The sequence below is a fragment of the Centruroides sculpturatus genome, unplaced genomic scaffold, assembly GCF_000671375.1.
Source record: "Centruroides sculpturatus isolate CEXI.00-Female unplaced genomic scaffold, Cexi_2.0 scaffold876, whole genome shotgun sequence".
NCBI classification, from domain to species: domain Eukaryota; kingdom Metazoa; phylum Arthropoda; class Arachnida; order Scorpiones; family Buthidae; genus Centruroides; species Centruroides sculpturatus.
The window spans coordinates 174,897-308,851 of record NW_019385118.1 but is presented as its reverse complement, the minus strand read 5'-3'; the positions used below and the strand labels follow the sequence as shown (position 1 = coordinate 308,851).

General features: G+C 29.4%; 2 protein-coding genes and 1 long non-coding RNA gene across 6 annotated transcripts in view; 2 read left to right on the top strand and 1 right to left on the bottom strand.

Moving 5' to 3' along the window:
- Positions 1 to 23,492: 23,492 nt before the first annotated feature.
- LOC111635027 (carboxy-terminal domain RNA polymerase II polypeptide A small phosphatase 1-like) lies at positions 23,493 to 110,705 on the bottom strand. Its single transcript, XM_023379874.1, has 8 exons — positions 110,637 to 110,705; positions 101,412 to 101,565; positions 56,337 to 56,464; positions 46,566 to 46,667; positions 40,590 to 40,646; positions 31,707 to 31,799; positions 31,455 to 31,553; positions 23,493 to 24,166 (listed from the first exon to the last, which is right to left on the bottom strand). The coding sequence occupies exons 2-8, from the start codon at positions 101,482 to 101,484 to the stop codon at positions 23,945 to 23,947; spliced, it is 774 nt and encodes a 257-aa protein (XP_023235642.1). The 5' UTR covers positions 101,485 to 101,565; positions 110,637 to 110,705; the 3' UTR covers positions 23,493 to 23,944.
- Positions 110,706 to 119,230: 8,525 nt separating this feature from the next.
- On the top strand, positions 119,231 to 122,762 carry LOC111635017. Its single transcript, XR_002758326.1, has 3 exons — positions 119,231 to 119,491; positions 121,606 to 121,885; positions 122,125 to 122,762. It is a non-coding gene; the product is annotated as an uncharacterized LOC111635017 (long non-coding RNA).
- A 4,149-nt stretch (positions 122,763 to 126,911) lies between these two features.
- LOC111635016 (mitogen-activated protein kinase kinase kinase 13-A-like) overlaps positions 126,912 to 133,955 on the top strand; it is an 81,686-nt gene continuing 74,642 nt past the window's right edge. For 2 of the 4 annotated variants that reach the window (XM_023379861.1, XM_023379857.1), the window contains exon 1: positions 127,675 to 127,921. The gene's annotated coding sequence lies outside the window, so the exon portion shown is untranslated. Of the gene's footprint in view, positions 126,999 to 127,674; positions 127,922 to 128,884; positions 130,066 to 133,955 lie in introns of those variants that run through there. The other 2 variants (XM_023379859.1, XM_023379858.1) reach the window with 2 other exon arrangements.

The following is a 133,955-nucleotide window of genomic DNA, read 5'->3' as shown; positions in this document are numbered from 1 at the left end:
CAGTGGCGTGCCGTCATTAGAAGCGTTGGAAGCGCCGCTTCCCTCGTATTCTCTAAAAAATAAATAAATATTAATTTTAATTATATGAAAATAATTGCACAATATGTTATTATAACTGCATTATATATCTTATTACAAATTTCTATACTACACGTGGAAAAAAAATTGCTATTGTATATTAGAATATTAGTGGCGGAGTGGAATCTCCTGTATTTTCAGATTACGAAAAGCCAGATTTGCGCATGCGCTTTACAGAGCATCAACCTCACCTGGTTTAGCCGGTGGAAGCCTACGACCTTGGGTGAAACTGCACACATGTAAAGATTCCAATTCTATCAAGGACCGGTTCTGGGCTGTAAGCCGCCTGCCCACTTGATATTTCGATTACGTGAATAACGAGTAGATTTATAACTTAACCCAACCGATAAGAATTTACTATGCTTTTACGATAGTTCTGTATAGTTGACAGGAGTTTTGGCAAAAATGAAGAAGCGGAATGGATAATTGACCATATTTTCCAGAAGTTAAATAGTAAATTTACAAAAAAGTTTAAAACTCTGAACAAATTTCCCATTATGGGCAAAATGAGTATTGTTAACCGTAAACAGAGAGACGAAGCGGCTAGAACTATTCAAAGGAAATTCAGAGAATATCTAGAGAAAAATAAGTACAGAGGAATGAAATCATTTCGAAAAAGAGAAGCGGACATTTTTCTCAAATACCTGTTTGGTTCAAATTCAGATTTTACCATTTAGTAATACGAAATTTAGTTAATTGTTGATTAAAGGATTTCAAAACGAAATAACGTAAATTTTAATTCGAAAATCATTGTCTCGTTGATTGTTTAGGAACACAAACCGACATCATTTTATACGAATTATAGAAATATATCACGTATAAAAATAGTTATAGGATTATTGTTTTTTGCATTATTTATCTATAAGCAGTTAATTATTGTACTACCTATAATAATAATTTCAAATGTTTCCGAGATTAAAAAACAAAAGATTTCATTTTAAATCGCAGTACAGTTGTGCTTCGTTTGTTTGTTTTAGTTATGGCAATGCAACACTTGGGCGATCTGCCTAGGGGGATGCCTTCCGGAAGGTCTTTTTAAGGAAAAGTGATCCCTATTCAGGCGTTAGACGTGAAGAAAACCCGGAAACCCGAAAGCTCCACGTGGCCAGCCCGTCCTAGCGAGGCGCGAACCCACTCCCGGTGTTCAAGGTACTAAGACCGCTCGGCCACAATTTACTGAAATAGGTAAAGTTCGAAGTCCGAACTTAATTTATTCCTAAACTTATATTAAGTTTATTTGCTGTTTTAAGGTAAAAACAACACAATACAATTTCGCAATAATTAGTTAAAACATTAAAATAATAAATAAATACGCAATAAAACGAACGGTATGCGAAAATAAATGCAATTTTGACTTCGGCATCTTAACATAGGTGATCAGGAGTGACTGCCGTGACTCCCGATCACCTATCTAGATTGTTAAATATCTTAAAATTAAATCCTTAGATAAATATAATTTATATGAAAATGCATAGTTAAAACGTTTGCCAATAGATGGCGCTACGTGTAAATCGGCAAATTTAATGTTGATAAAAATTAATTGATTTATGTAAATGTAATAATGTCGTACATCCCACCCTCAATTACGGGTTATATAAATGTCACTGCAGAGTTTCGTAACAATTGGTGGAACAGTCTTGTCAATCGGATCATACTTTTTCGAAAACGGATAATCCTTTTTTAATTCATCAGTAAACAGTTTCTGCCATCTTAGAGATTAATTTAAAGTACAAAATAATCGAACTCGACTAAGGTTGGTCACGTCATTGTTACGCATGTACGNAATACGCAATAAAACGAACGGTATGCGACAACAAATGCAATTTTGATTTCGGCATGTTAACATAAGTGATCAGGAGTGACTCCCGATCACCTATCTAGATTGTAAAATATTTTAAAATTAAATCCTTAGATAAATATAATTTATATGAAAATGCATATTTATTATTGTTGAACATTTTGACAATAGATGGCGCTACGTGTAAATCGGCAAATTTAATGTTGGTAAAAATTAGTTGATTTACGTAAATGTAATAATGTCGTACATACATCCCACCCTCAATTAGCGGTTGTATAAATGTCACTGCAGAGTTTCGTAACAACTGGACGAACGCCTTGTCAATAGGATCATACTTTTTTAATTCATCAGTAAACAGTTTCTTTCTGCCATCTTGGAGATTAATTTAAAGTACAAAATAATTGAACTCGACGTCATTGTTACGCACGTCCGATATTGCCAACTCTAATTGAAATAAATATGTAAATAAATCTGGATCCCATAGGCTACCCGCTATTATAAATTCTGTGAATAAAATAAAACATCTAAATTCATTAGGCCACGTGCTATAAATTTTAGAGGAAAACATCTAGACAACATTAAACGTAATTGCCAATCTAAACATTTCGTAAGTGTAAAAGGGGATATTTTAGTTGCCAAATCGCCATTTTACGAGGTTGTACTATTTTTACTTCTTGTATATTCGGCACTTTACAATTTTACCAAATAACCGGGACGTGTGGACCTGTGTATATACCTGAATTGGGAGACAAAGATCGGAAAATCCGAAATGCCTTTCTCAATAGAAAAATTGCCAGTGCATTTTTAAGTTCTAACAAAAACAAAAAAAAAAAAAAAGTTCGTTCCTATTTTTAACCTGGATTAATTGATTAACTATAGTTCTTGTCAATATATCGATATAAACAATTACAATGCTTAATGCATTGTAAAATGAATAACAAGGTTATGTTCAAAATTAAGTGTTCCCCACGTGATAGGTAACGTTCACTGTAGTGTCTGGTAGTCAGGCAGGAGTCCTACTATAGTGCTTCGTACCGTTCTCTCTTGCCTCCGACACCGGAATAACTAAGTTCTCTATCTCAGTATCATGATTTTCCTCCGTAACCATGACTTTAATCTAGTTATTAATAAAAGACAGGCTTGTAATCCGATAACACACTGTCTTTCTGCCAATAAGTAACATTTCTGAGGACAAGAACAATAGCTAAACACACTTCTTTAAAGAAGTGTGTTTAGCTACGCCAGCACACTTCAATTTTCGACTAAACGACCTTCCTTTAATTGTTAGAATATTTCTCCATCCTCTGAAGCGTATAAAAAACCTTTCGTTGAAATCGAGATTCTCAAGTACGGCAGGGTTCGTTAATATTTACTGGAAGTTTTCAAAAGCTGCTCTTGCGCTCCATACAACTTTGATTCCAAAATCCTTTGCTATTTTATCAAAATGCGAACTCGCCCTTGTTCAGCGTTTTATCAATTTTTATTCAAATAACCAAGTAATTCACATCCGATTTTTTGACGCTTAATTGATTTTCCTTTTCGCGAATTACTCTGAAATTCGTACACGTGCTTAAATCGCAAATTAACGTGGATATTTATAGTTTTTCAGTCGCAATTTACATTTCTACTTAAAAAACGGTTAGCACCGCAATACCGATTATCGTGAAGATCGTCCGATAATAGGAATTAACTGCACAAATATTCTTGTAAATGTACATTTGTATTTTTTTTTATGAATTTAAAAAAATTTCGGAGTTACACTGTGAAATTTCACTTCGTAAACTGATATTCCATAATTAAAAACACAAATCTCATCCGTTGTTTCCAGAATAACACTGGTAAAAGAAAATTACATTAAGCTTTAAAAAATTTCTTTTGGACATGGTATATTTATGGAAGTATATATATATTTTTTCTTAAAAAAAAAGCAAAATTCGAACGACAACATAGCATTTTTAAATGTACAAAAGCTTTTTAGCAAATTAAAATAATTTACAACACATTTCAAATAAATGAATCCCAAAATCTTTAATTTTAAGTGATAATACAGACTGTACTATTTTATTGTACATGACCCCCCCGTGAGGGAACTCGATAATACAAAATGTATCGTCTTTGTATGAAGTTAGCTCCCCACACACCAACAAAAGGCACATGGGTTGGTAATGTTACAATGCCACAACCCCTTTGCTATCTTCGATTTGATACTTGAAGAGATGTCACGATTTTAGATAGAGAAGAGGATAAAGAAAGGGAAAAACAATAGTAGTTTTAACATTCCCTAGGAAAAAAGTGAAAGAGAAACTCGATAAAATGTGACATCCGATTATATATATTTTATTCATTTGTTTTTTTTGGGGAGGTAAAAAATCCTATTGGGAGCGTAAGGCCACTGTACATGGACACCGATATGAAATAACTCTTCGTAAAATAAGATCGGCGGACGATAGTGGGAGATAAAAGCCGAGGTCCGAGCGTTTGCTAACTTTCTGCAAAAAAAAAAAAAAAAATATCAACAAAAACAAAAGAAACCCTATTCCCACAGCAATTGCTATTAAACCTGCTATATACAAAATTTGATCATATTTATAATATTGTAAACCTGACATGCACTGTACAGAATGGCCACTGCGAAAGGCCACGTCGGTCGAAATTTTTTACAGTGGCACCACTATGTTATTAAGCTTATAACTAAAAATATTTTTTACAGTTAAATATATTGCTGGCGGCAGAAAAATAAAAAAAAAAACTATAAAATAATAATTTATTATTGTTATTCGATTTTATGGATATGATTGGTTGTTTTTTTGGCACCCAGTAAGAAGTGCAATCGTATTTTGTCCTGTACCGAACGAATGGACATCTCTGGTGAGGGGAAACATGATTTTTATTATGAATAATTCTCCACGGGATACCGATCTTCTGGTAAACCTTCTCGCTTTCATGAATAGGGTGGATTAATAACCGAGATGTGCGTAAGGAAGTTGCCGGATGCGACGAGAGTCGAACCTGATATAACGTATTCATTTCCGAAGACTTTAAAAGATAGTTCGGCATACTGAGGCTTTGATATATTAAAGACTGATTTTAAGTAATGCTTTGTGTCGAACTGAACAGACGCGACAACTCTTGCTTTTTTTTGTCCTTCATACATCATTCCAAATTTATATATATATAATTTTCTTTTGAGCTCTTTTCACAGAGTTAGTTTCGTAGCAAAAATAGTCTTCTAAACTGTCTGGAGGTGGGACAAAAAGATCTGCTGTAAATTTCACAATTTTACGATTTATAACAACTCGATGCCACATTTTTCTGGCTAACTTGGGTATACATAAAAATCTACATTAAACAAATACTAACTTCCTTTTTTGTACATATGAAATGGCTAGACACCACCATGGCAACACCCCAAATATATAAACAGGTACCTTAGCGATAAAGCAAAATAACAAATTATAATCAATATATTTTGCATACAAATTACGAAATGAAACTTGGCTGCTTAAACGGTCCAGTCTTTTCTTCCGGCTCCGTGACCCGATCCGGTCGTACGNTGGAGCCAAAAAATGTTCTTTAAATATTTTTTGCTACTTGTACAAAACAGTGCCAAGTTTTGTACACTTTGATTATAATCTATAATTATAAAATACTGGTTTCCTAAATATATTACTTATTTCTCTTGAAAATTATTTCTGATCAATGTACAATACCTAAAACTTAAAAAAGTTATAAATCAAATAAGAACGAAGTCTTCATTTTTAGTCTAACAAAAAACATACTATGAAAAATTATTTTATCAAATACAGTGGATTCCGCTTAATTGGGACACCGGTTAATCTAGGCAGCCGCTTTATTGGGCCAAATCTCAAAGAATGGAAATCAAACTAATAAATTAATACATAATTTAATTGCTTAATTGGGACAGTAGCAGAAAAGGAATTTAGCAATTTTTGATATATTTTAGTAATCTTCTGAAAATACATAGGCACTACGTACACTAATGTCATGTAGGCGTAACGATTGGCAGAGACAAAACAATTTTGTCTTGCTTGGACAGTTTGGTTTTAACGTTTAGAAGTATTTAGGTTCTTATAAATTATAAAAAAAATATTTGATAGATTCCAAAACTGCACATGTAGTGTGAAGCAGGGTCCTAAAGCTGCCCTAAAAAGTCTTAAAGGCTGCTAATTACGAACCTCAGACAGGAAATATTCTGCTTAACATTCGTTTAATAGGAAATATTCTGCTTATTTGAGGATAATTTTTCTGTCTGAGGTTCGTAATAGGACTACTAAAACAATCATTCTTGTCAGAGAAACTGTTGCCCAGGGTAAATAATGTTTAAATACTTTAGTGATTTGCAAAATTTTCTGTTGATTTTTCGTGCATAATTATACTGCACATAACTGCCATTCCTCAAATCTGATGATTTTGAAAAATCCCACGATGTGTCTTCTCTGCCTACAGCACACAGTTTTGTTTAGTATCGCAGACACCACAAAATTTAAAATCAGCCTTTGATGGGCTGCATTTAAGAGCACTCCAAACACTGCAGATGTACAAAGCAATGCTAAAAAATGAATGCATTAATTATAAAGACTGATTCCCTTTCCGGTGCCTACAGGTCTTTCAATAACCCGCTAGACACAAGGGGGTAGCTTTATACAGAGAGAAATGCAAATTATTAGGGCCTGATGTGTGTTTAATTATATTCAATAATAATTTTGCAATATTTAAGTTACACTTTGCATTTTAAAATATACTTATTTTTAAGGACTGAATATTTTAAATTTAAACGGTAACATCGTAAAATGCATTTTTCAAACGCTAATGCTAACTAAACCTTAAAGCAGGCTTATGAATAAACCAAAAATGTTTATCTTAAAAATCACAAGCTGGAAAAATATGAAAGGTATGGTTTTGATGTTAGTTGTGTCAGCATTAGTACTTTGAACAGTTATATAGGCATTTACTGATTGAGTGAAAGTATATATCTTGTAAAGTAACAAGATATAAGAATATTTCTATAATCGCTTCCTTTCTGGCATAGAAAGCCAATGCAAAGATCAGTTGGTTTTCATTGTTAGCAGCAAGTAACTGCTGAGTGTGGCTGATCTTTTATGATTAACAATGCAACAACCATTTTATCTATGCATTCTGTAGTGTGTCATAGGATACACCTAACTGCTGTGAAATTGCTTATACACTACTGAAGTTTGTAACATTATTCATTGACTGTTTAACAACTGTTTTAACATCTTCAATGATTTGTGAAACGTACTTTGTTTTTCCAGTGCTCATATGTTTATTTAGAATTTGTACATTGAATACCTACAAAATTAGAACAACTGTAAAGGAGAACATGAACGTTATTAACAAAACATAGAGTCAGTCTTTCTTTAAGATTGTCTGTTTTCTTGTAAAGGAGGAGAACAAGTCCTCAAAGATAATCTTCACACAAAACAAATACAGATGTGAGAGTATTTCTCCAAAAAGTGAGTAACAACTCACAACACAAAGCTCTAACTTTTGCAGACAAAATCAACACACTTTTACTTATCTATATAAAACAGATTTGGATAAAACAACATATAAAAGACACAGACACCAGTCTTGGAACCAAAAGGAGCTCTACAGCAGGCATGCTTCTTTGGAAAGAAAGTTTCATGAGTGTATTTATGAACTGGTCTTGTATGGCAAAACCTTATAGAACATATAAAATGCACAACACTTACATAACATTTGTAGAAAGTGCTACAGCATGCAATAAATTAGGTTTTAAGCTGTTATTCTAAGTAGCCCATTTGGACTACTTAAACTGACAAAACAAAGGAACACACACACAAACTATTACATATGCAGAAACTATACTACAAATACATACAGCACATAGTCATAGAAAACAACACATACAAAATACACTATTGCCAAGCAATATCAGAGACAAAACAAACTCATATACATCATTAAAAAAACACCCAAACATAAAAAATATATACACTAAAAAATTAGTGACTATTCAGAACTTCCCTATGAAATAAAATGAACATGGAAAATAGTTAAAGTACTTTATGCACCTAGTCTCTAGTACACGAGCATCACAACACACAGACTATAAAGTCTTGAAGCATTATGCTTTAACACACAAAGTAGTCATACTGAGTCCATCTCACAGTCAGAAAGTTCTTAAATACAGATACATAAAGCAACAGCAAATAAATAAATAATCAGTAGCTATACCTTAACCTTGGTCTAGCATAATACTAAGCACTTATTTCAATAAAGTAGGACAGAATCAACAACAAAAAACCTGTATGTTCTTTGGAATTAAGTACAAAATTGTTATGGAGAACATATCAAACAAGAACACCTTTTTTGATGGAAAAAGATTTTCTTTCATTAAAAAAAATAGAAAATAAAATGAATTTCTAGCCAATGCCCGAAATTCATTTCCTTTCCTAATAGCATTAGAAATACCAACCAGTTTATTGAAAACCTCCAAAAACTTACTTTAAGTAAAGATAATAGAATGTTGAGCTTGGATATAAAAAATATGTATTGTTCTATACATAAAAAGTTCATAATAGATACATTACATAGTTTAGGATGTGACGACTGGATAACTCAACTTATAAAAATAATTAACTAAAACAAATTTGATTTCTAATGGGAATTTTTTTAGACAATTAGAAGATATCTTTATGGGCTCTTGCACTGATCCAAACTTTGCTGAACTCTGCATGATAAAAATTGACAACATTATTAAAAGCCTTTGCTATGTAATTTTTTACAATCATTACATTGACAACTGCTTTGTTATTTACAACATGAAATTAATCGATCTTCAAATGATACTTCACTATACCAATAATATCCAAGATACTACATGCTTTGAAATAGAAAATAAAAATAATGGTGTGTTAAACTTTTTAGATATCACAGTTCAAAGATTTGATAATGTACTTTTTGAAAGTGATAATTTTAAGCCCTGTGATGTTGGAAATGTCATCAATTACTATTCCAGTATGCCTATGTATATAAAAAAGAATTTTTTTAGTATGTACATAAACAAAATTATATACAAAAGTGATATAACAGACCAAAACTTAGAAATTGAACATATAATACTGCACATTTCAGTTAAACAACTATCCCAACAGAATTATTAACATATGGCTTCACAATCACACTATAAAACAAACAATGCCTAAAACAAATAATTTATAAAAAATAGATTGCATCTCAGTAATTTTTTAAAACATACAAAATATTAACACCATCAATATAGGGGCTAGAATAATAATGTAACAACAAAATCAAAAAATCAATTAATAGAAAATTAGATGTAATGTTAAATAATAATTTGGCTTATATTTTCACTTGTACAGTACTTGTCAACCAGATTATTACATAGGTGAGACTGGAAGAATGCTTAAAACGAGAATAAGATCATATACAAGCTGTGAAGATTAATTACATTAACTCAGCAGTTGCCACACACTGCAATCATGCTGGTTGCAAGATATCTCAACAGCATCAAAAATTTTAAAAAGAAAACTTTTTGAACATCTAGAAATTATTAAAATAAACAAAAGTAACAGAATGAATTTAAACACTAGTGTTGTCATCAGTGAGATCTGGCAACCATTACTACAAAAATAAGAGGAGTCCATTTAAGATGTTCTTCCTTCCCCTTCCTTTTTAATTCACTATATCATATAACACTCAGACTTCCTGAGAACCATAGTGGAGCACTTTATACCTTGTTTTTAACTACTTTTTATTAGTTTTAAGGTTTTTACTTCTTTTAATTGTCAAATTTTTTTCTATGTTTTAGCAAGTTTTATTTTTTCATTTTACAGGTATAACCTTTTATTATCATCAGTATTTAGTCATTTATTTATTATTATTTTTTAATTTATTTTGGTTTTACCGGTTTTACACTTAGTTACTCCAGTAGTCACCATTAATTGTATTTTTTATGAGTTGTATGCATATGTAAAATAGAAATAACTATTAAATGTATTCTGTAATTTCTTATATACTTTTACTTTTACAATAAGGACTGAATGGTATTGGCCTGAAATGCATTTCCTTTCATAAAAAATAGAAAATAAAATCAACCTTTTCCATCAAAAAAATTTTTCCTGTATGATAAGTTCTCCATAGCAATTTTATGCTTAATTCCAAAGAACATACAACCAAAAGAGAGAACAACAAGCAATCAAGTAAAAACAAAAATCCTCTCTCTCAATCCTCAAATTTCAATCAATCTCTCAATTTTTTTTATTAATGAAAAAAAATCCAAATTGTAATCATCAGTATTAAGTTGTTGATATCACTAATAATTAGTTATTAAATTAATTATTTTTTAAAGTAACTAATTATTGTTGTACTATTGTAATAAGTATAATACTAAAACTATACCGAGATACCACTGTATACAATAAACTCTAATTTAATTGGGTCTCAAACAGCCTTCTTGAATGGACACTGAATGAATTTTTCCCGGAATGATGTAAATTACACAAATCCAAATGATTGACCTAATTAAGTGCTATTATTAATGATTAACTATTAAGCAATTTCATACTAGAGGTAAGCATTAGGTGCCATCTCTTATTAAATTTAATATTTAGAATATTCTGATTACATGAATCTATTCCAGAGCCTCAAAAATACACTTATAAATGTCTTGTTAAATTTGTGTTAAATTCTGGTCACTTTTATAAGCCTATCATACATGCATCATAAAAAAAATGCAGTAAACTTTCTCATTTCTTTGCAAAGTTTAACAGAATTCTACACTGAGCAATAACTTTGGGAAGAGCAACATATTTCCTTTGTTTCAGTTGGGAATACCTGTACAAAATACAGAGGGCAAAATAAGCCTATTAATTTTATTAAATTAAGCTTTTGCATATTTAACAACTGTCATTACTTTTAATTAAATCATAAATTTCACAGCTATTAAAACACAAATGTAACATGTTATTGCTACTACAAGGTTGTATTATTTGCTTAGAAGCTTACTTTGAACATTTTACTATGCACTTTGAGTAAAATCAACTTGAAATATCTGCAGATAAAATGCATATCCAACATATTCTTTTTGAGTTTCACTGTATGAACAGTAAAAAAGATTTGTGATATGTATGGGGAAGATGCATGTAAACTTTGAGCATGTCAAATGTGGTTTTAAAGCTTCATTCTGAAAATTTTGAACTAAATGATACATAACATATAGAGCACTCAAAAGCCACCCACAAAAAAAATTTCAAGATGAAATTGTTAAAATTGGCAAATAACTCCTCAATGTGTTACTGACATGCATTGTTGAAATGCTTCATTGACTTTGATGAAAATAGGTAATTCTAGGGTTTCATTTTATTTTTGACAAGGCTATGTCTTGTTTATAATATAAATTGCAGTGCCATAATGGCCGGACATGGAGGTGTGAAGGAAAAATTTTGACATTGGATAGGTTAATTTCACCGAAAATGCCTCATGGACAACCTCGTGGTCATGGTCATGGCCGGTGACATTTGAACAATCACACTCAAAACTAGTGATACCAAAGAAGATTGGAGAATGAGAAAAAAGACCCACCATGAGTGTCAAAGTGATCTCACTTAGTAGTGAGTCTCTGAGACACAGTCTTGTTCCAAAAATGGCCTTGCTGTTTTACTTGTTACTCATTTTTATCATAGAAAAATTGTATGGATGACAAAACTGAAGTTAAAATAAAATTATTTGTTATCAAATCGAAAGTTTGTTCAAGTAGATTGTGTTTGTTTGGCTAAGTGCCAAACGAACAGCCAAAACCTGCATTTGAATACAAAATTGTTCACATTAAGAACAATACGAGTACTGATGTACTATACCAGTGTATTATAATTATTTAATTTAGTTAAATTCAATGTTCCTGAAATACTACTAAAAAGAAAACAGATATTTTGATGATAATTTATAGTAATAAACAAAAACCTTACAAATAAAGAAATAAAACTTACAGCATTATCTGGGTGGAAGATATAGGATGCAGGAGAATTATCCATTATCACAACCCTTTGTAAATCTCTCCCTAGTCTTCCTAAATCCTTAAAAAATAATATTGTAAAATTTATTATTAAAACAGTGCTGAAAAAATAATGTAAAAAAATATTTAGAAAAAGAAAGAAATCCAATTTCTATAATTGAAGCATGCAAGGCCTTAATGCTATAAATGCCATTTTCCTCTAAATACATTTTATTAAAGAACTGAATTCTAAACACAACATTTTCTGGTGAAAAAAGTAAAATATCGTGGCGATAGTGGTGTCGTAAGTGTCCATATTTTGAAGTTGAATTTATGTGAAGCCATAACATTTAAAGTACCAGCGTGCAACTCGTGACTTTTGGTGCTTAAAACATTACAGACTATATTTATATCATTTTGATATTCCAGAGAATTTGTAACTTAGTGAACTTTTACCATTTTATTGTAAAATTGAAATAAATTCATTTGCTAGAAAAAGTTTTTTTTACCTTTTCTGTAAAGTTTCCTTTTTAGTATTTACGATATTATGGCATTGCATGCTTCAATTCTAAAAAAATAGCAAACTGGATTAATTTTAACTGTTTGATAATTACCTTTTATTTTAGATATAATATTTTTAAAATATCCGTATTAAAATAATCACACTGTTTTGTATGAATACCAAAAAATATTTATTTAAAGAATATTTTCATCTCCATTTCAACCATCTTCAGTTTACAAATTGAACATCAATTTTAATCGTTGTTCAATGGAATATAACGTTCAAATGCAGGAGTTTAAAATTATTTTTAATTTGTAAATTTAAGATAGCTCAAATGGAGCCAAAAAATGTTCTTTAAATATTTTTTGCTACTTGTACAAAACAGTGCCAAGTTTTGTACACTTTGATTATAATCTATAATTATAAAATACTGGTTTCCTAAATATATTACTTATTTCTCTTGAAAATTATTTCTGATCAATGTACAATACCTAAAACTTAAAAAAGTTATAAATCAAATAAGAACGAAGTCTTCATTTTTAGTCTAACAAAAAACATACTATGAAAAATTATTTTATCAAATACAGTGGATTCCGCTTAATTGGGACACCGGTTAATCTAGGCAGCCGCTTTATTGGGCCAAATCTCAAAGAATGGAAATCAAACTAATAAATTAATACATAATTTAATTGCTTAATTGGGACAGTAGCAGAAAAGGAATTTAGCAATTTTTGATATATTTTAGTAATCTTCTGAAAATACATAGGCACTACGTACACTAATGTCATGTAGGCGTAACGATTGGCAGAGACAAAACAATTTTGTCTTGCTTGGACAGTTTGGTTTTTCTGGAGGGGGTTAGCATAGTAGGATGTATCACACGAGGATTTCGTCTGAGGCAGACCTGAATGTGAATTACTGACCCTGCTCTGGATTGGACCAGACAATCCTCTTAAAAGCGAAGGGGCAAAGGTTGCTGGACAATTTTTTGAGGTCTCTGGACTGAGTTGGAAGACAGCTAGAATTCCCTTGGAAGGTATTGCGTACATAATTACATCTAGATTCAGACAGCAGCCATCCAATTGTTGAAACCAGCATCAAGCTGGAAGATTCTACGGACACTCCTACCAAACTGGCCCATCTCCAAGTAAAGTAAACTGTGCTCAAAGGAAGACCATAAAATGACTTTAGAGCAAACACTTTCCAACATTCTTTTCCAGGAAAAGGTTCAGAAAATGGAGCAAGTTGCCATTGCTGTGATTGACAGAGCAAACACTTTCTAACATTCTTCAGCGAGTGTTCAAGCGGTGTCATGTGATTCGTCTCTTCCTTGGGTCTATGGTTCGAAAAATTATGCGATCCATTTTACAGTGGTATTTGTACAAGATCCACATGTTGCAAAAGCTGCACCCTCAAGATCCAGAACAATGAACAGAGTTTGCTTACCGGTTTCAGGCCAGAATAGCCATTGACAATGCATGGCCATGGAACATTTTGCAGTCAGATGGGGCTCATTTCACCCTAGACAGAGCAGTGAATACTCAGAGCTGTCTCATATTGGGTACTGTAAGACCTGATGTTGTGCATGAACAGCCTCTGCACTCTGCTTACATGACCGTTTGGTGTGGTTTCACTTTTGACTTCATTCTTGGCCCCTTTTTCTTTGAGGAGATCACACCGCAATGCCCTAAAAGGTGTTCTGTGACAGGTGATAGTTACTGCAAACTTCTGCTGCATCATGTCATTCCTGCTTTACAAGAATAAGGATGTTTAGAGACTACTGTCTTAATGCAAGATGGGGCAACCTTAATGCAAGAAGCTGCACCCTCAAGATCCAGAACATACTACCTGACAAGTGAATGGACTGTTGCATAAAATATTTGGAGACAATCCGGTAATTTTTGAGTTTTCCAAATGCCTGGCCTCCTCATTCTCCAGACTTGAATCCCTGTGACTTTTGGTTGTTGGGATATCTGAAAGATTGTGTCTATAGAGGAAGCATACAGACTGCCTAAATTGAAAACAAGCATAACATGACCTGTTGCTGCAATTTCTCAAGAAACCTATCGGGCTACTGTTGAACACACTGTAAGGCATTTTGAACACATGATTGAAGCAAATGGATTGCACATTGAACAAATGTCATGAATAAAAACTTTTTGCATGTTTCCATTTTGTATTTCTTGTTCTTCATGCGCCATTTTCTCAGCTAGTGGTAAAAATTTAAACTAATCATTTTTTTGTATTTTCCTCCCCCCATGATCCATATAATGTATATGCNAAAAAAAAAAAAAAAAAAAAAAAAAAAAAAAAAAAAAAAAAAAAAAAAAAAAAAAAAAAAAAAAAAAAAAAAAAAAAAAAAAAAAAAAAAAAAAAAAAAAAAAAAAAAAAAAAAAAAAAAAAAAAAAAAAAAAAAAAAAAAAAAAAAAAAAAAAAAAAAAAAAAAAAAAAAAAAAAAAAAAAAAAAAAAAAAAAAAAAAAAAAAAAAAAAAAAAAAAAAAAAAAAAAAAAAAAAAAAAAAAAAAAAAAAAAAAAAAAAAAAAAAAAAAAAAAAAAAAAAAAAAAAAAAAAAAAAAAAAAAAAAAAAAAAAAAAAAAAAAAAAAAAAAAAAAAAAAAAAAAAAAAAAAAAAAAAAAAAAAAAAAAAAAAAAAAAAAAAAAAAAAAAAAAAAAAAAAAAAAAAAAAAAAAAAAAAAAAAAAAAAAAAAAAAAAAAAAAAAAAAAAAAAAAAAAAAAAAAAAAAAAAAAAAAAAAAAAAAAAAAAAAAAAAAAAAAAAAAAAAAAAAAAAAAAAAAAAAAAAAAAAAAAAAAAAAAAAAAAAAAAAAAAAAAAAAAAAAAAAAAAAAAAAAAAAAAAAAAAAAAAAAAAAAAAAAAAAAAAAAAAAAAAAAAAAAAAAAAAAAAAAAAAAAAAAAAAAAAAAAAAAAAAAAAAAAAAAAAAAAAAAAAAAAAAAAAAAAAAAAAAAAAAAAAAAAAAAAAAAAAAAAAAAAAAAAAAAAAAAAAAAAAAAAAAAAAAAAAAAAAAAAAAAAAAAAAAAAAAAAAAAAAAAAAAAAAAAAAAAAAAAAAAAAAAAAAAAAAAAAAAAAAAAAAAAAAAAAAAAAAAAAAAAAAAAAAAAAAAAAAAAAAAAAAAAAAAAAAAAAAAAAAAAAAAAAAAAAAAAAAAAAAAAAAAAAAAAAAAAAAAAAAAAAAAAAAAAAAAAAAAAAAAAAAAAAAAAAAAAAAAAAAAAAAAAAAAAAAAAAAAAAAAAAAAAAAAAAAAAAAAAAAAAAAAAAAAAAAAAAAAAAAAAAAAAAAAAAAAAAAAAAAAAAAAAAAAAAAAAAAAAAAAAAAAAAAAAAAAAAAAAAAAAAAAAAAAAAAAAAAAAAAAAAAAAAAAAAAAAAAAAAAAAAAAAAAAAAAAAAAAAAAAAAAAAAAAAAAAAAAAAAAAAAAAAAAAAAAAAAAAAAAAAAAAAAAAAAAAAAAAAAAAAAAAAAAAAAAAAAAAAAAAAAAAAAAAAAAAAAAAAAAAAAAAAAAAAAAAAAAAAAAAAAAAAAAAAAAAAAAAAAAAAAAAAAAAAAAAAAAAAAAAAAAAAAAAAAAAAAAAAAAAAAAAAAAAAAAAAAAAAAAAAAAAAAAAAAAAAAAAAAAAAAAAAAAAAAAAAAAAAAAAAAAAAAAAAAAAAAAAAAAAAAAAAAAAAAAAAAAAAAAAAAAAAAAAAAAAAAAAAAAAAAAAAAAAAAAAAAAAAAAAAAAAAAAAAAAAAAAAAAAAAAAAAAAAAAAAAAAAAAAAAAAAAAAAAAAAAAAAAAAAAAAAAAAAAAAAAAAAAAAAAAAAAAAAAAAAAAAAAAAAAAAAAAAAAAAAAAAAAAAAAAAAAAAAAAAAAAAAAAAAAAAAAAAAAAAAAAAAAAAAAAAAAAAAAAAAAAAAAAAAAAAAAAAAAAAAAAAAAAAAAAAAAAAAAAAAAAAAAAAAAAAAAAAAAAAAAAAAAAAAAAAAAAAAAAAAAAAAAAAAAAAAAAAAAAAAAAAAAAAAAAAAAAAAAAAAAAAAAAAAAAAAAAAAAAAAAAAAAAAAAAAAAAAAAAAAAAAAAAAAAAAAAAAAAAAAAAAAAAAAAAAAAAAAAAAAAAAAAAAAAAAAAAAAAAAAAAAAAAAAAAAAAAAAAAAAAAAAAAAAAAAAAAAAAAAAAAAAAAAAAAAAAAAAAAAAAAAAAAAAAAAAAAAAAAAAAAAAAAAAAAAAAAAAAAAAAAAAAAAAAAAAAAAAAAAAAAAAAAAAAAAAAAAAAAAAAAAAAAAAAAAAAAAAAAAAAAAAAAAAAAAAAAAAAAAAAAAAAAAAAAAAAAAAAAAAAAAAAAAAAAAAAAAAAAAAAAAAAAAAAAAAAAAAAAAAAAAAAAAAAAAAAAAAAAAAAAAAAAAAAAAAAAAAAAAAAAAAAAAAAAAAAAAAAAAAAAAAAAAAAAAAAAAAAAAAAAAAAAAAAAAAAAAAAAAAAAAAAAAAAAAAAAAAAAAAAAAAAAAAAAAAAAAAAAAAAAAAAAAAAAAAAAAAAAAAAAAAAAAAAAAAAAAAAAAAAAAAAAAAAAAAAAAAAAAAAAAAAAAAAAAAAAAAAAAAAAAAAAAAAAAAAAAAAAAAAAAAAAAAAAAAAAAAAAAAAAAAAAAAAAAAAAAAAAAAAAAAAAAAAAAAAAAAAAAAAAAAAAAAAAAAAAAAAAAAAAAAAAAAAAAAAAAAAAAAAAAAAAAAAAAAAAAAAAAAAAAAAAAAAAAAAAAAAAAAAAAAAAAAAAAAAAAAAAAAAAAAAAAAAAAAAAAAAAAAAAAAAAAAAAAAAAAAAAAAAAAAAAAAAAAAAAAAAAAAAAAAAAAAAAAAAAAAAAAAAAAAAAAAAAAAAAAAAAAAAAAAAAAAAAAAAAAAAAAAAAAAAAAAAAAAAAAAAAAAAAAAAAAAAAAAAAAAAAAAAAAAAAAAAAAAAAAAAAAAAAAAAAAAAAAAAAAAAAAAAAAAAAAAAAAAAAAAAAAAAAAAAAAAAAAAAAAAAAAAAAAAAAAAAAAAAAAAAAAAAAAAAAAAAAAAAAAAAAAAAAAAAAAAAAAAAAAAAAAAAAAAAAAAAAAAAAAAAAAAAAAAAAAAAAAAAAAAAAAAAAAAAAAAAAAAAAAAAAAAAAAAAAAAAAAAAAAAAAAAAAAAAAAAAAAAAAAAAAAAAAAAAAAAAAAAAAAAAAAAAAAAAAAAAAAAAAAAAAAAAAAAAAAAAAAAAAAAAAAAAAAAAAAAAAAAAAAAAAAAAAAAAAAAAAAAAAAAAAAAAAAAAAAAAAAAAAAAAAAAAAAAAAAAAAAAAAAAAAAAAAAAAAAAAAAAAAAAAAAAAAAAAAAAAAAAAAAAAAAAAAAAAAAAAAAAAAAAAAAAAAAAAAAAAAAAAAAAAAAAAAAAAAAAAAAAAAAAAAAAAAAAAAAAAAAAAAAAAAAAAAAAAAAAAAAAAAAAAAAAAAAAAAAAAAAAAAAAAAAAAAAAAAAAAAAAAAAAAAAAAAAAAAAAAAAAAAAAAAAAAAAAAAAAAAAAAAAAAAAAAAAAAAAAAAAAAAAAAAAAAAAAAAAAAAAAAAAAAAAAAAAAAAAAAAAAAAAAAAAAAAAAAAAAAAAAAAAAAAAAAAAAAAAAAAAAAAAAAAAAAAAAAAAAAAAAAAAAAAAAAAAAAAAAAAAAAAAAAAAAAAAAAAAAAAAAAAAAAAAAAAAAAAAAAAAAAAAAAAAAAAAAAAAAAAAAAAAAAAAAAAAAAAAAAAAAAAAAAAAAAAAAAAAAAAAAAAAAAAAAAAAAAAAAAAAAAAAAAAAAAAAAAAAAAAAAAAAAAAAAAAAAAAAAAAAAAAAAAAAAAAAAAAAAAAAAAAAAAAAAAAAAAAAAAAAAAAATGGTTCAGCCCTGACAAACAAGCAACTCCATGAGAAAAACAATTTCAAAAATCATCATCCTCAAAACACATGCAGTGTCTATAATGGATTGGAAAGGCATGATTCATCACAAATTGCTTGAGCACAACCAAACACTCAATGAAGAGTTCTACATTCAACAACTACACCAACTCAATGAAGCAATTCAGCAAAATATTGTATACAATGGTACCTCAGGATATGGATGCCCCAGCATATGAAATTTTCAGGACACGACATGAAATTCGAACATATTTTTGCTCCACAATACAAATAAAAACTCACCATATGACATTACATTAGTTCGCAGTGCTATTTTTTATTCACTTCTGTTCATTGGTCTCAGTCTGCGTGTTTGCTTCGTTGTGGAAGGATCTCGCTCGATAAAGGAAATCTTGAGGTATTATCAGAAAGTGACTGATTTTATTGAAAAGAAACATCCCAAAAAGGTTCACACTGGTCGCATTGCTGCTTGGAGTAATGACATTTGCCTAAGTCATTTTAGAAACATTTTAAAAAGTAGGCAAAGCCAACTTTTTAAAACGTTTCTCTTTGGATAGACATTTTATCAAGCGACCTCTATCCAGTGAAAGTGCTGGTGGAAGTGAAGGAAAGAAAGCAAAAAGCAGCGAATAAAAATATAAAAAAACGCTAATTTTTTAAAATCTTTTCTAAGTTATTTTTAAGTTATTGTTACATTATCTTATGTAAGTTAAGTTTTAGTATCATTTCCCTTCTCCCTCTCTTCCGCCACCTGTTTACCTTTGAGGATAGACAACAGTGGAGGTGTAAAGTGCAAATAAAACTACATTTTTTTAAATCAATTATTATTCTATTATGGTTATTTATACATTTACAACTACAAAACGCATTTTTCAGTGTTTTCCTTACTATAGTTTTTTTTAATGTACTACTTAGCTTTAATTTGAGTGTGTTTTTCGTGGTGGAATGAATTATTTGGTTTTACATGTAATTGTATGGGGAAAAATTATTCACCTTACAACATTTTCATGATATGATCTCAGTTTCAGAACGAATTAATTTTGTATCCTGAGGTACCACTGTATTTTCCTTTATCTTTAGGAATGAAAACAAGTTTTTATACTTTTATAAATTTGATTTTTATAATAAATTAAAAATATATTAAATATTTAAAATGAAATAAATAAAAGTTTACCTTTACATAATTACCCCTGTAGAAGACACATGATTCTCTAAAAAGCCGAGCACGAAATACTCCCCATTTATCCAGCAAATCAGCAACTGGATCTGCATACTATAATATCGAGAAAATCAATTTTAACCATCAGATATGTTGAGTAAAGAAAATGCTGTTTATAAAATTACAAAAAATAAAATTAAAACAGAAGATCATCATGTAAAATTTATTATGTAATAATAATTATACAAATACAATTTCTTAACTTACTTTTGCAAGGCTAGCAGTAAAAAGTACACACTCGTATAATTCACCCATCCTTTGTAAAAATTCATCTACAAAAGGCCTCTTAAGAACATAAACCTATTTTATAAAAAATTATTATGCAAAAAATTAAAACCTGACATATTTAAAGTTTTTCAAATTATAATACATCATCAAAAATTTTATATATTATTTCTTATAACAATTGCCACATTTTGTTTCTTAATCTTTACATCCTGAGATATTAAATGAAACAGATGCCAACACACACACACAATACATATTTATAGAATATTTTTCCTGATTTTTGACTTGTTTAAGATATCTCAAAACAGAGATGTGAAAAAAAACTCTGAGGGTCAAATTTGATACAATTCAATACTTTCTCTTGTTATGTATACATAACAGAAGGTAAAAAGTAAAAACCAAGTTATAAACAAAAATCTCCTTAAAGAATTTTTTCTGCATTTTTCAAAAAGTTTTAAAATTCATACACACGCACACACAGAGGTAATATCAGAAAGTTCCCAAATTACAGTAGGCCTATAAGAAGTTACAGTTCATCTTATTCAAATCTGAATGCCATCTCCTTCAAAGTATACAGCAATCCCAGCATGTCTTCCATGACTCAAAGATACTGCAGAAGTCATGAAGGTCAATAGTCTCTCTTTTACCTCAACTTGATTTTGGGGAACAAGACAAAGTCAGGTAAGTATGGACGGTACGAGACAACCACCATCTTACCAGCTAGAAACTGTCATTTTCAGCAAGATGCGAGTGGCTGTGTTGTCGTGATGCAATATCTGATTGCAATAGCACCACAGTTTCAGTCTTTTTCGGCACACACAGTCTCTCAAGTGCCTCAAATCATCACATTAAAAATCAGAATTGACTGCCACACCAGGAGGAACAAATTCTCCATAAATGTTGCCCTTAATGTTGAAAAGGAAACAATGAGCATAGTCTTTGCTGCACTCCTGACCTGACACACCTCCTTTGGTTGTGGTGACTGCAGGCTCCTCCATTAGAACTTCTCATTTGTCTCAGGATCATAGCAGTAAACCCACATTTCATCAGCTGTGATGATCCCTGATAGGAAAGTTGGGTTTTCATTATCTATGTCATTAAGTTCCTTACACACAAGCAAAAACAGCAGTGTCTTGACAACTGCCAGGATCCAAGGTACAAACTTCACAGTAATGCAATGCATGTTCAAACTGTGAATGAGAATCTCCTGGAACACCTCATAACTCATTCCAACAATTTCACAGAGCTGAATTTTCACAAATTGCTCAATGATAGTCTACATAGACGAGTTGGTAAATTTTTTAACATTTTTTTCTATTTTGCTGGTGGTTGGCCACTTGGAACAATCATCATTTTGAACAGACACCCAACCAACCTTAAAATGCACATGCCATTTAAAAACCTTTATAATTACATTAAAGCAAACACTCCTGGAAGGGTTGTCTTATAGTTTTATGGCATGTTAAATAATAAAAGCTTTAAATTAAATATAACTTTTATGATTTTAGACAAATGATGAATTCTCTCTGACTCAGAATGAAAACAGTATCACCATCAATTTACTGCTTTCTAAAATGTTGCACAAAATTCCCAATCAGGTTATATCTATTATGAAATATATATAGCTCTTTGGACTCACCAAGAAAAACAGAGATAGTACACTAAATTTATGTAAAAAAATTTTCTGTTATGCTTATTACACATTAACAAACTGAATTTGTACATTGAAGTTCTACTTGCATGTATCAGTGATATCTGTAACCTGTCAGTATATTCAAGATGTTGAAGTTCAAAGACACAGAATTAGCAAAGATTGTCAAGCAAAATTGTCTGGTGACAAAAAAACTCTCTCTAGAAATTACTAAAAGTTACTTGGTAGTTTAAAAAAGTTAAAATATAAAATAATAATATATAAGAAATTCATTACAAACATTTTTATATTAATATTTATTTTTTAATGAACATGTAATATTTTCTATATTTTATGTAAGTATGTATACAAATAGGCAACTTCATTCATTCAAACAACAATATCATTGTTGACAATATTTTAAAATCACAATATAGATACTGAAAGGCTACAATAACACTGTGCAGGACATGCACAAATACTTCAATCAAATACAAAACAATGATATTTTTATCACTGAAAGTAAATGACATTTCACAGAACTGAGCAGATATATCACTGACATGTGACTAGAATCTTATTTATTTATTTTTATANCATCAGTATTTAGTCATTTATTTATTATTATTTTTTAATTTATTTTGGTTTTACCGGTTTTACACTTAGTTACTCCAGTAGTCACCATTAATTGTATTTTTTATGAGTTGTATGCATATGTAAAATAGAAATAACTATTAAATGTATTCTGTAATTTCTTATATACTTTTACTTTTACAATAAGGACTGAATGGTATTGGCCTGAAATGCATTTCCTTTCATAAAAAATAGAAAATAAAATCAACCTTTTCCATCAAAAAAATTTTTCCTGTATGATAAGTTCTCCATAGCAATTTTATGCTTAATTCCAAAGAACATACAACCAAAAGAGAGAACAACAAGCAATCAAGTAAAAACAAAAATCCTCTCTCTCAATCCTCAAATTTCAATCAATCTCTCAATTTTTTTTATTAATGAAAAAAAATCCAAATTGTAATCATCAGTATTAAGTTGTTGATATCACTAATAATTAGTTATTAAATTAATTATTTTTTAAAGTAACTAATTATTGTTGTACTATTGTAATAAGTATAATACTAAAACTATACCGAGATACCACTGTATACAATAAACTCTAATTTAATTGGGTCTCAAACAGCCTTCTTGAATGGACACTGAATGAATTTTTCCCGGAATGATGTAAATTACACAAATCCAAATGATTGACCTAATTAAGTGCTATTATTAATGATTAACTATTAAGCAATTTCATACTAGAGGTAAGCATTAGGTGCCATCTCTTATTAAATTTAATATTTAGAATATTCTGATTACATGAATCTATTCCAGAGCCTCAAAAATACACTTATAAATGTCTTGTTAAATTTGTGTTAAATTCTGGTCACTTTTATAAGCCTATCATACATGCATCATAAAAAAAATGCAGTAAACTTTCTCATTTCTTTGCAAAGTTTAACAGAATTCTACACTGAGCAATAACTTTGGGAAGAGCAACATATTTCCTTTGTTTCAGTTGGGAATACCTGTACAAAATACAGAGGGCAAAATAAGCCTATTAATTTTATTAAATTAAGCTTTTGCATATTTAACAACTGTCATTACTTTTAATTAAATCATAAATTTCACAGCTATTAAAACACAAATGTAACATGTTATTGCTACTACAAGGTTGTATTATTTGCTTAGAAGCTTACTTTGAACATTTTACTATGCACTTTGAGTAAAATCAACTTGAAATATCTGCAGATAAAATGCATATCCAACATATTCTTTTTGAGTTTCACTGTATGAACAGTAAAAAAGATTTGTGATATGTATGGGGAAGATGCATGTAAACTTTGAGCATGTCAAATGTGGTTTTAAAGCTTCATTCTGAAAATTTTGAACTAAATGATACATAACATATAGAGCACTCAAAAGCCACCCACAAAAAAAATTTCAAGATGAAATTGTTAAAATTGGCAAATAACTCCTCAATGTGTTACTGACATGCATTGTTGAAATGCTTCATTGACTTTGATGAAAATAGGTAATTCTAGGGTTTCATTTTATTTTTGACAAGGCTATGTCTTGTTTATGATATAAATTGCAGTGCCATAATGGCCGGACATGGAGGTGTGAAGGAAAAATTTTGACATTGGATAGGTTAATTTCACCGAAAATGCCTCATGGACAACCTCGTGGTCATGGTCATGGCCGGTGACATTTGAACAATCACACTCAAAACTAGTGATACCAAAGAAGATTGGAGAATGAGAAAAAAGACCCACCATGAGTGTCAAAGTGATCTCACTTAGTAGTGAGTCTCTGAGACACAGTCTCGTTCCAAAAATGGCCTTGCTGTTTTACTTGTTACTCATTTTTATCATAGAAAAATTGTATGGATGACAAAACTGAAGTTAAAATAAAATTATTTGTTATCAAATCGAAAGTTTGTTCAAGTAGATTGTGTTTGTTTGGCTAAGTGCCAAACGAACAGCCAAAACCTGCATTTGAATACAAAATTGTTCACATTAAGAACAATACGAGTACTGATGTACTATACCAGTGTATTATAATTATTTAATTTAGTTAAATTCAATGTTCCTGAAATACTACTAAAAAGAAAACAGATATTTTGATGATAATTTATAGTAATAAACAAAAACCTTACAAATAAAGAAATAAAACTTACAGCATTATCTGGGTGGAAGATATAGGATGCAGGAGAATTATCCATTATCACAACCCTTTGTAAATCTCTCCCTAGTCTTCCTAAATCCTTAAAAAATAATATTGTAAAATTTATTATTAAAACAGTGCTGAAAAAATAATGTAAAAAAATATTTAGAAAAAGAAAGAAATCCAATTTCTATAATTGAAGCATGCAAGGCCTTAATGCTATAAATGCCATTTTCCTCTAAATACATTTTATTAAAGAACTGAATTCTAAACACAACATTTTCTGGTGAAAAAAATAAAATATCGTGGCGATAGTGGTGTCGTAAGTGTCCATATTTTGAAGTTGAATTTATGTGAAGCCATAACATTTAAAGTACCAGCGTGCAACTCGTGACTTTTGGTGCTTAAAACATTACAGACTATATTTATATCATTTTGATATTCCAGAGAATTTGTAACTTAGTGAACTTTTACCATTTTATTGTAAAATTGAAATAAATTCATTTGCTAGAAAAAGTTTTTTTTACCTTTTCTGTAAAGTTTCCTTTTTAGTATTTACGATATTATGGCATTGCATGCTTCAATTCTAAAAAAATAGCAAACTGGATTAATTTTAACTGTTTGATAATTACCTTTTATTTTAGATATAATATTTTTAAAATATCCGTATTAAAATAATCACACTGTTTTGTATGAATACCAAAAAATATTTATTTAAAGAATATTTTCATCTCCATTTCAACCATCTTCAGTTTACAAATTGAACATCAATTTTAATCGTTGTTCAATGGAATATAACGTTCAAATGCAGGAGTTTAAAATTATTTTTAATTTGTAAATTTAAGATAGCTCAAATGGAGCCAAAAAATGTTCTTTAAATATTTTTTGCTACTTGTACAAAACAGTGCCAAGTTTTGTACACTTTGATTATAATCTATAATTATAAAATACTGGTTTCCTAAATATATTACTTATTTCTCTTGAAAATTATTTCTGATCAATGTACAATACCTAAAACTTAAAAAAGTTATAAATCAAATAAGAACGAAGTCTTCATTTTTAGTCTAACAAAAAACATACTATGAAAAATTATTTTATCAAATACAGTGGATTCCGCTTAATTGGGACACCGGTTAATCTAGGCAGCCGCTTTATTGGGCCAAATCTCAAAGAATGGAAATCAAACTAATAAATTAATACATAATTTAATTGCTTAATTGGGACAGTAGCAGAAAAGGAATTTAGCAATTTTTGATATATTTTAGTAATCTTCTGAAAATACATAGGCACTACGTACACTAATGTCATGTAGGCGTAACGATTGGCAGAGACAAAACAATTTTGTCTTGCTTGGACAGTTTGGTTTTTCTGGAGGGGGTTAGCATAGTAGGATGTATCACACGAGGATTTCGTCTGAGGCAGACCTGAATGTGAATTACTGACCCTGCTCTGGATTGGACCAGACAATCCTCTTAAAAGCGAAGGGGCAAAGGTTGCTGGACAATTTTTTGAGGTCTCTGGACTGAGTTGGAAGACAGCTAGAATTCCCTTGGAAGGTATTGCGTACATAATTACATCTAGATTCAGACAGCAGCCATCCAATTGTTGAAACCAGCATCAAGCTGGAAGATTCTACGGACACTCCTACCAAACTGGCCCATCTCCAAGTAAAGTAAACTGTGCTCAAAGGAAGACCATAAAATGACTTTAGAGCAAACACTTTCCAACATTCTTTTCCAGGAAAAGGTTCAGAAAATGGAGCAAGTTGCCATTGCTGTGATTGACAGAGCAAACACTTTCTAACATTCTTCAGCGAGTGTTCAAGCGGTGTCATGTGATTCGTCTCTTCCTTGGGTCTATGGTTCGAAAAATTATGCGATCCATTTTACAGTGGTATTTGTACAAGATCCACATGTTGCAAAAGCTGCACCCTCAAGATCCAGAACAATGAACAGAGTTTGCTTACCGGTTTCAGGCCAGAATAGCCATTGACAATGCATGGCCATGGAACATTTTGCAGTCAGATGGGGCTCATTTCACCCTAGACAGAGCAGTGAATACTCAGAGCTGTCTCATATTGGGTACTGTAAGACCTGATGTTGTGCATGAACAGCCTCTGCACTCTGCTTACATGACCGTTTGGTGTGGTTTCACTTTTGACTTCATTCTTGGCCCCTTTTTCTTTGAGGAGATCACACCGCAATGCCCTAAAAGGTGTTCTGTGACAGGTGATAGTTACTGCAAACTTCTGCTGCATCATGTCATTCCTGCTTTACAAGAATAAGGATGTTTAGAGACTACTGTCTTAATGCAAGATGGGGCAACCTTAATGCAAGAAGCTGCACCCTCAAGATCCAGAACATACTACCTGACAAGTGAATGGACTGTTGCATAAAATATTTGGAGACAATCCGGTAATTTTTGAGTTTTCCAAATGCCTGGCCTCCTCATTCTCCAGACTTGAATCCCTGTGACTTTTGGTTGTTGGGATATCTGAAAGATTGTGTCTATAGAGGAAGCATACAGACTGCCTAAATTGAAAACAAGCATAACATGACCTGTTGCTGCAATTTCTCAAGAAACCTATCGGGCTACTGTTGAACACACTGTAAGGCATTTTGAACACATGATTGAAGCAAATGGATTGCACATTGAACAAATGTCATGAATAAAAACTTTTTGCATGTTTCCATTTTGTATTTCTTGTTCTTCATGCGCCATTTTCTCAGCTAGTGGTAAAAATTTAAACTAATCATTTTTTTGTATTTTCCTCCCCCCATGATCCATATAATGTATATGCCAAGTTTCATCAAAATATGTCGAACGGGCTCTATACGTGTCTAAGTAGGTCAACTTTAATTATAACCACCCTGTATGAATGGAATTTCTTGATATTATTCAAATAAAATCATTTAATAAAATTTGTAATTTACTAAAAAATTAGTATTACAAAAAATTTGAAAAATTTATGGGTTTTCATAACACTAAATGATAAATCATAAAACTGAATAATGCAATAAATAGCAATATCAATAGCAGCATCAAATTCATAACTAATATTTTACACAAAATAGTTTTAAAAAATATTTAGCCTATGCATATTTTTAATATATAACATTTTGGAATTTTCATATGTTTTTAATTGACATTATGTATAAAATATATTGTATAGTGTAGTTACATAAAATTATATAATATGCACTATATAAACTATTATTTTTGATTTCATTCTAATTATGATGATGATAAAAAAATACTGTGCACTATTGTTCTGGAAAACCTCTAAATATTTACTTTGGAAGGAGTTGTTATAAATTTTTTAATCACTGTAGCTTCAGATACAAATAAAAAGATTGTTTTAATACAGTAGCCTTAAACAAATAAAGCAAGTTTTGCCACTGCCCTGGCAAAATGCCATTACCACAATGTTAAATTTTATGTGATAAAGCAAACAAAAATTTTGCCAGAATTTGTTAAACGCAATTGTAAATTACCTTCACAACCCACAAAAATAAGCCTATTTCTGATAATGGTCGCTTTTTTCACTTTTTGAAATAAATGAATAATAAAAAGTAGTACTGTAAGAAATGTTCCATTTTAAGTAGAATAGATATTCTAGAGTTTGATCCAGATTGTATAGAGCAATTCAAACATCTGGTTTTAGCAGACCATTCTACTGTCTACTCAGAAAATAGGGCTTAAAATTTAAGCACACACACACACATCTTTAAATGAATATGGTCCCATGCAAACAAATGTTAGTTTGCATATCAGAAAGTTAATACAATATTGCCAGATTTGGTTACTTCTCATTTTATTTCACTTGAAAATCACTTTATTACAAAAACAATTTAAATGTTCTAAATTTAATTTTATTTAAGTTAATTTAAAATATTATAATTTAGTGGTTTTGATCACCTATTGAAGGCCTTAATTCCTGTAATTATACAACCCTGACCTGTTAGTATGCTTTATCAAAAATCTGTATTAACAGCCATTCCCCTAGCAATCCTTATTAGTGCAAGTTGACTATATAAGCAATAGAGTCTATGCCTATGTTACTGCTATAAGATTATTCTTTTTACTGGTTTTGGATATATTTGTATGTATAAAAATATTTACTGATAAATCATCAAGTATATCATCATGAATACTGAACATAACAATAATAAGCAATAGAATACATTATAACATATCTGATGATGTTTGTTAGAAACAGATAAAAACATTTACTGATTTAAATGTTTTCATTTCTTTTACTGGTTTTGGGTATATTTACGCACATTTTCTTTCCATACCACCAGTTTTTTGAAAAAGTGAATGCTAAAAGACTACTTTAAAATACAGTAAAACTTCACTTTGCAGCCACCTTGCTTATGTTCCAATCCTGAAAAAGTTTTAATACAAATCAAACTCCATATTGGTGGTGGCCACCTCACTTAATTGGAAAAGCTAGGAATGTCCTGAAATGACGTTTATCCCTGTTTAAATGACCAACAGAACAAAAAACCTACTAATCCTACTCTTAACATATTGTTTAAAGCACTTTAAAGGGCTTTGTTGCTATAGTTTTGGAACAGTTTGCTAAGCTCCCTCTAACAGATGATGTTCAAATTAAATAAATCTTCACTTACATTAGACAAATTAAATTTCTCTAGAATTTAGTAAGAAGAAAAACAATTCTATATTTTTTCCATATTTTTATACAAAATATAACTATGTAAAACAGTAAATGATCAGTCTACTTTATTGATACATCATTTGCAACACCGAACAAGGAAAAATATTGATCATCCCGATGTAAAAGCTGGTTTAATTATTAACATTAATTGTTAAAAATTTTTCTGACATTTGGAGGATATTTCTGCATATCTAGTAACTTCTGTTTAATAATTTTTCTGAATTTTCCTGTTAAAATACAGTATTTAAATAAAATCTTTACTATCATTTCTTAAATATATTGATTCTGTCTGTGGATACTAAACAATTCTGTTTAATAGACTGCTTTACTGTACAGTACTTGAACAAATCCTATTTCAACTTGCTTGCATTCACTGTAAATGTACTTTGTATTTCAATATTCTATTATTCAAAGTTAATACATTAACCTGTATGAAATTTTGAATTTCTGTACATTGCAAATTATGTGCAGTATTATGTGAATTTATTTATTTATTATTTTGCTTACTTTTATAACCTGTATTAAACCTTTAGCAGAATTCAGTACAGTACTCAAACTATAGTTCTATATATATATATATTAATCCCATTTAGATGACCACCTCATTTATGTACCATAAATTGTATACCCCTAAAATAGTATATTTTTATTGCTAGATAGTTAAAGGTTTATTTTATTTATAAAATAGTATATATAGTAAAAAATCACTAATGTGTCCAACTCTTTAAAGAAAACCATGATGTTGAATAATGATACCACATTTATTTTTTATAAAATTAATGAATGGATGGATATGAAATATATTGGGTTGAGGAATTCATGAGCATTTTTTTCAAATTTAAAAATGCACACAGAAATAAAACATTTTGCAAATGCATTTTATATTATGTTATTTGAAAGAGAATTTCTTGCTCTACAAGACAGTATGTTTTGATTTTTTAATTTTATTGATTTTTGTGTATTTTCAGTTCATTAAAATGGAATGTCAATTGGACAAAACCGAGCATTTTTGACACCTTTGCTTTTTGCATTTAATCAAGATGTTATGGCTACTGAAGCTACTCATGAGATTTATGCTGTGTATGGAGGAGCAATGCCTCAAAGTAACACCCGCCATTGATTTTCATGTTTCAAAAATGGAAATGTTGACCTTGGACGATCACACATAGGTCAACCAATTGTGCTGGATGAAGAGCAATTAAATCAACTTCTCCATGAAAATCCATATCAAATGATCAGAGAATTGGCAAGACAGATGGATTGTGATCAAAAACCTGTGGTGAACCACTTTCACTAATGGGTAAGGTTCAGAAACTTGGGGCTTGAGTGCCACATTCCGAGTGAAAACAACAAAAATCAATACTCAACAATTGCCGCCAGTTCGCTCGCTTGACATCGTTCAATACATGATCACAGTGTTTTCTTTACCGCATTGTCACCGGCAATGAAAAATGGTGTGTTTATGTCAATATGAAGCAGTAAAAAAAAAAAAAAAAAAAAAAAAAAAAAAAATGGTTCAGCCCTGACAAACAAGCAACTCCATGAGAAAAACAATTTCAAAAATCATCATCCTCAAAACACATGCAGTGTCTATAATGGATTGGAAAGGCATGATTCATCACAAATTGCTTGAGCACAACCAAACACTCAATGAAGAGTTCTACATTCAACAACTACACCAACTCAATGAAGCAATTCAGCAAAATATTGTATACAATGGTACCTCAGGATATGGATGCCCCAGCATATGAAATTTTCAGGACACGACATGAAATTCGAACATATTTTTGCTCCACAATACAAATAAAAACTCACCATATGACATTACATTAGTTCGCAGTGCTATTTTTTATTCACTTCTGTTCATTGGTCTCAGTCTGCGTGTTTGCTTCGTTGTGGAAGGATCTCGCTCGATAAAGGAAATCTTGAGGTATTATCAGAAAGTGACTGATTTTATTGAAAAGAAACATCCCAAAAAGGTTCACACTGGTCGCATTGCTGCTTGGAGTAATGACATTTGCCTAAGTCATTTTAGAAACATTTTAAAAAGTAGGCAAAGCCAACTTTTTAAAACGTTTCTCTTTGGATAGACATTTTATCAAGCGACCTCTATCCAGTGAAAGTGCTGGTGGAAGTGAAGGAAAGAAAGCAAAAAGCAGCGAATAAAAATATAAAAAAACGCTAATTTTTTAAAATCTTTTCTAAGTTATTTTTAAGTTATTGTTACATTATCTTATGTAAGTTAAGTTTTAGTATCATTTCCCTTCTCCCTCTCTTCCGCCACCTGTTTACCTTTGAGGATAGACAACAGTGGAGGTGTAAAGTGCAAATAAAACTACATTTTTTTAAATCAATTATTATTCTATTATGGTTATTTATACATTTACAACTACAAAACGCATTTTTCAGTGTTTTCCTTACTATAGTTTTTTTTAATGTACTACTTAGCTTTAATTTGAGTGTGTTTTTCGTGGTGGAATGAATTATTTGGTTTTACATGTAATTGTATGGGGAAAAATTATTCACCTTACAACATTTTCATGATATGATCTCAGTTTCAGAACGAATTAATTTCGTATCCTGAGGTACCACTGTATTTTCCTTTATCTTTAGGAATGAAAACAAGTTTTTATACTTTTATAAATTTGATTTTTATTATAAATTAAAAATATATTAAATATTTAAAATGAAATAAATAAAAGTTTACCTTTACATAATTACCCCTGTAGAAGACACATGATTCTCTAAAAAGCCGAGCACGAAATACTCCCCATTTATCCAGCAAATCAGCAACTGGATCTGCATACTATAATATCGAGAAAATCAATTTTAACCATCAGATATGTTGAGTAAAGAAAATGCTGTTTATAAAATTACAAAAAATAAAATTAAAACAGAAGATCATCATGTAAAATTTATTATGTAATAATAATTATACAAATACAATTTCTTAACTTACTTTTGCAAGGCTAGCAGTAAAAAGTACACACTCGTATAATTCACCCATCCTTTGTAAAAATTCATCTACAAAAGGCCTCTTAAGAACATAAACCTATTTTATAAAAAATTATTATGCAAAAAATTAAAACCTGACATATTTAAAGTTTTTCAAATTATAATACATCATCAAAAATTTTATATATTATTTCTTATAACAATTGCCACATTTTGTTTCTTAATCTTTACATCCTGAGATATTAAATGAAACAGATGCCAACACACACACACAATACATATTTATAGAATATTTTTCCTGATTTTTGACTTGTTTAAGATATCTCAAAACAGAGATGTGAAAAAAAACTCTGAGGGTCAAATTTGATACAATTCAATACTTTCTCTTGTTATGTATACATAACAGAAGGTAAAAAGTAAAAACCAAGTTATAAACAAAAATGTTCTTAAAGAATTTTTTCTGCATTTTTCAAAAAGTTTTAAAATTCATACACACGCACACACAGAGGTAATATCAGAAAGTTCCCAAATTACAGTAGGCCTATAAGAAGTTACAGTTCATCTTATTCAAATCTGAATGCCATCTCCTTCAAAGTATACAGCAATCCCAGCATGTCTTCCATGACTCAAAGATACTGCAGAAGTCATGAAGGTCAATAGTCTCTCTTTTACCTCAACTTGATTTTGGGGAACAAGACAAAGTCAGGTAAGTATGGACGGTACGAGACAACCACCATCTTACCAGCTAGAAACTGTCATTTTCAGCAAGATGCGAGTGGCTGTGTTGTCGTGATGCAATATCTGATTGCAATAGCACCACAGTTTCAGTCTTTTTCGGCACACACAGTCTCTCAAGTGCCTCAAATCATCACATTAAAAATCAGAATTGACTGCCACACCAGGAGGAACAAATTCTCCATAAATGTTGCCCTTAATGTTGAAAAGGAAACAATGAGCATAGTCTTTGCTGCACTCCTGACCTGACACACCTCCTTTGGTTGTGGTGACTGCAGGCTCCTCCATTAGAACTTCTCATTTGTCTCAGGATCATAGCAGTAAACCCACATTTCATCAGCTGTGATGATCCCTGATAGGAAAGTTGGGTTTTCATTATCTATGTCATTAAGTTCCTTACACACAAGCAAAAACAGCAGTGTCTTGACAACTGCCAGGATCCAAGGTACAAACTTCACAGTAATGCAATGCATGTTCAAACTGTGAATGAGAATCTCCTGGAACACCTCATAACTCATTCCAACAATTTCACAGAGCTGAATTTTCACAAATTGCTCAATGATAGTCTACATAGACGAGTTGGTAAATTTTTTAACATTTTTTTCTATTTTGCTGGTGGTTGGCCACTTGGAACAATCATCATTTTGAACAGACACCCAACCAACCTTAAAATGCACATGCCATTTAAAAACCTTTATAATTACATTAAAGCAAACACTCCTGGAAGGGTTGTCTTATAGTTTTATGGCATGTTAAATAATAAAAGCTTTAAATTAAATATAACTTTTATGATTTTAGACAAATGATGAATTCTCTCTGACTCAGAATGAAAACAGTATCACCATCAATTTACTGCTTTCTAAAATGTTGCACAAAATTCCCAATCAGGTTATATCTATTATGAAATATATATAGCTCTTTGGACTCACCAAGAAAAACAGAGATAGTACACTAAATTTATGTAAAAAAATTTTCTGTTATGCTTATTACACATTAACAAACTGAATTTGTACATTGAAGTTCTACTTGCATGTATCAGTGATATCTGTAACCTGTCAGTATATTCAAGATGTTGAAGTTCAAAGACACAGAATTAGCAAAGATTGTCAAGCAAAATTGTCTGGTGACAAAAAAACTCTCTCTAGAAATTACGAAAAGTTACTTGGTAGTTTAAAAAAGTTAAAATATAAAATAATAATATATAAGAAATTCATTACAAACATTTTTATATTAATATTTATTTTTTAATGAACATGTAATATTTTCTATATTTTATGTAAGTATGTATACAAATAGGCAACTTCATTCATTCAAACAACAATATCATTGTTGACAATATTTTAAAATCACAATATAGATACTGAAAGGCTACAATAACACTGTGCAGGACATGCACAAATACTTCAATCAAATACAAAACAATGATATTTTTATCACTGAAAGTAAATGACATTTCACAGAACTGAGCAGATATATCACTGACATGTGACTAGAATCTTATTTATTTATTTTTATAATGATGCTATATATATATAACATATTTAAATTTTTATTCTGTATATACAGTAGAGCATCGATTATCTGACTCGACTGGGGTTGGTCAGATAACTGAAAAAACGGATAACTGAAAAATATGAAAAAATACATTATTAGTATAGTATATTAGTATATTATTATATCTCATGTAATTAGTATATTAGTATATCGCTATTAACCTACTTCGCGTTGAATTTTCATTGATGTTTTTAATGTCAAAAACTTTTTAAAATAATAATCGTCGCTATTGTGTCGTTAAAAATTATTTTATCGCTTACAAAACAAACAACCACTCATAATTAGAAAATTAAGCCTCATTTAAATACTAGCATCCCTTTCATGGTTGAGCCAGTGTTGCCAGCTAAAACATCAAAAATTTAACGAAAATAATATTAAAGGAGCCAAGACACAGCCAAATATTATAGCACCGCATCACCAGCAGACATTTGAATTTGCCGACTAGAACACAGTCAATTAACTGATATGATGGTTGATCGAGGGTCGGATAATCGATGCTCTACTGTACTGTATTTTTGTGTAATTTAATTTTGTAATCTCAATCCTTTTGGAACAAGGTTGGCAACATTAGAAAATAAAAGAGGGAATGCAGACCTCAAGGCATACAGAAGTGTTGTGGTCTTTTTCTCCATCTTTGTTTTGCAGACACCATGCTCAACCTCATGACTATGACTGCAAAACAATATGACAAGTAAGAGTCAACAGGACGACTCTCTACAATGATGAACACGTCAAGAGACAAATTGACTCCAGAAACAGGTAGTTCTACCTCTCCTGCTAAACTAAATCTTGTACTGTTCAAACCCATGTAGGAAGCTAAGCCTAACTTTGTGGATGAGATTGTTCAAAACGCAAGTGGCGAGACAAAGGTTTGACGAGCAAGAGTTCCACTTTCATATACCAGAATATTTACAGCACAAAGCTTTTGATTATTATTGTGAGAATTTAGTAGAGAAAAAAAATTGGGACAAAATGAAACAAAAATTGCTTGAGTACTTTCCACCAGAGGAAGAAGCTTACTTCATCAAGTTTGTAAACTGAAGACACTAGTGGAATAAAGATGTTTTGACTTGCTATAAAAACAAACCTCCTTGGCAGAAAAGGCTAAGTTAAACCTATATCAAACCATTATGGGCCTCAGAGCTGGTATGAATGCAGAAATCAGAAAATATATGGTAGCCACACCACCAGTCACCACTGTTGAATGGCTTCAGAAGGCTACTAAATTAATAAAAATTCAAAGGAAAGCAGATCATTGTTCAAGGACCCAAAAAGAAAATCATCTGACAGCTAAACCAAATTGAGAAAGTTACACAAATTCCCAGTACTTCACCAAGAACCAGGTACTGTCATGGCTGCACACAAAGGGAACAATGCCATCTTGGATTCTACCTCATGGTCAACCAAAGTACAGAGTTGGTGCATCACATGAGGACTGCCATCGCCCTGCTGTTTTTTCCTTCAACAAGGATTACCTGCCCAGTGTTGGAGAAAAGAATGTCCCCAGCTTCCACTCAGAGATGTCCACATAGAATCTGAAACAAACAAGTCAGGGCCAACTTTACCATCCTGACTACTATTAACTGTTTCAATAGAGTACAAAACAATGCCTACACTCATCAATACAGGAAGCTCTATCAGCCTCATTTCTCAGCAACTAGTGGATACTCTATCAAAATACTGTCAATACCAATAGAACACGAAGATCATCACTACAGCTGCAGGATCTACCAATAGCATGGCTAATGTATTAATTCCCCTTAAAATCTGAAGCCTGATAAAAAATGTGATGTTACATGTAGTACCCAGGTATTTCCCTTATTTAATTTTATCTTAACCAGACATTAGAATCTATGCCAAGCTCGAATTTCCTAGAATTAATCAGATCTTCCAAAGTCAAACAAAGTCAAATGTAATATTTTCAAAGGTAATAACCTTTGAAATATTACATTTAAATCAGTCCAATTCCTCAAAGAGCCACTATAGCAGGGATATTAGTCATTCTTGTAATACTCAATAGCTTATATAAGAGATCAGAGGGAGACTTCCTCATGTTCCTAACCTTGTCTTCCCACCTCCTTTGGCTCAAAATGCAATAAAGCTTGTAGGGGTAGGGATAGCTCTACTTCCTTAAAGATATCAAGCAGAGATTCCTTTAACATTAGGAATGTTAACCATAATCTGAACAATGAACAGAAGCTAAAAGCCATAATTTTGGGATTTCAGGGATTTTTTTTCTCCTGAGAAATTGTCACTGCCAGCCCTCAAAATAAATCTTCCTAGAATATTTCTCAAAGACAAAAGGCCAATCACCCTCAAACCTTACAAAACATCTTACTGGGATAGAGAAGAGATTGACAGACAGAACTATTGCTAAAATTGGGATTTGTCATATGCTGCCTCAGTCACATCAGCGAAAAAAAAGGAAAAGGAGGAAAAAACAAGCTTATGTATAATTATAGAAAGTTGAATGAGATGATTAAAATTAACAATAAACCTATTCCCAGAATAGTTGAGCTTTTGGATAGACTTACAAGTGCTAAGATATTTATACTGGTGACATTCTATCAGCACTACTGGAAGGTTCCTCTTCATTCTGAAGACAAAGAATTAACTGCCTTTGAAACAAATTCTGGTCATTTCCAGTAGAATTGTTTACCATTTGGCCTAAAAATATCACCATTATACTGGTGACGTTTTTAGGACATTGACACTGTTCATTCCCTCTTATATGGCCTGAGACCCAACAAAATTTTACAGAGAAATTACTCACAAACAGATGGCAAATCAGTTTATGGATTTTAATCACTATGGAGTGAGAAATAGATTCAGACAAGATCAAAGCCTGACGTGCACTGACTGAGTCAATGTAAATCATGCAGCAACGATGACCTTTCTACTTATATACTTTAAGACTAAATAACCTGCTGCTCTGCAGTAAAGATGGAAGAATTTGGTAGTATTTGTTCAGCCACCATTTCGTCCTGGCAGATGAAAACTAAGCCCACATAGTTATCCAATTTGAATTCATCAGTGTAAATAGGAATTAAATTCCTGTGACTATGTTGGATTTCTGCAAAGTTCTGTCTATACACACAGTCTGGAGTGGATTTCTTAGGAAAATGCTTCAAGCTAAGGTCTAGTTTTATCACAGGAGTTGACCAAGGTGATATACTGTCAACCTCGAGCTGTGAAATGTTGCTTGAGTCCAGTTCAATCGTGCTGCTTACATTCTCCATTCTTATGTCGAATGTAGGGACACTACTCATCTGAGCTGCAAATAATCTTTTCAGCTGAGTATCTGAACAATCAGCTGAAAGTTTATTCTGAGATTTCTGTTTAATGTAATAAAAAAGAGACAACTGTTCTCTCCTAAGAAAAAGTGGAGGCTCATAAACATCCACGCACAGGCTTTGGACAGAAATCCAAAAAGCACCAATGTGTAAATGCAATGCTTGATGGTGAATTGGATCCAGATTCTGAAGAGCAGATTCTCGCACAAAAACATACACAATGAATCCATAATCCAGCTTAGAGTGGACAAGGGTCCTATAAATCCTGAGTATAGAACATTTGTCTGCTCCCCAGGATGACCAGCATAGTATTTTTAAAAGGTTTAAAGACTTTGGACATCTACTGTTCAAATTGTTCAATTTTTTGTCAAACAGAACACCCAGAAAACTTAGTTTCATTGACCATTGGGATTTTAACCCCATTTAGGTGATTTTCAGGATCAGGGTGCAAACCACACCTTCAACCCAGAACTGTATTCTCCATGTTAAAAATAAAACCATTGGTCTTGGATCAATCGTATATGTGATTTAAGGAAGTTTGCAGTTGTATCTCAATAAAACTCATGTTACTAGACTGACAGGAGATCTGAGTCATCCACATACAGTGTGTTTGTCACACTGGGCAGGAGACAGTTAGCTACGCTGTTAATTTTAATTAGGAGCAGGGTCACACTCAAAATAGAACCTTGAAGAACACATTCTTTTGTGTGAAAGACCTAGATAAAGTAGTGTCCATCCTAACTTGGAATCTTTGATTCTGTAGGAAGTTTTTTATAAAAATTGGCAAATTACCCTGTAATCCAAACTGATGCAGATCACTGTACCGCCAGCAATGATCATAGGCCTCTATATTGAAGAATGCAGAGACTAAGCGCTGTCATCAAACACACTGCATATAATGTTTCAAGATTTACTAAATTGTCTAAGGTACTTCTGTTCCTATGAAATTCACTCTGATGTGGTGAAAAATAATTGTTTTTCTCTAAGAGAAACATCAGAAGTCTGTTGATCACTCTCTCAAAAAGTTTACAGAGGAAACTAATCAGAAAGTTTGGTCTGTAATTAGCAGGATTCTTACAGTCTTTGCCAGGCTTGGGAATGGAAATAATAATCAATAGCCGCCAACAGTCAGGAAAAGCATACTCTGCCCATATTCTGTTAAACAGACTCAAAAGATTAAAAATCTGTCAAATATTTCCTTCAGTAATCATGCTGTAGTGGATTTTATCCAAGCCTACAGCAGTATTCCCCAAGTGACAGAGCTGTATCTAGTTCTATCATGGTGAATGGCAAATTGTATTCTTCACTAGACGAGGAATGGAAATTTAAACATTGTTTTCCATTTGGGCTTTATAAGCTTGAAAATTTCTTGAATACATTATATTGCTGGATGTTGCAGAGAAGGTTTTACCTAACAAATCAGCAATACCTTGTTTGTCACTAATTATTGTGTCATTATCTTTCAGCATGGACAAAGTACTAGAGGCATATTTTCCATCAATTTTATGGATTTTATCCCAGACTGCTTTTAATCTAATGGAAGATGTTATACTAGATACATACATCCTCCAAGAATCATTTAGGCTTTGCCTTCTTGTTCTTCTGCCTTTGCTTTTTGAAAAGCAATTAAATTGCTAGTAGTGGGGTATTTTACAAAAATCTCTCATGCTTTCTTTTCTTTTTGTGTGCTGCTTGCAATCCTGGTTACACCATGGCTTTGAATATTTTGGATATCTGGTTGATGTTTTTTCCATTGTTTTTTCAGCTATCTGGATAATACTGGAAGTGACTGCATCACTGATATCAGTAATATTGACCATTCCCTCAGGGATGTTGGCCATATAGAAAAATGCAGGCCAGTCAGCAATATCCAGTTTCCAGCATGGTGGATGAGCTGTTTCACACTGTAACTTAGATTAAATGCAAGTGATCTTTCATATCAAGTATGAAAGTTATACTGAACTGGAATATCAGAATGCAATAAAATAAACCATTCCATGCAAAGTACAGTAGAGCATCAATTGTCTGAATCAATTGGGGACTGGGGTTGTTTGAAAAATCGACTTTTCAGATAACCGATTATGTACGAAAAAATACATTATTAATANTACAGTAGAGCATCAATTGTCTGAATCAATTGGGGACTGGGGTTGTTTGAAAAATCGACTTTTCAGATAACCGATTATGTACGAAAAAATACATTATTAATATAGTATATTAGTATATCCCAATAATAGTATATTAACATATCCCATGTTTAAATTTTTCTCCACTTCGCATTGAATTTTTGATGTTAAACCTAATGAAAATTTTTATAATAATAATCATGGCTATTGTATTGTTAAAAATTATTTCTTTATTTTGTACAAGCAAAGTAAATATATTGAAAAATATAAAAACAAAATAAATTATACTTTAGAAGTTAATCTAGTATAAAAAATGTTTGATTCAGTACGACACAGTCCGACTGGAACACTTTTGCGTAACCGACGCTTCGGTTGATCGGCATTCGGATAATTGACACTCTACTCTACTTTCTCTTGAGGATTCGTCATGGTAACTAACAGTAAACTAGAAAATCTGTCAGATGGCAGCACACAACAGCACACATGCCATTTACCACAAGTATCAAATAAAACTGAATTCCTTGTTTAAGAGATTTTCAGTAAAATACCACCACTTACAAAATACTTTTTATGTTCAATGAAAGTTATAAAGATAATTTGTAGATTGCCTGTAAATATATATTCTTAAAGTTTAAAATTACTTAATTTAAATTTTTCTAATAAATATTTTAATATGAATACTATCAGTACAATAAATTAACTGCAATAAAGGCATTAAAGAATTGTTTTGAGTAAAATGTATAAACATGTACTCAAACATATATAAAATTTTTTAAAGTTTATATAATGAGCAAATACTCAGGTGTCATTTTATTTAAGGGAATAACATTCATGTCTATTGAATAAATCTAATATTTATGTTACAAGTTTATTTTAAAATAAATTTATAGCAGAAACATGATGCTATAAATATGAGCAAATCTTTATAATGATGTTCACGAACTTATTATATATATGCATGTGCATGCACACACTATTATGATATAACAATGTATTTAAAATTTTAAAGTTATTGTGTATATGTTGTGTTTAAGATGAGAGTTTTAACATATATTAAAACTTTTTATTGAAATCACTAATTTTAAGTTTGAAATATTTTTATAACTCTTCACAAAAGTAAAAGTAGCATTTAAGAGCTAATTCAATATGAAAATATGTTAATTTTAATAAATTATTTACCTGGTGTACAGTTCCATCTATTTCAACAGGAATCACAAAATCTGCATTGCTAATGGGCTAGAAAAAAAAAAAAACAAGTTTAACATTATATTATATTTTAATTTTAGCATTAAGTATTTTTGTACAATAAATTAAATTATATAAAAACTTTTAAAGCATTTTAACTAAATGTTTGTTTTATTTTAGATTTATTCAGATATTTCATAAATATTTTAAATAAAATTTAATATTTTGTTCATAAAAATATCAATATCATGATTATGTTGTTTTTCAACTCCTATCTATCATTACATAAAATAAGAGAACTCCTCCTTCTAGAAGTTAAACACTTTATCAATTAATTAACAATTTGTTTTGATTATTATTTGAAAATAAAATATGATTAAATGTTATTGAGAAATGAGTTTTAGAAAGCTACTTTCAGAACATTTAATTCATAGAACAAATAAAAATTCTCATGATTAACAAGATATAAAAAGTAATAATTATTATATAAACAATTAACTTTGTTTATATAATAATTCCCATATAAAGTATTTTTCTTACATGTTAATTATGAGCTCTTATCTTAATTTTTATAGTCTTCATATTATTTATTCACTTGTTTAGAAAATTCTGGTGACAAAGACGTGGTATCCTCAAAAATTGATAAGCAATGTTAGAAGAAGGTTACCTCTTATTTAATATCAGTATCATATTCAATAATAAGGTTTAGTATTTTTTGAGATTAAAAAATAAACATAAGTATTATGCATTACTATGTACAGTACATAGTAATACATAGTACTTACATACATAGTAATAGTCAAACAACAACAACAAAAAAAGCATTACATAAAATATAAATGCTCACAATATACAGAAAATTTCCTAATTCTGAATTCTTCCTACAACAAACTTCTCCATATATCAAACAACTAACAATCTCTAGTGAATGCAACATACAAATAAGATTTTTCAGCCACAATGAACAAATTTCAGAATCTTCCGGTAAAATTTCCTTTAGTCCAAACTCTGGCTATTCACATTGCAGTAGACTATATTGAAAATATTCATTTGATGAGAGACTTTATATAAGAAACTTCTTGAAGCCCGATATATTGATACTCAACCAAATAACTGATGTAATTAATTTTCGAAGAACAGTATTTGATGAAATAAATGTGGATTTCTTTGTATTCGTCCATATGCCTACTTCATGCCACACTGGTTGCATGAACATCAGCATCCTTGGTCAGTTAACATTTGGTATGGAATAATAGGCAACAAATTGACTGGTACCTATTTTATTGAAGGTACTTTAGAGGCAAAAATATAAAAATTTTTTGGAAGAAAAACTACTAATACTGCTTGACAACCTAAGCCTTGAACAGCAACAGAACTTGTGGTTTCAGTACAATGATTGTCCGGCACATTACATAATAATAGCATGGGAGGTATTAAATTGCAATTACAATGGTCACTGGATCAGAAGAGATGGTCTGGTACATTGGCCTGCCAGATCACCAGACTTTACATCACCAGATTTCAGTGTGGGGTTTTCTGAAAAACAAAGTTTATTGAGAAGTGCCAACAACCTGCAAAAACGTGACTGAATGAATCAATAAATGCATTGAAGTTTGAGATCATAATTTTGAGCATTCAATTAAATAACTGATTTATTTAAAAGTACCACTCCAAAGGTGGGAGGCAAGTAGACTCTTTCTTTGAACGTAGAATCATTATGCTGTGATACATAGGGTTCCCTTTGAAAAAAATTAAGCTCACATAACTTTTGATGATTGCAGCACCCATATATAATGATTAAAAAACCATGTTTAACCATCAAAGTTACTTTTTCCAGTCTAGAATCATTATGCAATAAAATGTGGGGTTTCCCTTAAAAAAAACAGACTTAACTAATTTTCACCAATTACAGCACCAACCACCACAATTTTAAATAAAATGTCTCCGATAAATCTTACAAAATTTTTGATGTAGAATCCGAATCTGCTATGAAAAATGGGAATTTCCATTTGAATTTCAAAGTTGCACAAAAGTATCACTTTCTTGTTCTAACTTGATTTTCAAACCATATTCAGAATTCCTTGATTTCAGCCCCGGTGATTTCTTCCTTAACCTTCTCTTCCTCTGATGAATGCTCTTCTTGTAAGACTTTCACCTGTTCTTCCTGCNTCATAAATATTTTAAATAAAATTTAATATTTTGTTCATAAAAATATCAATATCATGATTATGTTGTTTTTCAACTCCTATCTATCATTACATAAAATAAGAGAACTCCTCCTTCTAGAAGTTAAACACTTTATCAATTAATTAACAATTTGTTTTGATTATTATTTGAAAATAAAATATGATTAAATGTTATTGAGAAATGAGTTTTAGAAAGCTACTTTCAGAACATTTAATTCATAGAACAAATAAAAATTCTCATGATTAACAAGATATAAAAAGTAATAATTATTATATAAACAATTAACTTTGTTTATATAATAATTCCCATATAAAGTATTTTTCTTACATGTTAATTATGAGCTCTTATCTTAATTTTTATAGTCTTCATATTATTTATTCACTTGTTTAGAAAATTCTGGTGACAAAGACGTGGTATCCTCAAAAATTGATAAGCAATGTTAGAAGAAGGTTACCTCTTATTTAATATCAGTATCATATTCAATAATAAGGTTTAGTATTTTTTGAGATTAAAAAATAAACATAAGTATTATGCATTACTATGTACAGTACATAGTAATACATAGTACTTACATACATAGTAATAGTCAAACAACAACAACAAAAAAAGCATTACATAAAATATAAATGCTCACAATATACAGAAAATTTCCTAATTCTGAATTCTTCCTACAACAAACTTCTCCATATATCAAACAACTAACAATCTCTAGTGAATGCAACATACAAATAAGATTTTTCAGCCACAATGAACAAATTTCAGAATCTTCCGGTAAAATTTCCTTTAGTCCAAACTCTGGCTATTCACATTGCAGTAGACTATATTGAAAATATTCATTTGATGAGAGACTTTATATAAGAAACTTCTTGAAGCCCGATATATTGATACTCAACCAAATAACTGATGTAATTAATTTTCGAAGAACAGTATTTGATGAAATAAATGTGGATTTCTTTGTATTCGTCCATATGCCTACTTCATGCCACACTGGTTGCATGAACATCAGCATCCTTGGTCAGTTAACATTTGGTATGGAATAATAGGCAACAAATTGACTGGTACCTATTTTATTGAAGGTACTTTAGAGGCAAAAATATAAAAATTTTTTGGAAGAAAAACTACTAATACTGCTTGACAACCTAAGCCTTGAACAGCAACAGAACTTGTGGTTTCAGTACAATGATTGTCCGGCACATTACATAATAATAGCATGGGAGGTATTAAATTGCAATTACAATGGTCACTGGATCAGAAGAGATGGTCTGGTACATTGGCCTGCCAGATCACCAGACTTTACATCACCAGATTTCAGTGTGGGGTTTTCTGAAAAACAAAGTTTATTGAGAAGTGCCAACAACCTGCAAAAACGTGACTGAATGAATCAATAAATGCATTGAAGTTTGAGATCATAATTTTGAGCATTCAATTAAATAACTGATTTATTTAAAAGTACCACTCCAAAGGTGGGAGGCAAGTAGACTCTTTCTTTGAACGTAGAATCATTATGCTGTGATACATAGGGTTCCCTTTGAAAAAAATTAAGCTCACATAACTTTTGATGATTGCAGCACCCATATATAATGATTAAAAAACCATGTTTAACCATCAAAGTTACTTTTTCCAGTCTAGAATCATTATGCAATAAAATGTGGGGTTTCCCTTAAAAAAAACAGACTTAACTAATTTTCACCAATTACAGCACCAACCACCACAATTTTAAATAAAATGTCTCCGATAAATCTTACAAAATTTTTGATGTAGAATCCGAATCTGCTATGAAAAATGGGAATTCCCATTTGAATTTCAAAGTTGCACAAAAGTATCACTTTCTTGTTCTAACTTGATTTTCAAACCATATTCAGAATTCCTTGATTTCAGCCCCGGTGATTTCTTCCTTAACCTTCTCTTCCTCTGATGAATGCTCTTCTTGTAAGACTTTCACCTGTTCTTCCTGCAAGCCAACCAGCTTTTTCTGTGATTAGTTCATTCTGATGGTCCTTTATCAACTCATCCATGTCTGCATCATCTATCTCTAATCCCAAACTCTTGCCAATGGACGCGATTTCATGCACTACATCAGGAGAGCGCTTTGCTTCAAATTCCTCAAAGTTTCACTCTGGGACACAAGTTGGCCAAAGTTTCCTCCAGGCCGATTGCAAAATGCAGTGAGAGACCTCACTCTGGTTTTGTCAATAAGATAAGGTTCATACAATGCAGGATGTTAAAATGCACCACCCAAAAAGCTCTAAGGGTTAAATTAGTATCATTGGTAACCTGAAAACACCTGGTAAACAGTGCCTTGGTATACAGCTTTTTAAAACTGGAAATTACTTGCTGATCCATTTGGGTGCAGTAATGGAGTAGTGTTGGATAGAAGGAATTTGACCTTGATGAAGTCATGTTCACTATTCAGATCTTCCTCCAAACTTGGTGGATGTGCTGGGGCATTATTCATTGAGAGAAGACATCTAAGAGGAAGATCCATTTACTGAAGATAATTTTTGACAGCTGAAGCAAATACTTCTGTGAGCAAATCCATAAATAAAATTCAAGTTACCCATGCCTTGCTATTTGCCTTCCATTGGACAGGCAGTTTGGACTTCATAACATTATTGCTCTTAAAGGCGTAGGGATTTCGGCAAGACTAAAAGTGACTTGATTTTGAGGTCACCACTTGCATTAGTGCAAAATAAAAAGGTGAGCCTGTCCTTCGTGGGCTTGTCCTGGTAGTGCTTTCTCTTCTTGTGTTATGTATGTTCATCTAGGCTTTTTTTTTTTTTTTTGAAAAATGACCAGTTTTGTCGCAAAACACTTGATTTGAGACGTATCCTTCAGTTTTTACAAACTCTACAAATTCGTCCACAAATGCTTTTGCTGCTTTTCCATCTGAACTTGAGGCCAGTTCATCGACGAAACCTATCAAACCACCCTCTGTTCACTTTAAGTCTTGCCCATCTGCACTTGTACTGGGTGTTTGGGTCAACAAGTCACTGTGTAAATTTTTAGCCTTTTCACAAATTATAGCTTCACTAACAGTCTCTAGCATGTTGCTTTTCATTGATCCATATCAGCAACAGTTTTCAACTTTATCTAAAACTTTAGATCTTTGTTTTGATATCACATTCACTCCTTTAGCCACTTCAGCAGCCTTAAATGCTTCTTTGTTTTTAATAATTGTAGAGATAGTCGATTTTGCCACATTATATTCTTTACCGATGTCAGAAACTCGAATGCCATTCTTGTGTTTCGCAATAATTTCTTTCTTTAATGCTACACTAAAACATTTTCTATTGCCACTATCACTTTTCTTTCTTGGGTGACATATTGATTAAATATATAAATCACAAAACTGAAAAAAGAAGTTTAGCACAAACACTAGGAAAAGCAATGCTTACCTTGCACATGCCTAGCAGCAACTAAAATTTGATACAAAAAAACCGTTACGTTCATTATCCGAGACGAAACTTTTGCAAAATAAAAGTTTGTTAACCGATTTGGTCATTAGAGAGGTTGAGGCGCACGTTTTAAACGTGTACGTGTGACGTTCGGCGCTGCTTTCCCGTAAGCCTAAAAGTTTGACGATGATGTTTGGAATGTCGAGCGTGATTCCACCGACTATCCAAACACCATTGTCAAACTTTTAGGCTTACGGGAAAGCGGCGCCGAACGTCACACGTACACGTTTACACGTTTAAAACGTGCGCCTCAACCTCTCTATTAACTAGGGTGTTCATTAACTTCCACTGTACATAAACAACTTTATAAAATAACTTATAATATTACCTTAAATGAACTATGAACAAGTGTTTCATCCAGATCAATGACAAGACACATCTTATGTATATCTTGATGTCGTACTTGAGGCAGTAAATATTTTCCTTGACCCTAAAATACACAAAAATTGTTATAAATGGCATAAACTTAAATATAACAATAAAACAGAATAAAAACTGAAAATAACTAATATTTTGTAAGCTACATAATCTTAGTATGGATGTTCATCTCATTAAAATATCAAAATTTCTGATAGTTAATAATAAGAAAATTGAACATAAACATACATGATTAGTTTCTACTAAAAAAAATTCAAACTAACGAGACAGAAAATATAAAAATTTATTTAAACAACATTATTTCTAGTTAAAGCTAATTCAATTTAAGACAATAAGTTCACATCTAAACAAAACGTTAAAGGATTAAATCCCGCAGGTAATATATATTTATAAATGATGATGTTTTTATCTTAATCTTCTTGAAAATATGATAAGATGTAATCACTTGACAATTTTCACTTGGGGTAAGTCAAATATTAATTTGACTTTATCCAATAATAATAAAATTAATATTGTGGAGATACCAATTTCTAATGTTTACATATTCAGAAATCTTTAGTTGAAAAACAATAAATAAAACAAGTTTATAAAATTAACATAATGTCAGATGTCATATAGGAGAGGCTATCAACAACAATATATTAGGGCAACTATTAATATATGTCCATTAAAACAGCATTTACAGGAGCACATCACTTCAATTAATTAACAATGTCATTCGCTATCTATGCCTTGGATGAAGATGTGTAAGACAAAACAGAACTCATTCATAATAGGCATGATCCATCCCAACTCAAAACACCTTAAAATTTTAGAAATTTATAAAGCAAACAGGAATAGCACAGTTGTCAATTACAAAGATAACACCTTGTCAACATCATGGAGGACATTATTTGAAATATATTATTTTGTATTTTACTGATATTGCATAATTGCCAATTCCCAATCAGATATTGTTCTTTAATATTTTAAATTTAACATTCCATTTTTTTTTTGTTCTGTTTCTTAATGCTTTTTTAACCTGAAGATGGTTGCTCAAAACAATTGGAAATGCTTGTTTACTATTAAATTCTGCTTTCTTACTGGATTTTTCATTCTGTTAATGTTTTTTTATTCACAAAAAACAGCATTTCTGATCATTTTGAAGTTACCTAAAAAATCCTTTGAAATGTAAATGGTCAGAGTGACATTCACTGCCTCAACCAAAAAATACATATTCCATCTGTTCTAAAAAAACTTTTGTTCTAATTTGTGTTTTTTCATAGATTGTATTATAGGATGTAGTAATCATGAACTAGTGGATAGGTGTTCAACATGCATTTGCCATTAAGGCATATTATAAAAATAATGATTGTGTCAAGGCCACTCAACAGTTCTTTTGCTGCCAGTTCAATGTCCAACAAATAATCCAGTGCTGTCCAGACATGCCATTATAATATGGATTAAGAACTTTGAGGAAATTAGTTCTGCACTAAAAAAGCCTACAGGTACAGCAAGAACTGTACACCCCAGATAATATAATGAATGTAAGGACCACCATCAAACATAGTCCACAACTCTCTGCATAACACCTTGCAATTTTGTTAAACATTTCAAACAAGAGTGTACAATGCATAAACTTACATTTTCACCCATTCAAAATACAGATAGTGCTTGTATTGAATGATAGTGATCATGTTAGCCAAACAAATTTTTGTGGTCAATTCCTGAATCTTTGTGAATAAGATCTTCATTCTCCTCCAAATCTCTTTGTAAGTGATGAAACACATTACAATTTGTTGGGTTTTGTAAATAAGCCAAATTTTGCAGTACTGTTTGCCAGAAAATCCACATGAACTGCATCAGACGCTTTTCTACAGTGCCAAGATTACAGTATGGTGCATGATATCATCTGTTGGGATTTCTGGGCCTTACTTTTTTGAAGATGGCAACAAAAATGCAACAACTGTTACATCATGTTTTTGACATAAGACTTAACCAGATTTCATCTTGTTAATAATCAGACATGGTTCCAACAAGATGGGGTAACTGCTCACACAGCCAGAATATCCATGACTGTTGTAAGACAATTGTTCCTTGGTCATGCCATCTCCAAGAATGATGATATTTCTTGGCCTGCAAGGTCACCTGATTTGTCACTGATTTTTTTTTGTTATGGTGGACTATTCAAAAAGCAAGGTGTATATTAACTGCCCACACAATATTGCTGAGTTTAAACTCAAAATTAATGAAGAAATAGCCAGAATCCCTTTCTAAACATTGCAGTGAGTAATGGCTGAAATATGCTCAAAATAGAGTAATTCTGTTCAGACAGAGGTCGCCTCAATGATGACAATTTCAAAAAATAAAATGCTTTTTATTACCTTTAAGCTAATACATTTGAAATTTCTTAAATAAATAATTTTACTGAGTTATTGAGCTTTTATAATTTCCCATTTCTCTGTCCCACCCTATAAACCAAATAAATTAGTAATTAGTCAAATGTAATCTAAATATAATAACTGTCTGTAGTGTTGCCACCAGGCCAGTTTTAAATTCATGGTCAAGATTAAGTATTAATTTGTCTGGTTTTCATAGAAAAATTGTTAAATTATGACAAAAAATAAATTTATAAAAACATTTGAGAGTATTTTACAAATATTAGGTTTGTTCCAACACAAGTCCCTTACTGGTTTAAAACTGGCATATGCATTGTTCAGTTCTTGGCTGTAAAATGACATTGCGCATGCCTTATATGGTTTTAAATTCAAACCAGTCAGGGATTTGTGTTTGAACACATCTATTGTAAAACAAATGTGAGTTTCAGTTTACAAGTTTATAATTTCNTGCCCACTTTTTACATTATATATTATATTAAAATACTTAATTATATTCACTCTTATAGTGGTGACAATAACAGATTTCTTAACGTCATTATAAATATCCCACAATAAAAAAAAGTACTTCAAAAGATTTTACTATCGTTATTTAAATGAAATGTAAAATAAATTAACAATACTGTATTGACATTCATAATATTTTAAAATCTTTTGATTGCTGTGTTAAGCATTTTGAAAAGACGAAAAAATTATTACACGATGTAGAAAATATCAAAATATCGTATATATAACGTTCTGGATATTATTTATTTTATTGCGGAAATATCTACTGTACAGTACATTTCGGAAATATGACTTATCAAGAACCTTGTCTGATGGAAATTTGTGTCCGTAATATCGTTGATTAAAACAGTAGCACAATACTAATAACAACAACAATAAAAGCATAAGAGGATTTTCTGTTTGATATTATCTATTAAAAGTTAATATATAAACGTATCTGTGTGAACAGAATCGCGCGCCCGCGATCTTTCGCCATTATGTTATCGAATTACACAAAATGTGATTCGGCAGCCTGATTTGATCCGTTTCGATTTAATCATTTGCAAACATTTCAGAAATGATTATTTTATTTATTTTTCATTCGATTTTATGAATGCTGCATAGATATTTTAAAGAAAAAAAATCCGTTAATATTCCTTGTATAAATCACAGAACAAAAAAGTAAGTAGAAATTTTACCATCAGCAATATAAAGTTTTATTTAGAATTTTAATAAAAATCATTATAAATAATTGTATGTAGCGGGGGAAAACTGTTTACAATTTTTAAAAAGTCGAATTTATACAAAAACGCAATGAAACGAACTATTTTCGTTATGGTGAGAATATAAAATTTGCAATAAAACAATCAAACAATTTAGTTTTATTATACTGACGATTTTTCGTAAACATCTGACGTACTTTGAGTATTATACAGAACTAAATATTTGTACACAAACAAAAACGACTTCATGTGTAACTAAATGGAAACCAGCTTCTTCAAGGCATAATTCTTAGATCATAATCAGCAGGGAAAAACAACTCTTACAGTATAAGGCTTAGGTACTTTACACAGCCCACAGCGATAATAATAATAATAAAAAAACTTAACACTGCTCAAGGAGGTCAAAGAACCTGTAGGTATCGATTGCAAGTCGAGGAAAATCAATTTTCACACTTCTGGCCGGACTAGTCAACAGACAGTTTCATTAAATTCTATAAATTATAATTATTAAATTTTAAATATTTTAATAAGAGTCTTCATAAGTTTAAAATATAGTTGATGTAAACGCTGACGTCATGATTAACGCGGGAAACACGTACACGTGTACGTAACCTAAATTCCAGTCAGCGGCTAGTTCGTGTGGAGTGGATTATCTGATACCAAATATTAAATATCAAATAATTTAACAATAATCGAAAGAACTACTAAATATACGCGTTCTTGTGATCTTTATTATTATTATTATTATTTTACTAGATGATCTATACATACATATATATATAGCAACAAACGAATAAACTTAGTTGATGGCATACGCCCAACTTCAAAACAACCGATGCAACGATATTATAATTTCAATATATAAAAGTAAAAAAAAAATGGTGGGATATCACCTAAATCCTTACTATCTAAACTTTAACACAAAGTTTTACAAATGTATTTTGAAACGATAATCGTCATAAAGGTTAAAGAATTTTTAAAACAGGAGGAGGACATAAGTTATGATATATGAAATTTTAACCAATCCGTGTGACGTAAATTCTAAAATCGAGGACGTTGTAAAGCAGCTAAAACCGGATTTCTTTTAACATCGCTAAAGAAAAACAAATTCAGATTCGGTATGACTCTCTTAATATAGACGAAGTATAAGCGCAACATGACCACCAATGTCTTACTCTCCGTGACGTCACAGAGTTATGTAAGAGGTCCGACCTTGGCCCGTCGTTTACACTAGTCTCCTGCCCGGAAAGCAACGTTTACATACAAGTGAACTAAACATTTCGAGCTAAACTGCCACTACATATCAAAAAATAACTTTCAAGTCGTTCAAAAATAATAAACAGTTTTCCGATATTATCAAAAATTAATTACACTTCGGATTATTTTATTTCCCTGTATTGACATTGAGATAATGGGAGCGAAGATAACGGGGTCAGAAGATTCAGAATCGTGTTTGTCTCACTCAAAGGATGAAAACAGAACAACTGGTGGCATGCGACCTGTTTAAATTATGAGGTTTCATTCTATGTTATTTTTCTCGCTTTAAAGTAAATGAAATACACCCAAGTTATATTTATTTACCTTAGATTCTGAAATTCTAATATTTGTATATTAAAAGTAAAAGTTATANACTCAAATTATATATATATATATAATAGATATAGATAATACTATATTGCATTTTTATGCATGAAATACAGCTAAAAAAGGTAAAACAAGGCTTTTTTGGGTCGGGAACAGATTAATCCATTTTACATTGATATTGTTTCTTATGGAAAATTTTGTTTTGGTTTGAGAACAAATTGGTTTTTGAACAACTTTTAGGAACAAATTACGTTTGAAAACTGTGGTTTGACTGTACTTTGTTTTTGAACAATATGACAAGTTTTACAGAATATCAAGTTATGAAGGGTCAAGTTTCTGGGACTCTACTGTAATTGTTTTCATGGTAATGTCTTTTGGCATGTCCTAAATGTTTACAATATTAGATTTGGTTGCATGGGACTGCTAAATCTCTCTAGACAGCATTTAATAGGGATAACTTTAATTATCATTGTAAGGTACAAATATACTCAGGCAATCTTCTTGCATTTCAGGAATGATGCACAACCATCAATTAATCATATAACAAATATTGTAAATAACTTAACTTCTTCCTATAATTTCCTCCAATTCTATTTAATTTATCTATCTATTCTTTTAAACTTCTTTAATCAATTTATAATTATGGTAAACTAAACATAATGAATCACTTGAATTTGACAATGATTTCCTATGAACATCAAAAATTCACAACATTGTGAAACCTAACTTACAGGAAATGTAGATGTGTAATTAAAGTTGTCAAAAATGAAGGAATGAGAGAAATTTACAAAATTTTTAACAAATTTGTATTTGGTTAATTAATTTACTAGTAAAATTTTGCCTGTTTAACTTGATCATGGATGTTTGCTAACTAAAATACGAGAGTTTATTTAATATCTACTTCTAATCAGTTAAGCCTTAAAATTTTCTTTTAAGATTCACTAACATTATTCAAGGTTGTTTATTAGAAACTTTAGTAGTAAAAGCATAATTATTTTTACAATGAAAACTTAACACTATTTTTGTATTATAAAGCCAAATCAACTGCTCTATAATATCATTTATACAGCAGTTAGTGTGGCTTTACAGTAATAAATTGGGTTTTGGATGATGTTTATATTTATTTTTGTATTACATGAATGTTTCTTAGAAACATCAAAATGATTTTGAAACATAAAAAAATGTAATGACATTACTACTAAAACAGATTCAGTGTCAAAACTGGAAAGTCAAACTGAATGAATTTTTTATAAGTAACAAATACTAACAAGAATTTCAAAATGATTAATTTTTAATAAANTTAGTCTATACCAAACTAACTTTAGATTATTGACTTTGATGCAAAATGTGAGATTATCAAGTTTGATGTTCTATGTTCAATATTTATTTTTTAAATTTTCAATTACTGTATTTATAATTTTTGTTGAAAAATATACATTACACAAATTTTTAATAAGCGACTTATTATGAAATATAGTACTATATAATAAAAATCGCAACTGATATTTTGTTTTTATATCAAAAGTATTTTTCTTTAAATGTCATTGTTAAAGAAACAATAATGCTAAATGGGCATTCATGGTATCAATGTTTACATAAACGTCAATTAATACGACATAACCACAAATAAAATTCAGTATTGAAAAACTAAGCTTATTTTATATCAATATCAGAAACACTTGCCAATGAAAGAATAGAGGATCGAGATTCCACAGATTGTATAATCTGTTTAGTGAAAGTCCAGAATTTTTAATACTCGGTTACATCGCGTTTTTCTTTGTCTCCTGATAAGCGCTATATAACGAGGGATATTGTATTAATTTCTGCAACACTTCACTAATATTGTATTGAGTAATTAGTTATGCATTTGTTACTGCCTGGCTACCTCATTCTCCAGATCTAACCATTTGTGATTCTTGGTTGTGGAAGTACAAGAAAAGTGTGGTTTATCAAGGACAAGTTGTAAATTTGGCAGTCTTAAAAGACAGTATTACATAGAGGACCACTTATAGTTGGTCACTGAACATACTGTTCATCATCAATGTGGTCCCCATTCTGAAAGTGTGAAATTTTCAGAATGGAGGACTACATTAAGCAAACTTAGAAAGTTTAATTGATATAACAAAGGCAATCCCCGTTGGCACCATTTTTGACTACTGGCATATGGCCTACCTACTGTAGTAACTTGTTTATATTTACAGTTGGCAGATGGCACATGTTTCAATTGTACGGTAATTTCCACATGTGAGTAAATGTGATGCAGAAAGAAGACAAAAAAGCTGGCCACAGATTTAGAGAGACAAATGGTCAACTCTATATACTTCCTGTGTTAAAGAAAGTTGATGGCCTGACCAATCAACAATGGAATTTCCGATTCAGAAGTTAGTGGTGCCAAGCTTACCTGGCATCATTAGACATCATGACACAAACCATCGATGACGTTGTTATTCAAATTAGATTTCAACAATTGCTAGGTGTGTGGTGCAAGAGACTCCCATTGCACAGCAGCTCAACTTTCAGCTATTTTTCCTAGTTAAGAAAGAAAGAATTTATCACAATAAAGTTACAAAAATAACAAAGTAGAGCTAAATCCTTAATAGTTTCATTACTCAACACCTCCAGCAGTCTCCATTTGTTGTTACTGGGCTTGATTCTTTAATTATAAAATTACAAATTTTCATTTGTCATCACAAGTGTACTTTGTGATGTGTGATCATCAATCAAAAACAGTGTTTCCATCCATCCATGAGATGGGAATACTGTTTTTGCAAATTACGTAATTTTTTTCTTTCCAACATTGAACAGTCACACAAATACCATTCTTCTATTTTGGAACTGGCACATGTCATTTGTCACTCATTATTTTTCTGTTTTTAAGGTGTCACTTACCTACAATCAAAGGGCATACCTACGGGTAGTCCCATTTCTGGTACACTTTGTGAACCAGTTCTTTGATGTTTTGAGCAGTAAGTATTTCTAGCCTTTCAAGATCACATTCTTCTTTACTCCAGATACATTGATGACATTCTCATTGTCTGTCAGGTGTTTCACCTATTCAAACCTTCCTTGATACCATCAATCATAATGCCCATGGATTAACATTAAACTTGGAACAACAAACTAATAGACAAGTAGATTTCCTGGATCTTTAATGAAGGTACTATTACAGTGACAAAGGTCTTTTGATGTATGTCACGTACATCAAAAGACCTTTGTCCTCTTTTTATTCCACCTGCTTATAAGTCCACTATCTTTAGGGTCCTAATTGGAAGAGCATTGTTAAATCTCTCTCAGATGGAAGGAATTTGTCACATTTACCATTTGGCTATATCTTTATGTTAGTAATCCAGCTTTGTTTGCTACTTAATACAATTATATTGTTTAAACTTGAATTCAAAGTCCAAGAGGACTAAGCTCTTCAAAATAATCAACTGTAACAAACTGTTTAATGGCATTTATATGGATATAACACAACAGTCTAAAATTCATATTGCATATAAAAGAAGCCCTACTGTCTACTCCTTATTTAAGAATGACACGAATCCACCTGATAAAAGCATCCCTTCCAGGAGTTTATTCAATACCTCTACAAGATAACAGAATAGGCCATTCCTATGAGTATATGTAGAGAATCACACCTAAATGCAAAATTTCCAGCAAAGAAACACCCAAATTCAATATTCGAATGTTTTCAGCCATTACTTTATCAGCCCTCTTCAGAAAATGTAAAACAAAAACACCATTCTATTTATAGAATGTAGCCACGTTCTAATTTTAAAAGTTTCAAAAAAGTTCAAATAAAGGCTGTGATGTATTGTATGTGATGTATATTTTAAGAGCCTAAATAGTACTTCCATGCACTTAGTACATGAATGGCATCCATCTTGATGCAGGCTCCACTTCTGTCTGCCCTGTAGATCTCAAGTGACATCAATGTGAATATATTGATATCACTTGTAGAGTTTTACAGATTAAAATCAAGGAACATCAAGACTCAATTTGAAAGCATTTAACTTAAACTACTCTGACTGAACTGCTGTTGCCAGTAATTAATGTTGCCTAGTTAGTGGATTCCCACTATATTTGGGGAAAAACTGTAGCACGTGTGGAAAAATTTGGAGGAATGCTTTTTGTATTTATACAGTATTAAGTTATAAAATAGTGTACCTTTTTTGTGTAGCCAATAATGATGAACCTGACAATATTTAATGTTGCACCCTAGCTCAGGCTTGATATCATGTCACATTTAGTGGAAAAATGTTCAAATTTAGTGGAAACTGGAGTTTGTACTAGTCAGAAGCTTGTTTACAATTTGGCAATATCGTCAGTAATATCCAACAATCGACTAATGTCAGATTACTAGATGTGTCTAAGTAGTGAATGGCAAGATTACCAAGACTGTATTATACAAAAGTCAGCAAACACATGTCAAAGAGTGAAATTATAATATAAAAAAATACAAAGTAATAATAACTGAATATGTCTTAAGATTAATGTAGAAGAAATTATGCACTTTATTTTTAAAGTTATTTTTTAATTTTATTAGTTTCAAACCTTTGGTAAATATCTTCCATTTTCTTCTGGATGAACTGGTGGACTTTGCTGGCTGACAGAAGTTCCAAAACAACATAGAAGTGTCCCTAAAAATCCTTTGTGTCGAGGTTTCTTTGTGGTAGTAAAACCTAAAATAAAATAATCTCATATTAAAAAATAAGTCCAAACATTTTAATACTTTAAAACAATAAATATTAATTTTAAACAACTTACAGTTGTTCGACTGTAAGTTGTTTAAAATTATACCCCCTATAACACTGTTGATTATTCCGTTTTATATGTCCATGTTGTACGAGTCACTTAGATTTTACAAATACGTGTNAGTCTAGAATTGATTAATTTTATGGAAGAAAACCTTTCAAACAACCGTAGTCTGTAAACTTTACACGTGTTGGGCTGCGATTGGCTCATGTATTTAAGGATTCCTACAACGTGAAATTCTTATAAAGTGAAACGTATCTACTACGTTATAGGGGGGTCTACTGTATTGTACAACAAATTTTTAATTTTTTAATAAAATTAAATTGCATATACAACATATATAATAATAATAAAATAAATTATAAAACTTTGCAAAAAGATTACAAAACAGTTATGTATTACATAACTTGTGAATTCTATTATTTACTTCAGTATTGTGATAAAATTGCCAGATAAAAGAAAAATTTAATTCAAGGACAAATGCAACTACAATTATAAATTACAGTTAGTTCATATTTGATAAGTGGCATGAAAACTAATAAATATTTGTTTAAAAAAATATCAAAAACAATTTAATTATTGATTATATATGAATAAATATATTAATTTCTGGTGAATATATTCATTTTCCAATCGTATATGAATTTATTTTTATATGTTAAAATTAACATGTAATATTCTAGAAGATTGATCAACCAGACAACCCATGGTTTCCATTCAAAGAATATAAAACAGGTAAAAATATTTAAACTAATTATAATTTTCAAACAAAATATTTTCTTAAAAACAAGAATAAAAAAACCATTAATATATTAAATTTTAACATAATTTTCTCTTACTGTCATTATTATAAACATTGATATCTATTCTTACAAAAATTTTCAAATTTATTCATTTTAATTACAGAATAAATTACTAAATGGTTTATTTTAATAAATTACCCAAAGCCAATATCAAATTCAAACTTAATGTTTTAAAAGTAAAAATCAATCTAAAAAAATTTAATAATTTCCACATATCTTATTTGAATATGGACCTTAGTTATACCTTGTAGAACAAAAGATCATCAATTATTTTTAAAGAAATTATAATTTATAAAAAACATACAAAATTAATTTGATAAAAACTAAATGTGCAAGGAACACTAATGCGTTAAAACTCTAAATACAGGTTTTAACAGTTTGCTTACACTATGACTAAGTTTTATATTTATAAACACTTAAGTTTTCTGGATGTATCAAAAACTATTTTAAAACAGTTTATAAATATGACATATATAAATATATAATTTAATTAATAAGTTAAATATTGAGTACTTCACATATAGGCTATATGATAAAATTTATCCAATTATGCCCACTTTTTACATTATATATTATATTAAAATACTTAATTATATTCACTCTTATAGTGGTGACAATAACAGATTTCTTAACGTCATTATAAATATCCCACAATAAAAAAAAGTACTTCAAAAGATTTTACTATCGTTATTTAAATGAAATGTAAAATAAATTAACAATACTGTATTGACATTCATAATATTTTAAAATCTTTTGATTGCTGTGTTAAGCATTTTGAAAAGACGAAAAAATTATTACACGATGTAGAAAATATCAAAATATCGTATATATAACGTTCTGGATATTATTTATTTTATTGCGGAAATATCTACTGTACAGTACATTTCGGAAATATGACTTATCAAGAACCTTGTCTGATGGAAATTTGTGTCCGTAATATCGTTGATTAAAACAGTAGCACAATACTAATAACAACAACAATAAAAGCATAAGAGGATTTTCTGTTTGATATTATCTATTAAAAGTTAATATATAAACGTATCTGTGTGAACAGAATCGCGCGCCCGCGATCTTTCGCCATTATGTTATCGAATTACACAAAATGTGATTCGGCAGCCTGATTTGATCCGTTTCGATTTAATCATTTGCAAACATTTCAGAAATGATTATTTTATTTATTTTTCATTCGATTTTATGAATGCTGCATAGATATTTTAAAGAAAAAAAATCCGTTAATATTCCTTGTATAAATCACAGAACAAAAAAGTAAGTAGAAATTTTACCATCAGCAATATAAAGTTTTATTTAGAATTTTAATAAAAATCATTATAAATAATTGTATGTAGCGGGGGAAAACTGTTTACAATTTTTAAAAAGTCGAATTTATACAAAAACGCAATGAAACGAACTATTTTCGTTATGGTGAGAATATAAAATTTGCAATAAAACAATCAAACAATTTAGTTTTATTATACTGACGATTTTTCGTAAACATCTGACGTACTTTGAGTATTATACAGAACTAAATATTTGTACACAAACAAAAACGACTTCATGTGTAACTAAATGGAAACCAGCTTCTTCAAGGCATAATTCTTAGATCATAATCAGCAGGGAAAAACAACTCTTACAGTATAAGGCTTAGGTACTTTACACAGCCCACAGCGATAATAATAATAATAAAAAAACTTAACACTGCTCAAGGAGGTCAAAGAACCTGTAGGTATCGATTGCAAGTCGAGGAAAATCAATTTTCACACTTCTGGCCGGACTAGTCAACAGACAGTTTCATTAAATTCTATAAATTATAATTATTAAATTTTAAATATTTTAATAAGAGTCTTCATAAGTTTAAAATATAGTTGATGTAAACGCTGACGTCATGATTAACGCGGGAAACACGTACACGTGTACGTAACCTAAATTCCAGTCAGCGGCTAGTTCGTGTGGAGTGGATTATCTGATACCAAATATTAAATATCAAATAATTTAACAATAATCGAAAGAACTACTAAATATACGCGTTCTTGTGATCTTTATTATTATTATTATTATTTTACTAGATGATCTATACATACATATATATATAGCAACAAACGAATAAACTTAGTTGATGGCATACGCCCAACTTCAAAACAACCGATGCAACGATATTATAATTTCAATATATAAAAGTAAAAAAAAAATGGTGGGATATCACCTAAATCCTTACTATCTAAACTTTAACACAAAGTTTTACAAATGTATTTTGAAACGATAATCGTCATAAAGGTTAAAGAATTTTTAAAACAGGAGGAGGACATAAGTTATGATATATGAAATTTTAACCAATCCGTGTGACGTAAATTCTAAAATCGAGGACGTTGTAAAGCAGCTAAAACCGGATTTCTTTTAACATCGCTAAAGAAAAACAAATTCAGATTCGGTATGACTCTCTTAATATAGACGAAGTATAAGCGCAACATGACCACCAATGTCTTACTCTCCGTGACGTCACAGAGTTATGTAAGAGGTCCGACCTTGGCCCGTCGTTTACACTAGTCTCCTGCCCGGAAAGCAACGTTTACATACAAGTGAACTAAACATTTCGAGCTAAACTGCCACTACATATCAAAAAATAACTTTCAAGTCGTTCAAAAATAATAAACAGTTTTCCGATATTATCAAAAATTAATTACACTTCGGATTATTTTATTTCCCTGTATTGACATTGAGATAATGGGAGCGAAGATAACGGGGTCAGAAGATTCAGAATCGTGTTTGTCTCACTCAAAGGATGAAAACAGAACAACTGGTGGCATGCGACCTGTTTAAATTATGAGGTTTCATTCTATGTTATTTTTCTCGCTTTAAAGTAAATGAAATACACCCAAGTTATATTTATTTACCTTAGATTCTGAAATTCTAATATTTGTATATTAAAAGTAAAAGTTATAATTATGACTTTAAAAATTTAACATAAAAACTGAAAATTATTATAAAATATTCAACATAAAATAATATCTAGATGTATTCCATAAAATTCGGAACCAAATACATTTTATAATTATTAGTTGCAATGTGGGTCATACATATTAATTATATTTTATTCTGAGTAATAAATTGTCGAAATTTTTTAATTTTATCAAATTGGGCACAGATAATAAACACCTGTCTATTATTAAAAATTATAAACAGAAAATAAATATTAAAAAGTAATTGTAATTAAACTAGATAATAAAACATTACTTTGCTTAAAATTAACAATTATATTAATTTAAATTTTGCTTTCAGGCTTTAATGCATTGTATTAAAAATTTAATTATAATAAGAAAATTAAAACTATTTTTAAAATTTAGTGTATTAATTAATGAGCAAATTATGAAACTGAAAATTACTATTAACCACTAATTTAACTAATTATAAAGTTTCTCTAGCTTTATAGAATTTTACAGGCAAGATTAATAATAACAACAGTTGCTTTTAGTATACACTACTCCATACTTTATGACTAATCAATCTATAATAAAACAAGATTGATTACATAATAACTGTGTCTTCTTATAGTTATTTATATTATGGATATAGCTTCATGAAGTTCTATTACTTGTATAATTTAGCATAAATTAAGCAAAGTTCATATTATTAAATATAATCACCAAGAAAGGTATTGAAAGTTACTACAGTATATGATTCCACTGCAATAACCATTGTAATTAATAATGGTATCAGTATTGTTTGACTGCTACCAAGTTTAACAAGGAGGTAACATAATGCCAACAATTTAAACTATTCCATTGTGAGAAAATAACAATTAAAACACTTAACATTTAATGCACTGGTTAAGACATAACTACATGTTTTAACGACATATTAAGGCTGATAAAAATTTTTAAAGAAAATTTAAAATGGCTTAGTTACCTAAAGAAAGTTGAATTCTGATTACAATGTCATTATTATGAAGTTTTTATAATGTATTTTAACTTGTATGTTTTGAGACCAGCTAACTATTGATAACATTAGAGAGGTTGAGGCAGACGTTTTAAACGTGTAGGATGGACATTCGGTGCCGCTTTCCCGTAAGCCTAGAAGTTTGATGATGGTGTTTGAAATGTCGAGCATGATTCCACCGACTATCCAAACACCATTGTCAAACTTTTAGGCTTACGGGAAAGCGGCGCCGAACGTCCGACCTACACGTTTACACGTTTAAAACGTCTGCCTCAACCTCTCTATTAACTGACTGATATTATCCATTATTACAATATGCAAAGTATACTAGATTATTTAGCACTTAATATCAACTAACACTTACAAAGAAAATCTTTGTCATAAGAAATTACATCAATAGACAGTTTTTCTTTATTTAAGCAGAATTTACTGTATCATAATCCAATGTTTCTAATAACATAAAAATCAAATTGTCATTTATATTGCAACTGAATACTTGAAGAAGATATAATTTTCAACTTGCACATCAATTCAAATAGTCTAATTCAATTTCAAAAAATTAAAATTAAATCAGTTTATCATAAGATGCATTTTAATCATACAACTTATATTTCACATCTAATTATAAAATAAAAACTATAAGAATATTTTTTTAAAGTCAATTAAAAATTTATTACAGAGAAATTTTTCCTGTGTAACTTTGTCATCAGCATGCTAAAACATAAGTTAACATTGTAATTTCAAATTTAATTTTAAAAAGTTTTATCCAAATTTTTTTTAAAATCTGAAATATTTTATGCCACATTTTTAAAACTAATAATAAGTGTCATAAAACCAACACTGCAAAANGAAATTTGTGCACAGAAAATGTTTTAATTTCGTATGAAAAAAATTTATAATTATAATTATTATTCTTATAATATTGTAAAAAGAAACCGTCGATGCAAAATGAATATTTTATGTCCGTATAAGGACATATCTGTAAAAATTTCTAAGAAAGTCAAACTACTCAAGTTAAAACAATAGATGAATTTGAGTACTTAGATCGAACGTCTTCGATAAGAATCAAATTGTCAATCGGAGTTGGCTCACCCCGCGATCTGGGCACTGATCTGGTTACAATTTGTAACGAGGAGGGGGACCAATTAGAGAGCAGCGGAAAATCGGCATCAACCTATCGGAATGTTCGATCTGGGACTCAGAAAAAACTTATAAAAACCATGCAAAAAAAGGATGCGACGTTCTTGGTTCGTAGTTCTTGGCCTTTGGTTCGCAGTGCTCCTCTCCAAGATTCTTGTCATCCGGACATTATCCCACGAGAACTTGTCAGATATTCGGAGGACTTGTCTTTACCCTCCCGTGCCATCAAGATTGCTAAAGTCCACCTTGTAGATAGAAGACCTCGGTTCAAATAGTGTTGTGCAGCCCGGAGTCGATGTCTTCACGCCTCCATCGCCGGAAGAAAAACTATCGCCAGAACAGTTGAACTTTTAGTGTTAAGAACTTATTGCTTGACTTTGGATAGGTGTTACGCCGTTTGAGGGATTTGTTGTAAGAAAAATTTTTATATTTATTTATTAAACGGTATACGATGGAGAATCTGTCTCAGTAAGTTTTTTCACTCCCACATGACAGTGCTGACCACTCGACTGTTGCGACACTTTCTCCCCAATCGACAAACCTCACATACACATATATAATAAGAAAATTATTAAACTTATATATTCATTTATTTATAATATTAATTACATTACATTCCACTATTGAAAAGTAAAATTCTGTCTATAATAATTATGACATCATTCCAATGAATTTATTGTTTTTGTAACTTTCATAATGACAAATCGTATTACTTTATAATCTTTATTCCACAATATTTTGTATATTTCAATAGGAGTTATATGATTTATTTCAACTTACAGTAGAGTCCTGTTTTATATGGAATTGATACATATTGATTTGTTTTTTAGTCTTTATTAAATAAAATAAGAATTACTTGAACACAAGCACTGAAATACTATGACAGTTAACCATTAACTGAGACATCTAAGTGACTGACTAAGCATATAAATCAAGGATATGCTGGATAAAGGGATGATTAAGCCAAATGCAGGATGAAGTAGGATAACAAAAGATTTCATCATGCTACTCAGAACAGCACACAATTTAAAACTTATGAATTGCTTATATCTGAAATTTTCCTTTGAATATTTTTAGATTATTCGATAATGAAATAATGTTTAAATAAAAGTCTGATTATAAGTTCAAAAAAATAAAAAACTTTTTTAGATTGTACTTGTCTTCAGATAGCTAAAACCTTGAAAAGCAGAACTGTAAATAAGGAAACAACTACAGTAGAACCTCGATTATCCGGACTAATTGGGGATGAAGGTAGTCCAGATAAGGAAAAATAATATTGTGGAGATACCAATTTCTAATGTTTACNCTGCAAAATATTTTAAAATTTTATAATTATTAATAAAAATCCTGAAAACTCAATTAAAAAATTGAATGCTATTTATTCTAAATGATATTCATTCTCAGAACTATATTCAGCTTCAGATTCATAATAATATAAAATTTAACAATCCACGAAAAACCTTTTTACGAGTGTTATGTCACTAGTAAATTCCACAAGTACTTTCGACCTCCACCGAGGTCTGCTTCAGGTGGTGACTGGCAGTGTTTCGCCCCAACCGTCGTAACGATGTTGCCAACGATGTAAATAAATAAATGCACGCGTCAGGTTTCACCCCTCTGACTGACACTGTTCGAATTTCTCGAACAAATACTTCCACGCCTGTGCAAGCGTTTCCCCATCCTTGTAGTTGATGCAGTTGCCCCCCCTGGTAGCTTTATAAATCTCCCAGGCCTCCAGGTGACGGATGTGATCCGCGCGGAACGCTTGTCTGAGGGATGAAACCCGATGTGCGCATTTATTTATTTACATCGTTGGCAACATCGTTACGACGGTTGGGTGAAACACAGCCAGTCACCACCTGAAGCAGACCTCGGTGGAGATCGAAAGTACTTGTGGAATTTACTAGTGACATAACACTCGTAAAAAGGTTTTTCGTGGATTGTTATTATTCAACGCAGTGTTAAGTTGTTGGAAGTAATTTATCTTATAAAATTTAAACTGACAAATTAAGAATTTCTAAAATTACACAGCTATTAATGTTCTAAAAGAAAAAAGCAATGTAATTTATATTTTAAATAACAGATAAGAGAGCTGAAAGTTAACACAATGGAAGTGACGAAAATGTTTGAACTGAGTGATTGTGAAAGTGACACTGATATAGTAGTGAAGATAAAAATGATATTGCTTACTATGATTGCTATTACTATTTAGATAGAGATGACAGTACAAAAAAGCCAGATTCAAAGATGACAAAAGAAAGACAAAGAACATCGTAAAAATATTTCATGAACCAAGTGGGAAAGCCAGAAGCAATTCATCAGAAGCTGAATCTTTTTCAAATTTTTGCATATGAACATAACATGAAATTGTAATTGCTTTAATTAATACATCAACAATGTTAATGATAAATTTCAAAGAGAAAAAGACTGTAAAAACACAACATGTAATGAACTCTTGACTTTGATGGGATCATTGTATTTGATTGGGGTAAATAAATGCGAACATACCAATGTTAGAGAACTGTGCTGACTGATGAAACAGGTATAAAAACTTGACATGCAGCAATGAGTTATAAAAGATTTCTGTTTTTACTAGTGCCTTAGATTCGATGATAAAAAGCACTATATAAACATCTCAAAATCCAATATTTTATAATAAGCCAAACAATCGCTGGATTAATTGTACTACTTTTACCATTACTATTAACAATTAAATATTGATCAGTATTTAATTATTAATAGAAGCAGTAAAAGTAGCATACCAGCTACTCTTAATCCAGCAATCATTTGGCTTGTGATAAAACCACTAGAGATGAATGAAGTAAAATGATTAATTGGCAGGTATTCAATCATTTTGATTCTTTTGTACATAACTGTAAAGAAAGCTACAATCTAAGCAAATTTAATATGATTGATGAAATGCTATACTCATTCAGAGATCATTGTTCAAGAATTTAGTACATCCCCAAGCTGTAAAATATGGACTAAAAATGTTTGTTCTTTGCAATACAAAAACATTCTATTCCAGTAATTTAGAGGTACATTGAAACAACAACCTGTCAGACCATATTCTCCTCTCCATTCAATCTTTCAAAAGACATTGCAAAAATGCTAGTAATCCCTATTAAAAATAGCTTGCACAATGTTGCTTGTGAAAATTGGTATACTAGCATAACACTGATTGACTACTTGCTTCTGAAAAGAATTACATTTCTTAGTACTATAAAAAAAAATCCCAGAATTTGATATTTTCTGCCCAGCAAACAAAGAGCAATGAACAACACCATGCTTAGATTTCACAAACAGAAAACACCTTTATCTTTGTGCCAAAAAATAAATCCATAATTATAGTATCCAGCATGTGTGATGATAATATTGTTGATGAGACCACTACAAAACCAGAGATCATACTAGATTACAAGGTATAATATGGCCAAAGGAGAAGTTCACACTCTTGGCAAAATGTGTGCTTCATATTCTGTTTCTTAGGATAACAAAACAATGGCCACTTGCACTGTATTCTGTAATTATGACTATTGCAGGAATAAATGCAAGAATAACTTTCGATGGACTATTCTTGGCATGATCAAGTACAAAGGGAAATCTTTCTGAAAAACTTGTCTGTGTAACTAATGAAAGAACATCTTATTTCAATTCAAGAACTTACATGTCTTCCACATGATATAGCAATCTTTCTTCATCAATGAGGTATGAAAAACACAAAAGATTTATCTGCAAACTTCATGTGATCAAACCAATTTTGTGCAATTTGTATTTGTAAAATATATGCTGATGTTAGTGACTCTCATAGATGTTTAAAACCTGATCATCCCTCAATAAAAGAACTTAGAGCATTGAGAAAGTGGTAGGAATAGATACAGAGAACTAGAGTATGATCATCAAAGTGTTTTACATATATTTAATGTACTTGTTTAAAGTTAAATTCATATGTACCTATTCCTAAATACACTCAAACCTCATTAAGACACCACTGTGTGTTCGATCATGAATTTGGCAATTTAGTGATGTTGGCAGTCTACTGGAAATGTTTATAACATTGCAATGGAGAAAAAATAAGTTTATTTCATACACATTATAATGCAATAAATAAAGCATAATTGAGAACTGGATAAGGTATAAAATAAAAAATGATTTAAAACCCATGGAAGAAACTAAATAATAATTCCACCATGTCCAATCATCAGGAAGAAATAGTTTTATTTGCAGAGACCTTTTATTAAACACTATGCCTCTAGAAAATTATGTAAAAATAGTATAAAAGTGTCCTTTGGTGTCAAGCCAGTAATTTAAAAAAATATATATTTTTATTAAAATGACTGATAGTATTTTGCACATTTAAAACTCACGACTGGACACAGCAAAAGTATGAAGACACTTTAGTTTCTTTCATGAGTTTTAAATATGTAAAATACCATCAGCTATTTTAATCAAACAATGAAAAATTACTTCTTTCTTTTTTAAGTATGTGTTATCATTTTTAGTCAAATTGCATAGCCTGTACTTATCATATACAAAAGAAATAAATAAATTTTTTAAATCATACTGTCCAGTAAATCAAAAACATAATATATATTTGATGGAAATAAGTAAGATTTTTCCAGAACAACAAAACCTGATATGAGAGGAAAAGAAGTTAAAACAGTAAATAAGTATTTTTTGAATGGATACCCAGGGAATTTGTTGAAAAAGTGGTATGATAATTTTATGTTAAACAGATATCAAGTATAGAAAAAACAGGAAATTAAAAAGTATGCATCTTTTCTGTATATTAAAGGTCTATATGAGAAATATCAAAAAATTTTTTATAAAACTTTAATAAAATTAGCTCCAATACAAAATAACAGGTTATCTGAACTGATGAAAATAGAAAATGTTAATAAAAATAATCCATTAGAAAAAAGTGTGGTTTACAGATTACAATGCATGTGTGGAGTTCCAAGTTTTTACATTGGAGAAAATAAACAGAAGTTAATGATCAGACTAGCAGAACATCTCACTGCAGTACAATTAAAAGTTAATTCTTCTCCAGTTTTTTAACATTGCTGTGTTAATAACTGTCAAATTAATATTAATAAAGTAAAAATTGTATACAAAGAAACAAATATGATTAAAAGAACACTTAAAGAACATTTTGCAATAGTTATGCAAAATAATACCGTAAATTTGAATAATGGCATGGTGCCAGCAGAATGCTGGGTAAATCTTGTCGGATATATAAGTTGTAATTGCGGAATGAAAAACTATTAATGGATTGTTATCATAGTTGGCAATTTGAATTATATTGTGCAAGCCTTACTGAAGAGGCCAGTGTGCTGGCAAAATGCATTTGGGGATAAATATGAAGTAATAAAGTGTTTTTCTCTCTATGAAAAACTGGTTTGCCTTTTTAATTCTAATTCTACTTCATTTTTAGTAAATGTTTTAGAGTTGAGAAATCATTAGTCCTCCATAAGTCAGAAAGGAAGGAAAATTTTCATGTACTCGCTTATAGTACAATTAAGTAAGATTAAAACAATGGAGTCAGAATTTATTAAATTATTTATTTATTTTCAGAAAAAGATGCATTGCAAGTACAGAATGTATACTTTTCCTATGCTGAATTTGAATTGTCTACTGTATTACTGTAATTATTTCATGAAAAGATAACTTGTGTTTAATGTCTTACCTTTAATTAATGGAGCAGAAGTAGTAATCAATCAACATCTGTTGTTTCTTCTCCTCACCAATTCTTCTGAACATGTTATCCAGTTGATGATATGGCACATTACACTATTGTCATCACAATATTTTTCCAAAAACTTTGCACTTTCAACAACCTCTCTGGCTTCCTTTGTAGTAGAGGTTGTCTCATCATCTTCCCTGACTTCATTTTATCCATGCACAACCATCTTCACAACCAAAACCAAAATCAGACTGTGATGACCAAAATTAGAATGGGATTGACTTGACAAATTTATAAAAGGAATTGCAGAGTGCCTTCAATGCTTTAATGTTCCAGTGCCCTTAACCAGCTCTTTCTAAATACAGTATGTGGCAACAGAACTTTTAATGAAAGAATGTTCTCCAAGACCTTCCAGAGTCTTAGCCCTTACCAAATTAAAAGTAAATAATCTCATCTATACACACTGTAAAATATACGACTTACTTCTGACTCTAAACCAGTGTTTCTCAACGGGGGCGATATCGCCCCCATGTGGGCGTTTTTCCATGTTGAGGGGGCAATTAGTAACAATTTATATTTTGGGGGTGAAAAACAATTTTCTGGGCAATATAGTAAAACATTATAAAAGAATAATTGGATATTTTATTTGTTATATTGTACAATAATTAAACAAATAACATTATACTAGTCACTAATCTATTCAATGCAGTACGAATTTGGCGTTAGCCTTGGCCCTCGGCATTGTAATTTTAAAGTGAAGAGGGCTATACTATGTAACGGTTTTATTGAAGGGGGCGACGATTTGTTAGAGGTTGAGAAACACTGCTCTAAACCAAAACAGTGCTTAGTTCAATATAGCTTCGCTAACGTTTTTGAACTTAGTTCTTCTTCAGGCAAATAAAATAAAATGGGAAGAAGAATCGATGTTATTTGAACATATCTGTTTCAAATGAATTCTGAAACACAGTATTCCAAGGAAACTCGTGCAATCATCATCTTAATTTGTGCATGCTTCTGTAGATAGAAGATAAATGTATAAACAATAAGGATGAACTATCCTTATCGATAGCCTGGCAAACTCTTATTTATGACACGTGAGAAGCCAAAAGCGATTCTTCTATCTACAGAGCATGCGCAAATTAAGACGACGATTTCCTTGGAATACTGCGTTTCAGAATTCATTTGAAACAGATATGTTCGAATAACATTGATTCTGCCTGTTTTATTTTATTCACCTGAAGAAGAACTAAGTTCGAAAGTGTTAGTGATGCTATATTGAACTAACCACTGTTTTGGTTTAGAGTCAGAAGTAAGTCGTAAATTAAAAGTAATTGACAAAAACATGCATGACTGACAAGTTGTTGACATGACAGTACATAATTTACATGTAGGCCAAGCTTCATTTCCTGCACCTCTGTCAAATTATCAAAAACAAAAAGCAGTATTAAAATGCATTTTTGTGAAGACACTTAAATTGGTGGATAGCAGTTTATCAAGAATTTCCTATCTCAAAAACGTAGAGAAGATTCATTCAGTTGTTATTTCTGGCAGCCGTTAAGGGTGGTAGCTTAAGAAGATATCTTAACAAGATTGATTGTATATCACTTTTTAAATTCAGTGCTGCTCCACAGCATTTGCTGCAAGAGAAGTACAATCACTAGCAAGGTCNTGGATCATCTTTTCCCATACGATTACATATAAAACCAAATAATTCGTTCCAACGCGAAAAACATACTCAAATTAAAGCCAAGTAATACATTTAAAAAAATAACTGTAGTAAGAAAAACAAATGAAAAATGCGAACTAATATAACGTCGTATGGTGAGTTTTTGTTCGTATCGTGGAGCAAAAATATGTTCGAATTTCATGTCGTATCCTGAAAATTTCGTATGCTGGAGCGTTCGTAACCTGAGGTACCACTGTAATGTTGCAGGCTCTAGTAGTGTATATGCAATGTCACAGCAGTTTAATATTCTATGCACAGTGTGCAAGGTATTAAAATTCAGTACACTGTTATCCATGTCAGCAATTGCTTGTTGCAAACAGAAAAACTCAAATGACCTTTGCCCTGACCTTTCTTAAAGAATAAAAGTTACTCCTTATTTAAGAATGACACGAATCCACCTGANAAAACAATGGAGTTAGAATTTATTAATCTTACTTAATTGTACTATAAGCAAGTACATGAAAATTCAAATTTTGTTTCTTTTCTGACTCATGGAGGACTAATCATTTGTCAACTCTAAAACATTTATTAAAAATGAAGTAGAATTAGAATTAAAAAGGCTAGTAAAACCAAACTCCATATATTAAAGGATTATATCACTTTTTTATTACTAAATTTATAAAACTTTAATAAAATTAGCTCCAATACAAAATAACAGGTTATCTGAACTGATGAAAATAGAAAATGTTAATAAAAATAATCCATTAGAAAAAAGTGTGGTTTACAGATTACAATGCATGTGTGGAGTTCCAAGTTTTTACATTGGAGAAAATAAACAGAAGTTAATGATCAGACTAGCAGAACATCTCACTGCAGTACAATTAAAAGTTAATTCTTCTCCAGTTTTTTAACATTGCTGTGTTAATAACTGTCAAATTAATATTAATAAAGTAAAAATTGTATACAAAGAAACAAATATGATTAAAAGAACACTTAAAGAACATTTTGCAATAGTTATGCAAAATAATACCGTAAATTTGAATAATGGCATGGTGCCAGCAGAATGCTGGGTAAATCTTGTCGGATATATAAGTTGTAATTGCGGAATGAAAAACTATTAATGGATTGTTATCATAGTTGGCAATTTGAATTATATTGTGCAAGCCTTACTGAAGAGGCCAGTGTGCTGGCAAAATGCATTTGGGGATAAATATGAAGTAATAAAGTGTTTTTCTCTCTATGAAAAACTGGTTTGCCTTTTTAATTCTAATTCTACTTCATTTTTAGTAAATGTTTTAGAGTTGAGAAATCATTAGTCCTCCATAAGTCAGAAAGGAAGGAAAATTTTCATGTACTCGCTTATAGTACAATTAAGTAAGATTAAAACAATGGAGTCAGAATTTATTAAATTATTTATTTATTTTCAGAAAAAGATGCATTGCAAGTACAGAATGTATACTTTTCCTATGCTGAATTTGAATTGTCTACTGTATTACTGTAATTATTTCATGAAAAGATAACTTGTGTTTAATGTCTTACCTTTAATTAATGGAGCAGAAGTAGTAATCAATCAACATCTGTTGTTTCTTCTCCTCACCAATTCTTCTGAACATGTTATCCAGTTGATGATATGGCACATTACACTATTGTCATCACAATATTTTTCCAAAAACTTTGCACTTTCAACAACCTCTCTGGCTTCCTTTGTAGTAGAGGTTGTCTCATCATCTTCCCTGACTTCATTTTATCCATGCACAACCATCTTCACAACCAAAACCAAAATCAGACTGTGATGACCAAAATTAGAATGGGATTGACTTGACAAATTTATAAAAGGAATTGCAGAGTGCCTTCAATGCTTTAATGTTCCAGTGCCCTTAACCAGCTCTTTCTAAATACAGTATGTGGCAACAGAACTTTTAATGAAAGAATGTTCTCCAAGACCTTCCAGAGTCTTAGCCCTTACCAAATTAAAAGTAAATAATCTCATCTATACACACTGTAAAATATACGACTTACTTCTGACTCTAAACCAGTGTTTCTCAACGGGGGCGATATCGCCCCCATGTGGGCGTTTTTCCATGTTGAGGGGGCAATTAGTAACAATTTATATTTTGGGGGTGAAAAACAATTTTCTGGGCAATATAGTAAAACATTATAAAAGAATAATTGGATATTTTATTTGTTATATTGTACAATAATTAAACAAATAACATTATACTAGTCACTAATCTATTCAATGCAGTACGAATTTGGCGTTAGCCTTGGCCCTCGGCATTGTAATTTTAAAGTGAAGAGGGCTATACTATGTAACGGTTTTATTGAAGGGGGCGACGATTTGTTAGAGGTTGAGAAACACTGCTCTAAACCAAAACAGTGCTTAGTTCAATATAGCTTCGCTAACGTTTTTGAACTTAGTTCTTCTTCAGGCAAATAAAATAAAATGGGAAGAAGAATCGATGTTATTTGAACATATCTGTTTCAAATGAATTCTGAAACACAGTATTCCAAGGAAACTCGTGCAATCATCATCTTAATTTGTGCATGCTTCTGTAGATAGAAGATAAATGTATAAACAATAAGGATGAACTATCCTTATCGATAGCCTGGCAAACTCTTATTTATGACACGTGAGAAGCCAAAAGCGATTCTTCTATCTACAGAGCATGCGCAAATTAAGACGACGATTTCCTTGGAATACTGCGTTTCAGAATTCATTTGAAACAGATATGTTCGAATAACATTGATTCTGCCTGTTTTATTTTATTCACCTGAAGAAGAACTAAGTTCGAAAGTGTTAGTGATGCTATATTGAACTAACCACTGTTTTGGTTTAGAGTCAGAAGTAAGTCGTAAATTAAAAGTAATTGACAAAAACATGCATGACTGACAAGTTGTTGACATGACAGTACATAATTTACATGTAGGCCAAGCTTCATTTCCTGCACCTCTGTCAAATTATCAAAAACAAAAAGCAGTATTAAAATGCATTTTTGTGAAGACACTTAAATTGGTGGATAGCAGTTTATCAAGAATTTCCTATCTCAAAAACGTAGAGAAGATTCATTCAGTTGTTATTTCTGGCAGCCGTTAAGGGTGGTAGCTTAAGAAGATATCTTAACAAGATTGATTGTATATCACTTTTTAAATTCAGTGCTGCTCCACAGCATTTGCTGCAAGAGAAGTACAATCACTAGCAAGGTCGCAGCTGAAGTTTTCAATGCCCAATGAACATTCCCAATGAACGTCCAATGAACATTGGACGTTCAGTGCCACCATCCCATAAGCCTAGAAGTTTGACAATAGCATTTGGAATGTCGAGCATGATTCCACTGACATTCCAAACGCCATTGTCAAACTTTTAAGTGTATAGGATGGTAACATTAAATATCCGACATTCACGTTTTCACATTGAAAACTTTGACCACAACCCTCACTACTACTGAAGGACTTTTATCAATGCAGACAAAGCAGTGCTGAAGTTCCAAAATGATGGATCTCAGTGCAGCCGTTGAAATTTTTTGCAAATTATTTAATTTAAAACATTTTAAAAGTAATTCATTTTTGCAATGCAATGTCTTGTTTGGGAGGTAATGTTAACAATTTAAACTTAGTGTATTCAGCTTCTTAAGTAGATAATAAAACATTTTAAATATACATGTTTAGTTATGATTTTATTTTACTAATGAGTATTTTGAAAGAAAAATTAGTTCAAATAGAATATTAATTCATGGTGATCAAAACCTCATAACTTACTGTCACATCATAAGAATTCAACTTTGCACATTTCCACCTTGGAGGCAAACATCTTTGTTTCAGCAAGAAAAGCAACTGAAACAAGTGCTGTAGATATAACCCTGAACCAGTGAGACCACTACAAGGATCAGTGTAGTGCTTCAAGAAAATGAGTAACAACCCATATGTTTACATTAACGACAAATATAAATCTCCCATTGCTAAGTATTATATTCATTTCTTGTGTGTGATTATTTTATTTGTGAAATCTATTTCTTTAATCTATTCATTCATCTTACTATAAATGTGCATTAATTAAGAAAAAGTTTAGAAAAACAAATGCAAATTCATATAATCTTATTCAAATGCAAATTCATATAATCTCAAATTCATATAAACTTATCAAATTTACTAATAAAATAGAAAACTCAAAGTATTGTAAAATTCAAAATTTCAAAATTCAAAGCTTGCTCATGATAAAACATGTCACATGCTTAAGATATGATTAAAAAGTTAATTTCAAGATGGCAAGAAATAGTGAAAAATGATGGCAATTACATTTTGGATGAAAAAAATTTTATTATTATGAATTCTGTTTTCTTATTTTACCTATATGTATATGAATTTACAGACTAATATGATATAAAGCATTTTTCATTATTAATAGAATTCAAACATTTTCAACTTGTTTTCACTACAAAATCATCAAGTTAATTTGCATACCACACTTTTAAAATCTAGACAAATTATTTACAATATCTTAGCAACAATTTTGATATCCATCAATTTAAAATATCAACATATTTCCATCTACTTAATAAAATATTTTTTAAGTTTTCATTTATTAAAACACATGTCATCAGATTTCATTTGCATTTCATGCCAGCACTGGAAGACAATGAACAGACTGATTCTTTATAGGAAATTGTTGTATGATAAAATAAATAATGAGAAATGACATCTTTTGACAAAGTAAATTGATGAAGATTACTAAATATTAAAGAAGCTAGCCAACAACTGTCCTTAAATGACAATACAGCTTGACATATGGTTGCAAAATATAGAAACACTGGATACTTGACAAGAGGCCTACAGCACCAATTCAACACTTTAAAACATCATCATCTATGATAGTCAAGGATATTGAAAGGAAGATCAAGGAAAATAGGCATATAACATTGAAAGCTATTGCTAATTTAATTTGAGAGAACATCAGGTGAAGTTGTCTCTAGCAACTATACATAATGTCTTAACTATCAGCTATGTATTTCTCTGAAAAGAAGCTATAAAATATTGGACAGAATTGATAATCAAAATTGATTTGTGATACAAATATGCTTCACTGTAAATGCACCTAATGATCAGCTGAAATTAATATTTATTGATGAATGTGGTTTTGATCTTCATCTTAGAAACAATGGTTACAGCAGGAAAGAACAAAGAAGTTTGCAAACAATTCCAACCATAAGAGGATGGCAAAACATCACTTTAATTGCTGGTATGAATTCAATTTCAATTGTTCACTACAAATTAATCCACAAACAAGCAAGATCTCAGTCTTTTAATGAGTTCATTATTAAACTACTGAATACTGGCAGTCTGCAGGCTGTATACTGTCTGTCAAGACTTCATATCCTCAAGGCCTACAGCCTTGAGGATTTCTTTTCTAAAAATGTTTCTAACAACTTGCAGGGATTAAAACAGATAAAGTTCAAACACCTAACTGTTTAAGTAAGTTGTGAAAGCCTGGAACAAAAAGACCTTTGTTAGAGCTTTTTTTTTTTTTAAATTACAGTATGTTTTGGTTTACTGAATAATATTGAATACGGTCCACATCTAATATACATGCATTTGACTGGCTCTTGCTGCATTTGAGTTTTAAAAATAAATTTAGTGCATATTAAAGTCAAAGTCTCCTGTAATGCAAACTGTAGTTAAATTTATTAAAGCAACATTAAAATGCAAGTTATTACTTAATATTATTTTGGGAATAAAAATTATATTCTTTATTTCACAACTGGGTGCATAGGTAGATACTGGCATCTTTAACATCACTCTCTACTCAGGAATATCTTACACACCTATACGTTTTGGGCATACACCCCTCTTCCATTGGCTACAGAATAGAATATGAATATGTATTTATCATATTACAAATTTGCTTTAATGATAAATTACAATGTCCCTTTTTCTTTAAAACATTTAGTAAATAGGTGTTAACTAATAGACATACTTTTGACATAAAGAATGGCATCACACAACACTTTTACTTTGTTGTCAAGTAATAATTTTGAAAAACTTTCCAAAATTTTATAAGAAGAGAGTTTAGTATGGAAGAAATTGTATGAATATGTAAATTAAAAACAGAAGGTTGTAGTATCAAGAAAATTACTGTTTTAATGAACAGATCTACTCCTGAAATTTATAAAATTTTGGAAAAATTATCAATACCTTCTAAACATCTATCAGAAAGGCCCAAAATCATATCTCAGAGCGATGATAATTGAATTGTGTGTATTGCATCACAACAGGATAAATCAGTCAAATTGTATGTGAAAGTAGATTAAAAATATCAAAAAGTACTGTTCATCAAAGAATTTAGCAGCTCCACATGAAATTTGATACTTTGATTAAAAACCATCACTAGCAAACTGACACAAACTGGCAAGAATGCAGTGAGCTAAAGATCACATGCTGTGGAATGACCAATAGCTCTCAAGTCCTTTTCAGTGATGAAAAGAAATTTCATTTGGATGGGCTAATTGCTGGCACGATATTACAAAAGAAGAGTGCAGTTTTTCATAAGGCAACAGGGTGGTGATTATGGCTGTTATGATATGAGAGTTGCATTGGATTTAATGGTTAATCAAATTTAGTGATTTTAACTGGTAGACAGACATCTAAAAGTCATCAAGTAGTCCTAAAAATATAATTTATTACCTATTGGAGAAGAAATTGGAGGGCCTGTTTGTATTTTCCAACAGGACAATGCCAGTATTCATTGTTCATGCTCAACAACTAAGTGGCTCGAAGATCCTAATATTCAAGTTATGAAGTGGCCAGAGAGAAGCCCAAATATTAATCTGATTGAGAACTTGTGGGGAATTCTTGCTCAAAAAATTTATGCTAATAACAGGCATTTCAAAGCTTTGGTTTCAGAGATGGTTTCAGAGCTTAAACAAGAAAGCTGAGTGCTGGTTTAAAATGGATCCAGAAATCTTGCAAAATTTAATTAAATCAATGCCTAATTGCATTTTTGAAGTCATTAAAAGCATAGTGGCAGGTTTCATATTTCAGATTAAAATAAATTTTCATTAATTTATGTTACGAACTATAATTCTTTCTAGACTGCATATTGTGTAATATCAAAACACTTACTAAAACACCTTTTCTGGCAGCCGACGCTTTATTATAACAACTTTCAAACGTTTTCGGTCTTGTTAAAAGACCTTTCTGAAGAAAATACAATTAAATAAGTAACAAAATAAACAACAAAATCGTAAATCCGTTATTCGTACTAAGCGTTCGATTTACAATTTTGTTGTTTATTTTGTTACTTATTTAATTGTATTTTCTTGAGAAAGGTCTTTTAACAAGACCGAAAACATTTGAAAGTTGTTATAATAAAGCGTCGGCTGCAAGAAAAGGTGTTTTAGTAAGTGTTTTGATGTTACGAACTATTTCTGAAAGTTTAAACTTATCTATATTTTGGGACATCACAAAATAAGTATTTTGTATTTAACACTTTATGTAACTGTCAAATATTGTAAAAACAATTATATAATACTAACTGTTTCCCGCAACTTTGCCCGCTGGAGTTTTGCAAGCAAACCCCATTTATATTTAGTATTTCAACAACCATAGTAATTGTTATATAACACTTACTGCTGAGAATCAAACAAACTATTTTCAATTTGATCAATTTTCTGGAACATTTATAATCATTCTATAATCAAACTAATATGCCAAATTTAAAACAGTTCAAACATTTGGCTAAAAAATCAAAATAAATTATATAAAAACATTTATAACAATGTCTGAAATATTATCAATTTAATACACCTAAGTACTTAATGAAAACTAAACATAGTTGAAAACAAAAAATTGCATCTAAAATAGTACAGTAAAAGCCATTCTTAATCCTCTCCCTCTCCCCCTGCAGGGGAATTTCGAAAAATCCCTTCTTAGTGTGCATTTTCATGACGTACCCTAACTGTGTACAAAATTTCATCGCTTTAGGTTCAGCAGTTTGCTCTGGGCAATGATGAATCAATCAGTCACTCAGTCAGGACAAGTAATTTTATATATTTAGATTGTACTGAACTATAACTACAATAACCACTAACATTGTTAAGAAATACTTAATACAGTAGAGCCTCGAAAACTCGGCACTCGATAACCCGGCACTCCGGATAACTCGGCCACACCCTGGCAGGGCAAAAAAATCCTTAGTTAATTAATTTTCATGATAAAGACAGCTTTATGCCTCAAAGTATTTTTCTAAGGTCTGTCTTATCAGGTAAATTACAGTACACAGTGTATACATTAATTTTCATTTTCATGTAGTAAAGGCTTCATAAAAGACGTGCTTTTCCTTTGTTTAAGGGTATTTGGGCAGTTTATTCTCTGTTGTATTCTCAAGTACAGTCGATCCCCCTATAACACTGTTGATAATTCTGTTTTATATGAATTCCATGTTGTATGAGTCACTTAGATTTTACAAATATGTGAGCCGTTCACAGCCCGGCACACGTATTTGTAAAATCTAAGTGACTCGTACAACATGGAATTCATATAAAACAGAATTATCAACAGTGTTATAGGGGGGGTTGACTGTAAACAATACATACAAGTACAGTACAGTATTTTCTGAGGAAACACTCATACTTATTTTTTTAACCCCATTCCCAATAACCCGGCATTTTCACAAACTCGGCCACCCTTCGGTCCACATTAGGCCGAGTTTTCGAGGCTCTACTGTATTTAAAAAAAAATAAAAACATATACATTATATTTTTGGGACACATTGTGACTCTAACTTTGTGAAGTGATATGTTTTAGTTACTTGCAAATGATGGAAACGTGATAAAATACACAATAATATATTCATATTTTAGATGTAATTTTCACTAATATCAATAAAATAATTGATCTATGTTCTATGTTATTATATACAAAATGGATAAAAGTCCAATAAATATCTAATCAAAGTAGATGTTTGATTAGATACAAAAATAATAGGCCCTATTGCATAGTGTTCATAAATTAATGTGATAATATACAGTAGAATCTCATTTTAATGAATCATGAAACAATAGATTTCTTTGAATAACAGACTGTCTACTCAGCTAATCCTTTCTAATCAAACATCTTTACTATACCCAATACAATTAAAATTATCCATCAACCAAAGCTGAATATTATCGGGCTAGAAACGGCTATAATACTAATAATTTAATAGACAATTTGGCATCAGAGTTAAGTGCCATCTCTTGATAATTAAATTTATTAAATTTAACGCCTATCTCAAATGGCAAATTGTCTATTAAATTATTAGTATTATAGCCATTTCTAGCCCGATAATATTCAGCTTTGGTTGATGGATAGCTTTAATTCTTTCTATTCTTCTTCATGCTCATACCTCAAAGGCTTCCCTCTCTCTTCTGCAACATCCATCTTTCACAGCCATATAACAACACACTCTAGACAGCACTTAGTCTTTTCCTTAATTTTTGTTCTTGTGTAGGACCACAAGTCATCTTATTGAATGCTTCTTTGACCATTGCTATTCTTTCAATTTCATTTCTTTCATCTTCACTTATCCATCTGCCTAAATATTTAAATCTATTTACCTGTTTGACTCTTTCTTTATTAATTTGTATTTGTAGTCTTTGTCTTTATTTTCCTATCCACATAGACTGTCTTATTCACATTTATCCTCATTCCATAGATCCTGAAACCTCCCAATTTATTCACCAGTCAGTCTCATCCTCTGCAAAAAGGACAATGTTTCTGCAAATCTCACATAGTTTATATTACTATCTCCAATTTTAACTCCTTTACCATATAGATACTCATTAATCACTTCTAAATATATATTAAAAAGTATGCAGGGCATGCATCCTTGTCTCACTACCTGCCTACTACCACTTCTGTCTCATCACTCCACACCTTAACGCATATTATCTGGAATCTATATGTAGGTCAGAGAAGTCTTCTTTCCTTCCAATTAATTCCCTTATTCTTCAGTATGGTACTTAATTTAGTTCAGTTAATCCTTTAAAATGCCTTTTAATAATTTCTATTAAGATAAAATATTTTAATCTTCATAAATCTCAAGTAAAAAATTTAATTTATAAATTTAAATTAAACTAAATACTTATCTGCAATCTCTAATTCCTAAACATTGTTTAATTTGATGAAATTAAATTCATTTTATGAAATAATTTCATTTTATTGTTTATTATTACAGAATATATACTAAAAAAATTCTTATTGATTACAAATATATAATGTTGTCACTATGGTCTCCAAGATACAATTGAAATGATAGAAATTTATCCAAATGATAAGATTAGCTGATGAAATAAAAATTCAGCAATCCTCTTTTGATTAAAAATAAAATATAAATAAAGCCTTGGTCCAGTACACTTATAGTTTAATTCATAAAGTACTTTTAAGCAAAACTCCATGTTTAGAATACTCTAAATCTGTACTCTTGTGATTACTGACACAATAATACAGTAAAACCTGTCTAAAACAGAAAAAAAACTTTGCAATTCTCTATGTTAAATTTTACTATAGGTTAGAAACTTGTCCAACGGTAGAGATTTCTGGATACAGAGAATATTACTTAACTTGAATATATCAAAATTTAAGATTTCACTTGCTGACAAATAAGTAAAGTTGCCTCAAGATTTACAATAGTCACTGAAGAGCATAACAAACTGTCTTCTTGGAATGATTTCAAACTTTGTCACACAATCTTCATTTCTCTCACAAGTGAACACAAGATATTTGTTACCATCAGTATTTGTTAGAATTAAGCAGGGGCAAAATTAAATATTTTTAAAAAGAATTCTTAAGTCTTAAGTTCTTAGATTCTAAAAAAATTCTAGTTTCTTTTAACATCAAGAACTAGAATAAGTTTCTGAGAATTGAGTTCAAGAACAAACATAGAACATAATTTGTGAAAACAGTAAGAATAAGATAATAACAGTGTTATCAATTTATTTTGTACAGATTAATTAGTAACTAACTAGTACCTACTATTTGAAAACAAGTTGAACAACAGCAATAATGACAGATCAAAGTTAATAATTAATTAGAGTTTTAACCTGTGATCATATGTGGTAGAAGCAATTTTCCACACCTAGTTTTTCACAAAATTGACTTATTTACAAGGATAGGACCAGACATTTGGGTCTCCGATTCAAACAAAATTGGAGAGCATGTAGCCCTAAACACAGTTCTTGTCCAAATGATATAATCCACTCCTCAAGCACTTCCAAAAAATGAGCCTCTGAAAGTTTAGTGTAACTTGTAAGTCTTGGAAGTTGTTTCTTGTAATGGCTATAGCCAAGTGGATAAAATCCTGGATTGGAGCTACATGACTTCAAACCTTCACAATTTCAGTTTTTTTTTTAATATGTAACAAGATTATTTTACTGTATCATTAGCATCATTATTATGATTAGTATTCCTCATGTTTAAAGCTTATAAAACAAGAGATTAAAAAAAAATGTGATATCATTTCCCATTTAGCAAAAATAAAGTCTCTGTAGATTTAACTCTTGTATGTGGTTAAAAAATTATTTATTTACTCATATTTATTTTCAGATATTTTCACTCATTACATACTATGTCAATACAAACAAATACGCTTTCTAATAAGAAAACAGAGTAGCACAGTTGCAGCTTTTTTTTTTAATTGTTAATGTTATGGACATTCTTCATGCATTCTTGTTTTTTACACTTCAAATATAACAACAACACTGTACCTGAAAATAAATATAGATATAAAAATTTTATTTAATGACACACAAGAGTTAAAACTACAGACTTCATTTTCACTAAATAGGAAGTGACATGTTTTTTTAATTTCTTGTTTTATAAGCTTTAAACATGAGGAATAATAGTAATAATAATGCTAATGATACAGTAAAATAATAAAATAATTTTGTTACACATTACAAAAAAACTAAAAATCACAAAGGCTCAAACCTACATCATGTAGCTCTAGTGCCTACTGTCTTATCCACTCTGCTATTGCCATTACAAGGAGAAGCAAAACTACCAAAGACAAACTAAAACACTCAATTTTCAAAGGCCTGTTTTTTGGAAATATTTGAGAAGTCAGTCCTATTATTTGGAGAAGGACTACATGTTCACCAAGTTTTGTTCAAATTGGCGACCTGAATATTGGGCCCTGTCTTAGATCTGCTTCCATGACATCCACAAGTTACATGCTATCCACTGTGTAAAAATTTTGGTTGACAAAATTCTCCACTTATAACAGGCCCTCAAAAAAACCACTGCAGAAATTTGCTGCCTTGTGTCTTTCTCATGCACATTTTTCCCCCACACAATTGCATGTGTACAATGCCAATTTTTCACTCTGATGTCATTTTTCAATGCCATCAGTTGTGGAGGCTTCTCAAGATTGTTGCAAGAGGGAATCATGACATGATGGATGTATGTCAATTATGCATGACATCATGTTACAGTGGTCTGCAAGTTACTACAACCTTAAATGCTTGTCTCCATAAGAAAGCCTAAAGCACTATGATCTTCAACTATTTTAATTTTTTCACAGCTTTATTTCATGCCTGAAAACTACAAAAAATAATGTTCTGGTCCTCTCAAAAACATCTCCTCCTTCCTGTCATTGCCTTCTAGCTGAACTCATTTTACATTAGTACATGCTATTGCAAAGTTGGGAGGCTTCTTATGGGAGAAGGGTTAATGATGTTCTATATACAAAACAACATATCAACGAAATTTGGCATATGCAAAGAGAACAGACTACAAGATTTTTAAGAATTGTCAAATTCAAGGAATAGCAATTATGTGCAGTGTTGCTGTTACAATTACAATGTAACAATGTGCAATTACATGAAAAAATCAGCAGAAAATAGTTGCTTTTCACATACAGCAGTACTAAATGGAAACTGCTTGTCATTACAGATTAAAATCCCATGAGAAGCCAGATCATAAAATAATTTTATCTCTGTATTACTGCAATGCAGTGGTATGCCGTGACATTTGATAGTAGGGAAGCTGTGTTTCTGTAAGAAGCCAAATTCCAGGGGCAATCAGTTAATTGCACATCAATAATGGTCAAGGGTCCATTTGTATCGTTTGTTCGATAAGCCAGTAAAAACCATAGACTTCTCTAAATGCATTTTTAATATCACAATAATATTCCGAATCGCTAGCTACGATATAAGGGCTACGATTAAAAATAAAATAATAAAAACTTACTTGGTGAAATAAAATGTGATCGATATACAATTATATATACCTGGTACAAAATATTCAATTGTATGAATATAGTTTTGTGAAGAAACATATATAAAAATAGCATAAGATATTCTTTACTTTTTAAATATTAAAACAATCCACTTAGTTAAAAGTGCTCTCTATCAGTGACTCGTGGATGGAATCAGAGATGATCTTGGTAGGTGTGCGGTGCATGCGTGCCAAATCCTGAGGGTGCCGATACCGGTTAACGTCAAATGCCTCTTTTGCCGTATCACTAGTATATCTCAAAGGACGCAACAGGGTTGTTGTAAATTTTAAACGTTTCTCATCATAGCTGTAAAAATCTAAACACGTTAAACTTAATAGATTGTCAGTCTTTTGTTTTCTAACTAATTCGTTCTAGGACTAGGTGTTGTCCACGGAAATTTCCAAAATTTACAACTGTTCGGTCACTCTCGTCAAACTGGAAAAATGTCTGTCTTTATTACATCTAATATTTCAAAGAAATCAGTCTCACTGTACTCGGCTAGAGATTGGTTCGGTTAGGCTTTTGTTTAAATAAAATTTCGTCTCTTTCATCAGAGTTTTGTTTATGTCCCCAATTCCCTAATCGCTTAATTATTGAACTACTTCTTAAGTAGAAATAAGTCAAAACCGGTTACTTTGTACTCGAATATTTGTAGTCTCGGGAAAAAAGTGGAAAGACAAATTTTTATGACAAACAGATACATAAATCGTAAATTTAAGGAAAATAAATTCTAGAGCTTCTTCTGTACCTCGTGCATTTCTCTCGTTCATTAAATTTAGTTGTAAATGACGCTGTCGGAGTAACGGTTAATTTTTTAACATTATACAAGAATTATACATGTTTTTTTCTACATCCTCTTAGAGATAGGATATACAAAATCGTAATATCACCAGTTTAACATTGAAATCCGTGAGTAATATAAAATCAGAGAGCGGAATAAATATATAAAATATTTTAATGGATTTTTTTAACTCCAACTATACAGAACTATCATGAAAACATACCAGTAAATTTTTATCAGTTGGGTTAAGTTATAAATCTATTCGTTATTCACGTAATCGGCTAAATATCTGCAGGCAGGCGGCTAACGGCCCGGAACTGGTCCCAGATATAATTGGAAGCGTTATATGTGTAGCATCAACTCAAGGTCGTAGGTTTCCACCGGCTAAACCAGGTGAGGTTGGTGCTCTATAAAGCGCGTGCGCGAATCTGGCTTTTTGGAAACTGACAATACAGAGATTCCACTCCGCCACTAATATTCGAATATACAATAGCAATCTTATCTTTTTTCACATGTATTATAGAAATTTGTAATAAGATACATAATGCGGTTATAATAAAATATTAATTTTAATTAATTCAAAATATGTACTGTGTATCAAAATATGAAAGTAGTCGCACAATATGTGTTTATATTTTAGAAAATACAAGGGAAGCGGCGCTTCCACCGCTTCCAAGGACGGCACGCCACTGTTTGGCATTCATATTGATTAATATGTACTGTGTATCAAAATATGAAAGTAGTCGCACAATATGTATTTATATTTTAGAAAATACAAGGGAAGCTCATGCCACTGCTGCAATGCAATTAGAATTCCTGATGGTGAAATGAGACACCAGTTCTTGGAATTTGAATTGACTAGTCATGCAAGTTCATAAAAATTACATCTAAGAAATATTAAGATGTTAGCACAAGTTTTTGGGAACAATAGTGGGAATAAATTTAGGGATTTTTTTCAATTGAATCTTGAAAAATTCTGTTTTCAACTAATTTTTTTCAATTTGATTAAAAAATTGAATTGAAAAAATTAGAGTAAATAAATGTTGGAGTCTCCCACCTTTAGGGTCACTTTGAATTAAACCTGGTAATAAAGTATTTTTACAAACATTAATGATTGTACTATAAAAAATGAATATAACTGATATTTATGTAATAAAGTTTATGATGAAGATTAAAAAAATACCGAAACATGTTCAAAAAAGGAAAAATAATTTAGTACCATGCAATTCCAATTTACTCAAGCTTGTAGTAACAATTAAAATCACAAAGCTTACATTTAGTTAATTCATTTCATATAATATTTGAAAACAAAAAGAAAGCCATTTAAATTTTAAAATTATTTAATGACAAAAGGCACCTTAATTATTATAAGCAATCCATTAATAAAATTTGCCCATTAATTGTATTGCAAATAACATAAATCATACAAATTTCATTAACTCATTTTTTCTTCTCATTTTCAACATTGAAAGTTTTTTTTAAATTCTCTGTTATCAAACCAAATCTATGTGATATTAACATTACTGGTGCATGTGAACTAGATGTTAATATGTTAGTACATGAAGTGTTTATTACATAACCAGTTCATGCAAGAAACTAAAACAAATGACATTTCCTTAGTTTGCTATTGTTGAGATGTCCAAACAAAGTTAAACATTTTTTCAATTATCTTGTGTGCCAAAAACTTGTAGTTCTATCACAGTTACTAAAGTACTTACACAACTCAAAAATCCAGCTCATGAAACAACAATGAAGTAAAACATTTTCAATCCAAAGTACCCACCTAGATTAACAAAAAGTTTAGTGAACAAATACGGGAAGCAAGACCAAAATATGGAAAAAGCTGAACATAAATTCAAGGTTGTGCAGCATAACAAGACCCTGATGGCTATATACCGAGAAGTGGCAGGAGACAACAATCTTCCCTTGGCTTATAGCAGGAACCCATCATCTATATGCTTCTCAGAAACACAAAGGACCCTCACAATAAGATGTTCCTTCCAGGAGTATACTCCATACTGCTTCAGGACAAGAGAGACAACTGACACCTACAGTACATTGGGATTACAATAAGTTCATTAAGACAGTATCTGCAAGAATATCTTATTTCAATTAATAAAAGGCAAACTACTATAGCTTTAGCCATATATACTCCTTGGATGAGGATGTGCAGGTGAACACTGACAATGCACGTATCATTCACCACATACAGGAATCTCCTCTACTTAAGTACCTGGAAATGCTGGAAATTTACAAAAATAATAGAAACAACATGGCTATCAACTACAAGGACAACAATACATTATCCCCAGCTTGGAGGGCATTATCAGATATTTAATATTACTTTTACATCTAGATATTTACATCCCGATAAAAACATGTGACATCCAATGGCCAATCAGATGTTTGTTTTATATTTTAAATTATTACATTCCATCATACATTCTATTCTGATATAGGTTTCCAAATAAGTTCCTTAACTTGAAGATGATTGCTAAAAGCAATTGAAAATGTTTGTTTTTCTCCATTGTTGTGTTTCATAAGCTGGATTTTTGGTTGTGTAAGTGTTTTGATGTTTTGATTATTATCCAGTATTTAGTACATTTATTAGTTACTAAAGTATATGTGAACAAATATAAATTCTTTTCAAGTTCATTCTGAGTGTATTTATCTAGTTTTCAAATAACAGAAATGTGTCATGATTGGGTGCAAGGCTCACTTTTCCAATGTTGGAAATATATATACAGTCAAACCATTACAAATATCCTGTTGATGAACAGAAGTTTAAACATCATAGTTACTCCAGTTGCCGTACGATAACTCGATTTCCAAACAAGCTACTCAGCAGAGCTGGCCACTGATGGTCAACATCCTATACTTCCTATGCTAAAGATAGTCGACAGCTCGACCAATGAACAACAGAAGGTAGTGATGCCAAGATTGCATCACATCATAATACAAATCATTGATAATACTGCTATTTAAATTACATTTCAATGTAAATGAGGGAAAGATATAATTTCCATTTTTGATACACATCACAATTGAATCTAAATCAAATTAATTCATAAAAACGCTATTAGTTAACATTCATGTCATATAAATGCCATTCAACAATTTGCGTTTAAATATGCTTAAGTTAAATTTTAAAAAAAATGTATTAATATAATATATATATTATAATATTAATACTAGGTAGCCAGTTAATTAAAACTAAAAATAATAAAGTAATAATTAAAACTGGCCCATAAACCGAAACTAAAATAAAATTGAAACCAAATCAATTGAAATATAATATTTCAGGAAGTGTGGATAAAGTACTTGTTGGTCTTGATTGATTTGTAATATTTCATGCATGCAGTCAGAATTGTGTCTTTATTTATAGCACTTCTTTGTAAAGTGTTAGTTTCAGTTGGCAGTGATGGAACATTTTGTTTCTTACCAGAAAATTTTTTTCAGTTTTAGAACAAATCAGTTTTTGAACAACTTTTAGGAATGAATTAAGTTCAAATTCAAAACCCACGGTTTGACTGATATAATATACTGTATATATGTCATAACATAACACACATACATATATATATATACGTGTGTTGTTATATTCTTTGGTTTCTTGTATGTTTATTTTGATAGAGAAGAAACTATTCCAAAATACAGTTGTGCTGATATTAAACAAACAAATATAACAGGAAATAATTGCAGAAATAAAAAATATATAATTATATAAAAAATACCTGTTGAGAAACTCTGTGATATGTCACTATTGTTGCATTGTTTTTACAATCATGAACTCAGCACCAAGATAAATCCTTAATACTTAAACAATTGTAAGTATTGAAATAATTCCATCTTGAATTTGTTGCAGTATTATCTATCATAACTTTTCATGGAGAACCACCATCAGGTTTTGATTCATATAGAACACAATAGCTTTTTAAATAATACATAGAACAGAATATATTTAAATTTAAAATATATGTGTGCACACTATGCTAAAAATTTAAAACAAATTTCAAAAAATAAAATTGAAAATAAGCATATATAAATGTTCAAATATACATTTATATTGAAAATATCTCATATTTTAGATATTAACTTCAAAGATGACTGTATATTCTCATTTCTTTATTATTTAAGCTGTAAATTTTAAATTCCAAATATTAGATATAGTTTTTGTTCTGCAATTTTTCTCTCTACATTTATCTGTAATAAAGACAGTATGTGATGTTAACTTTATTGCATAGTTCTTCAAATACTAGAACTTGTGATATTAAACTGATGTAGTTCATTGATATAATTCTACATCAATAAAACTTCAAATTTTTTTAGTATTTTGAACATATAAGCATCCTCTAAATTTCAGTTAAATTGCTATTTCTACCAACTTGATTTAGATTAGTATTATATTTGAATGCTATCTTTATATATGAACATCTTGAGATAACAGAAAATATTTCATAATAAATACTTTTGGTTTCCTGAAGAAAGTAATTTTGTCCTTTGTTTACCTTCTACTGGTGTATCTATTGATTTTTGTATGCAAAAGTTTCAGGATTATGGTAATAATTTTTATTATATACAGTAGAGCATCGTTTATCCGAATCAATTAGGGACTGGGGTTGTTCGGATAACTTATTTTTCGGATAACCGATTATGTACGAAAAAATACATTAACCTATCCCGTGTTGAAATTTTTCTCTGTTGCGTGGCGCTTTGCGTTTAATTTTCGTTGATGTTAAGCCTAACATATACTTTTTAAAATAATAATCGTGGCTATTGTATCGTAAAAATTATTTCTTTATTTTTTACAAACAAAATAAATATATTGAAAAATATAAAAACAAAAATAATTTATACTTTAGGAGTTATCTAGTATCAAAAACGTTCAATTCAGCATGACACACAGTCCTCAGAAAAACACCATACAAAAGTGATAGTGCTGCCAGCTAAAACACATACACAAACATAAAAAATATTGGAGTAGCCCAAGATATAGCCAAAGATTGAAGCGCCACAGCACTAGCAAAAATTTAAATTTGCCGACTGGAATTCTTTCGGATAACTGACTTTCGGATAGACAACGCTCTACTGTATATAACTACTACATAGTCATTGATTGATTAATGAACAATTCAGATTGGGAACAAATCAGACAACTAAGACTTTTTGAAAAGATTTTTATGTTCGGACAACAAACACATGTTCGGATAATGAACACCTCACAGAACAAACACAAGAAGAATCAACATAAAACAGTGAAAACCAATTGATTTTCCCTTGTCTCCAGTGACAGTTCAAAACCTTTCAGAGCTTGGGAGACGTCAACATCGACGCTCAAATCAATACTGATCAGATAGTATTCCTCCAAACTTTGAAACTCTCCCTTGTAATTCCAGCCTTTTGTTTACCTTTTTGACAAAGGATTTTTTTATAGTATTCACAAGACTGTCAGGTAGGCACTTGTTAAGTTTTGGATTGGCTTTTATTTTCAAAAGGCAAGAGTTTAACTGTCCCATCAAATATTCATTAACGTCTTAACACCAAATTTCAAATTTCACCTGGTCCTCACATTTACATAATTTTTTTGTGCACTAGTTGATTTCCATTCTCTGAATTTTTGTAAGTGATTTTCTGAACTTTTTTATTAGAAAAAAAACCGATAATATTACAGAGCCTAAAAAGAGTGGAGTTTCAAGAACTATGCTCACCACAGAAACCAAGCAAGAGACAATAACTAAGGCAGAGAGTGGGCAGATGTCTGATGCTGCTAGGCAGTATGGCTTGAACAGATCTAAAGTAGGCACAATCTTAACTAACAAGTAAGAAAGATATAAACAAAAGACTCAAGCAGCTAAAGGAGTAATGAAAATCACATCTGAGATATAAAGAACATTAAAGAGCTCAAAATGGAACATGAAATTGATCTGAATACTGAACTCCAAGAACTATCAATATTAAATGAAGAACACCAAGAAACTCAGCGAGATGTGTTTTCTTCTGAAAAGGAACAAGATGAAAGTGGACCAATGCCAACATCTTCTATTAAAAATCTTTTGAAATGGGAAAATGTCAGAACAACGATCATCCAAATGGCACCCAAACCACATTGAGATTAATAGGCTTGAAGATCTCTAACAACAATGCTATTAATTACTTTTGAAAAATCCTAAAGAAGAGAGAAAGCAATTGACATTGTACAGATTGTTTAATCCCCACAAACAGAAAAAAAACACGACTAATAAAAATGCAAGACTATGTAGGCCTATATATGTATTTTTATTACTACATATAAATAAACATAGTAAGAAAGTATATAATTTTTTATTTTTTGGGGTTTTCAAAATGAATGAATCAAATTCCAATAAAAATTATGGTAAATCGATAATTGGTTAATGAACAATTCAGGTAGCAAACAGTCTTGGAACGGATTATATTCGTTAACCGATCATCCACTGTGTTTTTCTTTTATATGCTCATAATTTCTCAGTGTTACAATGTAATATATTCCTTTCTTTCATCTAATGTATTGAAGTATGTATAAGTAATCTTCATTAACACATTAAGCACCACAATAGAAAAGCATAAAATATCACAGTAGGCCATGCTCTTTTTTTATGGACAAAATAGCACAATTATTATGGTCATTTCATATAATTTTGTCTTTATTGCTGAAAAACATTTATTTCCTCGATGTTTAGGCATATTGCAGAATTGCAACACGTGGTCTGAATGATTTTTTTCTGATCATGTTATGCTATCTTGTATTCTCGTCAGATTTTAAATTCAACAGAACATCTACCACATATGCATAAAATCTAGCTTGCATAAATGGACCAATACAAATCCAAGAAAAAACAGAATAATCACTAAAATTATATAATTACTGTTTCTCTTTTACTGTTTTTATTCCCTAAAAGAAAATAAAGATTGTTTCTCAAATATTTGTTTTGTGCTTTATATTTTTATATCATCAGGAGTCATGGCAGTGACTTCTCATCAAGTAAAAAAGTCACTGACTAACTATATATACAGGAATCAGAGTTGCCAATTTTCAGGGGTCAATTTCTCCATCCCTAAACAAATGAAATAATACAGAGTATCTTGTTCAAAAGAAAATTATTTTCTTAGGTAGTGTGCAAAATTTTCTGTAAAGCAGTTGCCAAAATATAAACAATTAAAAAGTGCAAAAATCACCAAAAAAGCTGTATCATCATCCTTTTCTTCATCCGGCACTGCAGATGCTCATAGAGAAAAAAGCTACTGGGTTTATAAAGCTCAAATTAGAGTCAAATTCAAACTCGAGCCTTTCTCATTATCAGTGAGGTGTTTGCGAAACTTCCAGGTCAACTGGTCAAAGTCGACGGAGGTTTTCCATAGAGCTAATTCAGTTTTATGGCTTAATTTTATGCTTATAAGGATAAAATTGCATAAAAACAAATAAATTTTATTCAAACTGTTACTCAGAATTACAAAAGCTCAAATGTATGACAATTAAAATGTTTTATAAGATTTTTCTAAATGGTGTATTGAAAGTGTCAATGGCAGCATGTTCAACTGGCAGTGCTGACTAAAATGAATATTGAAACATAACCAAATGATTACATTAAATAAACAGCTATAACTCCACTGATTTAATGATTAATACAAAGTAATTTGCTACTAGAAATAGATGTTGTGCCATCTCTTAATGTTTCTATACACACATCCGGCTTTATGATGTTTGATATTGAAAGCATTCAGTTGGCAGCGTTGTTTGGCGACACATTCGGTGGTCACCATGCACTGACCAATCATATGTCTTGACATAATAATACAATTAGTAAACAAAACCAAATGATATCTAAACAAAAACATCTGAGATGTAAAAAAATTATGCCAAGTAAAAACTTATGACAATTTAGATAAGATAAGCTTGGTGCTTGGAAGTGGTACCCATAAGATTTTTATCTGTATTTACCTTAAGCTCGGCGCATGAAGGCGAAATGTATCTTTACCAAAGGAAAACTGCTAAGAAAAATTTTGACCATCATCTAAATTGCCATAAGTTTTTACTTGGCATAATTTTTTTATATCTCAGATGTTTTTGTTTGGATTGTACTTATTCACATTCATTGTGCAAGAAAAACATTAGGAAAGGTAAAAATTGATCGTTTTGTGTTTATGTGTTCTATGTAACATCTAAAAATGCACATTAAACTGATAATCAAATACAGTTGTATCCCATATTTTAAATGCTATATTTGACAAAGATTCACTTCAGAGTTCAAACAATGCTTCAAAGTTTAAAGTGCACATGCAGCAAAAGAACGCACTCCAAACAATAAATAGGCTTCTAAAAAAAAATACAAACTCACATTAGCAATAACTTGTTACATTTCACAACTGTTATAATTAAATCACACATCTACATTAAGTATGGAGACCTGTTCAAAATATGCAAAAACTTTGTCCAATCCAATAAATATAACCTTTATTTATTAACTATAGCATTCAAGAAGTGTGTGATAGTAATGAAGTCTAACAAGTAAGAGGAAGGCTATAATATGGACAACTGAGATGAAAAGGAAACTCATCACAAAACATGAAAGTGATACATGTGAATCTGGCAGCTATGTTTAAGATGCTGAAAGTCAATGGTGTACAACCAGTAAATAGAATTTTCATTTTATTATACAGTATTTACATATACTAATTATTACTTTTGTGTTTTAAATTTATTATTGGTGCCTTTAATTGTGTTATTTTGACCTTAATTTACATGTATTTACTGTTTTTTTTGTTTGTCAAAATGAATATTGTTTAAGTCTGGAAATGGATTAATTCACTTTCTATTATTCTTAATGGAAAAAATTGATTCGACTTTGAACATTCTCCTAGAATGAGTTAAATTTAAAGTACAAGGTACCACTATATTGTAAAATAATGGTGAATATATAAACTAGAAAAGCAATCAGTTCAGAAATGGAGTTTGATAGTGTTATCTATATATATAATTTGCAAAATGTTTTGTAGATATATACAGGGTGTTTTTTTTGAACTGATGATACTCAGACACATCTGTAGAGCAATCTAACAGGCGGACTGTCGCCAAATTTGGGAGAGTGACTAAGGATGACATGGAAAAGAGATTACGCAAAGAAAAAGGTAATACCCAAATTTGCCGGTAGGGGTGGATTTGGTGCTGCTGTAGCAAAACAGCTAAGAATTTGCATAACGCGCTGGTAACACCTCAAAATCCAAATTCACAATGACGTGGTCGATAATAAAGTTTCACAATGCGTTGCTTGTGAAACTTTATCATCTTAACCAATCGACCGCACCAGGCACTCTTCGTGAGCTTAGAACACATAACAACCTGTGCAAAGGTCCTCTATCAATTAATGCATTGAAAGACTTGATAAATAAATTTGAAGAGACAGCATCCTTAGCAGTTCGGCCTGGTAGAGGGCAAAAACCAGTGTCTGCACAGACAGTTAGTGATGTTGTGATTGCACTCGAAGGTTCTAACCCGCGGTTCTAACCCATGTGACTTTTTCCTGTGGGATTACTTAAAGTCCAAGGTCTATCTTGGTGGTGTCCCCAACTTGATGACCTTGAAGAACAACATTTCTTTATCTGTGATGAATATTCCTGCAGACATGTTACGTTCAGCCATAGAGAACATGGTGTTCAGGATGCAATGTGTTGTCCAGCAGGACGGTAGTCACAATGAAGGAGGGAGAAGGTTCTTTGCTGATTAATTAAACTTTCATTATTGCACTGAAACCTCTGTCTGATTATTCATTCGTGTTTTTGTTAATTGCAGTTGGGTTTTATGCAAATTCTTAGCTGTTTTGCTATAATAGTGCCAAATCCACCCCTACTGGCAAATTTAGGTACTACTTTTTTCTTTGTGGAATCTTTTTCCTATGTCGTTTTTAGTCACTCTTAAATTTGGTGACAGTTTTTTGTGAGATTGCTCTACAAATGTCTCTGAGTACCATCAGTTTAAAAAAAAAACACCCTGTATATACATCACATTGGAGTAATGTAACTTTGTTAAAGAGTATCACTGATCCAAAACAAGTTACTGATAAGAAAATATCCCATTAACCAGCCAGTTTCATCTACCAGATCATTGGTACTTTGCAGGCTAAATCCACCATACATAGAAAATGAGTTTGTACAGGCAGAACTTAGTTTTCAGTGTTATACTGAGGTTGTTTATTTTTATTTAATTCATTTTGGAAATTTACACTTACTTGTTAGTATAATTATGCAATTTACAATAGACTGTCATCTCCTCTTTTAGTTTGTGCATGTGTATTTGCAAAGCACAAAATGCCATGGACAACACTGAATTTAGAGTCAGAGTGTTGGATTATCAGCTTTTCCAAAGAAGGATATTTATTCAGACCCATACTGAAAGCAATGAAAAATAGAACTATGTGGTTTCACAATGCACAGTCTATACAGTCATTAACAAGTAATCCCAGTGAGAAAAGCAGCAGCTAATGGAGAAAAGTGAGTGATCAAGCAGCCCATCCCATTCTACTAAGGTCATCAAGAAAGTCAAAGGCTTAGTAACCAAAGAAAATCCAATGTCAAATCAAAAAGTAGCTGATAAGCGTCATCTGAGCCTGTCTTCTGTCTACAATATTGTACATGAAAATCTGAAATTGGTAACCCATAAATAAAACAAAAGTTCACGAACTGACCACAAAGCACAAGAACCACAAGACCAACTGAAGAGAGCTCTATGAGAACCATCTTTCCTGGGTAGAGTAGCAAATATGTGATCAAAGTAAATGAGGGATGGATCTATCTGAGTTACACCAATATGGACAAAAGAATGTTATTTTAAAGGAGAAAATGTTCCAGACAAATGGATTGTCAAGAACAAGAAAAGTTGAGAAAAAAGCATCATGGTGATCAGAAGTTTGACTCGAGATGGTCCCACTTCCTCTCTTCAGGGTGCTATAAAACACCAAGATTAAAACACAGGTTTACATTGATAGCATTCTGAAACCAAGTCTATACTCCCAAACAATATCCTTTCAAAGCCTCCTCCCATACTACAACATTAACACAGCAATATTTCCAATATGCATATAAAAAATTTTGAATTACATTTATTACCAATAAAGAAATTCTAGTGAAATCTCCTGACACAAGCCCTTAGACTTTTTTGGGTTTGACTACCTGAAGCTGCAACAGTTTCTGAATAAAGCCCATACAATGGAAGGTTTATGGGAATCCACTGCACTATATATACTGTTAATATATATACAAGACTATCCACTGTTAGCTACAGACATGGAGAACATAGACCAACTGCAGACAATCCACAGTTGAAAAGTACACATATAATGTCTATCAGAAAAGTGAGTCAAATAAAGGTAAACAACCTTTAAATAAATACAGGTAGGCCTCCTATAACGCGGTAGATACGTAGGGAAATCGCGTTATAGGAGACACCAACTTAATACAAAAACTGGGATTCAGTTCTAAAAAGAGAAAAACTTGGCGTTTGAATGGTGTTTTTTGAATTTTCCAAACCAGCCATTGCTAGCCACGAATTTAACACTGATTTCATCAGCTGATGACTGTCCCATTTGTTTTAAATAATCAAATATTTTTAAGGCTTTGCATTTAAGTGCAGTTTTATTTAAAGGCACCCGTTTCTTGTTCATAACTTCTACCCATAATATTAGCGCTTGTTCCATTTTTTCCATTATAGGTGCTCTCGGACGAGCAACATTTTTCGCAAGAATAGATCATCTCAATGCGACCAAATTTCTGATCTTTTCTCCCGATTGCTTAATCGACCGAATATTCGACTCATTTAAATTAAAATGCCTACCAATATTAGCTATTCGCTCTTGATTTTTAATTCAATCCAAAATTTCTATCTTTGTTTGAAGAGTTATAAATTTCCTTTTTAATGACGGTCCTTTCTTTTCATTCGGCATTGTTATGGCTAAAATTTTTTCAATCAGTTTTGTGGACAGTAAAAATCACAAAAAATAACTTCCTTTCACTATGTTGTTAAAAATATACATCCAATAGAAGTTTATACAGTACTGTATTTTGGACCATTTTTGCAATCCTCACTTATTGAAAGAGTATAAATGATCGAAAATTTAGTGATATATTTGAGTGTTTACGGTAACTGATGCACATCTGTCTAGAAACTGGTCTTCCCCTGAAACTTTCAAGGGAATAACAGGCCAACATCAACAAACAGCTGTTTTCAAAGACTTTTAGCTCTGTATACTGAACTGCGGCTCGTATCACGTGATCTGTTGCAATTTTTCTGTTATGTGAAGATAATTTGTTTCCAATTACCGTAGACCGCATTGTAAAAGTACTGCATTGTAAGAAAATTTCCGCATTTTTCCAACCGCGTTGGAGCGAAAACGTGTTGTAAAGGTATCGCGTTGTAGGAGGCCTACCTGTAGTTGCATTTAAATAGTGTTCACTATTGTGCTTTCCTTTTATAATGGTGAATTAAAACTCTCTTCAAGTATCCTAGTGTATCAAGCTATATTGTAATTTAAAAACAACTGTTGGACTAAATATTGAAGATGCTAGCCATCTTTATCAAATTTCATCAAAAGATGATGTTTCCCATTACTTATTTTATTGTATGACATTTCCTACAGAGAATCATCCTGTCCTTTGTCTTATAGTGCTAGCAAAATGTGCAAATAAAATCTACTGACATATATTTTGCTTACTTTATGTATGAAATATGTTAATGTTTAAAAATGATGAAATATACAGCAAAACAAGAAAGTATTTATTGACATCATCACAATGCTGGACTGCAATTTGTAATCATATTTTTAATTTATTTAATTTAAATTATATGCTCTCCATCTCAAATTAGTAGTAACTTGCCCCTATACATCATGCTTTTCCTTTAACAATCAGTTCGTGCAGGTGATCTATTAACTGCTTTCAGGGTAAAATTTTGAATTAAAACAACACAACTTCCAGTTTGCATAGGATGTTCGTATACAATTAATCGAGCCTCCAGCTCCCAAGGTTTCCATATCTGGTCTGTGATTTCATCTATCTAACTCTGTTCTGGAGATTAAGGAAAGACAGACGGATAGGCAGATGACAGTGGGAATTTATAGGTCTACAATTTTTTCAAATTGCAGCCCAATGTATGTGGCATTGCAAATTGTTTAAATCTGGATTTGAAAAATGTGGTAGGTAAATCAGCTTTGTGTTTTCTCAAAAAATAAGCTGAAGGCATTTGAATTCTGTTGCTAAGTCACAAAAAATGCTTTATATAAAAAGTTTCAATAACATGTAACTATTGATAGTTATACTACATATCATCAATTGATGCTATTCTAATCTAGCACGTATTTAGATATTAACACAGACATCCTTAAAACTTGTTAAACATAATTTATTTTAAATCTTTATCAAATATTTTGAACAATAATTTGCTATTTAAAATATTTGCAAATTGTTCAAGATTTTAAATAAAGTACAAATGCCTTGTATATAAGGGACATTTATGCTATTAAATTTTGGGAGTTAAAGGTCAAGGGATAAAAGATGGAGGGATAGAAGAGTTACATGTATTATCTCAAATGGGGTCAGACAATGCCAATTTTACTTGTTATTAGCATTTATAGTTTTTTTTATAAAACTCATCTCTACGCTCAAAATTAAGCTTTTGCCATTTTATAATAATTAATAATACAAGTTATTTCTTAACAAATCTTCTAACAGATAACACAGCAGATAATTTTAAGTTTGTTATAATATAACTTAGTGTTTTTCACCAGGAAAGTTAAGCAACTAGTTACTGGATTTTTTTTGCAGTTGGTTTTGTTTAAATAAATTTAGGTGTCAAATTTCATAAACATTAAAGGCAGCATATATTTATGCTATCTAAAAAGTTTAAATATTTAATCTGAAAAAAATTTTCTATCTTAATCAAAAATTTACTTTAAAATATTTGTAGCAGCTTAAAAGTTAAGTTAAAAAAGCATATAAAACACATCAAAGAAATTTGGTCATTTCAATTTTAGTCTTCTGATATGAGATTTACAAGTAAAATTAAATCTTCAAGAATGTTTTTTTTTTCAAAACAAAAAATTTTCAATATTTTCCATTGAGAAAAATATTTATAAACATAGCATTTGTAAACGTTCAATTTTCATGATTAATTTTTAAAGTACAGTATTTAAATGTCATTTTTCAATGTTTACAAAGTTATCTAAATGCACATTCTGATGTATCTGCAAGCAAACTTTTGAAGTAGCAAAAGAGTATTTTATAGATAGTTATATTTACTTAGTTACATTATTTACTTTTAATTTCTATTATTTTAAAGTGATTTGTTACACAGATTACTATCTCAATAATTTCTGTTTTAGTAACTAATTTGTATAATCGTGATTCTATAAATTAGTAAAGATTGATAATTTTTAATAACAATAAAAGGAATAATACTAATTTACGCAATTTTAATTTTGGAAAATTATCTCTAAATGATTATGACATTACTACTGTTAGATGATGATGACTGTAAAGATGAGAAAATATGCTTTAACTCAGTAAAATGTCTGTATAGAGTTGATCATAATAAATTACTGTACTAATATCCACCTTCTCATTTTCCATGTGGTCAGAGAAAACATCTGCTAATTTCAACTTTCATAAACTCAGATGACCTTTACCCCCTATTAGTCCAAGTTAGCAAGGGGACTTTTTGTATTAGTTTTTTTTAAATGAATTTTTAGTAACAACGTAGCAAAACTCATTTGTTTCAATTAGTTCCAATCAATAATCTGATACTCAATATTTTTTACTAAAGACAAGTTACACGACTGAAAAATCAGATAAATTATAGTAATAATAAAAATTGAGTTTGTCATAAGTTTTTACTAAATATTTCTATAACTCTAATTATATGCAACATTTACTGATATTTAATTAAGAAAATAAAAGTAAAATATATAAAATAAACTTTGTGAAAATGTATTTATATTGTATATTTATTAAAAATAAATTAGTTTGATCTATATTGACAGCAACAATGATGTGTTCATTCAGAATACATAATAGTTGATAACAGATTTTTAATGTTGTGACAATCATTTTGAATAAATGTTTTTCATAGTCAATCATAAATATAAACTAACATTTTCCAAAGTATGGCCTGTTAGTTCAGTGGTGCCTCAAAATTTAATCTTGGAAAGCAAAGTAGAATAAATAAAAAAATTTAGCAGACATTTTATTGAATTCATATTAATTTGTAAATAATATAAGACACAACATAATAAAAATTTTTAATTAGGAAAAAACTTTTGGAAAATTTACTAGTGTCTATTCCTTTTACTTTGGGGATGCCAGGGCCCTTAGTCCCCCCTCTGGGTGTGTCACTGTTACTTAATACAAGTCATATGGAAAAAAATACTGTTCTAAAACTGATAAACACATTCCATGTCAAATTAGCACAATTAATAAATACACACTGTCATTCAGCATAAATTTAGTTTAATCCAAATGTACACAAGTACTTTCAACATTTCGATTAAACTAAATGCTGAAAGCACTGAAAGCATGTGTATTTATTATATGCTGTTCTGCATAAAGCTTAAAAATTAAAATCTGAAGTAACAAAGTAATAAATTTTTAATAAAAATAAATTTGAGGTTAGTGTTTTATAATTATTATTTTAAAATATGATATCTTATTTTAAGATATCTTACAAGTTTTTGATTGTTCTAAAGTAACTAATTATGATGAAAATTGTCACACAGGTGCCACACATTTTTAAATTGAGGTAAATATAAAAATTATTGAAAACTGCTAGTCCGAACTAGAAAAATTTGGGAACTGATCTAAATTATTGGATGTAACTTATATATTTCAACAGTCAATTTTAATTATTGATAATGGTTATCATAGTTTTTGGAAAATGGACCTGAACTATCCTAATAATCTACCAATTGAATGATTAACACAGAATTTTAAGTAATTTCAATAATATGACTTCACATAATTTAGTTTAAAATTTGAAAACACTACCACATTAAGACTATATTGAACATATCAGAAAAATAGCATGGAAGAACTATGCTTCAACACAGTCATTCCAATCAAATTCTAGCCAAAAACAACAGTCAATGAATCAAATTAACTGACAGCTACAAAGTTCAAATTTAAATATTTTCTTAAATTTAATTTAAATCAAAAGTCTTTTCCATGTGTCAAATAATTTTATTTCATATTATAAGCAGGCTTTTTAATTTTGGATCTAATCTTAATAAATTTAATTTTTCAGTTTCTAGAAACCAAACCCTTATCTTAATTGAAACATTTAGCAATATTAAACAAAATATTTAAATATACTGTATACAAATATAAAAACTTATAAAATCAAATGCAATTTTTTTAACATCAAGCAACAAGTGTACTTTAAAAATTTATTATTAAGGTTACTCTTTTTGAGATTTTCATATTATTTATCAGACAAAACTAATTTATTAAACTAATAAATAAAAAAAATTCTCTCTAATTAAAATAAACCATTGTTAAAAATTTACTTTATACTTTAAAATCAACAAATAAAATTTTTAACAATTAAATAAAAAGTAAAATTATTTAAAGTAATTTTCTGCATAGTTAAACAATGCTTAATTATTCTGAAAATTCTTTTAATCAACAATTTGGCACAAAAAAAAATGTTTACAGTATTTTTATTATTATTGCCATTAGTAAAAAATTGTCAAAGCTTAATAAACTTTAGACAAACATTTAAAAACAAAACTCTTAATACGAATATCGAAAATCATGGTAACGTAATGATAAATATATTGCACAATACTACAAACTAAACAGTACTAAACGGCAACCGAGGATTTATATTAAGACGCTCGAAAAAACCATCTAAATTGAAATCAAGGAGCCATTTTAAATAAACTGCACCTAAATATAAATATTTGGAAAATTTCGGTTTGTATTTTTAAGAGATTTAAAAAAAAAAAAAAAAAAAAGATTTAAACTTATTATTTTGGCAAAAAATCAAAGTAAAATTAAAGCTTATGAAATACTTACTATATTACATTATTATATAAACAACATTAATTTGAATAAGAAAAAAAAAACAAAATTACAAATCATTCTTGAGAAATCATAATGATTATATATTTATCACATAAACAATTAATACACACAGCAAATAATTCATATTAAAAAAATAATTAGCATAATATTAATATTAATTTCTATCATAATTTGTATAATGTAAAATTTACAGTTGCATTCATTGCATATTTAAATTGCTATCACCTACAGCATCCCGCATAAGACTAAAGATGCGAAGTTGCATTCAAAATTTGGAATTTAGTAGTAAAAAAAAAAGAAGGTGATAGCAAACCTTTACCCAATGAAGCCTCCACCTGTTTCAATGTGGACTTTTCATTGATCATCTTAAACCATTACGATTATTTAATTGCATTCAATATCTAATATACAATTATAAATTAACCGGATGACGGCTTTTAATAACTTATCAAATGTTTAATTCGAACAAATAGCTAAATTAAAATCCGACAAATGGAAAATCTCGTTTCTTCACCAACTATCCGCCATGTTGGTTTATATACCAACCTCTTTCGGGAGGAAAACTTGTAAGTTGTTCCTCTTCCCGACTTGCTTGAGTTATAATGGACGTACTGTCCATTTAGTCCGAGTCTGTAAACGTCGGCAGGGTGGCTTCCTTATTTTTGCCCAACAGACAGATATCCAATCAAACTTTTTTTACCAAAATTACACTCAAGATGGACANTTCATGGAGAACCACCATCAGGTTTTGATTCATATAGAACACAATAGCTTTTTAAATAATACATAGAACAGAATATATTTAAATTTAAAATATATGTGTGCACACTATGCTAAAAATTTAAAACAAATTTCAAAAAATAAAATTGAAAATAAGCATATATAAATGTTCAAATATACATTTATATTGAAAATATCTCATATTTTAGATATTAACTTCAAAGATGACTGTATATTCTCATTTCTTTATTATTTAAGCTGTAAATTTTAAATTCCAAATATTAGATATAGTTTTTGTTCTGCAATTTTTCTCTCTACATTTATCTGTAATAAAGACAGTATGTGATGTTAACTTTATTGCATAGTTCTTCAAATACTAGAACTTGTGATATTAAACTGATGTAGTTCATTGATATAATTCTACATCAATAAAACTTCAAATTTTTTTAGTATTTTGAACATATAAGCATCCTCTAAATTTCAGTTAAATTGCTATTTCTACCAACTTGATTTAGATTAGTATTATATTTGAATGCTATCTTTATATATGAACATCTTGAGATAACAGAAAATATTTCATAATAAATACTTTTGGTTTCCTGAAGAAAGTAATTTTGTCCTTTGTTTACCTTCTACTGGTGTATCTATTGATTTTTGTATGCAAAAGTTTCAGGATTATGGTAATAATTTTTATTATATACAGTAGAGCATCGTTTATCCGAATCAATTAGGGACTGGGGTTGTTCGGATAACTTATTTTTCGGATAACCGATTATGTACGAAAAAATACATTAACCTATCCCGTGTTGAAATTTTTCTCTGTTGCGTGGCGCTTTGCGTTTAATTTTCGTTGATGTTAAGCCTAACATATACTTTTTAAAATAATAATCGTGGCTATTGTATCGTAAAAATTATTTCTTTATTTTTTACAAACAAAATAAATATATTGAAAAATATAAAAACAAAAATAATTTATACTTTAGGAGTTATCTAGTATCAAAAACGTTCAATTCAGCATGACACACAGTCCTCAGAAAAACACCATACAAAAGTGATAGTGCTGCCAGCTAAAACACATACACAAACATAAAAAATATTGGAGTAGCCCAAGATATAGCCAAAGATTGAAGCGCCACAGCACTAGCAAAAATTTAAATTTGCTGACAGGAATCTTTCAAATAACCGACGTTTCGGATAACCGACGCTCTACTGTAATATTTTTCTAAGTCAACGAATTTTACAAAAAACGGATGAAACTTTCGATTTTGAAAGGAAGTTGATTTCCTTTTCCAGGCGGACTCATGATGAGTCGCATAAGTTTTTACACACGTTACTGGAGAGCAAGTAAAATGGACGTTTTCCCGCCACTCAAAGCAGTCCGTCGAAGAAGATATTGCCACACGATAAAGGCAGTTTGTCGAAAAGAGGTTTGTCATACAAGGCTGATTTACGAATCCAAAAAGAAGTCATTAAAATATCGTTATAGAGTATTACATTCGAAGAATACAAGATTATTAATAGAGAAGATTTAAAAGAACTGTCCATAGAAATTATAGAGAAAGAAATAATCAAGAAAGGAAGAAGACCCTCATATAGATACAGAAAAAGATACGAAAGACCTAATTAAATTTCCTTCGCTCCTCCCACTCGCAAGTTAGGGATAACGCGTGTTAATCCGCATGTAAAATAACTGATTAACTGGTGTCGGGAATCCTGACGAGGAAAAGGGTGATTACGCGATCATCTAATTCCGCTTTAAATTAACATTCAAACTGTAAGTCCCTCCGCACTCGATTTCTTTCAATAGAAAAACCATTCTTTTAGACAAACAGAGGGCTATTCGAGAGAATAGCTACCGATTAAGTAATACTTAGGTCATAGTTACTACGTATCCCGGCTAGCCCTTCACAATTACTTTCATTTCTATATTCAGAATAAGCAAGAATTCACGAATTTTCTGTTTTTAGGGAATTTTTGAAAATTGGAAAAATGGGGCAAACGAGAAGAAATAGGAACATATGGCCCATTTCTTCTCGGTTTCCCCATTGTTCCATTCCAACTGCCCTAATGTACGTTCACCCATTGACAGTTGATCAGCTAATTAGATAAGAACTATAAAATTTCAGCCAATTTTATTTTGAGCCTAAATTTATAAAGAACATTCAATGTAGTTCAAAAATCAAAAGACGAATTAAATTTCATTTAAGCTTAATTTCGAGCGGAATAAAAATTTTGTTATTTTAAAATATATCAAGGAAAGGTATTACTCACCTTATCGACACTCGATAAGTAAACTAAATACATGAAAATTGAAAGAAAAATGACCATGACACAAACTTTAATTACGATTGTTTCGTTCTCGTCCGATTTGGAATTTCTCAAAATACTTTTTCCTAAAGATATTTTGATGCAGATTACGTAAGTTAAAACAAAAACGGTTTGTCGATTCTGAATGAAATTGCAGAATTCCAAAATGTCTTTTAAATTTTGTACGCATTTCCATATACGTCTTAAAGTAAGGATTGTTCTTTGTGTACAATATTCGTGTAAACACGAAAGTTGCATTTTTATCAGTTCGCACATCGATATAAGGAGAAACATACAAGAAGCTTACACGGAACAAACATAAAATATATTTATGCTGAATGTGAGTAAACAAAAACTATCGGTAAGAGTCCATTTGTTTTCATTCATTGATAAGTAAAGTATGGCGTGCACACACAGGGAGATCATATCATTTCCCAGAATCAAAATTGTCCAAATCATAATAAGTATTTGTTGAAATTTTAGAAGTTTCGATAATTGAGTGTATCTGAAGAAAGAATCATTGATTAAGTCTCTTAAGACAATCCCATACGTTGTGAATTTCTTTTTGTAATCTTCAGAATTCCACATTCGTAGAAATTGCCAGTTAACTATATTAATTACAAATAGCGTAAACTTCATGCTGCTCGCGTGTTGTCTGAAACACGCAGAGAAATCACAAAGAACCAACGCAATACGTTCATCTTCAATGTAAAAATTTACGAAATAAATTATGGCTTTAACGAAAAATAATATTTTCACCATAAAGACGTAGACAGATATAAATTTACTTTTATTTCTTTTTGAAAAAGAAAGATCGCAACCAGAAATTTTCAACAGTAATAATAAAGGAGAGAAAATAACGTCTGGTAAAATTTGCTCCTCGTCCATTTTTGTGTTTCTTCTTCGATCTCTTTCGAGAGAAATATACCTCATAGGAAATAAAATCGATAAAATACATTAACTTCTAAGTGAAGTTACTTCCAGGTAAGAGAAAGAACGTAAAGAATAAATGCAGGAAAAAATCGATCAAATTTTTAACGATAACAAATATACATTACCCTATTATGGTAATGCACCAACTAATGGATTTTTAAAAATATTATATGTATTAATATGTATTATATTATATGTATTACTATGGAAACTAATGGATTTTTTAAAATCCATTAGTTTCTATAGTACAGGTAACCCCCGTATAACACGGTAGTTACGTTCCAAAAAATTGCCGTGTTATGCGAATTCGTGTTATGCGAAACAAAGAACTAATACGAAAAGGAGGGTTAGGTTCCAAAAATTAAAAAGCATGCTACTATATTTTCATAATTAAAATAAATATCTTTATTAAATTTTTTTTAAGTGATACATATTAATATAAATTAAACAATGTTTTATTTGTCGTCACTAAAAGCACTATTAACCGAAAGCGTTTTATTTTTGGCAAGTTATCGTTATCCTCTGAGCATTTTTCTGCATTATTTTCAGATTCACGCTTTACCTTTTGCAAAAAGTGTATATAATTTTAGACTGCTTGCTTCTAGTTAAAAGATCTTTATAAATTTCCTTATATGGTGCTAAGCACTTACGGAATAAGGGAAAAACATCTGGCAACACCAGAAGCAGAAGCGTCGAGATTTGGCAAAATTGAAACAATTTTCGCGAAGGACTATGTATATGGAGACGAGAAAGGAAAACTTACATACTGAAGTACTAATAGTTCACGAAAATTATCATTTTCGTTAACTATTAGTACTTAAGTATGTAAAAATTTATTACATTTCATGTTGTACGAGGGTTTTACCCATTTCTCGAACCGTGTCACAGTGAATCCGTGCTATAAAAGTACCGTGTTATACGGGGGATGGTAACAATTCTCGAACCGTGTTAGAGTGAATCCGTGCTATAGAAGTGCCTGTTATACGGGGGTTACCTGTAATACATATTTGAAATTGCATGCTACTCATTATTGAGGTATGTTTTGAAAAAAACGTTTATAATGGAAAATGCAGAAAGTTTGGTTGTTATCTTTTATGTAATATAAGCAGATTGCTAATAATATCTTCTATATTATATTTACGATAATCTTACATTATTTGGAAATTAACGAAAATAATTCCAAATATTCATTTTATACGAATTTATTTAATAAAACCACACATTTTGTTGATATTTTGACAATGTTTTATCAGTTGTAAAATTTCTGTCTTACTTTTAGCACTATACGTATTCAATGTTTTAGACATATTTTGTTGAATTCTGTCTTATTTATATTTTTTGCGATGTTTATTTGTTTTTTTATGTCGGTTAATTTCCTGTTTTTGTATTTTATTTTTTGTTATGGTCCTTCTTATTTACTAGAGAAAAGATCTGCTGTCTAGTGACATTCCTAAAGTACTTGAATTAAATAAATAAATAACCTATTTATATCAATATATAACTTGATTTTCGATGTATTGAATAGAATCAATAAAGAAATCTAAAAGTTTCTTTCGTGCTATCAATGCTGAACGTTTTTATTACTCATCATTCGGCAACCAATCTGACGTAGTCAGGACCGTTTTTATTATCTCCCAGACCTTTGCAATGAATTTCATATCAAGTGAATGTTTTACTCAAATAAATATTACAATTTCCTTTTATAAATAAATTTCTTTACTGCCTTGGAAGCGTGTAAAATGCTAGATCATGCAGGAAGAAACACTTGTCAAGGAACTATACAGATGGAATTGTTATTACGTTATTTAATGTACGGATCTCCTGGGCCTGCAAAAATAAATAAAATTATGTCGTGTGTAAAGTGAGACCAGAGTTAACAGAGTCTCCGATATAATTTTAATATATAAGATATTCAAGCCATTCGAGGTAAAATTTATATTATATAAAATGTATAAANAAAAATTTTCTATCTTAATCAAAAATTTACTTTAAAATATTTGTAGCAGCTTAAAAGTTAAGTTAAAAAAGCATATAAAACACATCAAAGAAATTTGGTCATTTCAATTTTAGTCTTCTGATATGAGATTTACAAGTAAAATTAAATCTTCAAGAATGTTTTTTTTTTCAAAACAAAAAATTTTCAATATTTTCCATTGAGAAAAATATTTATAAACATAGCATTTGTAAACGTTCAATTTTCATGATTAATTTTTAAAGTACAGTATTTAAATGTCATTTTTCAATGTTTACAAAGTTATCTAAATGCACATTCTGATGTATCTGCAAGCAAACTTTTGAAGTAGCAAAAGAGTATTTTATAGATAGTTATATTTACTTAGTTACATTATTTACTTTTAATTTCTATTATTTTAAAGTGATTTGTTACACAGATTACTATCTCAATAATTTCTGTTTTAGTAACTAATTTGTATAATCGTGATTCTATAAATTAGTAAAGATTGATAATTTTTAATAACAATAAAAGGAATAATACTAATTTACGCAATTTTAATTTTGGAAAATTATCTCTAAATGATTATGACATTACTACTGTTAGATGATGATGACTGTAAAGATGAGAAAATATGCTTTAACTCAGTAAAATGTCTGTATAGAGTTGATCATAATAAATTACTGTACTAATATCCACCTTCTCATTTTCCATGTGGTCAGAGAAAACATCTGCTAATTTCAACTTTCATAAACTCAGATGACCTTTACCCCCTATTAGTCCAAGTTAGCAAGGGGACTTTTTGTATTAGTTTTTTTTAAATGAATTTTTAGTAACAACGTAGCAAAACTCATTTGTTTCAATTAGTTCCAATCAATAATCTGATACTCAATATTTTTTACTAAAGACAAGTTACACGACTGAAAAATCAGATAAATTATAGTAATAATAAAAATTGAGTTTGTCATAAGTTTTTACTAAATATTTCTATAACTCTAATTATATGCAACATTTACTGATATTTAATTAAGAAAATAAAAGTAAAATATATAAAATAAACTTTGTGAAAATGTATTTATATTGTATATTTATTAAAAATAAATTAGTTTGATCTATATTGACAGCAACAATGATGTGTTCATTCAGAATACATAATAGTTGATAACAGATTTTTAATGTTGTGACAATCATTTTGAATAAATGTTTTTCATAGTCAATCATAAATATAAACTAACATTTTCCAAAGTATGGCCTGTTAGTTCAGTGGTGCCTCAAAATTTAATCTTGGAAAGCAAAGTAGAATAAATAAAAAAATTTAGCAGACATTTTATTGAATTCATATTAATTTGTAAATAATATAAGACACAACATAATAAAAATTTTTAATTAGGAAAAAACTTTTGGAAAATTTACTAGTGTCTATTCCTTTTACTTTGGGGATGCCAGGGCCCTTAGTCCCCCCTCTGGGTGTGTCACTGTTACTTAATACAAGTCATATGGAAAAAAATACTGTTCTAAAACTGATAAACACATTCCATGTCAAATTAGCACAATTAATAAATACACACTGTCATTCAGCATAAATTTAGTTTAATCCAAATGTACACAAGTACTTTCAACATTTCGATTAAACTAAATGCTGAAAGCACTGAAAGCATGTGTATTTATTATATGCTGTTCTGCATAAAGCTTAAAAATTAAAATCTGAAGTAACAAAGTAATAAATTTTTAATAAAAATAAATTTGAGGTTAGTGTTTTATAATTATTATTTTAAAATATGATATCTTATTTTAAGATATCTTACAAGTTTTTGATTGTTCTAAAGTAACTAATTATGATGAAAATTGTCACACAGGTGCCACACATTTTTAAATTGAGGTAAATATAAAAATTATTGAAAACTGCTAGTCCGAACTAGAAAAATTTGGGAACTGATCTAAATTATTGGATGTAACTTATATATTTCAACAGTCAATTTTAATTATTGATAATGGTTATCATAGTTTTTGGAAAATGGACCTGAACTATCCTAATAATCTACCAATTGAATGATTAACACAGAATTTTAAGTAATTTCAATAATATGACTTCACATAATTTAGTTTAAAATTTGAAAACACTACCACATTAAGACTATATTGAACATATCAGAAAAATAGCATGGAAGAACTATGCTTCAACACAGTCATTCCAATCAAATTCTAGCCAAAAACAACAGTCAATGAATCAAATTAACTGACAGCTACAAAGTTCAAATTTAAATATTTTCTTAAATTTAATTTAAATCAAAAGTCTTTTCCATGTGTCAAATAATTTTATTTCATATTATAAGCAGGCTTTTTAATTTTGGATCTAATCTTAATAAATTTAATTTTTCAGTTTCTAGAAACCAAACCCTTATCTTAATTGAAACATTTAGCAATATTAAACAAAATATTTAAATATACTGTATACAAATATAAAAACTTATAAAATCAAATGCAATTTTTTTAACATCAAGCAACAAGTGTACTTTAAAAATTTATTATTAAGGTTACTCTTTTTGAGATTTTCATATTATTTATCAGACAAAACTAATTTATTAAACTAATAAATAAAAAAAATTCTCTCTAATTAAAATAAACCATTGTTAAAAATTTACTTTATACTTTAAAATCAACAAATAAAATTTTTAACAATTAAATAAAAAGTAAAATTATTTAAAGTAATTTTCTGCATAGTTAAACAATGCTTAATTATTCTGAAAATTCTTTTAATCAACAATTTGGCACAAAAAAAAATGTTTACAGTATTTTTATTATTATTGCCATTAGTAAAAAATTGTCAAAGCTTAATAAACTTTAGACAAACATTTAAAAACAAAACTCTTAATACGAATATCGAAAATCATGGTAACGTAATGATAAATATATTGCACAATACTACAAACTAAACAGTACTAAACGGCAACCGAGGATTTATATTAAGACGCTCGAAAAAACCATCTAAATTGAAATCAAGGAGCCATTTTAAATAAACTGCACCTAAATATAAATATTTGGAAAATTTCGGTTTGTATTTTTAAGAGATTTAAAAAAAAAAAAAAAAAAGATTTAAACTTATTATTTTGGCAAAAAATCAAAGTAAAATTAAAGCTTATGAAATACTTACTATATTACATTATTATATAAACAACATTAATTTGAATAAGAAAAAAAAAACAAAATTACAAATCATTCTTGAGAAATCATAATGATTATATATTTATCACATAAACAATTAATACACACAGCAAATAATTCATATTAAAAAAATAATTAGCATAATATTAATATTAATTTCTATCATAATTTGTATAATGTAAAATTTACAGTTGCATTCATTGCATATTTAAATTGCTATCACCTACAGCATCCTGCATAAGACTAAAGATGCGAAGTTGCATTCAAAATTTGGAATTTAGTAGTAAAAAAAAAAGAAGGTGATAGCAAACCTTTACCCAATGAAGCCTCCACCTGTTTCAATGTGGACTTTTCATTGATCATCTTAAACCATTACGATTATTTAATTGCATTCAATATCTAATATACAATTATAAATTAACCGGATGACGGCTTTTAATAACTTATCAAATGTTTAATTCGAACAAATAGCTAAATTAAAATCCGACAAATGGAAAATCTCGTTTCTTCACCAACTATCCGCCATGTTGGTTTATATACCAACCTCTTTCGGGAGGAAAACTTGTAAGTTGTTCCTCTTCCCGACTTGCTTGAGTTATAATGGACGTACTGTCCATTTAGTCCGAGTCTGTAAACGTCGGCAGGGTGGCTTCCTTATTTTTGCCCAACAGACAGATATCCAATCAAACTTTTTTTACCAAAATTACACTCAAGATGGACAGACCAAGTTCATGGTGAAGATGGCGGATTAAGATCACTATGCGCTTGCGCCCAACCCTGTTAGTCACGTGGTTGTCTTAATCACGTGATCCGCCAAAAATATATCTTTTTTTTTTTTTTTAAGAAGTTTTAAATTAAAATATTAATTTTAATTCATTCGATCCATTACTAAATGAAACTACGCTTATATCGAACAAATTTATATTATATTAAAGTAAATTTGCTGATGTTTAATGAAAAATGACTATTTTTATGTGTTGTTTTTTTATGCGACACACGAGACATTTAAAATTAAAAGGCACTTTTCGTTCAGTACAAGTCGACCCCCCCTATAACACTGTTGATAATTCCATTTTATATGAATTCCATGTTGTATGAGTCACTTAGATTTTACAAATACGTGTGCCGGGTTGTGAACGGCTTACATATTTGTAAAATCTAAGTGACTCGTATAACATGGAATTCATATAAAACGAAATTATCAACAGTGTTATAGTATTTCATTTTGATATATCGGTCATCGGTGCAAATAGTTAAAAATCTAATTTTGATGATACAAGGGTTATTATCTTATCGATAATTCTGTTTATGAGTTTGTATTCCATCTGTAGGAGATTAAAAAATAAAGCATTTAAAAACAAAAAGATATAATGCAATACTGACTACTTACGCGATAAAAAAAAGAACGTTTTACAATTAAATATTTAATTACTTAGATATATTAATCATAAAAGTTTAATTGTTTATAATAGTAATAATATAAATAATAATAATAATATCCAATGTTTGAAATGTATATAAACTGTCCAAATTGGAATTTTTAAATACTATAGACGAGTAATGTGTTGCAAAAGAGAAATTTGGCATAGAGATTACGTAATTTGCAATCTGAAACTATTTATCAGTAAAGTTATACTTAGTCTAAGTTGATAAATGAGAAAATTCTTAAAATACATTTTGATTTTTTTTCCGTTTTTTATTACGTAAAAAAAATATCAAAATTTGTACGGAAATATTACGAATTTTAAAATTATAAAGTATACTTTTGAATGTCTTTATTGTCATCGTTACAAAACAATTACAATGAAAGTTATTAAATTATTAGTTTAGTGATGAAATTATATTCTTATCTGCTATTTTTTTTCTACGATTATGCAAGTCTTTATGTATATAGTTAACGTATTAAGGTTATTTAATTAGAATAATTCACAATTCTCTCTCTCTGTAAGAAAAATATGTTAGCACATTTTTTTTTTTTCTTATTGATAAAACTTCATTCTAGTTTATATTATTGTTGTGAGAACAATATCATATGTTTTCAATAAGGCATTTTTAATGTATTCTGTGTTGTAGCAATAAATCTTAAGCGTAGTTAGTGTTTAGCGCGAGACGTATGACGCAAACGGAGTAAATAATGTATGTTAAATATCAAATTCTATTCCTCTTTTCGCTGTTGCCATCTAGTAGTGAGTAAATAAATTATTACTCTAAGATATCTTTTAATATAATATAAATCGTGGTAAACATATGTATGTAGGCTATAGTATGTATGACCTGTGATTCTGTAATAAATTATATTTTAATAGTCCATTTTAAGCTGTATCTTAAACATTTAATAGCATAAATAAAATTATTAAAAAATGAAATTTAGACGCTAATTACATTTATATTGAAAATAATAATTATGATTATTACAAACTCCAAGAATTATAATATAGAAAATTATTTAAATTTAATTTCAATTAACCTTTTAAAAATTCATTATAGAGTAGAATGTGTTTTATTTTTAATTGAAAACTTTTGTATTTGTCCTAAATACTTCGTGTAAATAAATTAAACATTATTTTAGAAACTGTCCTAAAACATAAAAACAAATCATTTAAATTAAGTTATTTGTTTGGAAAAACAAAACAAAAAGTTTTATTCAGTAAATTTTCCGGTTTTGATAATTCTTTGTCCCTTTTTTTTTAATATAGCACATGTATTCATTGTTCTTTTGAATATAACTTTATTATATTTTTATTTCCATTTTTCTGCATATTTATGCAAATTATTTGCATGAAGTATTTCATTCCAACATGTTTTGATTTTATAATAATAATTGTGTTAGTATTATTTTCATATTGTTATACTTTAATAGATAATTTTTGTTGCATATTTATTATTTTCTTTTACATATTATAATATAATTATTTTTGTATTAGACTAATATGAAAATATCAATGAATCTTTAGCATTCTTTAATTTAAAATAAAAATTAAATTTTGTTAAATTGAAATACAGTCGACCCCCCTATAACACTGTTGATTATTACGTTTTATATGAATTCCATGTTGTACGAGTCATTTAGATTTTACAAATACGTGTGCCGGGCTGTGAACGGCTCACGTATTTGTAAAATCTAAGTGACTCGTACAACATGGAATTCATATAAAATGGAATTATCAACAGTGTTATAGGCGGGGTCGACTGTATTAATTCTGATCTGTGGAAAACGAATGCTCTTTAACTCAATACAATATTTCTCATTAATGATTAAAATCAAAATAAAAATCATTTAACTCATTTGTGTTAGATGAATGTCTCGTGAAGAGTTTGAAATAGAGATTTGAGCTTTTTAATTGCAAGAAATTTAATGAGGAATGGACGATGAGGATTACCTTCAATATAGTATTTTAAAATTATTATTTTTTTAAATCGGAAATTTAAATATGAAGTATATTGTCTTGTGTTCCGAAAATGGGTGATTTCTTCTATTTCTTGAGTTTTTTAATTCACTAATTTTGAAATTGACTTTAAACATTCAGTTGCATTAATATCTAGATTCAAATAACATTATATTATATAAATTACAAAAATGAAAATATTTTTTAAAACTTTAAAATAATTTATATAGGTAAAATAAATCTATTACTTGTAGCATTACCTACACGTCATTCGAATAAAACTTTGTATTATTTCCGATTATATTATCTATTTCCTGATTATCCATTCCATACATTGCGCTTGATTTCCTGTTACGGTGTCAAATTATCCGTTGTTCTCAGTATCAATTTGTGAGAAAGTTGGTCTATGATCTATCCTCATTATTTATCATATTTTTTCAATGTCTATCATTCAATGTCGTCCTTTAAAATGTCATCTTTAATTCGACGTTACGACTACGACTCACCCAAAAATTCCTTCTTAAATTTCTTTATCAAATTCACTAGAGCGTATAATAATAATTCGAAAAAAATATACTGGAATTTGCATTGTCTTAGGGATATAGTACGATTGATTGATTGTGTTTATAGGCCACTGATTATTTATTTGTGTCAGAATTAATGTCTGTAAATAAAGTAAAAGTTTATAGTCCTATTTACTTATATTTTTGCTTTCAATAAGATTTTTCTCATAGATTAACTGGTCATAAAAGTTAATTTATCTTACGAAAAATCGAATGTAAAATATATTCCGACTATATTTTTATGTTCGTAAGAGCATAATTAATCTATTTAACGCAACAGAATAACATAGCGTAATGCAGACGAGAAGAATGTTTTAATTGTTAAACATATTTTTCTTATTATAATTTTTACTTTTTATCATTATTTGAATCTTGCAAATTTAATTTATAATTATATATACATATATGTTAAATTTTACTACGTATAATTTACGTAAGCTACTATTTTCAAATAGGAATTTGACACTTTGAGACATAATTTACATATATTAATTGATTAGTTAAATGTAAAAATCGATATATAACCTTTTCGTTTTAATTCAGAAAGCAAAGAGAATATTAGGTCAACAAAACACTTTCAACACGTATCAATTAACAAATCGTAAAAGTTCTTTTATGCTTTCGTACTACATAGGCTTACAGTGTGACAGAATTATGACACGAGTCAATGCACTTTGCCTAAATTCAATTTTTTGATATGTTTTTCCCAGAGAATTTATCTTCTTCAGATTCAAGAGTAGGTCTTAAATATTAATTCACATTTTTTTACAATAATTTTTTATTCTTTAAATTATGCTATAGAATTTTTATCGTATTTGAGATTTAATTAAAATGTTTAATGACCTATTTATCGGCATCTATTTTAATATGTCGAATAAGATATTTTTCGTTGTTTTATTAATGGTTATTTTTGATAATTATTTTTATTTTCGAGTTATTATTTAATTGTCAAATCGTCATTCCAAAGTGTATTCTACACACTTTCGTTTAATTTTCACTATTCAATAAAGTCTTTTTTAAACCTTAAGCTTGATAGCTCTAACATTGGTTAATAAACCAACGTGTAGAATAAGCACAGATGGTCCAAATTATTTTTTTAATGGATAGAACGTCGATTGAAATGACGCGCATCAATTATACTTCCCTCTAATTATATTGAAATGTTATTGTTAAACGAAACTTGATAGAAAATTATATACGGTATATATTGCAAAAAGATAGAAGGAAATCAGTTTTTATGAGGTAAATACACGATTAAATATTATTCGTCCCTTTACAGTTTGGTAGTTAAAGCGAAGTTGAAAGCACTGCTACGATCATTTATGCCACATTAATGCTTTCGTAAATAAGATTGCTATTCTACTTGTTAGTTTAAAGATATATTAATTTTATTTAAAATAATAATAGTAGTACGAACGTTTTTAAATTTCTAAATAAATTATTAGTGTTATTATTTTATAAATTGTTCTTTTACACTAGGACAAAAGAGTAACTATTAATGACAGTTCGGATCTTACATTCGTTCATACAATTGTATAAAATTAACAAAGTTGCTGTTTGACCCAAGAGGATCTTTGTGTGTGTACCAATACTACCCGACCCAATAATCACTTCAAAATTATTATTATTATTTTTAAATATCTGAAAAACCTGAATAATTACAGATGTGCAATATTATAAATATGAATTAAATTATTTTAAAAGTTTAAATCAAACAATTTTTTTAGTTTTCTCGATAACTTTATAACTTAAAAAAATTACTTTAACTGAATAGATGTCTTTACAATGGTTTCTAAATAGTGATTTTTAGTTTTTATTGTATTAATAATTTCAAAAAAATGTCGCAAAAATAGGTAATGAAATCTTTTTACAATCGTTGATTTCAAATATTCTGAAAAGAATCTGTAATAATATTACTTAAATTCAAAAAATGCAATTCGGTACGACTTTAATTCGCAATAGCATTAGTTCAGCCTGTTATTTAAAGTAAAAAAAGATAATTTTTTATGTAAAATTTGTTAAAGCAGTGAAGTAATTTATTTATTTTTATAAATCGTATAGGCAAAAGTAAATATTTTACATATAAAACAATCTTACATTTACGTAATTATTGCTTATTTCATTTATCTGTTATAAACATCATCTGTTCAAATTTACTTATTATTATTTAAATTTAAAATGTTAATCGGTTTTAAAAATGATCATAGTTGTTCGGTAATTTCGAAAGTTTGAAACGAAAATTTGGAAGGATGACAAAACTCATACAACGAAAATAAACTTAATAATGGGCTTCCAAAATATCAATCATACTTAATGATGAAATCATTAATAATCGTACATTAGACGTAGATTTAATATAAATAGGTTTGAAAATATTTATTCTCATAGATTTTAGAGCTAAATATTTTTTCTGAATCTCGATACAAGTAGACCTATTAGTACAGTAGTCAGAAAATTAACCGAATATTAGAAGGCTAATAAATAATTGCATATATATATAATTGAAAGAGTATAAATGACATTGTCATTTATACTCTTTCAATTATTTCAGGTTCATATTCTAGCCATTCGAAGATTCCGGAAAGATCCTATGCTTTTTATCCTGGATCAGTACGAGATCTTATGAGAACAATCGTGATAACTATCAAAAATACTTCTTTTCCAAGCAAAGACTTTACCTCAATCGCGAGAAAACAATTTTAGCATAAGAGATTAAAATAAACAGGTTTCAGAGATTTCTAAGACCAAAGATTTATTAAAATTATTCGGAAGTTTGTCGATTACAAAGTTTTCATTTCCGAGTCTTGATTTGATTTGATAAATAAAAAGACTGATATGGTCACGAATGTCTTCCTCGGATTTGCAATGCTGTTGATATCTGTAATAATCTTAGATTGCTTATACTAATGAGACACAAAGAAAGAATAGTTTAAGACTGCTTAAGGATGTATCTCAGTCCCTGATTAAATAGAACAAGATGGGACAATTGCATGAAAGTGCCACACCTGTTTTTTTACCATTATATTTACCTTAGATTGCAGCAAAAACGGAATCGATATTGGTTTTAGAGATCAAGCTGATGAAATATTCTTCTTTAATATCTTCTATAGTGGAAAATATTGAAGAAATTTATTTGATCCTGTACTATTTTCCTAAACGTCCCAAAAATTCCCCCATCTTTCGTTCTCTCTCTTTTAAAAAGCAAACGGAACACAGTATAATCTGCGTTTTTTCATATTATTTAGGATGAAAAAATATGGAAAAACATATTACATGATGATACTGTAAACCCGAATGGTTCGTCATGATACCAGGCATTCTTCAGCATTATCGATCATTAGAGACATCGCGAAAGAAATTAAAATATATGCTCTCCACCTCAAATTAGTACTGCAGTGTCTTGCCCCTGTACATCGTGCTTTTCTTGTTAACAATGGAGTCGCACTGGTCATCTGTCTAACATCTTTCGGGGGGAAAATATTCGAATTGAAATAACACGACTTTCGGTTTGTAAGGAAGGTCTTATATAGTTAATCGGGTTTTCTGCCCTAAGTTTTCCATAGCTCTTCTCTTCTTTCATATATCTATCTCCATTCTCGACATTAAGGAAAGACGGGCAGTGGGAATTTACAGGTCTACAATTTTTTCAAATTGCAGTCCAACAAAATTGCGAATTATTATGTTATAAATCTTCATATACTTTTATGACAATCGAACATTTACATGAATTATTTGTCTTATTATTATTTTTGAAAACTAAGTTGAGTAATAAAGATTAACACTAGTAAAATGAGGAATATTTGTAGAGGTTATCATTATTAACGAATAGGAGTTTATGACTGATCTTTCGTAATGGTCAAATGATTATTTATATTTCTGATTCCGGTTCGAAGTTTGAAATGTTTTCATTGATATGATGATATAGATGTCTAATTACGACAATTTATTATAAATAATACTGTATTTGTTATTTTTTCAAATAAGGCAAAATACCGATGCGAAATCTAGGTTTCATTCGCCATATTGTCAGTATTTCTCCTATGTAATTGGGCTGCAATTTGAGAAAATTGTAGACCTATAATATCCTACTGTCGTCCGTCTGTCTTTCCTTAATGTCGAGAATGGAGATAGATACATGAAAAAAGAAAAGAGCTATGGAAAACTTAAGGCAGTAAACCCGATTAACTATATACGACTTCCTATAAAAACCGAAAGTCATGTTATTTCAATTCAAATATTTTCCCCCGAAATATGTTAGATAGATGACCGGCACGACTCTATTGTTAAAGGAAAAGTATGATGTACAGGGGCAAGCCATTACTAATTTGAGGTGGAGAGCATATATTTTAATTGGCCATCTGATTTAATAAAGTACGAACATCGATACTATACTGTACATGCAAGTAAGCGTAGTAAAAAGGTGTTCTTATGAAGGTTCCAAAAAATAGTTTATATTCGCACATGACGTGACGAATGACCCGGTTAAATTACAGAATCTCAAAGGCCAAAGCTCAACTTAAGAGTCAGTGATGACGAAATAATTTCAACAAAACGTTCTTAATCTCATCACATCAACTAACGATGACCTCAATAGAGTCATAATACAACTCTTCCCAACTGAAAGATGTTGATCGTGTGAATCGATTAAAGACAATAATAATTACAGCATCTAATAATGGATTATTATAAAATTTAATTGGTAGGATAATTGATTTAATAAATTAAATTGCGTTTATTCATTTTTATACGTTTAGAATTTGTGAAAAAGAGTAAATTTTGTCAAAATTATTTACAAAAATCTAGTAACTTTCCCGTCAAAACTTTAAAATTGCGGATGGCGCCGTCTGTTACGAGATTTTTATTTTTAAAACTTTGCTATTTTATAATAATTAATAATATAAAAACATCTTAATTTTGAGGGTAGAAATGACTTTTATAAAATAAAACAAAAGTGGCAAATGCTAATAATAAGTGATATCTTCGTTAAGTCCGATTCCACTCGAGATATGACAAGTGACCCCCCCTTCTATCTTCTTACCCTTTGACCTTTAACCACTGAATTTAACAGCATGATCCCCTAAAACACAAACCTCTGTAAAATTTCAGAAATTTTTGACGAAAGGCACCAGAGTTATTAAGCTTCAAAGTGGGTGAACAAAATGATGCCCCGTACACATACTAATATCCATACATAGAGACGAAAAACCCAACTTTTATTGGCATTTCTCGACGTTTCAAGGTTCTCCGAGTTCAAATTTGTAAAATTCTTGGGGTCATTTTTTTTACAGATTTCCATACTTTCCTTCTTCTATAAATAACAGCCGGGAAAGTATAAAAGGAATATTTTTTAACGATGCTACACCACGAAATGATGAATTTTGTGGGCTTAACGTGCTTTACTTGTTCTCAATCTTCCTTCTAATTACAATTTGCTATCAACAAATCGTTCCTCGAATACACTTTTGTTGAATAATCGGTCTCGTCGTCATACTAAGCTAATCAACGATAACTTGCAGTTAAGCTTTGGAACTCTCCCAAAAACACATCTGTCATCCTGTTTATTTCCATCATGTAACCAAATAACAGGAAAACATCACTTTCGAAGTAAGTATTTTTGTCAAAAAAGTATTAATTTATAAATATTTCGTTGTTTAAAAACGCTTGATAAGGTTATTTTTATCAATATAAATATAAGATGTAAAAGATTAATATTTATATTAAGGTAGGGGGTCCCATTATGGCTCGGTTTCCAGTATGGCTCAGTCCCCGTATCTTCAGTTTTTCATGAATTTCCATGGAAAACTTAAGATACGGAAATACTTTCGTCTATTCTTTTCCGTGGAAAGACGAAAATAGGAGGTATAAAATGACCAGTAACATTAATGGCAATCGTTAATTGATATTTCGCCCTTTTTCTCCGGAAGTAATTTGCCGACTCGTTTCTTTCCGTTCGTGAAAATGACTTTGTCATTTTTGTACACATTTCGTACCGCCATTTTATCAACATCGTAAATTCGAGAGTCAGAAAATTCGTATTATTCTAGCAGTTCATTAAGCTGGTCATAAAACCGATAGAATTATTCCGTATTAAACCCAATAGCTCGTGCAATGCTGACTCCGGAGTTCTAAGAACAACATCTAGATATTTTTTCTTAAAGCTATAAAAAAATCTTGTCCTGTCATTCTCTTCTCTTTATTAAATCGATGAGGAATTTTTAGATTATCTACTAAATCGAATGCCAATTTTAAACATTTCAATCTAGTTAGTGACATTAGACGGTTGTCTAGTTCTTTCACACGGTTATAAAATTGCATCGAATAAGGTCGTTTTCAGTGTACATTTTCCGACACAACTTTGGTTCAACAATTACCTCTTCGCCACTGTTCATTGCTTCTACACGATTTTGGANACATTTCAATCTAGTTAGTGACATTAGACGGTTGTCTAGTTCTTTCACACGGTTATAAAATTGCATCGAATAAGGTCGTTTTCAGTGTACATTTTCCGACACAACTTTGGTTCAACAATTACCTCTTCGCCACTGTTCATTGCTTCTACACGATTTTGGAGCTAGCGTTTTGGCACATTATATCTCTCAGCTGCTCGTCTTGTTAACGTGCCTTCTGTGACACATTTAATCGCTTCTTTCATTTTATTTTCGTCCCATTTGCCTCTTTTACTGATTCTGCCCTTAAATTTTGGCATTTTTATGCCGGTTCTGTAAATAAAGAAATACATTTTAATATATTACTTACTTATGATAAAGGTAAGTGAACAAAACCTATTTTTTCTTTGTTAAATTTAAAACTTACAGAACTGTCCGAGGACACCTACCATACTCGCGTACTTAGATTCTATGCTTTCATTAATAGTAATTAAATTATAAATGGAATTAAATAAATACTATTATAATCGTAAGATATTTTTTAATAGTCAATAACAATAAATAAATCAAGTCGAAATACTACCGTAACATGTAACTTACTCGGCTCTCACGCCACTACTAATTTTGCATTCTTTTGTACGCATTGTGAAACACGTTTATACACGCTTCTTTATAGTTGATACGTACTTGATTGTTTAGTAGTTCATGCACTTTCCCTACAGTATTTAGTTTTATTTTCTGTAAAATTCTACAGATAATCCATTTACAATTTAATTTTTGTTGTTATGTTTAAAAGATATTCCAAGAATCCTTTCTCCAACTATAGATTACGATTTTAAATTGAAAATATAAAAATTGAATAATGTTTATTATGTGGATAATACGGTTATTTTTATTTTACTCAATTGGTTTATAAAGAATTTTCAATTAATTCTAAGAATGCGGCTTACCTTTATATCGTAGGATGTATTCTAAGAATAAAAGATTATAATAACTTCTCTAAAAAATTATAAAAGTTCATTCTATAGAAAACTTTTTAATCATAAAATGATTTATTACATGAAATATTTTCAATTCTGCATAGCTTAATGTAAAGAAATATAATTCACATTTTTTTTGCTCTTTATTAAGATTACATTAAATTTTTCAAAGTATGCTTATATGAGCATTACAAACACTTGAAATTTTGAATTTCGAGCATATATATATGTTAATTGTATTAAAAAGTATATGTAAAGATTTGTCTTAATTGTTAAGAAGATAATAAATTAACAATAAATTCATATTTTCAACATAATGTGAATAAGGATTTTTTTCATTTTTAACTCTTAGCACCCACAAAGTGATCTTTCAATATCCACCGTGGGCTCGGTTAGGTCGACAATGGAATCCGGTGAATGACGGAGCTCAACATATCTGGAACTGACCTCCCAAAAAAAATTTGTGGGGAGTTGCTAGCTCAAAATACGATCCCAGGTCCCCAGAGCGATAAGACGATGCTTTAAATCGCTTAGACCAGAGCTATCCGGCTGAAAAGGAAATACTCTTGTTCATATAATTCGAGAAAGATATTTTCCCCAAATATGGTTTTCTTTCGATATTGTAATCCAAGGTAAAAACTCTAAATTTTATTATAACGTAATTATTAAAATGAAGAAGTAGTTATTCAAAATAGCTAACTACACAATTGGATTGCTGCAGGCAACTAAAATCAGAAGAAAATGTTGACTAATTTTATATATATAAAATAATTTTAAAGCATTATTGATATTCCTATAAAGTTATTTATTATTCTCAATCATAAATATCTCTAACTCTGACACGTCTATTAATCAAATATAACTCTTACAGAAACAAATACAGAAGAATGTGGTATTTTTACGAGTCGCTCTGACTGCCGAAAATCTACGATAATACGGTATAGTACAGATTACAGTTTAAAATTTCGTTACAAATTACGTTCGAACAGGTGGCCATTCTCAGCGAAGCAGTAATAAAGCCTGTGCTTAAGTTAAATAAGATCACCGCCTCATCGGATCACGTGGAATTTTTCGGGTTTTATTCGTGTGTCTAACACACTTAAATAGGGGTTAAATATCATTAAACTTATTTTTAATTCTCTCTGATCAATTGCCGCTTTAGAATTAAAATAAATGGACCGTTTTAGTTATTCACATCACCTAAAACACTAACCAGGCCTAATAAATTTGTTAAGTCCATTACAGCATATCTGTCATAAAGCTGGGAAAATAAATCAATTCAGTGAATATGTCATTACAGACTTAATTGAAAAACAATGATATTTTTCGTTTAAAAATGAAACGAAATGTATATAATAATTTGAAACAAAGAGTGCATTTTATAGTAAAGTGAAATTAAATACCGATTTCGCAAGAAGTAATTAAACTCGATAATTCAATACTCTACAACGACAAAATTAATGATTACAGAAGCGGATGTATTTTTTTATTTTATAATTTCACGAATAAAGACAAACAGTACTATAAAAACTATAAATCTTGGACTTTTATGTGTATTTCGAATAAAAACTTACAATCAATCATTAGAAAACAATTAAATAGAAACTTTGTCTCTAACGAAACAAATGAAATATTACACAATAGTATAACAATATGACATATGTTCGAATAAGGTCGTTTTCAGTGTACATTTTCCGACACANATTTTTATAAAAATTTGTGTAATTTTATATTTTTGAAATTTAAAGGCTGAACTAACAAAATAATAATGTATTATAAAATAAGTTTAAAAATTTTCAAAAATTACTTATAAACTTTTTTGAATAATACTGCTATTATAAATACACAGAAAACTGTTCCAACACTAATTAAAACATAACACATATTGATATACAGTCGACCGCCCTATAACACGGTAGATACGTTCCGTTCTTTATGAAATTGATGTTCTAAGAGTCCTTGAATACACGAGCCAATCACAGCCCGGCACGTATGCAGTTTACAGACTACGGCTGTTTGAAAGATTTTCTTCCATAAAATTAATCGATTCTAGACTAATTCTACCCAACATTTCCAAACTAAGTATAATTTTTTGGGAATAATCCATATAAACTATGCTATAAACAAAAAATTGTAGGATTACTTATCGAGTGTGCACCGTTCGACGAGGCCATTGCTTAAGCTTGTTTTCGTCGTGGAGCTTGTCATCGAATGGAGCTCGCGTGCTTCCTGATAAATTATTTTTTTTTGCGAAAAATTCGCTGAACTTTGTAGACATCATTAATATAAATATAATTTTTATGGACGTTAAAAAATAAATGGTTTATAGTAGGTCCGCTGCTCGTTTAAACTCAACGGTTTGTACAATATCCGCTATTGGTCTAGATTCGACCAATCCTGTCGCGACACGAGTCGGCGATGACGTTTTACCGAATTATACGAGTTTTTTTAGCGTGTTTGTACGAATACTGTCGCAATTTTTTCGCCATGATATAGGAATCCGAACTATATGAACTCGTGTTATAGGCGGGTCGACTGTAATAAAAACATGTTTTTAAACACAATAACTTAAAAAGCAAGAAACTAGGATATAAACTGAAGGGAAAGAAGAAACAAAGGACTAAAGCAGTGGTTTTCAACAGTGGTTTCGCGACCCACTGGGGTACCGTAATAACACTCAGGCTTCAGGAGTGCCGCGAAATATAGCTCTGAGCAACGCTTAACAGTTCTTACGAGTATTACTAAAACTAGAAAAAGACAATAACTCTATATTGCTAAAGATCTGCGTTGATCTGTATATAGACTACCTTTCACTTCTTCAAAATACTTTACTTCTTTCTTCACTTCCGGTTCCGGGGCTATACCTGAGTGCGGCCCGTACCAACCTCTATTTATTGCATTGCTGTATATAGACTACATTGAGAGGGCCAGACCGATGACAATGAGTAAGAAAAATTTCTCATTGTCAGGTTTTGAGAGGATATTTTTATATCCACTCGAAACCTGATTTCTCATATATATTAACTCTCGTGTATCCCTCAAAAACATCAAAATAAGATATACCTATTGTGTATAGTACTAATTTTTACTTTTCCAGCTGTTATATGTCATAGAAAAAGTACGGAGATCGGTCAAAAAAATGATCCCTTAAGATTTTTACATTTTAGACTCAGGGGACCTTAAAATGTCGAGAAATGCAAAACAAGTTGGGCGATTTTTCTGTACGTATGGATGTTGTGTGTGTGTGTGTTAAGAGGGCGATTTTGTTCACCCAGTTAAGCTTAATAACTCCTGTGCTTTTTGTCAAAAATTTCTGAAATTTTGCAAGGAAGTTTGTGCATTAGGGGATTGAGGCCAAGGCCGGTTCTGGGCTGCGTGCTAGAGATATTTGGCCGTCCCCATCATATAAATCTCGAGTAGATTTATAACTTAACCCAACCGATAGGAGTTTACCATATGTTTTTATTATAGTTCTGTATAGTTGATAGGGGTTTTAAAAATCCATAAAAATATTGGATATATTAATATGAATTTTGCCGAAATAAAAAATGTACAAGATATAAAACAGAAGTAACAAAATACATTCGTAAAGTTAGAACTGCATTCTTCTTGCTTTTTTATGTGCCTATTCATCAATAACATCTAATAATTCTAAACTTTCACACAATTATGGCTAACAGTCCTAGATTATTAAAATTTTCTGGAATCATTGACGTTCTTAAAATATGTTTTTTGTGTGCCTTCTTTGTTAATTTGAAGAGAAATATCTAAATCAAAACAATTCGTCTTCAGTCATTTCTCCAAATTCACAAAGAAATTTAAATACCGGTACATTATTATATTGATGTAGATTTTCAAATCTTTCCTGAATATCTTAAGGCTGTATCAACAATTATTAGACAAAATTGTATTTAAAAAAATTCTCTTGGATTTGGGATTTGTTCATCCGGACTATCATAATAAATATGGCGAACTTTAGTTATATTCGTTACAACTGGAAATTCTACTACTACATTTATTTCGGCAGCTAAAACTCCCGCATCCCTAAGATGTGGTTGCATTTAGAAATTTAACAAGCTCACTCAAAGTATTAAGAGATTTATTTATGTCGGATTGAAGGCACTGCAGCATTTTACTTACTACATCAATTTTTGAAAGAATATCGTTCCATATAACGACGGAGCAAATGAACTTGATGAGTCGTATGTTTTGTTTTCGTATCTCAGAAATTATCATCTATTATGTCATTTAAACTTTTTAAGACTTCATTTAATTGCATTCTGCGATGTCGTATTGCTTTTATTCCGCTTTCCCATCGCGTTGTCGTCCAACTTTACGAATTTCCGCATGGATCCTTGTAGTTTTCTGTTTTCCTTATCGTGTTCATTCTTCCGCTTGCGATAAAACGTACCACACTAACGTCTTGTTTTCCTATCTGATATACAGTATCTATAATAGTAATAATTCCTTGCTTACGTAAACAATTTTTTTTTTTTTTTTACTTTCAGATATGTAAAAATCTTGTAACTATCCAAACCTGACTAAAACGTGAATACCAAAGATTAATTTACACTAAATTAAATAAGCACATAATGAAAATAGTACCTGTCGTTTATTTTTTATCAGCAAAAGTTCTAATCTCACACGATTTCTTAGATTAAATTTACGCCTTATGCACCCATTGTCATATAAATTTGTCTTTCCGATACTACAATTAATCGAGTGCAAAGTGACCGGTTACAACGTATTTCTACTTAAGAAGTAGTTAAATAATTAAGAAATTAGGGAATTAGGAACGTAAATCTGTTGCATCCTTCGAGACATACTAGTGATGCACCAAAGAGGCACACCTTCTTATAAAAGATATAACAATTAAGTCTATATATTCCTAATTAATAACCGTATAATGTTTTTAGAAAAACATCACATTAATTAATTACTATAATAATATAGACTAACATTAAATAAAATGAAAGCTTTACTAAACTAGGACAAAGTTGAAAAAGATTTCGAATTTTCGGAAAACCAGGATATATCGAACACATTCCAAACCATTATTGAAGCGGAAATTTACGATAGAGGAAGAGAAATGTATAATTTTAAAGCAGGAAATGACATAAATATAAACGTCATTTTTAATTATACTTACCAAATAAAATTATTAATATATATATATTAATTATGTATATATACTTAAAAGATTTGTAAGAGAAAAATTTCGGGGGAGGGGGGGGGCATTTTTTCTTACGCAGGATCGTGGCGAATTTAAATTTAGTTAAAAAGCCATTCTAAATATAACGAATATTTTGGCACGTTTCGAATCGTGTTGATATTTATTAAAAAAATTAATTAAAAATAATAATTAAGCTTAAATAACTTTCTAATTGCTTTAAATATAAATTCTAATTAATTTTTATTTATATATAAAGCGATAAATAAGTTTTAAACTGACATTTAAACTAATCAATTAGATGTATTAACGTGTTATGTATACAAATAAAAGAGCGCAAGTTTTTAAAATTTCGTTCGATTAATGTATCAAACGAGAAGTAATGTCGGGTTTGGATTGGTGTCATGCGAATGGGTTGTCATAGTAACCGTGCCAAGCCAATGACAACATGGTCAAAAGCGATGATATTCGCGGAATGCGGCCGATTAGACAGGTGAGAAAACATCTGGCTGCAGCTTGGCATTTCAATGTGAAATTTTCCACCAAAGACATTGGATGATTTTTACTAATTTTTTGTAAGTAAATTAATATATTTTTTAAAAATAATATTAGAGTTAAAAACAGTTTTTTTTTTTACCTCAGAAAATTGTGCGATTTAAAGTTTTCCAAGCTCGTATTATTTCGATATTTTTATGCTAAGCTATTAACATCATTTTATCGAAAGAATTTATGTTAGAGTGTAATAAAAAAAAAAGCAATGAAACAATGACCTCAATATTTACAAACTGTTATTATTTCTATTTAATTGTTAACTTTCACGGATTTTATCCGAATTTAATTCGTCTGTATATAAGTATTAATTAGCAAAAGTAGAATGTCGAAGTAATTTAGTTTTGAAATATTTAATTAAAAGTAATTTATTTATTCGACTGGAAAATTTTAACATAACTTCTACTAGATGGCGCTATAAGTCACTTAACCTAATTAATATAATATATAAAATTTCAGAAATATTATGATTAGAATTTTATAAATTATTTAAAATTCTCGATAAAAGTCGAAAAATAAATATTGTTAAAAATATTATATAATTTTAATTTAAAAATTCGAATTAAATTCGTATTAAATATTTAAAAAAACCGCAGAAAATAAAAAAAAAAAAGAAAATTTTACATTGATATTAAATGAAGAATTATAATAAATTATCTTTGTGGCGCCATCTAGTATCAAACGGGAAGGTATTGTCAGGTGTGCTTGTGACGTCATGGCGCGTGTTGTGTTGTGTGTTACAGTCTGAACTGAGGTGGTGTAGGAGTTCGAGAACTGATACAAGTCTGTAGTAAACAATTATTTTTACGAACAATTGAGCGAAATAAGGATAACATAACCATTGCAGACGAAAAGGAAATAAAAATCAAGATAAAGCTATAACATCGGCAGTTTCAATGCATTTTGTTCTAATCGATGGAGCACAATGGCTGCTGTGGTCTAAATATTGGTGAGTCCTATTCTGTTCGTATTTAACGATTAAACGCCATCGTTTTTTTTTCAATGAAACAATTCGATTAATGCAATCGAATCGATGGAAAATGAACTCCCGACATTTCTTGTATTAAACTCCCGCGAACGGAGTGTCGGACTAACAATGAAAATTTTCGCAGCAATTTTCAGTAATTACAAGAAAAATGCCGTATCGAAACTACTTCCAGTAAATCAAACGATTGTTATGAATTGTTTTTATTATTATATCCATCATACAATAAGGATATCAGCACTTTACTTATCTATTGAAATTAACAATAGCATTAGAAAACAGTGTTGAAATTGACATCATTAATAGTCACGATGTCTGTCAGCTGTTTAAATAGCATCTGAAAATTTCCTTATATTGTTATAAAGTATTGTTCGGTTCTGTCGAGAATTTTACATATTTCGGATAAACAATACGAGAACAATTAGTATTAAATGTTCTTTTACTTACTTGATGCATTTATTTATATGTATCACCTTATTGTTTTATGAGTGTATCGATATAAGTAGTGTTGTTTTGTTTTCTTTATTTATCTGTTAAGAAATTGGCGTTCTTCATAATTTATTACAGAATTCATTCCAATTTTCTACCTTAGATGCAGGTGACATCGATTTTCCCTCAAGGGTATTTTTAAATTGGAATAGAACGAAATATTTTGTTTTCCTGTTTATTCTTTACGATATCGAGTTTATTTTTTGTCGGTAACTTTTTGTTTCTTACGACAATATATATATATANATAATATATATCTTGTAAAATTGCAATTTAATATAGTAGACGTAGTAAAATGAATTATATTCGTAAATCATTAAATCTATCAAAGTTTTGAGTGCGTAACGGGATATAATTGTTACCTTAACACTATCGTGCTTAATTTTCCACCTAGTTAAAAAATAATTGTAAAAAAAAAACGAGTTAAAAATTCTTTAGGAAATTACTTTTATTACTTGTGTTTTATGGCACGAATAGTTACTAAAAAGTATTAAAACGTCAGAACAGAATACGTAAGAAATTTGTGATGTATAATTGCCTACATAAATTTTTAATAATGTACCATAAATCGCGTTCGATTTGTGTTTGCATACATTTTTTATTTTTTTACATGAAAATAAGTGTTTTATAAAATGGAAAATACGTGGCAATTTAATTTCTTTTGTCTTTTCATACGTAAATTTCTTTCGAAGTGCAACCTGTTTGCATAGTTTACATATGATTCACACAACTTGATATGCGGGTACTAGTGTGACGTAATGTTTTTATCCTTAGGCTATTGGTTACAGTGATAAATGGCGCGCTTCTGTTCTTAGGTGACGGAGAACGCGGGAGGAAGTATTATTTCTTTGTCGTATCGTTAACAGCAACGAATTCATAAAACCAATAAATCAGTTTTAAGTTTAATAAGTAGAGAGAGATAGAAAAAAAAAGAATATTTTCTGTTTTTACTAATCGAAAACCTGTATCTCTGGGGTGTTCTTCGCGTGAATTTTCGAAACGGTCGAATAATGCCAATAATTGTTTTTCGCTATAATTGAGATACTCCGATCGATTTATCCTATTCTAATTCCGGATTTTAAGTTGCATTAAATATTTATTCAGGTAAACGACCACACAGATGTTTAGTCCGGTTTTCTTGACAATACAACGGAAATGTGACGTCAAAGATGCCAGTCGGCAATCGTGACCGCATATTCAACACAAGCAAACCGGTACCGGGTTAAAAATAGTAATGGGGAGAAGAAGGGTCGACAGCACGTAATGCTAATTATTTATACGTTTTTTATGTATTATAAGCAATTCGTATGACAGTTATCAGGAAAGTATAATGTAAGCAGTGATGTCAATCGAACATTGGAATCACGTGGCGAATTGTAAGGCCATTTCGCTTATACCGTTCTTACCGCTTTATACTACAACGCTCGAGGCGCAAAGTAAATTGCTGTTTGTGAAAAAGGGTGTATATGGATGAGTCATACTTTTGGGGGTCATGGTTGATTGCAGTGGGGCGTGTTAAAACGGGTTTCACCGTAGCTTGGTCCGATTCTACCTGTTCTAGCATTTGTATACCTGACACTGTTACAATAAGAAAAGGCGCACTTTGACCAGTTAACTGGGTAAGTGGACTTATTACGCTTGTGTTTACTGCAATTTTTGTAACTGTGGGAGTTTAATTTATAAACATCAACTCATTTATACGTGTAATTCTGTTTTAAGCGTTCAAAAAAAATCATATTAGACAAAAGCTATATTTAATTTGCGGTCTTTTCTTCGAGATGACAAACATTAGTTTATGGATTCTAATCTAATCAAAAATACAAACAGTTTAGATTTATTTTATTGTAAAAATGTAATCAGTTAAAATGCTACTTCAAATAGATAAAAACTGAAATTGCAATGAAAATATGTTTAAAATGCAATATCTATATCAGAAATATCAAAATATTAAAAAAAGAAATTGATAACCTTGATCTTTGATATATATAATGTATGTGCAACAAATTGTATTATTATTCTATGGATTAGAAATTCAGAAAATAGAAAGTGAGGTTATTGCTTAATTATATTTATTTATAATTGGTATGATTTTTAAGAGAAATATGTTTTATGTTGTTTGTTTATGCTGGAGTTATGAAATATAATAAATTATTAATTAAAACTACGAAGCTTTTATAATGCTTCTTTTATAATCCTTTGTTATAATAAGTTTAAAAAAATCATAAAAATGACTCTGATAATAGTTAGTTTGTTAATATATTATTATTAATAAAATTTTAATTAAATAAAGGTTTATTTAAACAAATTAATTTATATATACTGATTGAAAGTAATTTCATTTTTTTTTATTTATTAAATCTAAAATAACTAACAAAAATTATGCTAGAAAGGAATTATTTAAATGAATTTAAAAAATTACTTGAAAATCCTTTTGTAATAGACAATTAAAAATATTAATTATTTGTCTTATAGTCTATTTGGATATTCTAAAGCAGTGTTTTCCAACCTTCTTGAATATGCGACCGCCTTGCAAGTTAAAAACTTCTGGCGATCCCCCTAGGGCCATATTAAAACTATATTAGTGATTTTAAAAACTACATATTTAATTTTCTTTCTGTTGAGACCTAAATGTCGATCGAAAAACCAATTATACTGTAAAATAAACAGGTATAGCCTTCTCACTGAAATTGTAGTTTTTTTTTTATTGTAGTGTAGGACCTACAAACACTTGTCTTTTTCTTTTACCCGCGACCCCCCATGTAAGNCAATATTCCATAATAAAATCCAAACAAAGCAAAAAATACAAGCTGGCCATCTTCGTACTGGGCCCCCTGACTAGAGTCCGGTAAGTCACTACCATGTGGGGCCATGATTTATGTCAATTTCCAGAAAATTTATGAGAAATGCTTTCTTGCAGAAGTTCCCTAATAGGAGTTGGGACCCCAAATGGGGTTACCAATTCTTCTTGTGGGATTGCATAAACTTCTTTTCATAAACATTTTTCTGTTTAAAAATTTTGTAAAACTTAAAAGATTCCTAATAAAAAATGCAAGTTGAAACAATAAATTTTGTATGAAATTGCAACATCAGCACTGACTAACATCAGCAACATTGATTATGCTAGTCATAACCGTTTTGCATTTTGTATCAGAAGAATAATATAGATACCCAGAAATGTTGTAGTTGCTATGTTTTCTTTGGCAATTGTGGTCAATATAAAGATAATTTTTGACTGCAAAAGAATATAGGGGACATTCAATTGGAGAAGATTAGTTTCAATTTGGCAAGTAAATTAGTGGATATTTTTCTCTATAATCATTTAAATACAAATTATTGTTAATGAGACTAGCTGATCTTTATAAAATGTAAAATTGATTCAATTATTCATAACTGAGAATAACTATTTTTTATGATTGCTATGCGATTATTATCCTAGTCACAGTACACAAGTTCAAATGTAATAATCAAATTATGAAATGCAATTCTTTTAGCTTTTATAATATTTCAATATATTTTTGTGTACATTTTATTTTACAGTTTTTACAATATATTTGTATATCCAGTTCTGGTGATGTTTGATCTTATAAAAACATTTAAAATGCAATAAATGGAAAAGCCCAATTAAGTTGTATAAATCTAGTGTCATCTTGTATTGCTGCTCTATATGTACATAATAATGAAGAAATTTAAATGAACTAGAATCTTGACTATCAGAGATAACATACAGACTGGAATGTCTGATCCAAATTACACAAACACCTTTCTTTTTCAGCAAAATAAGTTTTATTTCACTAAAGTTTTTGTCCTGTTAATAGGACTTCCTCAGGTTACACAAAAGAATGTTTGTCAAAACTTATTCTAAAATTGAATATACTGTACTCAAATAGAACATGTATATTTAAATAGGAAAAATGTTTGTTCCAACTTATTATCTGATTCTCAAGTAACCGAGGTTTTGCATTACTTAAAGCAAACCTGTAAGTAAAAACACTACTTTTTATATCATAATTCATAAAGTTTTTGCTGTGAATATGCTGAGTGTGTAAGTATTGTAGTACTTTTAGCCTTGACTATACTGAGTGAAAGGCTGATGCTGAGGTGACAATGGAACATTACAGCAAAGAAGAGAGGAATTGCTATGAAAATAAACACTCCAAAAGAGTTTTTTTCAAAGTTTTAAACATCAAAACAAAGCATTTTGTAGTACATGTTAACTTTTTAAATTTGATTTTAATATGACACAAACTATTCATATTAAAATGTAACTATAACAATACACATTTTTATTCTTAAAACTATTGTACATAATGGCTATATTTTAAATGATTTAAAAAATGTTGTTCTTATATTTGATTAAATTCAATAAGATGTAAAAAAAGAAGCTTAAAAGTGATACCATATAAATCTTTTATATTTGTAATTTTAAATCTGAAATTACCATGACTGTCTGTTTTATCTGAGTTTTTGGTTAACTGAGGTAGCATAGGTTCACATTACCTCAGATAACTGGGGTTCTACTGTATATTAAAAGAATACAGATAACAAAAATATATAGGCTTATTTTTCTTATCACAAAAACTACTGACATACAGTATTGTTTTTGCTTTATTCAGAAAATTATTAAAAGATCTCAGCAGAATAAAAACTTTTACCAATAAAACAAAATAAACAATAAAACCAAAGTAATGCAGAAAAATGCATTGCTAATGTTAGAAATATGTTAATAAAAATAACTATATTATCCAAAAAGACAACAGTTGTAAGTAAAAGAAAAAATAGTGAAGAATTTCTAAAAATATGGATTTCATATAAGGAATTGAATGATGAGCATTGATCATTTTATATAATTTGTGATAAAACTTTAGCAAACTAGAGCTTGAAAAAAATATGTCAGAAAAAAAAAATGTATATTATATTTTTGTAAAGAAATCTTTTCATGTATCTCAAAAATTAAACCTTAATTAAGTAAGCTTTGTGATAAAATGCAAGACCATTCAAAATGACTGAATTAAGTAACTTTTTAAATTTGTCTTTTATTATTTTTATGTTAATTAGTTTTTGAAGGAAATGGTTAAATTTTAAAATGAATTTTATCAAATAAATTTTTTTTGGATATAGATTCAATGTTGGGGCTGCAAAAATAAATGGAGTCATGGGAGAAAAAGTCAGGAAACCATTCCTTTATTAAAATGACAAATGAAGAAGAAAACAGGGATCCTGAAAGTTTGTTGGTTCTATCAATGTTTGAAAAATTATTAAAAATTCAAATATTGTAAATTTAAACTATTTTTTATGTTTTAATTTTAAATGAAATTTTGAAAAAATATGTAAGCTTTTACAAAACTATCTAATTATATACATCCACAACTGATTTGCTTAATATAGTGGGTTTCGGTTGTGTATATTTGTCTATCTAATTATTATGGTAAAAAGGATAAAGTAGAATTGCATAATTAAAAATTGGTTATATTAGTAAAAATATCAGTTATAAATAATTGGGTACAATTTG

Bases quoted from the DNA above. Each gene is read 5' to 3' on its own strand.
- LOC111635027 (XM_023379874.1), bottom strand. From the start codon at position 101,484: ATGGACAGTACGTCCATTATAACTCAAGCAAGTCGGGAAGAGGAACAA. The intron at 40,647-46,565 runs GTAATATTATAA...TTTTTTTTCTAG, and splicing joins TTGTTCATAGTTCATTTAAG to CCCATTAGCAATGCAGATTT. The intron at 24,167-31,454 runs GTAAACTTTTAT...TTATTTTTTAAG, and splicing joins ACAGGGGTAATTATGTAAAG to GATTTAGGAAGACTAGGGAG.